The following is a 144,179-nucleotide window of genomic DNA, read 5'->3' on the forward strand; positions in this document are numbered from 1 at the left end:
TTTTTCTAGTGAAGTGTTTCCCAAAAGAACCATTTTTTCTTTTAATCATCTTTTCAAACTGTTTTTAAATACTTTAAATAACCTTGGCCAATGGAAAGGGTTATTCGTGGAACCATCAATGCCTTAAAAAAACAGTACAAACCCCCTTCTATTATCTAATTCAGTCTGGTTAAAATGGAGATAAGTAAAGCCATTCATAGACAAAAAAATTCCTTTCTAAATCCCTTGTTTACCCGTCTAAATCTGGCCTGTGGAGGCACAAATGATGTAAAAGAATGACTGGGCTATTGTTAGGGATTCAATCTGGTTGTATAAAACTAAAATGTAATGGAGCTAAGGAAAAAAAAAGCTTCATTCAGCCCTGAATAAAATCATTTTGTCTTGGATGTGCCACATTTGGTCAAGGGCTTTGGCGCGCTCTTGTCATCCAATATTGTTAGTCTGATTGGCACTGCTTTGTTCAAACTTAGTATATAACGCTGTTTTCTTTTCCTTTCTTGCTCATCTACTGTAGGTTTGAGTGTCAATACTCATTTGGATTAGAAACATTACAAAATTATAAACAGTAGTCATCGTAACCTAATGTTTTAGATTTTATGCTACATTTTCTTTTGACACAAAATGTTAAAAACTGCAAACAGGCTCTTGGTTATTCATGTACCATTTGGCCTTCAATTTGTGGAAGAATTTAAGAATTATTAAAAACAAATAACACTTAGGTGGCAATAATGAATAAACAGCAATGACTGAAGAATAGATCAATAAAGTAGCATATATAAGTAATGATGGAATTAATTTTCAGCTCAGCACGTTGCTATTTTTGTCTGGTCTAATGTAAATACATCAACATCCTCAAACTGTAAAACTGCATAAGATATTAAGAGTCTTTTTTTAATGAATATTTATTTAAAAATATATAGATTTTTTGTTAAATTACTGTGGATATTGTTCATTTAGAAGTCAACGACATGTTCAGCTTAAATGATTATATTATATAAACTTTTTTTAGCCCAAATTTGACAATCAAAAATCTACATATCAAAAAAACATTATCTACTTATCTGAACAAATTGTATTCCACATTTGAAGTTGATTTCTCAAAAATGAGCTTTCAGTAATATTTTGTTTGGCCGCAGTACCAAACATGACTACCGATTGACATTCAGGTTCCTTTGGTGACCATATGAGGGCACCCCTGTGGATGTTTTTAAGAATATGAAACATATTTTTTCATACTTTGACAATATTTAAAAAGTAGACATCAAATTCTAAAGTGGTATGGGCAGTTTGGTAGTATTTGATTTCAATTTAATCTCTAAAAAAGATCTAAATAATTGTTTTACATCTGGATTGCTGTAGCAAAGTAATGCTTTATGACTCCAACGAGTACTCTTGTGGCAAAATAATAAATAACTGTTATCCAGATATGGAAACTAGAAATGTATGTTTTATGTTTAGACTATAATATTATAGTTTAAAAATGTAATGGTAAATGATCCCAGAGGTTAAAGGGTGAGCATAAATTGGATTTAGATCTCTTACCTACATGACAAAAAAAAAAAAAAAAAAAAAAAAACTGGTAACACTTTATTTTGATGGTGCACTTGAGTAGTAGTAGACTGTCTGCTTAATATCTGTTGATGTTGCTCCTTCAACAGACTTTAACTGACTATATTTAACTTACTATATTTAAATTTAATTGACTATAAGAAACTTTGCAAGTACATGTCAACTTACACTAACCCTAACCCCAACCCTAACCCCAACCTAACAGTCTACTTATAATCAAATAAGAATTAGTTGGCATGTATGCAATGTAACGTAAATTCAACAAAAGGACCATCAAAATAAAGTGAACAAAAAATGTGTATTTAGACGATTTAAACCTTTCCTACGATATATAGTTTGCCTGATTAAATTAGGATTAATCAGAATATAGTAAAATAAACTTTCAAGTCCAACTATCAGTACAGTTAAAGTTAGCAAGATTCATGCCATCTAATGAATTTTTCATTTAAAATAATGCAATACGCTTTTTAATTAAATGTATTTATTGTTACATAATAATAATAATAATAATAATAATAACAATAATAATAATAATAATAATAATAATAATAATAATAATAATAATAAACACCAGGGGTCTCATTTATAAATGTGAAGCATGCACAAAACTGAGAAATCTTCCATGCAAAAGTTGTGAATAAACTTGACAGGAGAATGAGTGAGTAAACTCTAAGTAAACACATTTAACTGAAATATTAACTTAATTGAACCACTTTAAATCACCATACAAGTCATAATGATTAATGAAGACAGTGCAAACAAATTTTAAAAAAGAGGAAAAGTCAAGGGATGCGAAAAAATTGAACAACAAAGTTGAAATTTTGTAGGTTGCAATTTTTTTTGCAAATATTTTGCTTGAATTTATTTGTATTATCTTTCAATTTCTAAATATATTTGGTGACTAAAATATTATTTTAATAACTATATCTGTTTAATTAATCTGTTTTGTTTGAATGCATGAAAATACATTGCCTATATTCACTGAGAAATTGATAAAAATATTCATTTTTAAAATGGGATGTACTCAGTTATGCTGAGCACTGTAGTTTAAAAATTCATTCTGGCCTACATTCAGTTAGGAAGGTTTCTATGCAAAGTTTCATAAATTAGACCCCAGATGTTAATTCTAGTACAAATTTGTAAAGCTAAAAAGTATTTTAATAAAAGAATGAAAATGAAAAAAGCTGAAAATTCTTAATATGTTATGCAGCTTCTCAAGAAAATGTATTGTTTTAAGGATGCTTTCATATTATTACTTTTACTTTTAGTGTGGCTGACATTTAAATAATAAAATAGACACGTGAGAAGATGCTAAAACATATCCAACCATGATAAAAGACTGATGTGGACTTTTTGTCAGTTTTCCAAAACTCACTTGTCACTTATAGTGACTGAAATCTTGGCATGGAGCATAAACAAGACGTTGTAGTGCACAGAGAGTCCTGTAGCAGTCTCTGGTGGAACAGCACAACTAGCCATTGGAAAGGACACAAAGCTGGTGATGATAGTCACCACGTGTCTGTCAAGAGAAGTCCAGGAATAAAAAAGAAAAGGAAAGAAAAAAGGGTCTTCTCTTAAGTACAGAATGTCTGTTAATGCAATCGTGCAGCAGTTCTTGCGCATCTCAAACAATGGCACATGCTGTTTGGCAGGAGTCTGACTAGAAAGTCAATAAGACACAGACAAATCCTTGTTTTACGCGGCGATCCTCAGAGTAAGAGTGAGGTAAACCCAGAGATATGTGTGGGTCCAAAGGCCTGCTCTTCATCCTTTGAGCACCGCTAGCACTGATAATTTTTTCCCTTTGATTTAAACATGCATAACCTTTTAATGGTCCTTAGGTTGAGTTTGATGGTCAACAGATCTCTCTCACAGATACACACATACACAAACATGCACATACACACTTACTAGGGAGACCAGACAATCATGATAATAAAACTGGGATATTTAGAAAAAGCACATTTGGGTTTTGCTTCATTTTTAATTTCAAAATGTCTAAAATGACAGAAAATACATTTGGAATATTTTTAAAAGATATTAAAATATATTTTTATTACCCTAAGTCTTAAGTCAGACATCTGAAGTTAACGTTAATCATTTTTTATTTCTCAATGATTTCACGATTGCTTAATTATAAATGCGCATGATGGATAAAGCCAAATAAGAAAAAAGTAAAATAAATAAAATAAAATTTAATTAAATAAAATTTTTGGATCTCTGGCTCAACTTTTAAATCAATACAATATTATAAACACTAGCTTGTATCCTAATATGTGAAATTTTTGTGCTACATTTTTGAAACAAAATGTTAAAATCTGCAAGCAAGCACCATTTTTGCCGTCGCACTGTGGAAGAATTGAAAAATTATAAAAAATAAGGCAATAATAAATAAATATCAATGATTAAAGAATAAAAACAATGAGTTATGCAATAATACGTTTTCATCTCAACATGAGATGACAAATGCTGCCTTGGCAATAATCGAAAAACAATTACTTAAACTAAAACTAGAATAGAAATAAAAATAAAGCAGAAATATAAAAAATAATGACACAATTACCAGAAGCAGATAGCAAAAGAGATAGGAACTTTATATCATTGTTTATGGAAGTGTCATTCCCCTGCATGGGAACTCCGTGTGTCTGGTAGCAGACTATGGGAGTCTGGTGTACTGGTGTACTATTTAGGGAACATGGGTTACGGTTGTAACCAGGACATTTGGTTGAACATTTTTAGGAGAAAATTCAATACATTTTGTCCACTGCATTAAAACAGGATATACCCAAACGTCAAAAACTGTGTATTCTAATATTTTTCCTGTTACAAGCTCTTTTACTAGTTCAGATAAGAAACTGTTAACTTTCTGTTTAATACATGCTAAACTAATAATGCTAACTCATAATGGCTCATTTTTGGAAAAATACAGAAAGCCTGCATTTTGGACAATGGTTGCGGGAATTATCTTATATTTGGCTTTAGAAAAATTTATTTATATAGTCAAGAGAAAACCCGAAAGGTTTTTCAAAATTAGGGATCCCTTTGTAGGTTTCCTGAAGGAAGCTGATACAAATCTTTTCTCTGTATAACTTGTAATACCTGCAATTGATTTACCATTGTTGTTATATGTTGTACCTTTATATTGTATGTGTAAGTACATGCATTTAGTTATATGTTTGTATATTTGTATTATTACTTTTATTTATCTTTTGTATTTTTTCGATTTTTATTGTTTTAGTTTTCATTTATTATCATTATTATTTTGTATGTTTGGTTTTGATTTCTGTTGTACATGTTAAAAGCTACTAAAATCAATAAAGACAGTGTTAAAAAAGCATACACTCTCAGAAATAAAGGTACAAGAGCTGGCACTGGGGTGGTACCTTTTCAAAAGATACACATTTGTACTTAGATGGTACCTTAAAACCTTATATTTGTACCTAAACATTTTAAGAGGTACACTTTTGTACTTTTTTAGTATTAATATGTACCCTTGCTGTATTATTAGGGACCCTTTAGGTACAAATGTGTAACTTTTATAAAGGTACCACCTCAGTGACAGCTTGGGTACATTGTGTAGCAAAAATGAAGTTTAAGTAAACAGTGGACATAATAAAAAAAGTAAAAAAATTAAGAACTCATTCAATAAAATAATATTGGCAACAGGGTGCATAAAACACTATTTTTGTTACAGTCACGCTGCGGGTTTCTAATGTTAGCAAACGCAAAAAAAAAAATCACATTGATGACATTTTTACAGTGGTCAAACTAAAGAGGAAGATAAATTATTCACAAATATGTGGGACATGGCTCATCAAATCAGGGCTATCTGGTCACCCAAACATGCACAAACACACACACACACACTCACATTCAAGACAATGGTGAAATGTTTATCAAACCACCCTGGCATATTGGTAATGCCCATCCATTTCTTTCAGGCAGAAAGTGGCATGGCAGATCCTCCGGGTGGGCTTTTAATAGCACGTGTCCACTGGTAAGAGCAGAACTTATCTTCATGCTCCGGTAGGCTCTATTCCAGACTCCTGTTGCTAAGCGACATGACCTGGAGGATCCAAAAGAGGTGTCGCTGTGCCCCACCGGCCACTGAAATCTTCCAGCCAAATCAGAGCTGATCGGGTCTCGCTAAAGATCAAGCTGTGTGGACGGGAACAACTGTTGACACTGACTGAATATGTCATGACTGAATGCGTGGAGGACAGGAGGGATGGAAAGAGAGACAAGAGGAAAATTGGTTTTGAATGATTTGCCAGGGCTGGGCTGAAACTCAGCGATCTGGGAGACGAGACATGGCTGATCATGCGGCTCAGACTCCTAAAGGCTCTAGATCACTGCAGCTGCTCATGCAAACACAATGCATAGCCCTTTATTACAATATATGACCATGAATGATGGGGATTGAAAGAATAGTTCACCTGAAAATAAAGCACTCAATGTCATGTTAAAAACCCATATGCTGTTTCATTTGGTCGCAGCATTAAATAGAGAACCACTGGAAAACGGATCAATGAGTTATGGATCAATAGAAATTGAGTGAAACCTGGAGAACTGATGTGTGAATCAGATCAAATGGTTCACTGGCAAGAAAAAGAAGTTGAAGAAATTGAAGTTTTCAATCATTCAATCCAGTCAACATGATTACCACTCAATAACAATAGTTATGTTCTCATCCACATTTTGAACCATCGCACACAAATGGAAGATGCGCATCAAGTTTGAAAATTTGCATAAAAAAAATTGCAAAATGTGCAAAAACTTTAATGGAAACACGTTTACTGAAAATATTTTAACATGCGCATCAAAAAAGTCAAGTGATTTGGTTTTAACAGATCATGTGATATGTGCGATGGGACATGATATTTCAGTTTTGAGCTTAAATCTAATTAGCATCTTTGGATGAAAATGTCCATTTCAGTCTGTGTTTCACAAAGCTATTATACGGATTCAAAACAAATGTTGTATACTGTGCTTAATTGACAAATTTTTATTATTCTTTATTGGCATGGTCATTGATCAATCTGAGAAGATTGATCAAAATTTACATTTTATGTTTTATGGTAAACATATAAATTAGAAAGAAAAGACTTCTGAAGTCAAACTTTAGGTTTATCGCATAAAACTGAACTCATTTACCTAAAATCTTCCCCTCAGATGAGACGTTAAAGGTTCAGGACAACCAGGAGTACTTAAAACAGATTTGTGTGTGTTTAGCATCAGTTAAGAAAACATTAGCATCTGTCAGCTTTATTTGTGAAGAAAACTGGATAATTTTGAGCTTTTGTCAGCTAATTTCATCTTCCGGGTTTAAAATATTTTTTTGGGGGGGGGGGGGGGGGGGGGGGGATCAAAATCCGCGATGTAGGTTGAATCTGGAGTGATGATGCTTCGGTTTCTCATTATTATTCATATCGAAGTTTTCTTATCCTATAAGAAGATGCTGCTTCTTAATTATTCATGACCTGCAAAGCTGTGACCCAGTGACTGGGTGAGACCGCGTCTGCACGGCACGGGTTGTATGTGTTTGTTTCCATGATCCACAGGGTTTGTTGAATGTATTCCCCCGTGATTCTGTCAGGGCCGATACAGCAAAGTTGTTGGTTTGCAGAAAGCTTTTTTGTCGGGAGAGCTGTGGAGAATTGGAGAATGGCGGACTTTGTGTTTTATCAGTTGAGTGTGTTACCATTCAGACACATTGCCTATATCCATGCTGCTGTGTTCACCCATGTTTAAAATCTCCAGATTACCGACAGGGCTAATGGTTGGAATTGATAGGGAAAGAGATCTGCAGCCCTGCTATCCACTGTGTCTGCATTCAGACCCGGGGATTGAGGAGCGAAGTCTTCCTCATTTATAATGTTTATATAAACACGATTATCTTTCTGATAATATAACAAATTGTGGTTATGTGTATATGAAATTACAAATAACAAATGTAGCAGGACATTAAATTACTTACAGTTCATGTCTTTGCATTTTAACTTTGTAAACTATAAAATCATGGATCTACTCGCGGTTTGTGTCTCATTTTGTGAGCCAACTGACAGTTGTTCGCTCCCCTCTTTTTCCCCTGCTTTGCCGGCCACGCCCACTCCTCCCTCTGCTCGCAGAGCTCCACGGCCATCACAGAGCATTTCAAGAGTTCCCACATAAATATGCTTAGCATTTATATTAGGTTTGGCATGCTGTCCTGGGACAGAAGCTCAGAGATATTTGAGCCCAAGGCTCCTGCCCAGTCAATAAGCATATAAGGGGAACCGAGATCAGGTAGGTCTCTAGAGCTCCCCCTTAGAAAAGGGTGGAAAAGGAGGAGATGGGGTGGAAGGGGAGATTCCTCCAAAACGCAGATAAAGCAGTAAGGAGAAAACGATTCATTTATTATATGCTTGGATCACTCCGGTTGGATTATTACTGATTACAGAGCAGCCAGTCTTCACTTTTTGAAAAAATTCTAAGGTAGACTTGAACCGAAAGAGGGGGGTTTCATGGCCCTTTAATGAAGAACCACTGGAAATGGATCAATGAATCATGAATCAATAGTCAATCAGTGAGAACCTGAGAAGTGATTTGTGAATCAGAACAAACAAAGAACAGGTTCAAAAGATTATTGATTCATGCATGAATCAGAATGAACAATTTAAGATCACTTATTCAATCAAATTACAGTAGTTTTCCAGTTAACGGCTCTCAAGAGCAGAAGATTATCACTATATAATGATGCCATTTTGAGGGTTTTCCTCACATAAAGCGTACAGCTTCAAATAAAAGTATGAATATACCAAATGGACAAACTGATGCTTCAATAGGTTTGCATATGTAATTAATACCAGCTATAAACATTCATCTTTAATTGTTTGATTCAAGGAAAACAAGAGGGTTTGGAATGACATGACAGTGAGTAAATAATGACAGAACTGTCATCATTCAGGTGAACCATCTTTTTACTGTAGTAAACTATGAGAGCTAAAAGGCATTGTGGGTGAATGAGGAACCCAAGCAGAGAGTGTGAAGAGGTGGGATGCAGGTGTTTGGTTTCTGATCAGATGTTGGTTAAAGTGGTGCAGGTGATCACACGCACAGTCAGCGTCCCCGGAAGGTTGTTGTCCTGCCGACTGCCCTTGTCTTTAAGGTAGACCGTGTGCTGCTCTTGGCGGTCATTTGGGTCACTAAAGAGGGTTACCTGACCCAGGAAGGTGTCAACAATCACATTCTTATTGTAGATCTGAGTGGGTCACGGAGCAGTCGGGAGGGTTAAGTGGGAAATAAGAAAAGAGAAGCAGAAATAATGTGAGAGGAACAGAGCAGCACAGGGAAGGAGATTTGTAGCAGTTGATGAGAGGGACTGAAGGAGGAAGAGATGTAATTACATACTTTCAACTCACCTCGATGTGAATGCCTTCCTTTGGCTTTTTGCGGTAGAATATTCCCTTGATGTCAAAATTAGGGCAGCGCGTGTCTTTGTGCACAGGAGAGCGGACCTTCTCCCCTTCACAAGTGATGATCACATACGGGTCAGAGGCTGAAGAAAACAGACATGTGTCAGCAAAACGCTACATATCACAGGATTCAACTCTTAAAATGTTTTCCTAATAATAACCTTTATAAGAAACAAAACTGTACTACGAGCAGCATTTACTGCAAATTTCAATCTTCTCTAACATTTTACCCAATCTGAAGCCATATATGTCGCCCATATTAAGTCCACCTGAGTTTGCCCATGTGGAGACCAACTAGGGTTGCCCACGTGGGACACAAATGTGTTTGCCAACTCTGAAGCTATATACTGATCACCTACTTGTCACCAGTGGTGTAAAGAGTACTGAAAAATCATACTTAGGTAAAAGTACCATTACTTGCCTAAAAATGTAGTGCAAGTAGAGTAAAAGTACCTGTTGTAAATATTACTCAAATTATGAGTAAAAAGTAGCCCTTTTAAAAGAACTCAAGAGTAGTGAGTATTATGCTGTAAAAAGCTGAGGCATTTACATATAACTTGTGGATGTGTGTAAACGTAACATTCTGTAGTGCATTTAGTTATAGCCTAGCAGGCACACAACGTCATAAGACTTTAATATTAGGTTCGATTTAGGTTTTTGACATCAGGTGACCAAAATTCAATGTCTAGCCAGCGTCTAAGGACAACGTTATTTTGATGTCCAATAATGACGTCAAATTACGTTGATATTTGGTCGATTGTAGGTTGTTAGAAACTAATCAAACCCAATGTCGAACCAATATCTTAAACGAACGTCCTATTAATGTCAGATATTGACATTTATTTGGCAGGTATGGCAACCAAAATCCAACATCTGATAGACGTCATAGTGGTAACGTCCACACAACGTCAAGCTGTAACATCATTAGACATTGATATTTGGTTGATTTTAGGTTGGAAGTTGGACATTGACGTAGGCCTGACATTGTGTTCTAACGCAAACCAATTTTCAGTTCCAAACAAAATGCGACAAAGTGCTTTGCCCATAGGGAGCCCTCCTGGGCCCATCTGGGTTGTCCACATGGGACCCACATGAGTTTGGCAGATCTGAAGCCATATACTGATCACCTACTTGTCACCCACAGGCAACATATGATTGTGTTTACCCATGTTTGCCCATGTTTTTAACTCATGTTAGACCCTTAAGTGTTCCCATATTGAGTGTGTTCCACATGTGGGGCCAACCTAGCACCTATCTGGATTTGCCCACGTGGAGGCCAACGTGAAGGCCATCTGGGGATAGCCACCTGCGGCCCTATATGGTATTGCATTTACCCATGTTTAACCAATGTGGGACCCTTGTGTTTTGCCTATACAGAGTGCTATGTCCATGTGGAGCCCTCCTGGGCACATCTGGGTTGTCCACGTGGGACCCGCATAAGTTTAGCAGCTCTGAACCTTAAGTGTTCCCATATTGATTGTGTTGCCCATGTGGGGCCAACCAGGGGCCCATCTGGATTTGCCCATGTAGGACCCATCTGGGGATAGCCACCTGGGGCCCTATCTGGTATTGTATCTACCAATATTTAACCAATTTTAATAGGTTGTGTGTTGCCCATGTTGAGTGTGTTTTCCACTTGGGGTCCACCTAGGGTCTAATATGGCATTGATTGTGTTTACCCATGTGCTTAACCTATGTATTTAACTCATGTAGGACCCTTGGGTGTTGCCCATATGAAATTTGTTGCCCATGTAGGGCCCACCTAGGGATTTCCAGAGAATTATATAAGCTAGAATAAATATGTATAAAGGAACAGTGAACGTGCAGAGAAAGACCTTTTAGCAAGATGTAGTTAAGTATATTTTCAGGAATTTAGTGTTCTGGGTTCCACCAGTAAGGAACAGTGAATGAGTATGTTCTGGAAATTAATCATTTGTATCTCTATTTGATGGGACCACAAGAACAATACCTAAATCCAACTAGTTATCAGTTAATAACAATTAACAATTAATTGTGTTAAATTAAATCTGTAATAAACTAAAATATTAACATTAGAAAAAAAACAGGAACAAAAAAATCATGTTCAGTTTTCTCTGAACAACAAAACAATCTAAATTTTGATGTCAAAGCAAAAGCTTCTTTCGCTATTCATTACAACATTACAAGCAAACAAGAGACAGTGTTGCAGATTAAGAAACATTCCACAATAAACATGTAAAATGCTCACATTTCTATGAGACAGACACTCACAGCTGCTAAAAGTCATTACCTCGTGTGCAAAAGTCAGAGTGAGTCTTGTGGGAGATCAAGCAGTGCAGCTCTGTGTGCGGTCAAAAGAGATTTCCATATGTAAAAGCTCCAGACAGATTAAGAGTCTGAACTCTGACTCTCTGAATTATTCTTAAAGGAATAAGTCACCCATAAATTATTTACTCTATCCAACTGTGCAAAAAAAATGACATTTTTGGGTGAATTTACCTTATAACGTGACTACAGATTATCCTGTAAAGCACTGGTTAAAGGGAAAATCTATGAGAAAACCTACAAATATACAGTATGAGCTGTAATTGGTAAAACATTGGCTTCAAGGGAATCCAAGTGTTTTCATTCATTTAATATATTCAGATATTTATTTTATGTTATACACACTTATACTGTATGTGGATTAAAGAAGAAAATTAGATGTTTAAAACGTTTTCATACATTAGATTTTGTCCTGTTTTTATTATTTCTTGGGTAAAAAGAATGACTTTCGTACATTTTTGATCATAATTTAAAGAAGACACCAGCTAAAATGTAATTTAGTGTAACAATAGTTCATATACCAAAACGTATTGCCATACATATTTTAAATAAGAATAATTTGATGACATACAGCATGAACAGCCCCGAAAAACAAAGACATTTGTTAACAAACATGTTTTTAATGATTTAAAATACTGCACAGTTAAACTTAATATGGTAATTTATTCTTATATTAAATAAAAGAACAGTCCAGAATTAGTGTTGTTCAATCTTGTAAATTTCATTTGTTAAAGACACAAACATAGCTTGTCTCCTCTTTGACCCACGCTATATACAGTAGAATTCAGAATTATTAGCCCCCCTGTATATTTTCCCCCAATTTCTTTTTAATGGAAAGAAGAGTTTTTCAACACATTTCTAAACATAATAGTTTTAATAACTCATTTCTAATAACTGATTTTATCTTTGCCATGTTGACAGTACATCATATTTTACTAGATATTTTTCAAGATACTGGTATTCAGCTTAAAGTGACATTTAAAGACTTAACTGGGTTAATTAGGGTAACTAGGCAAGTTAAGGTAATTCGGCAACTCATTGTACAAACCTGATTCCAAAAAATTTGGGACACTGTACAAATTGTGAATAAAATCTGAATGCAATGATGTGGAAGTTCCAAATTTCAACAGCTTCTGAACTGAGCGCTGATAACAACTTGGGTTGTCCCTGTCCTCTAAGTGGATGACATAGCTTCCCGGTTTTCCAAAAACAACTTCAAATTTTGATTCGTATGACCACAGAATAGTTTTCCACAGTCCATTTTAAATGAGCCTTGGCCCAGAGAAAACACCTGCGCTTCTGGATCATGTTTAAATATGGCTTATTTTTTTGACCTATAGACTTTTAGCTGGCAACGGTGAATGGCATGGTGGATTGTGTTCACTGACAATGTTTTCTGTAAGTAGACCTGAGCCCATATTGTGATTATCATTATAGTAGCATTCCTGTTTGTGATGCAGTGCCGTCTTAAGGCCCGAAGATCACGGGCATCCAGTATGGTTTTCCGGCATTGACCCTTACGCACAGAGATTGTTCCAGATTCTCTGAATCTTTTGATGATATTATGCACTGTAGATAGCTTCAAACTCTTTGCAATTTTTTGCAGAGAAACTCCTTTCTGATATTGCTTCACTATTTTGTGGTGCAGCATTGAAGAAATTGGTGATCCTTCTCCAGCTGTTCCTGTACAGTGCATGTACATTTGACTTTTCTAGCCTGTTATTGCTACATGTCCCAACTTTTTTGGAATGTGTAGCTGTCTTGAAATCTAAAATGAGCCAACATTTTGATTAAATAAAAATAAAATATAAGTTTATGAGATTTGTAAATTATTGCATTCCTTTTTATTCACAATCTGTACAGTGTCCTAACTTTTTTGGAATTAGGTTTGAATAATGATGGTTTGTACTGTAGACAATTGAAAAAAAAAAAAGCTTAAGGGGGCTAATAATATATGTATATATATATATATATATATATATATATATATATATATATATATATATATATATATATATATATATATATATATATATTAAAAAAAGACTTTCTCCACACTCTCAGAAAAAAAGTTACAAAAAATTGTTCGTTAAGGTACAGTTTTGTACCTTTGTAAATGCTATACCTTATATGATCCCGTTCTGTAATTTTAATGGTACATTTGAAATGAAGGTACACAATTGCTCTCATAAAAAAGGTACATATGTGTTGGACAACTGCTTCTTTAATACAATATCTATGAAAAAAAAAATTACCAGAAAGGCAAAGTGATTTTATGAATAAGTTCCATATTAAAACATGAATCATCATTTAAAAGCATATGTTTAAAGAAACTCATAAACAATAATTATTAAGTTCTATAATACAAAACAACTGATAAAACAAAACTAAAGGTATTGTAAACTAAACATTTAAGACATTTTTAATAAACATTTGGTAAGCATTTTCTGTTAAATACATTTTCATTATTGATATCCGCACCTTTTGGCATTTGCTTTCCACTACGCATGTGAGTTGGCAAAAGTCCTGCATATGCAAATTGTTCATGCAGACATTTAAGTATTGTAAAACTGATCAAACATTGCGCATATCTCATTATAATAGTTTTGCATAATTATATTTCTATTTTAAAATTAAGTCAATTAAATTCACTTTTAAGTGATTACAAAGGTTTTGTGTGAAAATTATGGAAAAATGTTTTATATTGTACATGGAAGAATGTACTGCTGTAACAGTTTTGTGAAAAGTGTTGTGAAATGTTTAGCAAAAAATAGATCTTTCATTTATGTTAAAGTATTTTTTATTCTTTATTGTAAATGGAAAAGGTGCATTTACACAAAAAGAAACTTAACTTAAAAAAAAACTATTTGATGTTTTATATTTACTGAAAATAAATTGACGTATTTTTGATATAGCAAAATGAGGTTAAATAGTTCTTGAAGGAACACATTTGACACTGTCTTGTCACTGTAGTGGTACCTTCATGGATCAGATTCGTAACTTTGATGAAAATACAAGTATTGTATCTGCAGGTTTTAAAACCAAAAGATACATTTTGGTTTCCCATAGTAGAAATCTTAAAGGTACAAACTGCAATGGTACAAATGTGTTTCTTTGTCTTAAGGTACAATTCTGTTCCATGAAAAGGTACTGCCCCAATGACAAGGGTTTGTACCTTCTTTGGTACAACATTGTACCATTTTTTCTGCGTGCAGAGAAAAAATATTAAGGGACATACTATGAAAAATTCCTTGCTCTGAATCAGTTGGAAAATGCTTGAAAAACTTCAAACTTCAACTGTTTATCTACTGTATTAAGGCCCCAGTATACTTCAAACTAAATCTCTTTTCATTCTTTGTTTGAGGGCAAAACATTTTGAAATAGCTGATAGCTCTATACTGTTTACAAACATTCCAAAACAAGAGTTGTAAAATGTCTCCCGCTGCTTGTGTGTTCCCCAAAAACAACAACAGTGACCTGTATTTGTATTTGTATATCAAAAATATTCTCTGCTGGGTTGATTTAAACAGAATTATTGAATACATGTACAATATCTAAGGCAACATTATAACAGTACATTATATGTAACTGTCATGAAATGACCTAAACATTTTAAGTAATCCCTTATTTTACTTTTTCAGCAGAAAAGGAATTTAATGACAAGAACTTTGTAACTAATTTCACCCAACACTGATCACCATTTATGAAACATGCTTAAACACTGTCTCCGGTCTGACCTCCGTGGAATGAGAAACGAATCGGTAAAATAAATACACATTAAAGAAGGTACAGTTTCAGAATAAACCCTCCAATTGCGCAATCACCACAAAACAATGGTAGCTCAAAGGTGTTTTGAACTGCCAAAACAAACTTAATTTTGGCGAGGTAATGTTTGAAATGACAGCATTTCAAGTTCATTTGATGCATATCAGGGCCTTTACTGTTACCAGAAATACTGTTCATACCTCCATTGGCGTCTTGGCCCTGCAGGCCCTCGGCACTTAACACATGCACCTGTGTGACCAGCTGAGGGTATCCACACATCCCAGTCCAGCATGTTTGTGGAGGCTCGTCCAGAGTTAATTCTCTAAGGAAACAAAAGCAGGAATGAGGTCAGCCTTTCGAACGAAGCACCAAGCATGCTTAACATGTGTTTTTATTATTACTTGCAGTCTGAAGGCACATCAGTGAAGACTCTGAGCAGGAACTCTCCTTGCTGACCGGGGTCAAATGTTGTGGGGATGATGACGTAACGGCCCTCCTTTAGCTCTTTCCGGAGAAAGACGCAGCGAGAGTTGATGTAGATGGACCCTGCGACCTTCTGCTGGGCCGAGTGCATTCTGTACTTTCTGTTCAACTCCACCTGGTGGTAGAAAAGAGGCTTGGTCAAAACAGGTCAAAAATATGCTGGCTGATGGGGTACTATATTTCATTTATATCATCGACTGTTTGATTGTTTCTCTCAGAGTTAAATAAATAATTAACTCTTAAGGTTTATTAAGGTAATAATAGGCAATAGTGAATTTTAAATAAGTTAAAATCTAAGAATTCTGACTTTCATCTCAAAATTTTGCTTTTTATCTTGAAATTTAGACTCTTATCCTTATGTTTTGAGTTTATGCCTCATAATGAATAAATAAATAAATAAATAAATATTAATAATTTTATCAATTTTATTAAATAAATAAATAGCTGTCTCACAATTCTGACTTTTATTTTATAATTTACATTTTATATCTCACAATTCTGACTTTTATATAAAAATTCTGAGTTGATGTCTCATAATTGTGACATTTATTTATTAAGTTTGAGCAATGAATAAATAAATAAATACATTTTAATAAATAAATAGCTGCGAGACAGCTATTTATTTATTAAAATGTATTTATTTATTTAACTAATTTTGACTTTTAATTTAGAATTTACATTTTTTATCTCACAATTATGACTTTTATATAAAAATTTTGAGTTTATGTCTTATAATTTTGACTTTTATCTAAAAGTTTGAGCAATAACTGGATAAATAAATATTAATAATACATTTTTTTTATAAATTAATAAATAATAGTTGTGTCTTGCAGTGTGACTTTTATTTTAAAATGTAAAATTTATGTATCAGAATTCTGACTTTTCCCCCACCGAATTGCAAGTTTGTTGGCTTTTTGAAATACTCAGTTTATTCCTCAAAGATTATGACTATTTATCTAAAAATTATAGGCTCTCTCACAATTCTGAATTTATTTCCTGGGTTCTCACAATTTTATTTTCATGCAATTTGGAGTTTAAAAAAAAGTTTAAAAAAAAAAAAAACAAACAAAAAAAAACTAGGCTTTCTCGTAATTTTGAGTTTAATTGTACTGCAATTCTCACTATTTTTACTGAGATTATGAATCTAATTGAATTAATTCTGATTTGTAAGTTGTTTATATTTTGCATTTGTGAGTTACACATTCTAAAAAGTTTTAAATGTAAAATCATAGGTAGATAAATTTTTTTTATTCTATATCAGAAACAATATTTCATACTTACAATTCCACACCATGCTTATTTTAGCATTCAAATGTGAAGCTTTGCAATATGATATTTCCGTGTGCATGTAATTCTGTACCCTATGGATATCAAATCCAATGGCCAGATTCTCTCCTTTGCCCTCTTTTGGAGTAGCTCTGCGCTCCTTCTGCTGCAGGCAGATCAGCACCTCATCTTCCACTTTTCTTACATCAAAAACATACTGTGGACAGAAACACGTGTTAAACTCATTTCAGTGAAGCCCCCCGAGCTTTAAATACCTCCAGGACAGGAACAGCATTTGACAAGGCAGATGTGCACAGAATCACTGACCGACCTGCGGGTTTTGCAGAAATGTGGTTTTGTGGTTAATGCAGCCTCCGGCACGGTTGCGGAGCGGCTCGTCTCGGTGGAGCCACGAGCCCCTCATCACCTCCTCCTCCCAGGTCTTATGGATGCTCAAGTAGGATGTGTTGATCAGTCGACACAGGATCAGGTCCGTGAAGTAGTGACAGAAATCCTCAAAGTTCATCCTGGTGGTGCAGTTCACAGCCAGACATTTGATAAAAGGAGAATTTAGCATTTATTAGATGCAATCTAAAACCTGCATATAGTTCCTTAACATTTTCTAACAAAACCTGATTTTGGAAAGTTTGAAAACAAAGGAACAAAAGGGTAATATACCAAATGGATTTTCTCAAGATACTTTTATTTTATTTGCCAAATGTGAACATTTTCAATACAATTTAAAGAGCCCATATTATGCATTTAAAAAGGTCATTTGGTTTTGGGGGTCTCCAACAACAGGTGATATGCATCCAAGGTCAAAAAACACTTTCATTGTCTTATAATATGCATTTATTTTACCTAATTATTCCAACGACTCCCATTTGACTTGTTCAGCAATTCATTTGTTCCCAACCCCGAAGCTAATCCCAAAGCTAATCTGTGCTGATTGGTCCGATGACCCAGTGTGTTGTGAATGGTCGACTGCGTTTAGCGCGAGATGGAGGGAAACGCATTGATTTTTCAGCATTGTTTTGGACATAATATGTAAATAGCCCTAATACAGATTTAACCTTAGAGATACATTACAAGCACTGATCTATAATGTTTCAAGCCAGGTGGAGCGTTTACAAGTTACAACACACAATTAAATACATATTTGACAAACTATAGAAAACGAGACAATAATTTTAATTGTTTTTTAATTTTCAAAATTAATACGATGTCTTGTATCGACGTGGATCGCTTTCAAGCAAAATATGCGAACAAAGGATGAATCATTCAACTGAATCTAAGTCGACTCAAAAGAATCAACAGTTTTAAACATGGTGCACGATGCACTTTCAGATTTAAACCTCAGCTGGATGTTTCCATTTACTTCCATTTATCGATGGTAATTTAAAAAAACTCATGATTGGGGCTCTTTAAAATTTTATACATATTTACTCTATTAAAATGTTAATTTCTGCATTTGCAGATATAGAATAATTGTCATTACAGGGTGTTTCAAATTAACATTAATGGATTATGCACTAACATTAACAATGATATATTTCTTGACTGACATCTGTCTCGATTAATAAATGCTGTGAAAAAAGGATTATTGTTAGAATATGTGATATTGGTCACAATATGGTTTTATTAGTTAATGTATTTAAGTATGAACAATCCTGTACAGCATTTATTAATCATAGTCCAACATGTACTAATGCATTATTAAAATCAATAGTTGTGCTTGTGAGTGTTGAGGACAGTTACTTTGGAAATGAATGCATTAAAATATTGAGTTACTCTTCTAAAAAGTATCTAGTTGGCGTTACTTACTTTTTATGGTAAATATAATGTACGTTACTTTTGAGCTACTTTTGCGTTACTTTCTCTTACCTGGTTGAGGCTTGATCTCTTTCAGAACTTGAAGTTTTTTTTTCACTCATGTACTTATAATTTTACATTTAAGACTTAATTTAGATTCATAATCTCAGAGAAAAAAGTAAGAATTTCAATATACAAACTCAAAATTACACAATTTTATTTGAAGAATAATTTTCTTTACACTTTAAATTGCATGAAAATAAAATTGTGAGACAACTCAAGAAATATATAGTTTTTTTTTTTTTTTAAATAGAGGAGCTCTGCAATTTACAACACACGGTATAACCTACATATTTATTTACCTTAAAAAAAACACATCGACATCTAATAATGTAGAATAATGTTATCTTCTGAGAATGTCCTGACCCCAGAGCTCTACATGCCGTAAATACAGATTAATGACAGTTTAAAGCAGCACGATTGCAGCTTTGGTGCTTTTTGTCTTATTAGTGAAGTACAAATTTTCAAGTACAATTCCTTTACTTCCATGTGTTCAAAATAATGATATCCCAATTCTAATTCAGCAATTTCCTTTTTAAAAGCTAATTAATTCAACAAAAAAGTAAGTTGTGTAACATTTTTAAAAAAGTAACTCAAATATTATTACTTAATTTTCAGGAAAAAGTAATTACTTACAAAAGTAATATTATTATCTAACTCACGTTACTTGTAATGCGTTACACCCAACACTGGTGCTTGTTAACATTAGTTACAGTAGTTAACATGACCTAAAAATGAACAACTTCATTTCCATTAACTAATGTTAACAAAGATTAATAAATACTGTAATAAATGTATTTTTTTCCAATTGTTTGTTAGTGTTAGTCAATAAATTAAATACATTAACTAACATTAACTAATGGAACTCCATTGTAAAGTGTTGCCAAGACATTTAATAGAGTAAATGAGTTTCACTTATTGTGTCAGTATAATATAATATAATATAATATAATATAATATAATATAATATAATATAATATAATATAATATAATATAATTTAATATAACATAACATAACATAACATAACATAACATAACATAACATAACATAACATAACATAACATAACATAACATAACATAATATAATATAATATAATATAATTATAATATAATATAATATAATATAATATAATATAATATAATATAATATAATATAATATAATATAAAAGACATTGAGACAATGAACTCTAATAACAGTCAATGCTCTAAATTTATTAACATAAAAAATGCAAAAGAATAGGATTTTTACCAGTTAAAGGTAAAAATATGTCATGGTTTCACCCATATGTGTTGCTTTTGCTCTTTTTTTAGCAAGTCACGTTAGATGAAAGCAAAATACTGTTAAACGCATAAAGATGAATGAGGAAACCTCACCAAAACTCTCCATCATCCTGAACAGTGACGCCCAGCTTCTCTCTCTCACTCTTGCTCACTTTCTTCCACTCTTCTGAGCTGCAAAATAAACCAGCGATTACCCAGATATATCAAAACTAAACACATCTATTATAAACACACACGTGTCAGCACTGTACAACACTACATGCTAGCTTTTTTTTTCCAGTACACTGTGAAAGAAACAAAGCACTTCGCCAAGTCTGATTTTTTTAATCAAGCCCTGAATAAATAATTCATCAAGCAGAAATATGAAGAAAGATTGCTTTCACCTCAATAAGACTCTTCCGGCTGGCCAGTAAATAATTCAGAGGCCAATATAACCATGTTGTAGCATTTGAGCAAAAAATGATGGAAAAGATTGTTCATATTTTCCTCTCTCAAATTACAGGACCCCGCTTTAATACGAAGCCGGTGGATATTTAAGGGTAGGTGTCACCAAACATGAGCACAGTTATTTAAATGAAAGGCAGTGGATGTCTAAACACCCTCAGACCTCTCCGTTTCAATCACAGCTTCGGCTTATTTTATTCCAGCCTTGCCTGGCTTGATTTCTCAATTTCACGCCAGCCAGCGATAAGAATAGACACTTTGCTTATGTGTTATTTATACTGAAAGTATCTCAAGAGGAGTGAGAGAAAGGCTTTGCTCTAGTCTCTAAGGAGATACAGTATTAAAATACCCTATTGATGCAAAAAAAGGACAAATCCTTTCTGCTCAGTAGAGAATATATATAAATAAGTGTTGGGAAGCTGTGTCTGATTACAGTGCCATGTCATATACTGTAGCTAGTATATTGACACACTTAGCTTTGGTACTTTTGAGAGAAATTTGGGATCATGTATGCCTTTCAAATAGTTTTTTTTTTTCACACTGCGAGTCCAAATTGATTTGACTTCAGCTCAACCTGTACAATACCACCTTGTTTGTGAAACAAGTCTAAACTTATTTCATCCTCCACAACATTCTCTGATGTGTTTACATTTTATGTTATGTGAGAAAGTGACCAAAATTCACACCATATTCAATCAGGGTATGATTTCAAACCATTTTCAATAAATCATACATATGAATGTAATTTGCACTGTGTTCAATATGGATGACAGTTTATCAAAATGTAAAATACGTTGCCCTAAGTATATTTCGTTGCATGTTTCAAATGACAAATTCACTAGAGGGTGCTGTCTACATTTTTGGGAATCTGAAATATGTTACTTAGTGTACATTTTGTTGTACATTTCAGATACACGTCCTTCTTGCATACCTCCCTTAGAACTGTGGTCTTCAACCACCGGGCCCCGGATCAATTGGTAACAGGCCGCACAAGAAATCATTAATTATTTTCCTTTTATTTACTATCCTAATAAATAAACTCAGAATGATCTTTTATTTTGAAAAGTCTTGTATTTTTGACAAATGACTATGTGCTCTCGGTTACATCTCGGTCACTTGAGCGCCCAAATTTAACCCACAAGCAGCAAAATGAGTATGAAACAGAAGTTTTTGGAAAGTTTCTTTGCTAAGGGGAATAGGCCCATTGAAGGACTGCCAAGGATTGGATCTGCAACCCATTTGTCAACAAATCAGGTGAATCCACCATGGCTGTGCAAGAAGAGATCACAAATGATGACGGCTTTTTAGGGGCCGTTCGCATATTGCTTCTTTTCCAGATTTCGCTCAAGTTCGTTTTTTCCAATGGAGGTGTGTGGCTTGCGCACACAAACTGCGTGAAGAGTTGTAAAGCGTTGACCGATGCGTGGTGGTAAAACGGTTGAGGACCACTGAATTAGAAGGTGGGGTTTGTTGTGCAGATCACCTAGTGAACCAATAAACTGAACTCATCCCTAAATCAAACTAACAGTGTTTTTAAAAGCAAACATAGGAGAAAAGTGTCTGCAACCACATTGTTTTATCTTTATTTTACATAGTTTTTTTTTGTGGACTCTCTATTAGACTTAAACCTGAGCTCTCTGCATCACAACACAACACCATACAAAGTGAGTTACTGAGCAAACAGTTGTCCATATGGTGATAGACAATCGTATTCGATTACAATTCATAGACACTGTTAAGTTCATTCATTCATTTTCTTTTTGGCTTAGTCCCTTTATTAATCTGGGGTCACCACAGCGGAATCAACCGCCAACTTATCCAGCATGTTTTTATGCAGCGGGTGCCCTTCCAGCCACAACCCATCACTAGGAAACACTGTTAAGTTGTTTTATGGTATTTATTTTGTGCTGTGAAAAGAATTTCAGGAAAAAAATCCTTTATTATACCTTCATTCATTTTCCTTCGACTTAGTGCCTTACTTATCAGGAGTCACCACAGAGGAATGAACCACCAACTATTCCGCTACATGTTTTATGCAGTGGATGCCCTTCCATCCGCAGCCCATTACTGGGAAATTCTTTATTATATTATTCATTATTATCATTAGTGTGAAAAGGAACAAAAGTTGTTGGAGTCACGGTACCCCATAGTGTTTCTTTTTACAGAGAAAGTGTAATAAAATGTATTTTGAAGTTTTTGCAGTTTCACAAAATGCAGGCTGAAGAACACATCTACAATGAGCCTTTGTTGTAAAAAGTGCAGACACTGGACAAGGATCATTCCTTATGGAGCATGCTCTAGATCACAGGTCTCAAATCCAGTTCCTGGAGGGCTGCAGCTCTGCACAGTTTAGTTCCAACCCTAATTAAACACACCTGACCAGACTAATTGAGTCCTTCAGTTTTGTTTGAAACCTGCAGGTAAGTGTGTTGAAGCAGGGTTGGAACTAAACTGTGCAGAGCTGCGGCGCTCCAGGAACTGGATTTGATACTTGATCTCTAGATGCTCTCTGACTTCCAGGGTCAGTCTCACCTGTCACTCCAGGGTCCACTCCACTCCTTCTCACCCCAGGGGTTCCTCATGCGGATCATGTGCAGCTTTTCAGACTTAAAATAAGCCAGCAGGCCATGTCCCAGACGAACCTTGCGTACGTCGGTAACTGCGTAGGCATGGCCTTTCACTAATCCACAGTCCAGGCGTGCCTCCATGTCCTCTACTGTCGTTGCCTGCATACCAGAGGTAAAATTTTATTTAGTTTCTAAATACCAAATTTAAAGGGGTCATGAACCTAAAATCCAAAATTTCATCAAGTTTCAGTATTCAAAAGTTTCTTTTTAGGAGCAAAAGAACAGGTTAAGGAATGTTTATTATGTAACACAGCTAAACTCCGCCTCCTCAGAAGGTCATCACTGCCTAATTAGCTCCACCTACTACTTCACACACTATAAATAATGAGAGATAAAGGCAGGTCAGTGTAGATACTATATGATAAAGACGTTCTGAAGATAACTAGATGCAGTGTGTTGCCATGTTGTGGAAAATCACACCATTTCTTCTGATCTCAACACTGGGAAAGAGTGGATGAACCTGTTTATGACGTTCCAAAGGTGCCATTAAAGAACTTGCTGTTTTGTTCACTTCATATTATTGCAAATTGGATTACAAACAATGCACAGTTCGACACTTGTAAATAATAAGTTGCATTATTCGACACTTGTAAATAATAAAAAATATTTCAACCAAAAGATGATGCAGTGCTGACTGTAACAGATCAAATAGTATTGTCATACCACACAAGTCTAAATAACTGTTTATATTACCAGTTCACTATTTGTCTGTTTTTCCAGAAATGTAGTAAGAATCTATATGTTTTTAACTTAAATGACAGTAGCATCTTTCTATGAAGTATGTATTCTGTCCAACATATGCAGATATGCACACTAGTGTGCACACAGAGGTTCCTTCAAAAAAGGCAGTTGATTACCTTTTTAAGGTCTATCCAAAAAAGCATAATCATCTTCATCCCTGATTAGCATGCAAGCACATGCGCTGCCTGTGAATTATCGATTTTAAAAACACGAGCTGTTATTTCATGCTGCAGTGAAGTATGGTGATGTTAATCAGTAGAGGACAAGCCACGCCCATTTATTACACTCCATTGAGCTATGCAAATGAAGATGACATTATGCATAGACGTAACGTAAGCTTGTGACATGCATAATTATGTGGACAAAATATTTTTTTTGGACAATGGAGAAAGAATGAGTTTGGTCGTTTTTTTTGTCATCTATATGGAGCATTATTAAGTCCGTACAAACTGCATGATTTTCTTCTTCTCATTTGAATAAAAGGCCTGAATTTATGGCAAAGCTTGATGGAGCTTGGGTTATGACCCCCAGAAAATCTGTAATAGTCCTGTCTGGTATATCAGATAATGCTGCTCAAATGGATTTATAAATGTTGCTTAACATACTGTAAAATGGAGTTCCTATAGGGAGCTGAAGTATTTAGAGACATTTTGTTTGATATTCTACTAAAACAAAAAAAACGCTCAGCTATAAAGATATTCAGAATGTGTTTTTTTTTCCATGGATGAAAGGTTTCACAGACCATTGATAAGCAAGTCACACACAATCCAAGATTGCTTTGAGTCTGGGAAAGTACACTTTTATGTAAGAAAATAAATGAACGCAGAAAAAAGTGATGGATGGCTGGATTAATGGATGAATGAGTGCCGGAATACAAATCTTGGCAGACGTGAGACACATGGTGATGCATATGTACATAAAATGAACAAAATGGGAATAAAAAAAGAGATAAATGTAAAATAATATACAAAAATCTAAATAAAATAACTAAATCGAACAAATAGTACAATATATATATACACAATAGTGAACACAAATAGTAATTTAAAAATTTAAATGAAGCAGGGAAATATAATAAAATGTCATAAAATGAAAAGTAAAATTACAATAAAATATTAATGCTAAATTAAGCTAAATAAAATACACAACAATTAAATGGAACACAAAAAATAAACAGACTAAATTAAACAATGCAGACCAGGAAACAGGAGAAAACATAAAATTTACGAATGAAAATATATAAAACATAACAAAAAATAAATAAAAAATAAATAAATAAATCGAAATAAAATAAAATACACAACAATTAAATAAAATAAAAAAGAGAGAAAAAAAAAGCAAAAAGTAATAAAATAAAATAAAATAAAATAAAATAAAATAAAATAAAATAAAATAAAATAAAATAAAATAAAATAAAATAAAATAAAATAAAATAAAATATATCTGCAAGCAGCAATTATTGGGGCCAAGCAGCCCAGTGACTACATCATAAACAAGCACGACAACAAGCTACAGAGCAACTGGAAAATTCTGTAACTTTTTGGCAGCATGGTCTGAGCCAAATTTGGTGGAACAATTTAAGGAGAGTTCAAAACAACAGATTTTCAAACTAATTCAAGATGGTGAACACTAAGTCGTGTCAATTAGGCAATAAATTATATCAATGTTCTCTGTTTGATCCAAGAAATCTACAAGACCAGTCTCATGACAACAAAATTAAAAGTAAAATAAAATATTAATGCTGAATTAAGCTAAATAAAATACACAACAATTAAATGTAATGCAAAAAATACATAAACAAAATTTAACAATGCACACAAGGAAACCAGAGGAAACATAATAAAATTGACAAATTTAAATATACAAAACAACATAAAAAAAATCAAAATAAAGTAAAATAAAATACACAAATAAATAGAATAAAAAAAGAGGAAAAAATAAGTAAAAAGTTATCAAATAAAATTAAAATATAAAAATATTACAAATTAAGGAATAAAATAAAACAAAATTGCGCAAACTCTGGAAGTTTTGTTCTATTCTCACCCTGATGGAGCAGCTGATAAGGCCATCACGATTATGAACCTTAAGCACCCTCTCAAAGAGCTGGTTTCTGGCAGTTTCATCCTGAGCGAACTGACCCTCCAGCAGGTCCATCGGTTCAGACACACCACCAGTGAAATCCACCAGAGCATCAGCCGTGTTTCCACCGTCCAGTGCTTCATAACAGCCATACACTCTTGATTGGTACAGAGAAAGACCTCAGCATCACTTTACTTTAAAGTCAGTCTGAGTACAGACCTTTTTGAATTAGCCTGAAGTGTTTACTTGGCATAGGCTTTTTCCACAAGGGCACTCCAGAACTCATTGCTGTCATTGGAATGGCAGTAAACCAGCTGGTTGTCCACCGTGGGCAGACGGTCATCGATCACCACGTCCACCCATTCGCCAAAGCGCCAGAAGCGGAAGTGAAAGATTCCTGCATAAGAGTCAGCCTTCTCCGGGTCCCATTCCTGCTCCTTCCAGTCTGGGATAACCTAGAAAAACACACACAAGTCTTCATTTATATCATGACATGTAGTGTTTATTACATAAGTCTCAAACTCCTGGAGGGTCGCAGCTCTGCACAGTTTTGATCCAATCATAATCAAACACAGCTGATCCAACTAATCAAGGTGTTCAAGACTACTAGAGACTATTAAGCAGGTGTGAGTGAAGCCTGGTTTATACTAGTTCGCTTGAGTGCGTGCGGTAAATGTGACGTCATCGATGTGTTTGTGCGACAGGATTTTGGCTGGCAGAACGCACAATTTTGTTTTTGACACTCGAGCGAACAGTTCGTGCAGTGCCGTGTTTGATTGGAGTTGAATATGAAACACAAACAGAGATTTTGTCTGATTGTACAGACATATTTATGATCCGTCCATGCGTGATCACAGGGATAACCAGATGACCAATAATTCTTGGCTAGAAATTGCAACAACAGTGGAAAAAGAGGAAAGTTTTGGTTAAAAAGTTTGGAAAAACCTGAGGGATAAGTTTGTTAAAGCCAAAAGAGGACAACGCAAAAGTGGACAACCAGGTACATAATTACAGAATATGTTTTTCCACCATTCATAGCTTTTACACTGATGTATATATTATAATTTTTTGAATTTAAAACAATTTAATAGTTACAAAACTATATTGAAAGGACAAATTATTTCTTTGATATCTGAAAAGGAATATTTGAACCTATCGGCTTACAATATATTGATGCTGTTTTTTTGGGCTTTATTGGTGATAATGGTCAGGAATGTTGGACCATTATTCCCTTTTTAGCATAAGAAGAGGACAGAAACTATCCAGACAGTAATGTGTCAATTGTGGTACGGGCTAAATCTAAAAAACATCAGTATTTTTAGTAAGTCTACTTTCTTTAGTTTTTTTTTTCCAATAATAAAAAACATATTTGTGAAGCAACCCATGTTCTGTTGTCATTATTATTTTAATAAACTTTAATAGGTAAAACTGTCCGAGATATGAACAAAAGCAATTGATGCATCAAAGTTTGATTTAAAAAAATCTTGAATGGTTATAAAAATGTTTATAATTATTATAATAAATTATAAAAATAATAAAAATAATTAGTTTAAAAATAATAATAATAATCAATATTATCAGTAATAGTAATGATAGGACGTAGTTCCGGTAACTTTCTACTTCTCTGTTTATCTGTCTGATTTTACAGTGGTTTTTTTGACTGCCCTCCTGTTGTTTTAAAGAATATCACAACGGCAAACACGGCAAGTATAAAAGCCTCGTTTGTTTCATGAGGTGTGCACGCAGTCAGCGAAGGTCCGTTATGCGGCGCCAGGTGAAAGTATAAAACAGGCTTTAGAGGTGGTTGGAGCTAAAATGTGCATAGCTGCGGCCCTCCAGGAATTGAGTTTGAGACCATTGGATTACTAGAAGACCACAAAACCCTTTTAACTATCATTTATGTCTGCAATACTTTTTATTATGTTTTTTTTTATATATCGCCTGATAATAACCATTAAAAGTTGCTAACATTAATTAAATCAGGTAACTCATGACTATATTTCAGATTGGAACTCTCTTTACTTTTTGGAAGCTTTGCATTTTGTGAGATATTTACATTTTTCAATTTTATATATATCAATGCTTTTATATTAATAGTTTATCAGTTTTTTTATGGAGGTTTTCACCTTTATTGATAGGACAGTGGAGATTTACAGACAGGAAAGTATGGGGAGCAGAGATAGGGGAAGGATCGGCAAAGGACCTCGGGCCAGGAAGCGAACTCTGGTTGCCGAAAGCACCTGGGTGCTATTTGTTAATGCACTAACCACTAGGCTATTTCCACCAACAGTTTATTAGTTTTTTTATTGAATTATTATATTTTATTTTATTTTTCTTACATTTTTCTTTTTTTTTTTGCATTACTTTTACATTTTCTATACATTTATTTTTATTTTAGTTTATCATTTTAGTATTTTTACTGCAAAATAGTTTATACCAGGTAGCCTCCAAGACAATCTCCAATGTTTGCTTTAAACATGTTAAAGAGAAAATAAAAACAAAGTCATTATTTACTCACTTTTCACTTATTTGAGTTGAAATTTATTTGAGTTTCTGTCTTCTGTTGAACAAAAAAAGAAGATATTTTGAAGAAAGCTGGTGGCTGGCAACCATTGACTCCCATAGTATTTTTATTTTTTACAATGGAAGTCAATGGGTGCCAGCAAGCAGCATTCTTCAAAATATCTTCAAAATTATACTAACTCATGTATATAACAGGAGGAAAAAAGTCATAAAAACCACATGAGGGAGAGTAATTTAGATTTTTGGGTGAACTCTCCCTTTAATATACCGAATCATTTGCATGACAGTGAGTATGTTTACATGGACACCAATAATCCATTTAAGACATTTTAATACGATTTTAATGAAAATGTTATTATACGATTAAGACAATACTTGGATTAAGAGTCTACCATGTAAACAGTGATTTTTGATTAATTTAATCCAATTAAGGTCATAGTCGGACTAAACAGAAATGGAATTAAGATGTGGAGTATGCGGATTTTAGTCACATTATTCAAGTGTGGTACAGACATGTAAACACCTTAATTAAACTATTACCATTGTGTAGGATTTTCGCTGAATTTTGTGATAGGATAGTCTATACACACACGGCTGTTTGTTACTAGTCTCTGCACAATACCGAATCAGTGAAATGCGTTTTTTTTTTCCATACGGCGTGCAGTATCAAATTCCATTAAAACAACACTCTTCCAGCAGTCCATACTCGCATCCAATATCTCGTTTATCAAGGGGAACATGCATGAAATGTTCCTGAAAGAAAGTGGAAGTGCCAAACAGCAGTTAAAGTTGACAAATTAAAGATGAAACAGCTAAAATTACATGAGGCTCCAGAGGAAATGTGGATAGAGTGGTGACGCAATGACATTAATTGAATTATGTGCTGTAACTAGTAAAACGGGACCATGAAAGAAACATTCAAAAAGTAACTCATGTAAACACCTTAATCATAATATTGTCTTATTAAGGTTAAATATATAATAATATTATAGTCAGACGGACGTTACAGTAGCAAATTCTGCATTATCTTGCATATTGCATAATCATTTGTTTTATGCCCTCAGAAGTTGTGTAAATGTCAAATCCTTCTGATTTTCCCAGCAAACAAATATTCTTCACATACAAATCAGCCAACAGGGGACAACAGGTTTTTGTGAAAGACCCTTTTTTAACCTTGTTTACAAGTTGTTCAATCACTGTTGGTAAAAAGTGATCAATAAACGAAAATTCTCTCACACACCAGCCAAATATGCAGGTATTTTAAGATAGAGAAGCAATGGACCAAAATAAATACACCCCCCCCCCCCCCCCCCCCAAAAAAAAAAGTAAAACATATTTTCAAATCAAAAAAGACTAGTACTTTAAAATAATCAATACCGATCATATTCATGCCATTGTTTATCTGTGTGAACCGAAAGTTGCTGCAGACTTTAATTTAAATTTGATGATGTATTTTCAACAGATACTGAATATTGAATAGGGGCGGGGGTTTATTTTTGCACTTGCAGTAAACAAACAGTTGGATGGTGTGTGTCTGGGTATACACTGTAAAAAAATACCTTAAATATACAGTGAATTACTGGATAATAATTGCATTACTTTCACAGTAAAATACTGTGTGTGAATTCACAACAAAATTACTGTGAGGTAGTTCACAGTAATTTATTGTGATTTTGTTTCTTTAAATTACTGTCAAATTACAGCCATATAGAGTAACTTCACGATAGATAGTAAAGTTCATTACTGTGATTTCACAGAATTATCTTGTAGAAATAACTATATTTTACTGTAAAGCAGGCTTTCCTCGGCTAGTCATTCTGACATTTACTCTGACTTTGAAAACATTTTGGGTGTTTAACAGTGTTTGGTTTTATGAATCAATTACTTTTGTTCCACTTTATTAGGTTTTTGGCTAAGCACAAATTTATGTTCATTAAAAATTATTTCATATTTCCATGATAACCTTATAAAATTAAATAAAGGTGCAGTGCACCCAAAAATGAAAATTTACTATGACATTCATGTCGTTTCAAAACAGGATGATTTTCTTTCAAATTATTTTTGAAGATGTAACCTTATTGTTTTTGGGGCTGCAATAATATTCTGTTATTTCTAAATATCAAACAAAGTGCCTATACTAGCATAAAAGTTCATTTGTATTAATGTCTATGTTGAGGGAAATAAAAGACTTTGAATTCCTATAACTAACATGCAAAAGATGTAGCTCTTTTTACAGTAATTTGCTGTAATAATGCTAATTTGATTAACTTCACAATAGATGAATTACCAACCTACATCACACATGACGTCACACGGGTTCCCGGTTGCAAAAAGAGACCGGTGGCAATAGTAAACATGTCGTGTTGTGCAGTAGGATGCCAAATTCGAAAATAGTCCAAAAATAGAAAACGTAACATTTACCGTACACCATGCTGCTTTTAATGCTAACTGCTGACGACTTTGGCTAAAGGGGAGCTGAATGAAGTGACGACCTAATTAAAAATGCTGGACTCTGCAGTTCTCATTTCATATCAGGTAAGTTCACGCTATGCTGAATCATACACATTACTCATTTTTGATTGCAGCAATGATTTCAGCATAAAGTTAAACACGTTTAATTAAACTGCGGAAACTGAATGCTAAGAATGAAAAGTGAAAGTGTAAGTTATTAATGAAAGTTGGTTTTATATTTAAACATTCATTCAGCGACAACTTGTAACACACTCCCTATATTGTTTACCACGGCACTTTGAATATTCGGTCTGAAATAACCTGCAAGTGTGACTTAAAAACAACATTAACACTGTTTTTTGACTGTGAACAATGTTGTACTTTGATAGTCATTGGCTGCTAATATGATTTCGCTATTTAGAGTTTGCAAATAATACTTTTATGAAAATTATATTAAGGAGTAACTCCGAATGTGCGAATATAAAACCAACTTTTACTCTATGTGTGAGTTCACATACCCTGCCGTAAGTTCAGGTGTAGTTCGCTGTCAGAATGCAGTTTTGCTTGTTGATGATTACCCAGGCCTTGTGAATCCAGTAATCATGGAACATTATTTCTTGCACATGACTACACATCTTGTTAAAACACTTGGAGCTTCTCTGAGATTGTATATTTGCGGCTGAATGCTTGGTCATTTCGTCTTATACAATATCCATTGGGAGAATGCTATCGCAAATGAACCTGTCAGACAAACGGCGCTCACTTTAACGTTAATTGTGCTTATCACTGAGTGATGAGCTGTTATAATACACTGAAAGCATTATGTAAATAACATATATAATTTGTAATCAATATAACTTATTTCTATGACAAAAAACAAACTTTGTACCACATCGTATGTCATTCCCTCACTGTAAATGCTAGCGCTCCCGTTTTTTTTCTGCCATCCCCCTGCGCGCGCATCCTGAATGTTTACAAACATGGTAATTCATCTATAAAACGCTGAATACAACAAATTACTGTGAATTTTTACAGTTAAATCCTGTAAAGTGATACTAATGTAATTTATTTAGAAAACTAACAGTAACATGTTGTGAAAATCTGGTTTTTTTTACAGTGTATTTTTTTTACAGTCAGTTTTATTAGAAAAACAAAAACAATCAACAAAACAAAAACAATCATCAGAAAATAATTGCTTGAAACAAACCTGGCTGGTTAGATTTTCTTCTTTTTCTTGATATAATAATAATAATAATAATAATAATAATAATAATAATAATAATTTAATGAATAAATTTATTCATTTAATAATACTTTAAAATATTTAACTACATTTAATTGACAACAAAGCCACATTTGTAGATGGTGTTGACTACCTTTAAACTTTAATAATTTAATAATTTTATTAAAATATATTTCAGGAAAGTATTCTCACACTGTTAATATCAGCTTAAGATCTGAGGATGAATTCTTTCATAAATCATACATTTTTACACTGTAAGAAAACTCCAGAAATGTTGAGATTGTCTAAATGTAATGGGCAAGTATAGCATTAACTGGAGCTGATAGTAGATACTCAGAAGCTTTGTGTACCTTTTATGTCATCAGGGAAGGACTGCCATTCCAGAGCGAAATCGAATGGTCAGATTTTGATTAAAGATTACCAAACCAAACAGTTTCTTTCAGTGGATTAACTTGCACAGATTAAGTGTTCACTTTAAACCTGACAATACACGCTAGTAAATAAACTGTAAATTTTGATTTCACACTTTAAAAGCATCATTTTCCCAGAACGTTAAAGACCTCTGTGGGTGTAGGACACTCGGGTGATTTTGGAAGCTGTAAATTGCAGAACTACATCTCTTTCATCCAGTGCTGGTCCTCTGGGACACAACAGAGATTAGATTTCAAGTACACCTCTGCGGTGATTGTTCAGAGTAGAGCAGGTCCATTATCTGAGCTCAGGTACATGCTGAGACACTGACTGCAGGTCAGACCCACAATTCAGTTCACCTCTGACCAACTCTATCATCAGCCAAACGTGAAACAAACACACATGTAGCAAAACCCAGAAGTCTCAAATTCCCCCTTGCAGTAGCCAGGAGCAACAAACATCTAAACAAAACCCCCCCGCTGTGAAATAAGTTGCTTTCAGAGCACAAAGGCTCATTGCAGCTGCAGAAAAACCAAGGACGCACAGTTCAGGAAGACACAAGAACAAACAAAAAAGGTGAGTTTAAAAACAACAACAACATGTCTCTGGAGTTGACGTTTAATCCTGATGTCCAGCTGACGGAGATGATGCGTCTGCGCGTTCAGTCTCTCCAACAACGAGGACAGAAACGCCAAGATGGAGAACGTCTCCTTAAGTCCAATGAGCACATCTACAGTCTGGACTTCTCCGAACAGGCCTTGCATTTCACCCGCTGGAACATACGCATTTCCAACCCGGGACGCCTGAACATCATCGCCACCTCCCAGCTCTGGACGCCCGACCTCACGCACCTGATGACCCGGCAGCTCCTGGAACCCACTGGGCTCTTCTGGAGAAGCGCAGACGACGAGACCATTCAGTGCTATGAGGCAGACGCACAGGAATTTGGTGAAAGGATAGCAGAGCTGGCCAAGGTGCGAAAGGTGATGTATTTCCTGTTCGCCTTTGAAGACGGCTTGAGTCCGGAGAGCGTTGAGTGCTCCATTGAATTCCAGACCTCCAAGTGAGAGAAGGGTACAATGGCTTTCTTCTGGTCAGTCTGTTCGAGCTAAATATACAGGTAGTTGGATATTTTAGGAAATTATTGAAAAATTGGTCAAATTATGACCAGGTTGTTTTAATTTGATAAGCTGAATCTGATTTGATTGTTTGTTTCAAATCATAAAACTATAAATATAAAATATCAAGCTAATAATACACAAATGAATTAAAATGGGTTCCTAAAGACCTATGATTTTAGATATAATGAGGTCTTGGGCATTTCTTTAAAATTTGACCAGATTTGTTTATTTGATTTATCAAATTTGGCTGCTTTTGTGAATTTGATGAGACTTTAAGGGAGTTAACATTAACATTATAAATCAAAATAATCAATTGAATTCTGTTTGTAAATACTTATATAAATAGAATTGGTTATGTTAAGATGAGGTCTTGGGCATTTTTTTTGCTTTTTAGCTGCTTTTGTGACTTTGTTGACCTAATCAACCGTAAATGCAACTGATCATTCAAGAATAAGTTAAAATATGTTCCTAAATATGTATCAAATTTATTTTAAGTTAAGTTATGATGGAGTCTTGAGCATTTTCTGCAATTTGACAAACTAAATATATAAGATTTTGTCATATTTAGCTGTTTTATTGACTTTGGCATGATTGTATTCTAATGCAGGTTAACCCACGATATATATATGAATTTATATGGATATATGATTATGATTATGACCAGGTTTTGCACAATTTATGCAGTTTTAACAGCATTATTGATGTGATAATTTGTATTTAGCTCTATAAATCAATATTTCATTGTTATAGACCTATACAATTGGACTTTTATTATTAAGACCATTTTATGCAGTCTGATTGTCCCTGTTTTTGACTGTATAATCTACTATAAATCACACCAACTTCTCAAGACCAAAGTAATTTTCCTAAAGACCATGAACAATATAATCATTTTGATGAGCTATACTTATCTGATTGCTAATGTTAAGTTGTTTTTGTGGCTTTGATGAGACTGTAATGAAGTTAACCTATTATAAATCATACTAATAAAAAAAAAAACATAATTATTTATGAATAAAGTAAAACTTGCACTTTTAATGGTTGCAGTCATTAATCTTTTGAATAATTGATGCAAATATCTGTGCTGGGTTATTAATGCTGTGTCCCTCAGCAGTGGTTCTTTCATTTCTTAGGTGCCCTAATTCCAGTTGTGCATGAATTTCAGAATAGTTTTTAATAATACTCCTATTTACAATTTTGACCTATTTTAAGCGCAATTTTGTGTTTACATATATATATATATATATATATATATATATATATATATATATATATATATATATATATATATATATATTTATTTTTTTTATTTTTTTCTCTCTTCTAAAAGTTACACTTCTAAAATGACAGACTGTGGTAACACTGCTTTTGTTATCATCTTTTTCATTTAAAATAAAGTAAAATATTTAGTAATTTTGTGTTTAAAATTTTGATTAGTTTGTAATATTGTAAATAATTTGTTTTTGTAATATCTGAAATATATCTACAGTATAAAATAAAAAAGAATTGAATTCAAATAATAATAATAATTTAAATAAAAATAATTTAAAGTTAGTGAAAATGGAAGATTTTCCATGGTAATAAGCTCAAATAAATTGACATTTTTAAATATATTAATTATACATTACCTACAGGTTTTATTCCAGATAATGTTTATTTTACATTAATTAACATTTTAATTAAGGGCTTCAGTTTTAGTTTGAATATAATAACCCTGAATGGCAGTCCTGCATGCTTAAATAAGTGAATAATTTAATTAATTAATAAATCCGTTTTGAAAACTTGTTGTTGAGGGTTGCTGATATTAAATTGTAATTTATTTGCATGCTTGTTTTTCTCTTTTTTTTTTTTTTTTTTTTTTTTTATGATTTTAAGTCATCTTTTGGCCTCACAGTTTGCAATGGAAGACCCCTGAGAAGCACTGCTGCCCTTGAGTGTGTATCGGTGCTGAGAGCATGTGACTGGGTGGGATAAAAGGATGCTGCAAAGACACGGGGCATAGATAGTGGTGCACACACACTCATTTATCAATGCCTGACCCTGTCACAAAAACAAATGGCAGGACAGGGAAGGGAAGTCACATGGGAAAGCCCTATAAGTCAAGCCTCTTCATCATGATGTGTGTTTCTAGGGGAGAGTAAACATTTCCCCAGGCAGGGGAAAACACCAACCACCCTGAGGAGCATGCAGGCAACTAAAGCTAAATAACTAAGTAACAGCTCACAAAATGTCAACCATTTAGTCTTTAAAGGGGACATAGTATGCCCATGTTCATAAGATGATTGAATGAATGCATCTCTGATGTCCCCAAAATATATCTGTGAAGTTTCAGCTTTGAATATCATTTATCAATGATTATCATAATTAGCTGATCAAATTTGCCTCTATTCGGGTGTGAAAACAGAAACGGGCGGAGCCTTAGCATGCTATTCTGACAGAAACAACACAACAAATCTCACACAGACAAAATGTAATTCACAGGTCTTGTTTTAGTTTATTTATGCATTAAATTTGAATTATAGGATGTTGATCGCTAATATTGTGCATTTTCTATCACATAAATTATGGTACATCATTTCCGCTACATTCATTCTTCCATGGTGGGGTGCCACACCAAATTCATTCCCACCACCTCTACATTAGAGCTTCACATTCAACACATTCAGTCATTGTTTTTTTTAACAGCGGGTTATAACCGAACCACAACATATTAAAAGGTAAGTGAATTATAACAGCTCAAACTTTTCTGTAATCATAGTAGTGCTGTGTGTTATTTGTTTAACTCTTTAAGGTTACATGCTGACTGACTGACAGGTGCGTGATGCGTGAGAAACATGATGTAGCTTTCAGTTAAGATGAACACAGTTTCCACAATTATACTTCATAGATAAAGGTTCTGCATACTATGGTTCTGCATACGATGACTTTTTGAGGGGGCATACAAGAAGTTTTGTGCACGAATAGAGGAAATTGGCGCAAGAATAAAGATTTGCATGCTAGTATTACATGAATGCGATCTCGACTTTTAATACTGTGCTCATGACATTTGTCACTGAAATAACGCCATAGGTAGTTGGTGGATCTGTGTAAAAGGCCTGCCGCCACAGCTGGAAAAAATCCTAGAGGAAACACTGATGGTGCGTTCTGTTATTTTCTATATAAAACATTATTTTAAATTAAACAAAAATTATATTATATTATATTAGACAACAACTTTCGAGGTGAACCTCAAGGTGTTTTTCATAGTCCAAAAATACAGCCACAAATTATACATAACAAGGAATGCATTTATAAATGAATTTAAAATTTTAATTAATAAAAATTGGCATATATATATATATATATATGGCATATATATATATATATATATACAGTTGAAGTCAGAATTGTTAACCCCCCTGAATTATTAGCCCCCCTGTTTATTTTTTTCCCCAATTTCTGTTTAACGGAGAGATTTTTTTCAACAAATTTCTAAACATAATAGTTTTAATAACTCATCTCTAATAACTGATTTATTTTATCTTTGCCATGATGACAGTTAATAACATTTTACTAGATATTTTTCAAGACACTTCTATACAGCTTAAAGTGACATTTAAAGGCTTAACTAGGTTAATTAGGTTAACTAGGCAGGATAGGGTAATTAGGCAAGTTACTGTATAACGTTGGTTTGTTCTGTAGACTAAGACTTTATGCTGAAGAAAAAAATATTAAAATATAAGTCACATCTGGTTATTCAATTTAATAAATATTATTAATGTTATTTAAAAGATGTTACTGCTATTTTTTTTACTGTTACTGTACCTTGCTTTTTGAAGATGAAAGAGTATCTATAATTTTGGGTGCTTTCCTGATTTTGTGAATAAATCACTCCTGAGTATTTCCTCATTTGCGTCTGCACTTACACACTAAAAATCAATGGACATGAAGATGGACTGCAATTTAAACACCGTTTAGTTGGTCAGCTTTGACTCAATAAATCCCTAGCTTTTCCCCCACATACTGCAGCATTCATTTTCTTCCTGCACAGAAAAATCTGTGAACATGCAAGAAATACACAAGTTTCCAAACATCCACCAACTTACTTTCTGCCAGAGTGACTCTCGGGAGGCCAGACTAGAGCAGGCCGCCACAAACCAACAGTTTCCCAGCTGCCCTTGGTGCAAGTCATGGGCACTGATCCCGTCCACAAACAAGTGAGGATCGTCACACAGCTCCTGATTGGAGAAACACACCAAAACAGAGAGAGAAATGAGAGAGGAAAAAGTGTGAACAGCAAACATACACCTGGGATTAACAAAAAAAAAGAATAAAAGAAAAACACCATGTGCAAAAACATAGTAAACTCTCCAAAAAATAAGCAGATATTACTTTATTTTGATTTATAAAAGTTGCAGAAAAAATACAAGAAGTACTTGGGAAAGTGTTTGGAGACAGAAACAGGACACAGGTTCTTTCCATATTTACAAATTCCGAGTATGGGTCACCGCACTTGTAACGACTTTCACTTTCACTTTCGTTCATTAAAACCCCCTGTATACTGCATTGTAACAAAAAAAATTGATTCACAAAACTTAAATCATTGTATTGTTGCTTCAGAATAAGTGGTCTTCTGGATTATCACATGATTTTATAGTAAATATTCTAGCATACAGGACAAATGATATCAATGGTCTTATTCAGAACGATTTACTGTAGTATATAATTTTTGGTTTTGTTTCTGTGACCCCCCTGCACCCCAAAACATAATAACCACGCAATCTTTTTTTAATGCAAACATAAACATCCATCTTTATTGCATTTAATTTTACTGCAGTTTGTGTTGAATAAAACAAATCACATCATAGCCAATGGTACTTTATAAGTAGAAGTATTAAGCTCAAATGTCAAAGAATATCCTAAGCAACATCCCAAGAGCTCCAAAATCACCTCAGACCCCAGAGGGTTAATAGTTATGCATCTGGATGAAGCAGTGCAGCGACTATAAATCAAAGACTCTCCTTTGCTCTGACAGCATCCAGCACACCTTTTTCACTGACCTCTCCACCACCACTGGGACATTCGACCCAAAAACAACAGAGAGCGACAGACGAGAGAGATTCTGAGTGACCTAAAAGTAGAGGTCTGGTCTCTTTAAACAGCTGACACACACCGGGCACAGTGACAGCGGCTGAGGGAATGAAGCCACTCTTAGGCTGAAGCTCATTTTTTAACGATCTCTCAGAGTCACCGCCATAAATGAGCCCTGAAAACAGACTAAACGCATTAATAAGCACCTAACAAACCTGTAACGCCTTGTAAAAGCTTAGGGGGATTGTTCTGACGACAACCTGTGGTGCAAACTGCTTCAAGAACCCTATTGTGAAAACAAAATGCCAAAATATGGGTGAAAAATGTATATAAAAATACTAAATGACAATTTTACCTTGATTTTACATTGCTTTTATCTCTTTTGTCTTCACTGGACTTGAACCCGAGCGTTCTGAATGTACAACACTGTATAAAGTGAGCTACTGAGCAAACTGGCCATGTCAGAAAAGTTGTCCATTTGGAGATAGACAGGTAAGGCAAATATATTCTATTACAAATCATAGACATTAAGTTGTTTTGTTGGATTTATTTGGTGTTGTGCAATGAACTGCATGAAAATAATCTTTTAATCATTGTTAATATGTCCCTGTAAAAAACATAAGGGTAAAACAAAAAATTGTTGGCGTCACACTGCATTAAAGCGTTCATTTTTATCTAGAAACTGCAGTCAAATGTATGTTTAAGTACGAATTTGTGGTTTTACAAAAATGTAGGCTAAAGAACATATTTCCAATGAGGCTGTGTTGCTGTAGTGAAGCAAGAAAACCCTTCAGCAACATGGCGTTCCTTCCCTGCATTCATCACACAGTCAACCAGCAATTTTCATTCAGGACAATGACAATGAAAACAATGAATTAATGAAACTGCCAGAGCAGAGTCATTATCTAAAGCTTATTGAATAATACAAGTCAAATAATAATTATAAAACTTGCTGATGGATGTTTTTGATGTTTCAGAGTTCGTTTGTAATGCCTGATTCAGAGAGTAAATGTGCAATCACATTAGTGACTTTTTGGTGAAATTTTGCTGGCAAAGTAGGTTCATTGTCCACAGTCAATAGTGTAGTGATGCATAAAGGACCACTTACTGAGAGGTCACTTCCAAACCAGTGTTTGAATGTTAATAGCTCATCGTGAATCTGGTGTGGAATCTGTTTGCGTAAATGTTTTGTGTTCAGTGTCTCTCAAAAAACAAAAGCTTAGATTACAATTGTATATATGTGAATTCATCTTTTTGATAATCATTTAAAAGAAGCCATTCAAAAATAATGTGCTCCAGATACACCATTTTTAATTAGCTAAAAATAACAGGTTAATAGTATTTAATTGTGCATACTGTAAGTTGAAGACAAGATATAATTTTTTGTGTTTAAAAGTCATCCAATAAACATCCAAACATAGATATTTTGGATAAAACATGGCTAAATTATGCTGTCAGTGAAAATCTAGTAGATAATATTAATTAGAGGTGTGAACCTATACTGGTCTCATGGTTCGGTTCGGTTACGATGATCATGCCATCGATTTGGTTCAATTCGATATTTCGGTGCATCACGGTGCATTGATGATACTTTCCATACACAGTGTTGTATTTTAGGGAGTGGCTATAACAAGCTGTCTGTATAAACACACACAGTACCAAACTGTCTTTCATTCACACACATACACAAACATAGACCGCACCAAACCAACACACACGCACGCACGCACACACACACACGCACTCAAACACACTCACACGCCACGTGCGCTTGCTTGCTTGATCGCTCGGGAGCGATATTGTGAGACTGCCCACTCCTGTTAAAATAACACCAAAGTTACCGACCGCTGCCGCGCGTTATTCTGCAATTTATTCCCGCGCCGCATGAAATCTGGTCGGGTCCCGCGACATTGCACAGGTACAACCATGGGAATGCATACAGCCGAGAGGAAAAGAGAGGGGAGGAAGAGTCACGCCAGCAGCCAAGAGGAAAAGTCAGGCCAGCGGGTGAAATGGGCCATTCCCTCAATCGCAGAGAAATAGGGGCTTGTGCTGTAAGTGTCAGTGAAAGACTTTCCAGAAAACACACACACAGTGAAATTTTTAAGTACTTGGCGCCTGTAGTGTTGTAAATACCCGGGCTTGCCTCCCTCGCGACAGAGCGCATATGAGATAAATGACGTCACCGGTTATGATTATTACTGAACCAATACCGAATTGTCCGCATCTGCATCGCGGTGCACCAAAGAAACAATTAATTTTGACACCCCTAATATTAATAGTTCCTCTAACCATAGTATAGACTAGTCATTAAATAGACAGTAATGAATGACTACATATGTGAAGTCTGTCTAATCAGTCTATAACCAGTCTATTTTTGGACTATTGTTAGATTGTTAGCCATGACTGTTAACCATTGTTAGAATTTACGATATAATACATCTTAAAGAAATGTACGTTTTTATTTTGATGGTTTAATGATTTTTTGTTATTGTTGTGGTTTTGTCATTAATTGGCAGCACACATTTTATTTTGTTTTTCATCACCTCTCTGTAAAGTGAAGTGACGCTGACAACAGGGTGTGCGGATCCAAACGCAGGGTTAATTAGCAGGATGGCCCGGCAAGCAACAGTCAGCACAGGAGCAAACAGATGTATACGGGCAATCCAGAGTCGTGGTCAATAAACAGGCAGATGGTCAAAAGGCAGGCAGCATACAAGAAAAAACAACAAAACAAAGCAAGCTTCAAACACAGAAGGCAAGGAAACGCGTCGTAATGTTCACAAGCAGTATAACAAGACTCTGCAATGAGAGTCTCAAAGTGAGCCGTATATGTGTGGTGTAATCAGTCCATGAGCAGCATCAGCTGTGTGAGTCTAATCAATGGAAATTTGGAGCAGGTGTGTGTGTTGCATGACTGGATTTATAGTCCTTAAAGTGATCTGCATGTTTACCAGCGATCTGCACAGGCTGGTTCACTGGTGATCGTGACACTCTGATCAAATAAAAAAAAAAGGTGCATCAACACACCAAGGGTGATGACTATAATAATAACGATAAAACACTGACAGCCAATCAAAATCCATTTCACTTTAAAGAGCTTGAGCATTTGAAGCAGTGGAAAAAAATAGTGTGCTTATAATAAACAGAACATTATTGTGTCATGATAAATCCAATTATTCATTCATTCATTTTCTTTTCGGCTTAGTCCCTTTATTAATCAGGGGTTGCCACAGTGGAATGAACCACCAACTTATCCAGCATATGTTTTTACACAGCGGATGCCCTTCCAGCTGCAACCCATTTGTCACGATACTTAGACAGAGAGGATCCAAAAGCAAGTATTTAATGAACAAAAAGGAAGAAGGTATCAAAGGATACCACTGGATGTTCTGGTGACAAGAATGTACAAAACAAAAGAGAGCCACAGGTCACCACGAAGACATTAACGGACAGCGAGGGAATCTGGGGAACAACAGAAAGGAACAAGGACTGATAACTAGCAGTAACCACAGGCTGAAATATATAGTCAGCAAACAAGGATCAGCTGGAGGATGATTAAGTCAGCTGATGAGTCAGCTAATAGAAAGCCCGCCGTCCACACAAAAGATAAACAAATCACACACCCTCGCACACGACAACACACAAAGCATGACACATAACATACAGAAAGAACACACAAACCCATCAACCGTGACACCATTACTGGAAATAAATAAAATTATCACTCTATTAATGATAATTGGATTTATCACAACATAGTAACCCATCTTGCTCAATTAACTCTTAAAGTTTTAAGAAGAAACATCAAGAACTTTCAAATAAGGATTTAGAAATGTAGAACAGAATAACAATATAGACCAAGAATTTACACTTTAACCCAGACTCAACTGCTATTCTAAGTTTCACTCATCACCAATTCCTACATCATTAAAAAGTGTTATGTATTTTTTTGGAGTACACTAGTGTTATCTCACACTAAAGGTATCAAATGAGTCAGGATCCTCTGAAAAACCACACAAGCATAACACCCCCGCTGGGTCGGCTGGTCTCAGGAGGTATAAAATACATGTTCTCATTGTCCAAGTTTACTCACTCACAACACTCATTTGTCTTTCACACTGTGCTAGCAGAAATCATTTCCACAGCTCAGCAGGCGAGACTCACCCCTCTACATGCTACACATCCAGCAACATCTCATTCTTTTAGTGTCGGGCCTCTCAAACCCCCTCAACAACTCACGCAAACCTCTAGAGATGAAATATTTCATCATGCCTCTATGGTGTGTGAGAACCACGTGCAATGATGTCAAATTTATAAGGTGAAACGCATACACACAGCACAGCTCTATTCCAGAGGCAAGAAACCCGGACAGCAACACCCAAACTCTGCTTTTGTTTGCGGTCTGCATATAAAGCCTGATACAATCATAGTGCATTACTGATTTTCCATCAGACCCTTTGATATTACCACTCTGTCATTCATAACAGAATGTTATGCGGTCAAAATTTGACTCATACAGACAGGAATACGGATTGAGTTTGGTGGCTGAAGGCGCTGTTGTCCATCTAAGAGCAATGCCTAGTCATTTTGGGCTTCACTGATCTGATTAAATATCAATCCACCGTGAACTGATTCATTGCTCTCTTCTCATTTCTGACAGTTCTTTGGGATTCTGATATTTGATCAACAAGTGAGCGGCAATGAATCTAGCAAATCTATTTCAAATCTTCAAAAAGCACTCTGGCATCAGATTAATCGATGATGCTTTAGTCTAACTGATGTCATATTTGTGTGTGATTGAGTGGAAATAAAAAACATACAAAGAAAGAAACTGATAAACTTGAAGCATGTGTGATGAGTGCAAAGGAATTACACAGCTTTAAACCAGGTTAGATGCATTACTTAAAGGTGTCCTATAATGAAAATCTGGGTATACCAAGGCATAGTAAAATAATAAAAGATTAGTATATATACTGTGAGCCTCAGACACCAGTTTCCTTGTTTTCATGTAAATTCCACAAGTGTAAGATTACACATTTATTCATCTCCACTCTGAAGAGGCATAAGATATGTTTAGTTACATCTTTTCTTAATTTATCGTGTTTATTGTGAAATTTGATGCACATGTTTCAACAAACACACGTAGACTGTTGAATCATGTCAAATCACTCTCCTCAAATGTCAAATGTTTATGAAAGGTTGATATTAAATCCTGGCTTGATATTAATCACTCTCTTTTGTCAAGTTTAATTATAATTTAGTCTTTACCCACAACAGATCTGGTGAGCAAAATAGGTTGACGTTACTCTAATTGGGTTTATATTTGTCCGTGTTTAGCATACTTCATGCTGTGAGTGTGTCTGTAAGAGCGCAGACATGGGAAAAGTAATTTCCAAGGGAGACAGAGATGATTTGCGCAACGCATCTGAAGATGTTATCATTCGTTATCATTTGTTTGTGGGCATCCAGGAGTCTTTATGAATTTTTGGAAGACTCCTGAAACTTCCGGGAGACTTGGGATGTCTGAAAGCGGTACGTCAGAGTGGAGCTCATTAACATTCATGACACGATCCAAATATGGTCAATTATGGACATTCTGATTCTATGGGTAATAAATAAACTTATAAAATCATTTCTAGATATTTTTTTGAATTTACTGAAGGCATAAACATACTATGTGGATATCAGAGAACAATTTAACTTATTAAACCAATGCAGTATATGGCACCTTTAAAGGGGACCTATTATACCTCTTTTACAAGATGTAAAATAAGTCTCTGATGTCCTTAAAGTCTGTTGGTGAAATTTCAACTCAAAATAACCCACAAATAATGTTTACTAACTCTTCGAAAGGCCCCTTTTAGGCTTTGATCCTAATGTGCCATTTTGGTGACTGTTGCTTTAAATTCAAATGATACTGTGCTCCCAGCCCACTTTTCAAAAAGGGCGGGGCTACAAACGCCTGTGTCAGCATACTGGCAGATTCAAAAACAAGACTGACATCCTATGCTAACGAGGGAGAGATTGTAACTAATGGAAAGGACTTTCCCACCTGATGACATGTACAAAGAGAGAATGTCAAGCAAAATGTTTCTGCAGACTGTAGTCTTTTATCAAGTAATTCATAGTTTTATCATAATTCATATTTTTTGCATAATAGGCCCCCTTTAAATATGTATTTTAAAAGGTGTCAAATTATGGTTGTAGAGCAACTTCCTGCAAATTAATATAGTAGTGCAACAAGACAATCATCAAATATGCAACTAAACTTCAAGTATGAATTAAAAGTGTCCTTGATGAGTTTGAAGTCAAGTTAAAAAAAAAACAACAACAACCAGAAAGAGCAAGTGCAAGCTATATTTTTATAGCTATAGGAAATTTATAGATTGTAATCAAAGCCATAAACTTATAGAAAACAATTCCACATTTTAACGACCTCACAATGCACTTCTTGTCCGCTGTTCAGCTCTCTTCCAATGCCTAATTAATTATTAAGTAGAAAAAATGAAAACACTCATAAAACAAAATGTGAATACTGTATATAGACTTCTTGCATTGGCATTAACTCTATAGCGTATTAGCATGCTGCTAAGATTATGGCATCATAGGCTAAATGAAGAGCATAAAATAAATAAAAGGCACAAACAAACTGGTAAAAGTTTAATTAGACTGGTAAATCTTTTTTTTGTTGATTAATTTTTGTCAGTATGGAGTAATTTAAAATAATATACAGCTATAATATACAGCTGAAGTCAGAATTATTAGCCCCCCTTTGATTATTATTATGTTTTTTAATTTCCCAAATGATGTTTAACAGAGCAAGGAAATTTTTACAGCATGTCTGATAATATTTTTTCTTCTAGAAAAAGTCTTATTTGTTTTATTTCGGCAAGAATAAAAGCAGTTTTTAATTAAAAAAAAAAACATTTTAAGGTCAGTATTATTATACCCTTTAAGCTATATTTTTTCCGATAGTCTACAAAACAAACCATCGTTATACAATAACTTGCCTAATTACCCTAACCCGCTTAGTTAGCCTAATTAACATAGTTAGGCCTTTAAATGTCTCTTTAAGCTGTATAGAAGTGTCTTGAAAAATATCTGGTCAAATATTGTTTACTGTCATCATGGCAAAGATAAAATAAATCAGTTATTAGAAATGAGTTATTAAAACTATTATGTTTAGAAATATGTTCAAAAAACCTTGTTTCCGTTAAACAGAAACTGGGGAAAAAATAAACGAGGAGGATATAAATCAGGCGGGCTAATAATTCTTCAACTGTATGTGTATTTTTTATCTTTTCAATAAATTCTGGTTATATAGTTTTAAAGGATTAGTCCTAGTACCTTGAGATCTTCCATCATCTTTAGAACCCAAATTGCACTCTAAGAGATCTCTCATCCTCCATTGAATACCATGTGAATTCAGTTGTTCAACTGTAATTTACAATGCATTTAATATTTGTGTTGCATTGCTGACTCTAACAGCAATATGTTATTGCTCTTAGTGATTTGCTCTTATTCCTCTGACAAGGAAGAGAAACACTGGCAGCCAAAGTTGTCTTTACAGTTTTTCGGTGTGCAAAAGTGTTCTTGGAGCTTCGTAAGATTACAGTTTACAGAAAAAATTATATGAAATATACTGACAGTGTTTTTGGTTCCTTTTGTGGACTGTGAATGTCTCACGATCCTTACTGTCTATGGAGGAGGAGAGATCTCTCAGATTTAATCAAAAATATCTTAATTTGTGTTCTGAAGATGAGTAAAGGTTTCAGAGGTTTTATAACAGAATTTGCTTTATGAATTAATCCTTTAAGGGCTAAAATATTAGCACTGATAGCATTAAGTAAAATGAAAATAAGCTAAACAGATTAAAAAAAAAATCTTTATAAGGTGTCGCAGTGGAATGATCTGCCGACTACTACACACAATCATTTTTCCATTGGGTACAATAAAACTTAAATGTTATTTGAGTAAAATATTGTTACATTTGTTTTGTTTTACAGTCATTACATTAATTATTATCATTCATAAATAATGCAATTGTAAATAACACAAATAAAAATAACTCTAGCAGACTACATTATGAAACTTCACATTTAACCTCCCTGCTGGAGAGAAACCATTCTAAAGCATCCTGTGCTGGTTTGCCTGGTCAGATTTTTGGGGCTTTTTGATAGCTTAAAATGTTTCCCACACAGGCAGCTCACTGCAGGTTTCCTCCAGTCAGGCCAAACTAATGGGCTTGTCTTTCCACAAAGGAAGTAATAACACTATTTGTCTTCAGCATGCAATACATCAACTATTATTTGACAAGCATTTAGTCTCTTGAGCTTTTTAAGCGATTACCTTCACAGCTCAAAAGCCTGAAAATGGACATAATATCTTAACACCCTTCACAAGTCTATTGTCTCCCCTGTTCATTATGAGGAACAAAGAAAACAGAGACAAAGAAAAAGAAAAGATATTGTTTGTGAGCGAACGCTCTCTTCAGAAACGAGTTTTCAGCGCTGTGTCTGTGGGTTGGTCACTATTATGGAGTATTTTGTGTATGTGTGTGTGTTAAGAGGATACGGACTGATTAGAGCACAAGGTCAGTGGAGTTACAGCTCAGCACTCCTGCCACCTCTGTGAACACACACACTTTTTAATCACAGCCTAAAATGGCATCCAAGGGGCAACCCTCTCCTGGGGCTAAGAGCTTGTGTGTCTGTGTGTATGTGTGTGTGTGTGTGTGTGTGTGTGTGTGTGTGTGTGTGTGCGTGTGTGTGTGTGTGTGTGTGTGTGTGTGTGTGTGTGTGCTTCTTTCATATTATCTCATGTATTGAGAGTTATGCGTCATGCTGAGTCTGTCTTGGCAAGCTTTGACAGATAAGACCAATCATAAAATCACTGAGCAAAATTCAGACACCAGTGAGCTCATGGTTTGAATAAATGACCATCAGTCAGCACGTTTACATGCACTCCAATATGCTGATAACTCGGGATCAGCCTGACTGATATGCAAATCAATTTTACAAGACTTAATAAATCAGTTATAATGATGTCAAAATGTAATAATTTCATAAAACCCTGTCTTTCTTCTGTTTGGAGATCAGCGTTGACAAGAAGTGGCAGAACGGGGTGGCAGAGAAGGAAGAAAGAGGGATTGAAGGATGGTAAGCGACCCAAGGACCCAAAATGAAAAATGAAGCAGCTATACAGTGAACTGCATTAAAGCCCCTAATGGCGTTCATTTAGTCAATGTGATTTGTTGCAATGCCTTCCTTCATGTCAAACAAGGATAGGATTTCATTTGTACAGTTCAGGGACAACAAACAAAACGTCAGCATGTGTAACTATTAGGCTCCCTAATGATGGAGAGTGGTTTCAAGTCAACTCGAAATCAGAATTGGCTCAAATGTCTCAAATATGATTATCAATGCACGTTAATCCAAAGTAAAATGATGTTTTTGGTATTTCATCAGAATGCAAGAACAGTGTTTATGAGATATATATTATACACTCTCAGAAATAAAGGTGTGCAAGCTGTCACTGGGGTGGTACCTTTTTAAAAGGTACACGTTTGTACTTAAAGGGTCCATATTGGTACCTCAAAAGTACATTTTAGTACATTTAAAAATTTTAAAAGCAACACTTCTGTCCTTTTTAGGTCCTAATATGTACCCTTGAGGTATCAATTTGGACCTTTAAGGTACAAATTTGACCCTTTTGAAAAGGTACCACCTCACAGCTCGCGTACCGTTATTTCTGAGTGTATGTAGCCATATTGTATTTATAAGGCATAAACAAGCACAGTTTTGGATAATAATGTTTAACCTATTCAGGGGCAATCATGAAATTTGTGCATGCAGAGTACACTGTCAGAAAATAGGACAATATTGTACCAAAGAACGCACAAACCTTTGTCATTAGGGCAGTACCTTTTCATGGGACAAAATTGTACTTTAAGACAAAGAAACAAATTTGTACCATTACAGTTTGTACCTTTAAGGACAACCAAAATGTACCTTTGGTTTTAAAACCTGCAGATACAATATTGTACCTTCATCAAAGGACACTTTGTACCTTTTACAGTGACAGGACACTTTGTATCTTAAAAGTGTCAAATGTTCGTTTATCCAAAATTCGTCAATTTATTTTCAGTAAATATAAAACATCAAATAGATTTTTAAACAATGTGTTTTTTAAGTTTAAGTTTCTTTTTGTGTAAATGCACCTTTTCCATTTACAATAAAGAATAAAAAATGCTTTAACATAAATCAAAAGATCTATTTTTGCTAAACATTTGACAACATGAAAAATGTGACAGAAATACATTCTACCATGTACAACACAAAAAAGGTGCTGATATCAATAATGAAAATGTATTTATCAGAAAATGCTTACCAAATGTTTATTAAAAATGCCTTAAATATTTAGTATACATTAGCTATAGTTTTGTTTAACCAGTTGTTTTGTTTTATAGAACTTAATAATTAATGTTTATGAGTTTCTTTAAACATATGCACTCAAAAAATTATTTTTTTTGCTCGTTCAAACTACTTATTTAAAATGAGCAGAAACAACACAATTCTTGAGATTTAATTGGGAGAACTTAAATTTTTATGTTCAATCCACATTAATTTGTTAAAAGTGTTAAGTTAATCGATTTGTGTTGGCACAACAGTGTGCTTTTAAATGATGATTCGTGTTTTAATATGGTAATTATTGATAAAATCACTTTGCCTTTCCAGTAATATTTATTTTTATCGATATTGTAATAAATAAGGGGTTGTCCAACACTTATGTACCTTTTTTATGAGAACAATTGTCTACCTTCATTTCAATTGTACCATAATAGGTACAGAACAATATCATAAGAAGTCTTTTCTGTAATTCTGGGTTGGAGTCTGTCTCTGATTATTTTTTTGAACATATTCTGATAATTTTTTGACTCTAATTGACATTCATAGAGATAGATCTGATAATTTTACAATAGATATTGATAATAGCACAATTCCTTCCTCTGTTCATGTCAAGAGCTTGGGTGTCACCTTGGATAGCTCTCATTTGAAAGCCATATTAATAATAATACGAGTACTGCATACTTCAACCTACGTAATACTGCTCGTCACCGCTTTTCTCTCACAACCAATAACACAGCAATTCTCATCCATGCATAAGTTACTTCACGTCTTGATTACTGTAATGCACTTCTCACTGGGCTTCCTTCTAAGCTTCTCAATAAACTCCAACTGGTTCAGAGCCATGCAGCTCGTGTCATTTCTAGGACTCCATCTCACGAGCATGTCACATCATGCCTTTGTCAGCTTCACTGGCTTCCAGTAAAGTATCGTATTGACTTTAAAACATTACTTCTCACCTTCACTTCACAACCTTGCTCCTCAATAGCTCACTGAACTTCTCCATGTTTACACCCCTTCTCGCACTCTTAGATGAGCCAACTCTTTGTCCCTGGTGCCACCTCGCACTCGATTAAGTACAATGGGAGACAGATCTTTTAACTCTATGGCTCCTCAGCTATGGAACTCGCTTCCTCTGGACCTAAGGAGCAGTGATAGTCTTCACACTTTTAAATCTCGTCTTAAAAACCATCTTTTTAAGCAGGCTTTAGTATGACTATCCTTTACCATGCTATTTTATTCTTCCATGTGTTTGTACTTCAGCTCCTCTCATGTATTTTGTCAGACATTATTTAATTTTTTATTGTTTTATTAATTTGTTTTGGTATATCTGTTGATGCTTGCTGTTAGAAGACCCTGGGTGTCTAGAAAGGCACAGTTAATAAATAAAACAAATTATTATTATTAATATTATTATCTGGCCACTTCTCATGGTAGAGTGAAAATGTACACACAACAGCAAAAGCGAGAGCATGTGTTTTACTCAGGATAAAGAAGTCACTGCAGTGCTCCACAGGACTTGATGAAAAATGGCTTTTCTTTAGGAATCTACAATTTTTGGGTTGTAAATCATAGAGGATTTAACCCTTTTATGCATATGTTTTAAATTCTTCATCTGACAACCCTCCGGAGAATACTAGTGACACACATCAGCCCCATCCACTGCATTGGAGAGGCTAGCAGCTTGATTTACAACATCAACTTCTCCCTTAATGCATGCATGTAAGTTCCAGTTGAACTACAGGAGGTAATTTGACAGGAGAAGAATAAAGTAAATGTTTTAGTTACCTGTTAAACAGTGTGTATATGTTGTGAATAACACACATTTGATTCAGATAATGTGTAAAAAGATTATCATTGCCATCTTCATAGATATCAACTTGTATTTTACAAACTACAGATGATTTGTTTTGCTGGTAAACATATGTATTCAAATGTCTGCAACCTATCTGATAAGATTTGATATTTGACAAGCAATGCACTCGGAAGCAGTTTGGAAAGCAGATCTGAATTTAGCAGCTTATAACACACTCAAAAAAAAAGATTCTGCTGCTTGATCAAACTACTTATCTAAAATGAGCTGTTTGAGATAGAATTTTTGAGATTTTTTGAGGACAACTTAATTGTTTTATGTTACTTAATTGATTTGTGTTAAGACAACATGAATGAATTGTGTGGAACTGTATTTTTTTACAGTGCAGAATGATTGCCACTGCCTGAGTACATGTCAAAGTGTTAAGATTACAAATTTTCTCCCGTTTTATTTACAGCATTATCAAAAGATAGAGTCGAGTGGTAAGTGAAAGTTTCGCTGCACTTGCATGATGTATCAAAAAGCTGAATCTTTCACTTTTAAGTATTAAAAAAATATATTTTGAATATTGTTTGCAGAAACAATAGATGAAGAACTCCTCTATAGGTATCTAAAGAGCTCCTATTATGGGTTTTTGAAAATGACCTTATATGCAGTCTGTAAAACAGCTCTAAGTGAAGTGAAATATCCAGCTAAGGCTTAAATCTGAAAGTGTACTGTGTTTAAAACTATTGATTCATCTATTAAAGAGTCGACTCATAGTGATTCAAATAAATCTCTGCTGTAACCGGTCTTTAGCCATGTTGGCGTGACGTCGATATGGAACTCAGTTGTTGTTCACGCAGACCAAAAATTTACCCCCCCCCCCCCCCCAAAAAAAAAAAAAAAAAACTGTAGAAAGAAAAAGAGGAACACAAACACTAGCAGATCCCAGTTGAACCATGTTGCGAATACGCTGTGCTCGGAAGTTTGAGGGAAAGTTAGTGTTATTTTCCCTACCCAAAGATGAGGCTCTGAAGAGTCAGTGGTTGAAGTTTATTTTTGCACTAATTCCTCAGCATTATAGCCCCAGCCTTGTGCTGTGTTCCTGTCATTATTCTCCCTCCATTTCACAAGTGTAAGTAAGTGTGATTAAAATGGTTCCCTCTTTGTTTTCTCTAGCTTGCAAATTATGTATTAAATTGTGTTTTGTTACTTGTAACTGCTTGTACTGTATCTGGTTAACTCTTTAACTACATTGCGTCTAATGCCACATTGAAAACGCAACACGTGCTGTTTACAGATTTAAACGCGTTTGTAAGCTCACAATCCACTGCCGTTTGTGGTTGCTATGACCATCATCAGCTGTTCCTACACACGTGTGGTGGTCAAGTTTCAAAATAGTTCAGCCTTTGCCGCTGTGTGGAATATTACTGAATGTGTGTGATGGTTAAGAATAGAGCAATATGCTAGTGTTAAACTGCATTGCTTTAACGCACTCCTGCATTGGGCTCACACATACACTCTGCACTCTGACTACTTGTTGATAAGCCGTGCTGGGCATTTCTCTCTGTCTCACACTGAACACAGTCGCCCAATCACAATCAGTGCACATTAGCATCGTGTTAAGGAGAGGTTTGGGAACAAATGAATCGCTGAACTAATCATATGGGAGTCATTGGGATAATTTGGTAAAAATAAATGCTTATTATAAGAAAATGAAAGTGTTTTTTGACCTTGCATGCATATCAGACTGTTGTTGGAGACCCCCAAAACCAAAATATGACCCTTTTTTAATCCATCAATAGGACTCAACTAAAAAATCATATGCATAAATATTGTTATTCAGCCTTTTTTCTTCATCAGAACAACACAATGAATGCGTTATCAGTAGTGTCTGCACTTGATCCCACATTCTCTGCTGTGACCATATAAAAGGTGGAGATGTCAACTTTGGAATGTTAAACTGCGGTACAGACAGAACCAATCATATTGTCTGCCTCAATTATAACCTGGATTAATGGTGACAGGAGCTGCTGTGGGTGCAGTTCAGACACCCCACACTGGAGCACAGCACTGGTGTGTTTGTGTGTGAATGAGATCCTGGGTCGGGCTTCGTTCCAGGAGCGAGAGAAAGGCATAATTGACTTGGACAGGCTTGACACTTAGTATGGCCCTGAGCGAGACAAGCACAAGGGGGAAAGTAGTCTATCACATGCCTTCAATCCATGCGATTCAAAATGCTACAGTTTTTAGAGGCTGCATTGTATCATTAAGTCAGAAGAGAGTTATGATGCCAAAGAAAACCTTAATAATGTCTTCTGATAGCTGTTTTCTATCAGCAAATGAGATTTAACAGATAGGCTATACTATATATGTGTTCTTGTGAACCAACATTGAAAATACATGGTAGAAAATAACCCTGGTTAAGTCAAAAACAAAATAAAAACTGTAATTTAATGTACGTGTCCATTAGTGATGGATAATAGACCTCCACCTCTTCTAAAGGACAAATGACTCAGGCTGACCTTTACTTCTGCCTTGGCTTGACTAACATTGAGTTTTGATTGTACTGATGATGAATTACCAACCACATGTTATTGATTAACATATATATTCAGTAATAGCTAGCAAGCAGAATCCCAGATTTAGCACATGTGCGACCAGTGCTTAATTTTGCCAGCATCTCAGCAGGCCATTCACATGATAAATAAAGCATAACAAGATAAATGTAATGTTGACTTGAGAAAGCTTAGCCAGCAAGTTTGAATTAGTTTTAAAAAGTCTGGAAAAGTTTGAAGCAGATGTTTAACCCTTGGGCACTGTTCAAATTTTCTACCCTTTTTATTATGTTTGGGATGAAAACTGCTGTAAAAATGCATCAGATAAATGTTTTTTTTTCACATTCATTTAGCAGAAATTTGTTAATCAACCTCAGTCCTGATCAAAACTACTAAATGTTTTTAAAAATGACAGGGTTTTAACTCTTTAATTGTCTAATTCATAAATTATGTCATAGATTTTTGTAAAAAAAAAAAAACACACACATAAAATGACGTATTTTCAATATAAAAATTAATTGTGGACTGTTTTTTTTTTTTTACCTTTTATCACAGTCTTAGACATGTGAACGATTAGTAACAACATTGGCGCATTGTTTGATTTGATGCATTGTTAGATTTTAATTTTTTTCTCCCTAATTTATTGTTGGTGGCTGTTTTTGCCCCATTGACTTCCATTACAACCACATTTGATGGTGCATAAATACACAGTCTTGGTTTTTATTTACTTCATGTAGAACTGAGAGGTAAGATGCATATTTAGATTTTCTCAGACACATCAAGGTAAGTGCACAAAAACCACTCTCACACATGCACAGAAACACACACACACTTTAATTTGCTGTTATACTCCATATAAAGTCCAGAAAGTAAGCTTTTTTTTGCACAAGCCTATCTGAAGGGTTATGGTGCAACTGATGATCAACAGTAAAATTTACAAATTTTACCTCTTCCCAAAAGGGAAAACCACAAACAATCAAAACTGCATGATTATATGGTGTCATAGTTTTGTAATCAAATAATGTGGTTAAAATGGAAGTAAAAGGAGCAAAAACAACCACCAACAGTAAATTAGGTAAATCACATTTCCAAGACTTTGATAAAAGGTAAAAAAATCCAGTCTACAGTTACTTTTTATATTAAAAATACGTCATTTTGTTGTGTGATTTTCACCAAATCAGTGACATCAGTTATGAATTTTGCAATGAAAGAGTTGCAATGAAATCCTATAATTTTCTAAGCAATTTTGTAGTTTTGATCAGGACTGAGGTTGATTAACAGATTTATGCAAAAAAAAAAAAAAATATATATATATATATATATATATATATATATATTAGCTACTGGGAAACACTCATACACTCTCACACTTGCACACACACACTCAAACACTAAGACTAATTTAGTTCATCCAATTCACTTATATCGCATGTTTTAGGACTGTGGGGGAAACCTAAGCACCCATGAAATCCATGCAAAAACAAGGAGAACAAAGACAAACTCCTCCTGGCCCAGCCTAACGTGCTGATCACTGAGCCACCATGCCATTCAACTGAATGTGTTCATTCTTTTTAAAAAGATTAAGAAACCAAAATCAACATCTTTCCAACTAGGAGTCTATTTAAGATTTTAGATGTAAGAACTCTATTTAAGATCCTCTTGGGAACAAAGGAATCATAAATGAAAAATCGTGAAATTGTATCAGGATTTCTAAACACTGACCTCAGGTCTTTTCCAGTGGACACGGCCGATCCGATTCCCCAGGTAGAAGAGCGAATCATCCACAGCGGGGAACAGCGGGTCCTCAAACAATGCTCCACTCTGTAGACACTGCCTCTTGAGGGTGGAGTAATGCTGCCCCTCAAAGGCCTTCACAGAGGAGAACATCTTTCAGCCTGCAGAGGGAGAGAGAGAGCGAGAGAGGGAGAGAGAGAGAGAGAGAGAGAGAGAGAGAGAGAGAGAGAGAGAGAAAATGTAAGTCAGATGTAGTGATGCTCAGGTGAAGATCGTCACCTTCTTCTACTGGGACATCTGTGTGTGTGTGTTTGTGTTTGTGTGCGTGTGTGTGTGTGTGTGTGTGTGTCTGTGTGTCTGTGTGTCTGTTTGTTTTCTGTATGGTGCATATTCCTTACAGCAATGGTACTAAAGAGACTGAAGTCATTTCTGTCCGGGTGGCTTTAGACAGTTTGAGTGAGTATATGAGAGCATAGATTGTATATAGTTGGATTTGTCTGACAGGTTTGCAGCATCAAATATTTTGTCTGAAGCACTTGGAATGAGGTTCCTTCAACTATATACTATTCTAAAATGTATCCTTCTTCAATGTCATTGCCTAGCTCAGATACATTTGTTTATTTATTCTGTTGTCTTGTTCTGTAATTTTAAAGATTTTTTTTAATTGTGTCTAAAGAGAAAACACATGCTGTAAATATGTGCTCATACAATTCTTTACAAATCTGTCAAAATAAAAGACAAAAGGGAGCAATGTATACAAATAAAATGTCTTATTATTATCAAAAAGAGAGAGAAAGAGCTACAGCAGTTTCTCAGGTTTCAAACAAACACCTGTGCACACATTTAAGTTTTCTTTTTAGAACTTTGTACAAAATATTTGAATGCCTTTTGAGAAATGTCAAAACAATTTTGCTGTAGGGAGAAGAGAATAAAACGGCAGTAAAACCGATATTAAAGATGCATCCAACTGATCAAAAGTAACAACATTAAAATATCAAAATGAATTGTTCCATTCTACTACCAATCCTGAAAATAAACTGTTTTATTTGTTTTATGACTGTTGTTTTATTTATTAATTGTAATCATTTTAAAGCTATAAGATTTTACTGATCCAAAACTTCTTAATGGTTTCTGAAATCCAGCTTTTCCGTTAGGAATAAATAAATCTAATATAAAACTATAAATACTTATGTCTATATGTTAATATATATGTTTATCGAAAAGCTGGATATTATTTTTGGATATTTTAGCTGGTTAATATTTTTCTTCTGGCTAGAATAAAAGCTGTTTTTAATTTTTTTAAAACCATTTTAAGATCAAACTTTTTAGCCCCTTTAAGTTATATTTTTTCCATAGTCTACAGAACAAACCATCGTTATACAATAACTTGCCTAATTACCCTAACCTGCCTAGTTAACCTTAATTAACCTAGTTAAGCCTTTAAATGTCACTTTAAGCTGTATAAAAGTGTCTTGAGAAAAATATCTAGTAAAATATTATTTACTGTCATCATGGCAAAGATAAAATAAATCAGTTATTAAAAATGAGTTAATAAAACTATAATGATTAGAAATGTGTTTAAAAAAATCTTCTGTCTTTTAAACAGAAATTGGGGGGAAAAAATAAACAGAGGAGCTAATAATTCAGAAGGGCTAATAATTCTGACTTCAACTGTATATAGTTACATTTTACAGTGTTAACAACTAAAAACAATGTTTACAATTTTAAAATGTATTTAAAAACATTAAATGTTTTGATAATATTTTATAATATGACTATTTTTCCAGTTTTCTGATCAAATTATTGCAGGCTGAGCACAAGAGACTTTTAGAAAAATTTAGTAAAAAAACTTTACCAATCCCAAGCTTTTAGATAAAAATATATACCCTAAATGTCAAATAAACTCTTATAAACTGCCCAATCTGGCCCAAACTAAGCTATGTAGTGGACCAAACAAAGTCACAAATGTGTACACCTGGCCAGAACCAATGAAAAAGAAAGAATCTTAAAATGCAATTAGACTTGGCACACAAAACAAATAGAATCCCAATGAAAGCACTTTATTTGATAGGCTGTAAGTAACTCATCCCTCTAGTCTGGCTAATCTGCAGGACACATTTACTCTGCTGGCAGGACAAGATGAAGTGGAGTAGCAGGAACTGTACCTGCATGCACAACAACCATGTCACTGTGACTCCATGCTGCTCTTACACTCAGCTTTCAATCCAGCCCGAACTGGAACATATCATTACAGCGCTGTATTCATCTCAGAAAGAGACAATGTGAAACCAATGTCTGCTGGGATGAGCGTGTCAAATTGACTGGGGAATACCATTTTTTTTTTTTGATTGAATGGATCTATAAGAGCTATCCAAGAGAGTGAAAGTAGTTCAGATCAGCAAAACCTGAGAACATCGTATTCAGAGACGCCACTGAATCTGCGACTAATACAGCTAAAACAGATCAGGTTTGAGTAGTAAATTAGTCATATCTGTCACATCTTAAAACATTGACAGTTTTTGGGAACATAGTAGCAGGTTTTAGTAAGTCAAACATGGTCATTAGTTCATTAATCAATAAAACAACTTGAACCAGAAAGCAGACATCTAATAGACACCCAAACATAAACGCCTTGATAAATAAAGGCTAAATTTGGGCTGTCAGTAAAAATGTAATAGATATCTAATAATAATAGTCCAAAAGTAGACATTTTTTTGGACTAATGTAGGATGTCTAGACATACAGTGCACTCACAGCCCAAATTCAGCCTTTTATTTTTAGCGAAGACTATACTTGGATGTCTATTAGACATCGGCAGTTTTTGGGAACATGGCAGCTGGTTTTAGCCAGTCTAAAGCCCTGGTCAGATCACACAATTTTTGTTGTTGGTTACAAAAGTCACTGTGTCAGATAATGCAATTTTGTCTTGATAAAATCTTGACTTGCCGTGGGTAACAAATGTGCCAGACTACACGTTCCTTTACCATCTGTCATTTTGTGACATTCACGGTGAACATCATTTCGCAAAGCAGTTATAAGTGTTGCTATAACAATATTCCTTATCTCATTAATTTCAATATTTTTTTCAATCTTATGTCAATCGCAATAAACACTCATGCTTGCTAATAACGAGGCTACATTATTTAAGGGCGTTCGTTATGACATTGATAGGATCAAACTATATTTCCTTTTTTAATATTAAGCTACCTTTTAAATCTAAATGTATTTTTTCCAGCCATGGGTTTCTTATTAAACACTCCCTCGCCTAAACTTGCCACGAGTGAGACAGAGAAAGTCACATCACCACCAAGGAAAAATTAGATGCTCAAGACAAAATAATGACATAATAAAAAATTAGCAAATATACGACAGAGGTTTGTGATACAACAATTACAGTGAAGCATTCATTCACCCGCAGAGTTAAGTAGTGGACGGGCGCAAACAAATATAATTCATTTATTTTTCTTGCAAAAAAATCTTTTTTAAATGAATTTCGTTAGGTATAATTAGTATGTTAATTTCAGTGTACTTTTGTTGATCAGTTATCTAGATAACCAAGAATAACGAATAACATCTGAGGTGAAGAGCGGTGAACCAGTCCTCTAAATGCTTCAGCACCAAAGCAAAAACTGGTTTGTTAAATAAAGTAAAATCTACCCTAAATAAAATTAAAGTGAAATATTCAGTTTCAGATAAACTTATGTTAAACTGTTTTCATTGTTAATGAAAAAAACATCCATTGTGCTGGTCATTTTCAATTTAATTAGTTTAATCAAGTAATTTGAATCAGCAAGATCAGCAAGGATTTTACAATGTATTCGCAGCCCTGAACTTGTTTCCAGATTACCTCGGAAAAATGAACTCGGTCAGAAGGCTGAGACAACTCAGAAACTCTTTGTGAGAATGGAAATGTCTGCATATTTGTGCCAGAAAAATTGCTTAAGACACTTTAATATTTTAGAGAAAGTAGTTAAAGTTTGCATCACCAAACATCTAATAATGTTGAGATGCTTCAGTCCAAAGCTTGGTAAAATATGGACAAACCCAAGAGTTGAGTTTCCATATTTTACCCAATTTAAGTTGAGACAGCATTTAAAAGTACATTTTATAAAGTGTAGCTGGTTTTTAGCCCCTAAAACAGCTTGAACCAACTGGAACTTGACCTTTTTTTGAATGAATGAGCCTATAAGATCTATTCAATAGTTTGAAAGTAACTGAAATGAGCAAAACTTGAGAACATCTTATCCAAATCTACAAAAAAGGATCACTCTGTCCGTTTCCCTGCACATTTCCATGGTCTTGTCTGAAATGCATGGCCAGTCTGTCAATCACAGCTCTCTCAGAGGCCAGTTTTGCGGAGCCGCCGTGAATTATTCATCTCCACTTGCAGACCTTCAGGAAGATTAATTATGTCTTCAGCTTTCTGTCCATTCTCTGCACGCTAATGACAGAAAACGCCAGCTTATGTCATTCTACAGCCACATTTCCATGGCTCTGCAGGGGAAACATAAAGACTGGAGACTTCGGATAATAACAGCTCCATTATATGGTCACGCAATATCAGGTCAGCAAATGTGGGATGAAGCTTCTCGATGATCTCATTATTAGGCAATGATAACAACAACATCATATTTGCATGTTGAAGGTACAACAAAATGGTTTTCAACTGAATGTTCATGTGATGCATTTGGGGCATCATGTTAGTTATCACAAAACTAAAACTTTTTTAATAAAATAAAAGTGGAAATAAAATGATTATTAGATGATAAATGAAAAAAATATAAATATTGCAGGGAAAAAACTTAATATAACTTCTATGCTCCAAAACTTTTGAAAGCTTCATCTACATTGTGTTTTTAAAAAATCAAAAACTACCTCTTCTCTCTGGCCTATTGATATAAATTATTTTTACATTTTTTAGGACTCATTGATTAAACAGATCTTTTAAAATTAATTTTTAGTTAAAAATGTTATTGTAGCATATATTGTCCTGTCTTTCTAACTGTTTATTGTTACTGCCATGTTTGTGAAGCACTTTGGTCAACATTCATGTTGTTATATAAATAAAGTTGACCTTGACCTTATAAAATGTAAACAAAAGTTAGAAATGGTGCCTTGGTTTACCTAAAATAATAAATAAAAGAAATATTAGAAGAAAAACAAATAAATATGATTAATATTAATAAATATTGTTAAACTAAAATACATATATTCATGAATATTTATTCAAACTTAAAATAAAGTTAGAAATAATGCCATGGCAAATAACTGAAATAAAATATAATCATTCAGTTTAAACCTTAGCGGCACGGTGGCACAGTGGGTAGCACTGTGGCCTCACAGCAAGAAGGTCGCTGGTTCGAGCCTCTGCTGGGTCAGTTGGCATTTCTGTGTGCAGTTTGTATGTTCTCCCCGTGTTTGTGTGGGTTTCCTCTGGGTGCTCCGGTTTCCCCCACAAGTCCAAAGATGTGCACTATAGGTGAATTGGGTAACGTGCTCTATAAGTGAGTTGCAGCTGGAAGGGCATCGGCTGCGTAAAACGTATGCTGGATAAGTTGGCGATTCATTCCACTGTGGTGACCCCTGATTAATAACAGGACTAGCGTGCCTAGTTAACCTAATTAACCTAGTTAAGCCTTTAAATATCACTTTAAGCTGTATAGAATTGTCTTGAAAAAAATCTAGTAAAATATAATTTACTGTCATCATGGCAAAGATAAAATAAATCAGGTATGAGATGTGTTAAGAAATGTGTTTAAAAAATCTGATCTGTGTTAAACAGAAATTGGGGGAAAAAATAAACAGGGGCTAATAATTCAGGGGACTAATAATTCTGACTTCAACTGTATATGGAAACAAGTTCCATTCACTTCAGCTCCCCCCCCCCCCCCCCCCCCCCTAAAAAACAAACAGGAACTGAAAATAAATGTTAGTGACATTCAACATTGAGCCACTACTCAACTAAGGAATACTGAATCCATAACGTTCCTTTAAAAAGCATTAAATAATGTCACTTTTGAACACATGACTTTGCACTGGAAACTCTGTGTCTGTACAGTACACTTGACTGGAGCACCTGGGGAAATAGAAAGAGATAGATAGTGCAGTTGGACAGCCAGCACAGCAGATGGTACCTGGCCTTATCTCATCACTGAGACCACCAAACCAAAAAATAATTAAAATAAATAAAAAACACCCTCTCCTCTAAAACCTCATCACAAGAAGCAGGTAATGTAAGAAATGCTGAGGAATTTAAGATAGCAAACACTAGAATTGAACAAGGATATCTCATGCAACGGTGCAATGTTTACGATCAGTTCAATTCCAGAATGAATGTTTTATGATAATTAACTCCTTCCATGATGTTCATTTTTTTCTTACTTCAGTTGAAAATGAACTGAGGATTTTGTGGAAAACATGCAGGATTTTTCTCATTAAAGTGGACTTTTATTGTGCTCAGTGGTTGGAAACTGCAGTTTCAATGCAACTAGAGCTCTAAAAAATTCCAGATAAAGAATAAACAAATAAAAATGTTCTTTAAAAACGGAAATAAATATTTTTATACAACATTTCTGTCTGGTTCTCGAATCTGATTGGCTGATAGTCATGCGATATTCTGCCAGTAACAGCACTCGTATCGTCTCTTCACCCTTCACCCTTGTGTATTACTCCACCCACATACAGCAACAAGCGGAGGACACTCTACAGTTTGAATAATATTCCTGTTGTTGGGCAACATAATGTACTTTGGATGATTTTTTTCGTCAAAATGTAGTGGTTTAGATTGCAACTATGCAGTTTATTTATAAGGATAGTGCCTATTTTAGAATATTAATCATTTCTGAGAGACGTTAGCCTGTCATACTGAGCAAAGACGGTTGACATTGTCCATCCACAAGATGGCGACAGAGACTGCATAATAAGCCCTTAGAGGAGGAAAAATACATTCTAATTACAGCTGATCAAATCATTATTAAACAGGTATGTGATATTCTATGTCGATCTCTCTCTTTTGTATGTTGTAACGCTGTATTTATACCATATAATTGTGGTATATCGAGTGTGAGATGGCACTCGCATATCAGGAATGAGTGTTGTGTTGGCAGAAAGAAAGAAGAAATGCGCGCATGCATTTGGAGTATGGAGATATCTCTGTAGACTGAAGGCATTTCATGCCATTCAGACTTATAATCCTAAAACACAGCAAAAATCTCCTGTTTTGTCATCACTTTAGACATTACGCTAGAGAATCATTCAAACACTAGCGTGACGTTGGTGAATTAGTAACGGCTTCTGCTGTTCTGACGTCAGCTGCAGATGTGAATGAATGGGGGAAGAAAGTAGTTCCTAACACAAAAGGGTTTTAAGACTCTCCGTGTGATTTCTTTTTTATATACATGATTATGCTGTTGAACTGTTAGATAAGTGCAATATTACACAAGTAGCAGTGCGATGTGGTTGTATATCGTCACTTTATACAGCCATATTGCACTGCTACTCGTATGATATAGCTCATATATACTTAAAAGGGATAGTTCACCCAAAAAATTAATTCTGCCATTATTTACTCACCCTCAACTAGTTCAAAACCTATTTGAGTTTCATTCTTCTGTTGAACACAAAAGAAGATATTTTGAAGAATGCTGGTTGCTTTTTTCTATTACTACTGAAGTATATGAAGCATTCTTCAAAATATCTTTATTTGTGTTCAACAGAAGAAAGAAACTCAAAAGGTTTAAAACCACACGAGTGATAATTAATGATATTTTTCATTTTTGGGTGAACTATCCCTTCAACCACAAAAGCTCCACTGACTGGCAATAGCTCTTGGATGCAAGCATTTGTGGTTAAAAGGTATATAATTAAAAAAAGAATGTGTTTTTAAGAAAATGACAGAATGTTTAACTATATGGTAAGATCTTTATTCCTCAAATGGGATTTTACAGTAGGCTACTGTGTATATAATATAATGATTTTGTGTAGTCCTATAATGTGCACATCATGACCACATTGCTCTATGTACAGTACAACACTTTTGAAGCTGCATTAAAATTGCAGTTTAGATGATCAATCCACTGAGCACTATATGGGTCCACTATATGAAGAAAACCCTACATGTTTAACTCAAAAACCTCATTTCTAATCTTATTTCTTATTTCTGATCAAAATATTTTATTTTATTCCTGAAAGTGAACTAACCCTTTTAAACCAAACCCAAATGACTGACACATAATGTGCTAGTTGACAGACAAACACAGGCCTTTTGACTCTCTCTCACACCCCATTTATGCAGCACAAGCTCATAAAAGTTTACAAGCGGGGTAGTGGAATGAAGAGGTTTATGGTCTCGGCCCGATTAAGCATTGCCCTTAATGTGAAAAAAATCTAGTGAGATCTAGAAAATTTAGTATCTGAAGAAAATGCGCGGTATAGGAAACCCTATAGGGCAGCAATAGCTACAGAAATTGTCCTGTGGTTGTAGTAGGAGATGGAGAAAAATCGTGAGGCTGCACTGGAGAGCTGGCAGAGAAACAGTGCACCAGAGAGCTTGATGAAACCCTCCCCTCCCCTTGCCGATAATCACCATTTCAGGGTATCCCAGCTGCGTCACTGCAGCCTCCTCATGAATACATGTAGTATATGGTCTCAACAACCATACTGTACACACACAATCACCCAAACACTCCACGACCAGAAAAGAACACTCAGATAGCATGCAGAATCCAGTCACTGCTGTATAAATATGCTAAATTAATTCAAAATGTACTGCAGTCAGAGTTGGATGGGTAACTTCTCAAAAGAAATCCTGCAAATTTTATGACCAATGTTTTTATTAGTAACTTCATATTTTTATATAGAATGGTTTAAGAAATATCTTCACTTCTGAACATCATTATTAATTTAGTGCAACACAAAAATAATGTCACTTTTCTGAAATAAATGTACAAAAACCTTTATAAATAAACTATATCAATTCTTTATAGTGCTTACTGTATGTTTTGATAACAATTAATGATTAATTTGTTCATTAAGCACATTAAACAAGTATAAACAAATAATAGCTGGTGTTTTTTACTTCATGTAGTTTGTTGAGCCCTCTTAGGTTACAAAACAGCCACTACGTCCACAAATTAGAGAATAATTAGAAATGCTTTTGAGCTAGTTTGACTTGTAAACTAGCGATGTAAAAACCCTGCTTTTAAGTACAATTAAAGATGGTGTTTGACATCTATAAAATTGTAACGTGTTTCTAACTAGTCTAAGATGATAATCTTTAGCTGGTAAATAAACCTGGACAGCTATCGCTTCTAGTCGATCATCTCATTTATAGTGGTCAGTGAGGTCAGCTATAGAACAGATGTAAGTAATAAACTAGTCAAATAGTTTTACCCTATTAGAAGGTAGCAGTTTGAGTACATAGTGGCTGTTTTGTACACACACACACACACACACACACACACACACACACACAAAACGATTTTTGCTACTTGTTCAAATTACTTATTTAAATGAGCTGAATCAACACAATTCTTGAGTTTTTTGGGGGAAAACTTAATTGTTTTATGTTCAAGCCATTAAAATTTGTAAAAACAATTAAGTTAACTTAATTGATTTATAAGCTGGCGGTTCATTCCGCTGTGGCGACCCCAGATTAATAAAGGGACTAAGCCGAAAAGAAATTGAATGAATGAATAATTGATTTATGTTGGGACAACATGAATGAATTGTGTGAAACCCAGCATTTTTTATAGTATAAGATTGCAAATAGCTCATCAATAATAAAAAAAAAACACATCAGCTACCAATTTATCATACTTGTTTAATGTGGTCAATCTGTTTTTCTATTCTTTATTTATGTTAAATAAAGTGGCTGGTCAGTATATCCAATATCCAAAACTGACTAACTAATGACAGTCAGGCAGGCAAGAATATCTAATAAACTTGTTAGAGCACTAAATTAGTTTACTAATGTTTTGGTTTCTAGACATTCTAAGATGATCATTCGTTGCTAAACCAATATACTACCTGGTTAACCTAATCAAAATGCTTTTTGAACATGTCAACCTGACAACTAGCTAATTACCATATTAGACCCAAAATAATTAAATTATTTGGAACTAGCCACAATGTAAAGTCAAGTTTACTAGCCCTGCTGGAAATTCGTAACATAGTAGCTGCTTTCTAGCAGGTCTATAGTGGTTACAAGATGGTAAACCACCACAAACAATCCTTCTAGGTATTGGCCATACTAATTTAAGGCAGTCATGTTAGAAGAACATGCTAGCAGGTCAACCACCTGAAAAGCTAATGGTCACAGCTACCAGTTGGGCTTCATAATGTGTAATAGCAATGTATTTTTTGTGATGTATTATAAATCTCCTTTAAACATCACAAATTGATCAGGAAATCGAACATGCTTCCCTAAAGACTAGTTTAGTCAAATAGATATAGCTAATTCGTTAAAAATACTTTAAAAATGTAATGTGGAAATGCTTGATCGGATTAGCTCGACAATACTAAATAAAATCCCTGACAGCACTACAGCAGAAGGCTTTCCCATCCATCCACCCAGAAAACATGCTATCAGATCATTCTGTTGTATTAACAGTTTAGGCATAAAGCCTCCCGTTAACGACCGCTGGACTGCCCACTCCTGTCAAACCGGCGGTCAAACTTATCTCAATAAGAAACGCGAGGCGTGGGCACAACTAATTACCGACTGAAAGTGATTTCCTTCCCTATCCAAGAACAACTGGGCTCTACTTTACCCCAACGCGCCGGGGAGATGCGGTAGGCTTCCAGTTCCCGTGCACACACATGACAAATTATGCCCGCAATCAGCGCGAATCTTCATCAAATACGAGCGTGATGTTATTATTTTCTCGCCTTAGCACGCGTCCCGTCAGGTGGCAAGATTTACCTCTCGCGCTCCATACGATCAGCATAAATCAGCGCGCTCGTCTCGTTTGCGCGGATAATTACAGGCTTGCATTTAAAAAAAACGTGTCAAATTCGACCTGATGCCACACATCGCCAGTATAACAGACCAGCACGGCCTCGTTGCCTGTGAAATAATCCAATACCTGAGCACAACTCCAGTCCCACGGTGGCGTCTCTCTACCTCTCTCTCTCCCTCTCTCTCTCTCTCCGGTCCTCCCGGGATCCAGCGACGTTCTTGCGGTCCCGTGCAACTGAGGCTCCTCTCCGGGCTCCGGATCACTCGCACGCGTGTCTGGGAGGGGCCTACGAGCGGAGGGGGGACTCCTAGTCTGAGCATGTGCAGCGGGGTAGACACCAATGTATGTCCAGCACACACACACACTGTGATTGCAATAACAAATGCACGATGCATTATGTCATTTTTCTTGGTCAGAAATATAGTGCCATTATCCAGGAGCATCGTGGTGCAACTCAATGTAATGCTATGAGAAGGCAGGCGTCAGCACCATGGACAGCGGCTGTGTACATTTCTAACTTGCCACTAGGGAGACAAACAGGGACACACTAAGCAGAGACTGTGAGCTGATGGGCAAAACTACTGAGGAGGAAAAAATGCCTCAGGCCTGCGCTTTTCTGCAATAACATACAATGCTGTGAATGGGGAGGATGATTTGATTAATAGCAAGAAAATTGGCCTTGATTTCAGCTTTTCCTAAGGCAATGAACGGAGGGTTTCTGCAGGTTTATGAAGGGGAATTTAAGGCTTTTTAAAGATTTTTAATAATACGACCTTGTAAAGAAGATGTAATGAATCATAATGTAATGAATCATCATTGCGTCTAAATACGCAAACAATAAGTGTATCAGCACTTCAAAGTATAAATAGAAACTGAAAATATTAGAATAATTTAGGCAATGATCTCAACTAATGTTTAATTATTGCTTATATCTTAAGCTTAAAGATGCAGTGTGTAAGTTTGAGACCCAGTGGTTGAACTAGAAATTGCCTTCCTGGACCAAAATAAAGGCAAGTGCAGGTTGCCAGATTGAGGACCAACAGGAGCAGGTCTGATGATCAAGGCTAAAGGCTGATTTAAATCGTGTTCTATATAAAAGCAAAGACACGCGATAGAAGAAATATTTTCCATTTTAAAAGTTTTTCTAACCTACACCTCGAATTTATAAATAAGAAATGGCTTCTCTTTCTTGCAGCTGAACAACAGTGCTTTATTCAGTGTTAAATGCTAATAATGTTAGTTTGAGTGCCCCTTTACATGACATTTATTGCTAAACTACTGAAAGCAGCAGGCGATAGTTCACCTCAGATCTTGAAAATAAAATAAACCGTTTGAAATTGAACTTTATAACTAAACATAGGAGTGATTCAGCATGTACATTTAATAATGTTGAATAGATTATATTAGATTATAATATTAAATAGATTATAAACCTTACCATTTAGTGAGTGAGTGCATATTGTGTGCTTCTGAATGGCTGTATTTAATTTTCTGTCTTGTTTCGTCTGGTGCAAACAGCCAAATTTCTTATGACTGCAACTCTTGTCACTTAGCGTGTTGTTAGGACAGGGTGTTACAATATAACCTGCTACCTAATGTTTTTGCTCGTAATATTTATATTATTTGCTAATTAATATCCTCATGTGGAACTCTGAATCTGCATCTCATTTCGGAGTCTCATTACTGTCCACCAAAGGTCGCACTTCGGTCACGGGTGCATGCTTTGAGAGCCTTTCTGACTGAATGAATAAAATAGGCAACCTGGAGTGTTTAAATATAATTGGCTAAACTAGCATTGGGCGAGTTAAAACAACCAAAACAAAGACAGCCTTTCTGGCATGTTACGCACATTTTCAAAGCAGAATAACAGCATTGTTTTTCAGATAAACAAGTATTTTCACTTGGCATGTTTCTTAAATATCTGTAAACATATTATGGTATTTTTATGCTTTAGAAGAGTTGAAAACTTACAGACAGCACCATTAAGGCCCACTTTTAGCTTAGCTCCTACTCTTAACTCTTTTAGCTCCTACTTTAGCTCACAAACACTTCATTATTGAATGTTTACTGTACTTTTACTTTTTGATCAAACTGTGAAAAAGTTTTATTTTTCCTAATTTCTTTTCAAAATTAAAATAAAATTGAATTGTCCTACCATTCACATATACTTAATTCTTTTAAGAATCAGATGGTCTAATTATATTATTTTCATCAGAAAACAATTCTTTCGAATTTGCATACATTATATAAAGAAAACTACCTTGAACTATCTTTATTCACAGCTATGGGGGGAAAAAGATATGATTTGAATTTTCTGTTTGTGGATTTATCATTTACAGTTATGTTATTCAGTAAATCAGTTTTTTTATTCTGTAAAATAATGACTTTCTACAAAACAAATATGCCATTAAGGGCTTCTCCTTTTGTTTTGCATTAAATAAAAAAGGTGACAGGTTTCTGACATACTTATATTCATTTTTAGACAGCACAATACCAATGTTTTTACTTCAGAAGAGGTAAGAAATTTAGATTTTATGGAATAACTCTGATTTTGTAATCATAAGTTATTTTGACCAACTGCCAATTTTGTGAAAAAAAAACACTCTTGCTCTAAAATTAAAAATAACAATTAGAAATTTGGATTAAATGTTATCAGACATTTCTAGAAAAATAGTACATTTATACTCAAACTGAGAATGTTCAAGTCTCTTATTTTTTTCCTCCATATACAGTATATGCATATTTGAATGCACCATTTACCACCTTGACATCATGAATTTAAAACTTCCTGCTCTCATTTAACACATTTTTAAGCCTTTTAAATAGTTTACGACTTTTTTAAAAACTGCAGAAACCCTGCAACATGTTGTTTGACTCTGGATGTTTAGATCTAAGATAGCTGTAAGCTCAAAATGAACACAGCTTGATGGCTTTTTTAGGACATAAAGTAACATTTCCACCTAGTGAGTTGGCGTGGAAAGGTCATAAAACATAATTAAAAGATGCATTTAAGCTGCTGACATGCATATAAATTAGCCACACAGAATCCTGCCCACTTTCACTCCTCTATTTCTACCAAAGTTCGTTTTTATTTATCTCATAGATTTGTAAGGCAGGGATTTGTCGGTGATTTCTCAGCGTGATGTGTGTTGAGATAAATCTAGTCTGCCACCCAGCAGGCCAGGCTGGTGCAGTGAGCTGATGTCAGATATGGACTCCTCCAAAGGAGAGCTAGTGTCTAAAAAATGTCCCAGATTGCACTGGGAGAGGTCGGCTACGCCATGTAGAGAAATGTGTTAATGTCTATCTCGTCCCGTTTGATGTACTTGTGTTCTATCAGCCACTCGATCTGCTCCTTGATCATCTTTTTTTGGGGCAAAAACATGTTCTTTAGGATCTCCACCAGCTCTGTCTGAAGCTGCGCATTGCTGATCCTCTTCCTCATCTTCATGATCTGAATGATAGCTTCCTGTACAGAGTAAAGACGAGAGTACAGAGTAAATATGCAAGTCTTTACAAAAATAACATATTCATAAAGAAATGTTCTGGCTGAGTTCTCCAGATGGTAAAGGAAAAAGCAGCCAACGAGTGACTAGAAAACATGTCAACTCCTTCAAAAATGTTTGAAAGCATCCCAAGATCACAGAATCATTATTTATGTGTCATCTTATATTTATGTTTGAGTTTATTCCCAGTATATAGGTTCAAATAGAGTTCAATCATTTCAATACCTGTGTGCGTAATATCCTAAGTTGAACTATGCCTTCGTTTTCTTCTTCCCGCATTCTCTCTGTGGTGAGTTGTAATCGACCAATCAAATTGATCTTCCCTCTTTTTTGGACTTTGGAGTTTTTTCTGTGCAGAAAGAACATTTCACTCAACTGAAATACGTTGGAGTGTACTATAATAAAATAGTATGGTAGATGTGCTGTATGTACAATACTGTTTAAAGGTTTGTGGTCATCAAATCTTTTTTATGGATAATTTTATTTAATTATTTTTCAACAAGGTTTCATTAAGTTGATCAAAAGTTATGCTTTTCATTATGTTTCAAATAAATGTGATTCTTTTCATCAAAGAATCCTGAATCATACTGAAGCCAAAGGTTCAAACTGTTAATAAAATGAAATGAACGTACATACCGAACTAATACACTTTATGCATATTATTCAATGGACAGTTCACCCAAAAATGAAAACTTTCTCTTCCTCACATGGCTCTAAACCTGTATCAGTTCATTTTTTTCTTTTTCCAAGAAACACAAAAGCGCATATTTAAAAAAATGTTTGATAGTAGTAGCCACTGACTTCCTGTAACATAGAAGTTATAGAACAATTGAGTTTAGGGTCCAAAAGTCAGGCTGGCAATGGTCAAACAGGAACAAACAGTAACATGTGGGTAATCCAAAAGCGTAGTCAGCAAAGCAGGCGAATGGACGGTACAGGCTGTAAAACAACATAAATCAATGAACAAAGCAGAGATCAACAACCACGGAAGGACAAGGCAGGGAAACTGCTTAGAAATGTTACAGGTGAACAAGACTCTGCACGGTGTGTATGAATGTGAGGTGTATTTATCGTCCTGGTAATCAGTCTATGATGAGCTTCCAGCTGTGTGTGAGTGAGAACTGGAACTGGTGTGTGTGTGTGAGGTGCATGATGGGATTTGTAGTTCTCCAGCGATCTGCGACTGCAAGATCGCTGCTGATTGTGACACATCCATATTGGGTAAACAAAAAACTACAGAAGTCAATGGCTACTACTGGTATTGATTTCTTTTTCTAAATATCTTCTTTTATGTACATCAGAAAAACTTGAAACTTTTTTTTTTTTTTGTGAAAAGTGGACTATCAGTAAATGATAACAGAATTAAAATTTTGGAGTGAACTGTAACTTTAATTAATTTTAGTGATGCATACATTTTGCACAAATTTTGGTAAATATTGTTAACTGATAACTCTTAATATTTGGAAGCCGATAAATACTGATACGACTGATATGACCTGATTCCAAAAATAATAGGCAAGCAAATACAGTGGACAACTGAATTCATTTTAAAAACCTAGCTGCAAGACAACCTATATATCTAGATATTTCTTTTTGCCAAGGTACAAAACTCCCACACTGCCAACATATTGTTTAACTTTAAGTATTAACTATTCTAAAGTGTTTATCTTTATATGGAATGCAAAAATCTAAACCCTCATTGCAAGCTGCATTTATATGTAGTATATCAAAAGCCGGAAATAATCCATAATTTAACAGCTTTAATAAATCAACCTAATTTTCCTTCCGGGCATTTAATGATTACACAGCATTTTTTTCAAACAAATGTCGATATGGCCGCCAATAAATTGTTCATCCCTCATTAACATGCATAGTATCAAAATATTATTTCAAAATTTTCATCATTCATGATCAAATGTACCCAGTGATGAGTGTGCTTACATTAAAGAAAACTCTTGATTGATGTAAAATACAGTGCCTTCAGCAAAATCCTTAGGAGAGCCCACTACAGGTTCATAGGACAGCACCTGACGCTTTAGTTTGGGGAAAGCTACAAGAGACTACACATGTAAAAACAACAACAACAGCAAAAACAACAAAGGGGTCAGGTAGTTACCAAAAGTCAGTATCATATCAGATATATTCATTTTATATCATATATTCATTTTAAGTTATGAGAAGAGCATGCTCTTCTTATAGCTGTACAAAATACAAATTGTTGAAAAAAAACTAAATAAAGATTCCGTTACCCAAAGTGTCCGGCGTAGCTCAGCGTCTGGAAGTTCTGTTGCTAGTTTCAGATTCTCAAAGCTGATCCTTTCTCTTGGCCTTTGGTTCCAGGCAAACAGCACCGCTAACTGGAACGTTGTGACTTCTAAATCATACTGGCCAACTTCATTCTTAAACGTGATCTATGGATAGAGGAGATGAGACCAGACTTGACCTGTTTCCTTGACACGACAGACCTTCTGAAATGTCAAAGCCGAGACGTAATCTCCAAATCCGGTGTTGCAAGAAACCTGACATTTCAAAGACTAAGACCGTGAGTCCAGCAAAGCATTTTTTTCCTTTTTAAACCCAGCATATTTTTACCGTTTTTTTCAATGAGAGTGTTGTGTATTTAAAAAAACTGTAGCTGTGTGGCAAGGAGGTGAATGACAACATTACAACATTCATTTTCATGTCACAGGATTAAAACATGCTAGCAATGTACAACGACTGTGAAGTACACTGTAAAACCGTAATGACAAAAAGTCAAGACAACAAATATTTTTACAGTATGTTGCTTTAACTTATTTTAATAAGGTAATCAGGTTAATCAACTACATGCCATATCCATATCAACCTGCAGCCCAGGACCAGTTACTCACTAAAGCTAAGCTGGGCTGAGCCTGGTCAGTACCTGGATGGGAGACCACATGGGAAAACTAAGTTGCTTTAGAAGTGAGGTTAGTGAGGCCAGCAGGGGCCGCTCATCCTGTGATCTGTGTCAGTCCTAATGCCCCAGTATAGTGAAGCGGACACTATACTGTTAGTGAGCGCCATTTTTTGGATGAGGCTTTAAGCCGAGGTCCTGACTCTCTGTGGTCACTAAAAATCCCACAGCACTTCTTGTAAAGAGTAGGGGTGTAAGCCCAGTGTCCTGGCCAAATTCACTGCATAGGCCATTACCGATCATGGCCTCCCAATAATCCCCATTCACAGAATTAACTGTATCACTGTCTCTCCACTCCACCAATAACTGGTGTATGGCGAGCGTACTGGCGCCGTTGTCCTGTGGCCTTCATCCAAGTGGATGCTGCACACTGGTGGTGGCGTGGAGAGACCCCCCCCCCCCCCCCCCCCCCCCATTGATTGTGAAGTGCTTTGGGTGTATGGCCATAAATGATTTAAATGCACACTACATTACATTTTTTAGGTTTAACTTAATACTTAAACTTAAACTTAATGTTTTTAGTCAGGTTGATTGATGTAGGGTGAGATGTCTAAAAAAGTTAATTTTATTCAACAACAAAAAAAATGAATAAAAAAAAATAAGAAAAAAAAGCAAGAATTTATTTAAAGCGTACTGTATTAAACCAAAATAACAAATTTCAACTTGGAAAGGATGGCAGCACGAGTCAATTTGTTACAAAGGGATGAATCTATTAGGAAATTCTGTTGCTTTTAGATATCTTGGTTTCATCCTATGCCAATAAAGATCATTATAAAATGCAATTATTGCATGTATGCAGTTCAAGTAGTATTTAACTGATCTAAATATCCATTTAGATTGCATTTCTAACCATAACATTTTGATGGCTCTACATGGTTTATTTCCAAAGATAATATGACCACTGAACATGTGTACTGAAACTATATGGAATTGAACAATATAGGGGCCTAAAATGTGCATATAAAAAAGAAAATCTGGTTAACAACCAAAATTTTAAAAAGGCATTAAGATATCTCAATATTTTATGAGTTACAGAAATCCAAACTGTGAAAATAAGAACTAAATAGAAAAATGCTTTAAAAATAAACGCTTTAAAACATTGACATCTTTCTTAAATCATATTTATCACCATGTGGCATGGTTCCAACTTGTAGATGAAAATTGTTATTTTGACAAAGTAGTTGATTAAATCTGCATTTTCGGCATTTATTAGTTTGGCATTCACCATTATTTAGGCTCATTTTTCTACAGAAAAAAAAACATTAAAAATCCTAAACTTGATGAGGATTGGGGAAGCTTCTGAAATGTGTCTGACATTCCCACAGAATGACCCAGCAGCACAGTTCAGAGACAGCTTCAAATTCCAGGCTTTTTAATGGTGACAGTACAAAGCGGACCAACAGCAAATCAGTCTCACGGGAAGAGGCTTGCCTTGTGTTTTTCGCATTTTCACAGGAAATAGAGCATATCGTTATACAAAGGTCTGAAGCTGCCACTTACAATGCCATTGGACATCAGATGGTGCCAGTGTAATTTTCTGCCACTGTGATTTTTCTTGTAAAACTCCTCCACCTCAGGAATGAGATCTTCTAGTTCGGTGGGCAGCGACACAAACACTTTCTCTGAACTTCGAGACCACGCTCCTGCATTCAAGATCTTTATATTGACCGAGTCAGCTGTAGCATCAACACATAAATGGGTAGTTGATAAACAGGAAGTAAAACATCATTTGTAAAACATCACTTTTAAAGAAAAAATAGATATATTTGTGTAGTTTAAAATCTGATGTTTGAGAAAATATGCGGGGTCCCTAACTTTACCATTTCTTTCATTATTATTTATATTATGTTACTGTTATTATATTATTAATACAATATTTTTAATATTATGTTTGTTTGTTTTTTCATGTTTACTGAACTAAACCCAAAAAACGTCCTATGGTGTGACATAGCAAAAATTAAAAACAACTCTTAATATTATACAAATAGAGTGATTTATCTTAATTGTTGGACACTTATCTTTATATAATGCTATTTATTTATATTAAAATATGATTTTTACTGACTTGTCAGACATGGACATTTTCAATAAACAGAAGTGTCACACCAAATGACAACAAAACTATAGAAAATTATAGAGTAGTTTCAAAGAAGTTAAGTATGAGAAAATTCTGATACAAAAACATTACAGGTTTAAGTCATGGGGTTTACAGGGTGCTTCAGTCACATGATCTCGAATGGGGTCCTTTAATTAATAAAACTTTCTGTGGAATTGAGTGATTTAAAATGCACAAATACAGTAGAGTAAAACATGGTTTTCAGTGACAAAATGTTTTAAGTTCCTATGTTTTCAGAAAAAGGTGGATGAAAAATAGCAACTTGTAAAATTAGGCCTGAGGTATTTGTTAATGGTTTTAGATTTTTTTTTAATTTGTAAGACTTGTCATTTACTGAAGTATGCTCAAGAACTCAACTCACACCATAGGTCAGTTTTGAGGTTTGGCTCTAAAAATGTATTAACACAGCAATTTTTAAAACAAGTAGTTTTGTCAAAAGTATAGAGTTCAGTATCAATTTTAAAAACGCCCATTTCCCGCCAACATTTAAGTGCTGTTGAGCACGTTCTTAAAGAAATGAAAAATATAAGAAAAAAAAAGAAAAAAAAAAAGAAACATAAGTGTAGATGCCATTCAAATCATAATGTATTTCGGGAACACTTTCCAAGAGACATTATAATTTGAACAGCATCTATGCTTATGTCAGGGGCTGATCACACCGTACGCGCTATTCCGTTCTAAAAATGCGAGGTGCACCACACTGCCTTTTTTGTTGACATGAAAAAACAAAACACGGTGCTCTTTTTAGGCAATGTTGCTGTTGACATTGGTATAATTTTAATATTTAATAATATTGTAAAATTCAAGATTTGTGAGTCATACGGCTGTGGATAACTCAAAACAGCAACCACTAGTCTCTCATCCATCTTTAAAAGTCTCCGTAGTTGTCTTGACAACAAAAACACTGCAGTCACCTTAATGGAAACCCTGCCTCTGCTTTTATTTGACTGGGGAATGAAATAGACGTGCTTTTTCTGCTCAGAGTTGAGTTTTTTTCAACAGCAAGTGCAGCAGGCAGTTAAAACGTGAGGCACGCAGTCATGCATAACCAGTGTGTAAAACACTCACGGATGTTCGTAAAGTTCGGTGAAATCGACTCCTTAGTCTGTTTTCTTTTCTCATCCCGAGGTCTCCATAATCCTGGACCAGGCTGTATCCTGAACAGATGCTGTGGTGGTCATGGAGGAATGAAGAGCATGAGACTGATTACTGAAAGACCCCAGTAACAGACAAGTCTCTGCATTGATCCCTCGGGCCAGCCTGAACACCCGCTAGTGACCTACGTACACCTGCAGCTTCTCCACGATGGATGTCCAGCATTCTCCAGCCACCAGCAACTAGACTGCTGCTCTGCACAAGAATCTTAGGTCGTGCCCAACAGAGCCTGATTTCTCTCAAGGTTTTTTCCTTTTCTTTCATTGATTGGTGAAGTTGTTCCTTGCTACCGTCACCACTGGCTTGCTTGGTTTGGAACTTATGGAGCTGCCCATCGATGAATTTGCTCTTCAGTGTTTGGACTTTCAGCAGTGAAAATTAAACAACACTGAACTGAGCTAAACTGAACTTCAACTTTGAAAAAGATCAGTCGATCCATCAGTGTATATGTATTAGCACTTGGTGAACAGGAGTGAAGAATGATGAACCTTCAAGGCCAATCGCAGTCATTTCAGTTAACCACAATGGCCAAAGAGCTGTGTTTAAGAACATGCTCAACAGTGCTCAAATATTTGCAAATGTGGGCGTTTTTAAAATGCCAGTACCGATTGGAACCAAACTCGATACTTTTGACAACTCTACTAACAAGAGGTCCATGTAAGACAAAGAAATGTTTAATAACTTATTTGAATTTTAAATGATGATAATACTAATAATTTTCATTTTTGTCATGTGTGAGAGTGGAAATGCAACGTCAACAACCCAAATATCAGTGAATCCAAACATACAACAAAACAACTCTAAAGCTTCCCAGGACTGGCATATCTTACCTGGTAATGCAAGTTTGTTGTGTTTGTGCATTTCTTTGAAGGATTGATTTAAGTCTTCTGATACTTTGATGTCCTGGAACATTCTGGCCAGTTTGTTCACGTAATCTGCGGGCATACCAACCTCCTGAACACACACAAAAGATAATTAAAGAGGTTCTGGAAAAGCTTTTCATCCATCATCATTTCGCGTCTCTTACCCTGAGCCACTCCACCATGTTCTCTTCGATCTCACTGTCTGCAGAAATGTCAAGAATGAGCCTGCGGGTCAAGTGCGCTTTGTGGTACCTCATGAAAACATCTTTGTTCTGAACATATTTTAGAACCAACAGCTGAAAAAAAGTGATTGAAACATTGCGACTGATTTTACAATTAGAAGCATAAGTCGGGAGCAATAATACAGCTACTGAAATGAAACTATTAGTTGGTTCCTCCACCCACCCACTCACCACTTCCTTCAGCTTGGCCTCTATTTCCTCTGAGGTGAGTTTTTTGCTCAGTGGTGTCTTTCGAAGCAGCATATCACAGTAGTTGGCAAGCAGCTCTGGGCATTTAGACTCTGGTTGTGTTTTCAGACCCACACTGCAAATATAAACCAAATCCACAGTAAACATATTATCAAAAAAGATCAATTAGTATAGGTTACACTTTACAAACAGACTGCACTAGTTAATATGTTTTCTAACATGAACTAAGGATGAGCAATACATATACAGCAGCAATGTTGAATTCTACACTTACTAATGCATTATTAAAATCCAAAGTTGTGTTTTTTACCATTAGATAATGCACCGTGATTAACAAGAACTAACAACGAACAACTGTATTATTAATTAATGTTTATTAATGTTAACAAAGGTGAATAAACACTGTAATAAATGTACTGTTCAATAATTGTTAAAGGTATTAACAGTAACTAATGGAACCATATTGTAAAGTCTTACCCATATATTTTATGTATTATTGATGGTAACGATTAATCAGAGGTCAGTAAATGGTGTATTGAAGTTTTTTTACTGTAAAAAAATGTAGAAGTGGACTTCAATAATCATGACTATTTTGGTTAATATTGTTATAACAATTATTCCAAAATATTAGGACATATGACCAAAACAAGGGCTGCTCAGTTATGGGAAAAATCATAATCATGTCTATTTTGGTTAATATTGTAATCACAATTATTTAAAATATATTATGAGAAGGCCATACAGTGTGTATGGTGGCTGAGAGAGCCTAACACGCTGCAATTTAAGAAAGCACATGGAATTACAAAAAACACCAGCAAATTAAAAAACAATTTCATCAATTTGACAGTACCATGCTGCAAATTCTCACAACACAAACAACTGAAGAAACGCGCAGCAAATTGGTCACAACACAAACAACTGAAGAAACGCGCAGCAAATTAGTCACAACACAAACAACTGAAGAAACGCGCAGCAAATTAGTCACAACACAAACAACTGAAGAAACGCGCAGCAAATTGGTCACAACACAAACAACTGAGACATGGATGTATTATTATGCCGGGACTGTTGCTCAGGGAAGTGATTGGTGGTCTTTGGAAGGCGAGTTGTTTTTCATTTATTTTATTATCCTAATCACACGACATAATAACACATCCATATCACAGCAGGGTCAGTCATGGGTCCCTTTGAAACATTTCCGTTGTGTTACATGGATATTTGCAAGTGTTGTGACCAATTTGCAGTGCGTTTCTTCAGTTGTTTGTGTTGTGACCAATTCGCAGCGCGTTACTTCAGTTGTTAGTGTTGTGAGAATTTGCAACACATGTGCTGTAAAACTGATAAAGATCGTTTCTTTATTTGCTGGTGTTTTTTGTAATTGCATGTGCTTTCTTAAATTAATCTCTCTTGGCCACCATACATATGACCAAAACAGATGTGATTTCAATGAATAATTAAACAGATAGAAAAATAGTTAAAAAAAAAAAAATATATATATATATATATATATATATATATATATATATATATATATATATATATATATATATATATATATATATATATATATATATATATATATATATATATATAAATACCACAGACGAATGAGTAACTAAAACAGAGTAAAAAAACAAACTAACAAACAAGTATAATGTCCATAAAAATCCAACAGAATAAAATTATACAAATGAAACAAACTGTGCTTTAAGCATAGGCGTCACTGTAAAAATTTGATTTGTTTCTTATTAAACCCACAAAAATCCATCCTTCAATCAAGAGCAGTGAGTGACTTGTCTTTTGTTGTTTGATTAATAATAAGCACAGTCTGTGACAGGAATATTTGCCACTGTCACTTTAAGAGGCACATGTTCAAAAATAATCTCACACATGCATTATTCATTCATTTTCCTTTGGATTAGCTCCTTATTTATCAGGGGTCGCCACAGTGGAATAAACCGCCAACTATTCCGGCATATGTTTTACACAGCAGATGCTCTTCCAGCCTCAACCCAGTACTGGGAAACATCCATACACTCACATTCACACACACACACTCTTATACAACGATCAATTTAGTTTAACCAGTTCACCTACAGCGCATGTCTTTGGACTTTGGGGGAAACCGAAGCACCCAGAGCTAACCCACACGAACACGGGGAGAACATGCAAACTCCACATAGAAATGCCGGCTGGCCCAGCCGGGACTCAAACCAGGGACCTTCTTGCTGTGAGTAAGTGCTAACCACTAAGCCACCGTGTCACCCCCACATGCATTGTCATTTCAAATATTTATGTTCATTTATTTCTTTTTTTAGATGATTAAACACTAAGTAGCACACTTAACAGTCTGCAAAAGCCAAGTTACATTATTTTATCGATTTCCATGTGAAATTGGGCTTCACAGAGGAACAAATTTGGAATGAATGTGGACTGTTGGAAAGAAAGTGAGATATGGCACAAACAGCGTCACGGTGGCACAGTAAGTAGCACAGTCGCCTCACAGCAAGAAGGTCGCTGGTTCGAGCCTTGGCTGGGTCAGTGTGCAGTTTGCATGTTCTCCCCGCGTTCGCGTGGGTTTCCCCCACAAGTCCAAAGACGTGCTATAGGTGAATTGGGAAAGCTAATTTGACCATAGTGTATGTGTGTTTCCCAGTGATGGATTGCAGCTGGAAGGGTATCCGCTGCGTAAAACATCCTGGATAAGTTGGTGGTTCATTCCGCTGTGGCAGCCACAGATTAATAAAAGTACTAAGCCGAGGAGAAAATGAATGATTGATATGGCACAAAAAAAGAATTTCTCAATTATTGTATTTTCATAATTGTTGAAGAAATTTAATTAGAAATTGAATTTTGTTTAATTACACAGCCCTAATGCACATAGCAGCTTTTCATCAACACATTGATGTGACTTTATTAATAAAATGATTTAGAAGATCTAGAAGAAAAGTGACATGAAATTTCTTAATCGCAAAATAGTAACAATAGTACTGTTCTTGAAGCAGTTCAATTAGCAGAGACACTGCTGCTGAATACTTTTAAGTGATGCACAGGTAATTTACAATAAATAATCTCTCATTCTGGAATTAAACTCATTTGTCATGTCTTTGAAGTAGACACATCTTGCAGGATTAAAACTAATAGTTCAATAATTATAATTCATTACAATGATGATGGATTATGGGAATATGTGTAAAATGACATTCCAACATGTGCATGAATATGTGAAGATGTCTTACCCTTTCTGTTTTAGCGGAAGCTCTAGTTTAAATATTGTGGCATCATTCACAACTGCTTTGTAAGCCTGTGTAAATACGCATGTGAAGTAATAAAACAAGAATGAAAATCAAAAACAAAATTTTCACTTTTAAACATAAGAAAAAAATGACATTCTGTAGGAAAACATTGAGACCACTGGGAAATTCTCAGTTATTGGATGTATTCATATGGGGTTGAGTAAAATGTAATAGTGGGTTAAGAAGTTAAAATGTAAAATGTTTTATTCAAAAATTTCTGATAACGGACTGCCCGGTGGCGCAGTGGGTAGCACGTTCGCCTCACAGCAAGAAGGTCGCTGGTTGTGCTCAGTTGGCATTTCTGTGTGGAGTTTGCATGTTCTCCCCGTGTTCGCATGGGTTTCCTCCGGGTGCTCCGGTTTTCCCCACAAGCCCAAAGACATGCGGTACAGGTGAATTGGGTAAGCTAAATTGTCCGTAGTGTATGTGTGTGAATGAGTGTGTATGGATGTTTCCTAGTTATGGGTTGCAGCTGGAAGGGCATCCCCTGAGTAAAACATATGCTGGATAAGTTGGCGGTTCATTCCACTGTGGCGACCCCTGATTAATACAGGGACTAAGCCGAAAAGAAAATGAATGAATGAATGAATGACATTTTTGAATAAAACATTTTACATTTATTACAGATTTCAAGTAAAAACAGTGTTATTTAGCTTTATTTTTCTTTCTTTCTTTTTTTTTCGGAATGTTGATTTAAATCTTGGTTTTTGTTTATTTTAGCAGCTGTCATTTTGGAAAACAAAACAAAAGTTATACTTTACTCAAACACACACAATATCTTGAAATAGTAAATACAGTAACTGAGAATTTCCAAGTTGTCCCGTAATTGTTTCCACAGATAATAAAATGATCTGATATTTAACTTTATATAAATATACAGTAAATGTTTGGATTTATGAAAAATCTTCTTGAGACTTACTTTATCCCTGGCTGTTAGGAAACGTGGGTCATCTTGAAATGCTTCCTTGACTAATTTACTAAAGCGGTTAAATAATGTTAGGAGCTGCTCTACATATTTTTCAGAGTCCTGAAAAATAAAAACACAAGTTGCATTCAAATTATCATCTAAATACCATCAAGGAATAATAAAAATGAATAAGTTTCTAGATAATTCAAGGACTTCTCTACTGACAACTGTACAGTTCAGTACCAGCGATGCGTCTGCCAGGTAAAGAAAAGCAGCTACTCACTGTGGTAATGGTCTCAGCTGAGGCCACCATATCAGCCAGTCCTGCACTCATGATATGATCCTCCAGGTTCTTCAGCATTGGCTCAATCCCACTGGGCACTTTGTCCATCAGTGAAAACATAAGGTGCAACTCTACAAAAACACAACAATAGCAGAACAAACACACTTTAATAACATAAAAAATAGCGAAACTGTGAACATGTATAAGGAGCTCTAGTGCCAAATTAGTGTTAAGTAATGATATAGTTCAAATAAAAATTTATATTTACTTTAGTTTATTTTTGATACTGAACACAAAAGAAGATACAGTATTGTTCAAAATAATAGCAGTACAATGTGACTAACCAGAATGGGTCTTGTTTGTTTTCTGAGAATCTACTGCACCTACTGGTAACTTGCTTGCCATGTATCAATAAAAAATATATAAAAACCTGGATTATTCTGGTCAGTCACGTTGTACTGCTATTATTTTGAACAATTCTGTATGTTGAAGAAGGTTGGTAACCAAAAAATTGCTGGTCCCCTATGAAAGAAAATGACATGAACCTCAATTGAGACCAAAAACTTTAGTTTCAAACATTTTTCATAATATCTTCTTTTGTGTTCATCAGATAGGCAGAACTTGAGGTGAGTAAATTTTCATTTTGGGGCATACTACCACTTTGAACCCCTGTGAAATCATAATTAAGTTTTTTAGATGTTAGTATCAGTAAGTTGTCAGTATGTCTTAAGGATATCTATAAGCTAGCATGCTGCAAAACAGTGACAAAATTCGCATTTCGAAGATCTAAACATCTAAAGCTTGCGGTTTGTCACTTTCACCAAAATGAATCAATGTTTTCAATTTTTTTTTTTGACATCTCATACTTAATTTTCTTATCAAATGTACCAATCAAATGCTGTCTAGCATCTGACATGTCCCACCCCTTCAAGACGCTTGATCTCAACCATTCTAACCGGCAGAGCTGTGATAAAAACAAAACATAATTGGCTGTTTTTGAAAAGGCAGCAGCTACTCTATGTGCTTCCCTTTGTTTCGAATGCTTTATAGCAGGGGTCACCTATTTCGTTCCTGGAGGTCCGGTGCCCTGCAGGGTTTAGCTCCAACTTGCCTCAACACACCTGCCTGGGTGTTTTAAGTATACCTAGTAAGACCTTGATTAGCTTCAGGTGTGTTTGATTAGGGTTGGAGCTAAAATCTGCAGGACACCGGCCCTCTAGGAACAAGTTTTGTGATCCCTGCTTTATAGTATCTGACATGTCCCGCCTTCTACACGACGCTTGATTTCAACCACTCTAACTGGCAGATTTGTGATTAAAAAACAGTCAATAACTTTTTGTTTTTAAGGGGATGAGCTATTCTGTGTCCTGCCATTTGTTAAATTTAAAATTACATCACACATCAAACAAAAACAAACATTTCAAAGCACTTCACGAGACCTTTAAGTATTATTGATGAAAATTCTATTTAAATATTTCCCATGCAGGCATACTAAAGCATGGGATTTCCTTCCCCTTCCATACAACAGTTGCATGCTGTTGTGTTTGTTTACAGTTGGTGGACTTGATGTTTGGCACACAAACACACAGATGGTGGGATGGGGAGGTGCTGGCAAGATAGAGATAGGAACTGTGTCCCGTTGCCAACCTGAACTTGCTGAGCCTTTGGTGCCAGAGCTCCTGCCGTACTCACTCTCTGTCTCATTCCGCTTGATCATTCCTGGACATTCGGCTAGGATTGTCTCTTTGAACGATGTCACCAGCGCATTCACACAACACTCCATTAGCTGAATAAATGCAAAAGGCACAAACTGAGCACCCAGCGTTAGTATGCGATTAAGACTAATGCACACAACAGGCTGAGCTGTATTTAATAATGAGGGACCACAAGGCCTTGCTGGGAGTATTTTTGGAGAGATGAACACTCACTGCCTGGACGGAGTTACATTCACGTCTGGTTTCCAGATATCGCAGCGCACGCTTCTCCTCTTCTATTAATTTGCCATCTGCCTGTCAATCAAAAGCTGGGATAAACAACTCAAAACTCAAATATTGTGACAAATAAGTATGACATTTCAGAAATGTGCTGGGATTTACTATCACACAAAAAATGTGTTAAACTAACTGTTGTTGAAACTATACAGGAAATTCTGACTTCAGTACAACACCTTGAAAAATGCTGATGTTGTATATCATTTTTGATACCACTGGGAAAAACTGCTATAACATTAAGAAAATAAATCTTGAGATGTAACAAAATTTGGTCAACATTTTATATTATGACAAGTAATTTATTAACTTCAACTCACTATTAAGATTACTCAGATCAAATTGCCCCAAAGGGGATTCATTCATTCATTCATTCATTCATTCATTCATTCATTCATTCATTCATTCATTCATTCATTCATTTTCCTTTGGCTCTTCAGGTCGCCACAGCGGAATGAACTGCCAACTTATCCAGCATATGTTTTACACAGAGGATGCCCTTCCAGCTGCAACCAAGTACTGGGAAACACCCAAACACTCTCACATGCACACACATACACTATGGTCAATTCAGTTTATTCAATTCACCTATACTGCATGTCTTTGTGAGGGAAACCGGAGCACCCAGAGGAAACCCACACAACCACGAAGAGAACATGCAAATTCCATACAGAAATGCCCAAAGACCAAGCCTCGGCTGGTTCAGTTGGCATTTCTGTGTGGAGTTTGCATGTTCTCTCCATGTTGGTGTGGGTTTCCTCCGGGTGCTCCGGTTTCCCTCACAAGTCCAAAGACATGTGATATAGGTGAATTGGGTAAGCTAAATCGTCTGTAGTGTATGTGTGGGAATGAGAGTGTATAGGTGTTTCCCAGTGATGGGTTGCAGCTGGAAGGGTATAAGCTGCATAAAAAAATATGCTGGATAAGCTGGCGGATTATTACACTGTGGCGACCCTTAATTAATGAAGGGACTAAGCCGAAAAGAAAATGAATTAATTAATTATATTAATAGTTCGTACACTGACCTTTCTGTACATTAACACAAAACTTGGAAAGTATACAATTTAAAGATAGAATTAAATTAATTCCAATGTAAAAAATAAATAAACGCACAAATATTAATATTTCCTAATAATTAAATAAATGATTGTAATGTACAATAGCAAAAGTAGTGTCCATGCACTAATTCTTCCAATTAATTTTCCTTAAATTTGTTTAGATGAAACTGTAGGATTTATTCTGGAGGAAACTGCAGCTTTTCATTTACACATGTAATTAAATTCTATTAATTCTATTAAAGTATGTATAAATTATTAACTTGAAGTTACCTGCTACAAATGGGCAGTAATACATTAACTCTGAATAAAAATCATCTGAGATGCTAAAAACACATAATGAGCTGCTTAAGTTTAACAAAAACACATTAGAACTTTTTTACTCTTTAAAACCCAATGCAACTCTCAGGTTGACCTTTAGAACAAACTTGCTGAGAGTAGTGTCAGGATTACAATTTAGTCAAAGAAATTGTTCAAAAAAATTATAGAGTGAACAAAAAAAAATGATAGAAAAAGATTAAATGCAGAGTTTGAAAACACACTCACATATTTCATATAGTTCTGAACACCGTTCTGCTGCAGATATGAAGGTGCTTGTGTCTTGTAGAAGCGCCCTGTTGAATCTAGATATGACTTCTCAAAATTCTCTCTATAGATTTGCAACTTGTCATCGGTGTTGGAGCACAAATTCACTGTAAGAGAGCAAAAAGATGAGAGTGTCTATCAGGAGAGCTCCATCTGGACAGAACCCGAGTGCTTTGGTATTACGGTAGCTTTACCATATGACTCCCGCACGCCGATCACAAGCTGAGAGTCAAAGGCTTCTCCTAATCTCTCAGCATGGACCAGTTTCATGGCACTATCCTGAAGTCGGCTCTTTATATTACAAAATATTGACTCATTCCATGTGTCTAGCATAAGCTTAAAACAAAGGAAACAATTGATTAGAAAATATTTCATGTTGTGCATCTGTTGTTACAGTAATAAAGTATATAGTTCAAATACAGAGAGTGTTCCACCTTTCTAACAATACTGTCTTCAACGTTGGACTTCTTATTGCTCCCCTGGTTGCCCAGCAGGGTGATCTCCAACTTGGAGAAGGGCTTCGGAAGAATATCACACTGTGTGAAGAACTTCCTCCACTCCACAATGTAGGCTTTAAGCAAAGCTGTGTCATCCTGATGACTGAGTACTCGCTGACCAAAATAAAGAGCAAGAATAAGCTCAACATTCATTAAAACATACTGTATGGAAGCTTTGGGATTACAAAAATATAGGCTCGTTCACACCAATAAAAATGCATACAATGCTAAAAATGCAGCTATTTAGACATTAAAGAAATTGTTCTTACAACAATTATAGGGATAAAAACACAGAGGAATATTTTTCCATCTAATGAATGACAAATACTTTAACAGCCAATAAGAGTTAGCACTTAATATAAACAATGTCATCACTCAATTATGTGGACGATAATATTGTTACAGTTCTTGACGTGGACAGGTCTTAAGGACTCACTCAAGTGATCTGGTGAAAGTGTTTTCATATTGCAATCTATATAGCTGAAAAACAAAGTATTGCAGTCTTTCTGTTTAGAGCTGCACAATATTAGAAAGAAAATTTGTCAATGAGATATTGTGTTTTTTTTATAAATATATATACACAGTTAAAGTCTGAATTATTAGCCTACCCTTGAATTTTTTTATATATATATTTCCCAAATGATGTTTAACAGAGCAAGAAAATTTTCACAGTATGTCTGATAATATTTTTTTCTTCTGGAAAAAGTCTTATTTGTTTTATTTCGGCTAGAGTAAAAGCAGTTTTAATATTTTTTAAAAAGCATTTTAAGGTCAAAATTATTATCCCCTTTAAGTTATTTTATCTTTCGATAGTCTACAGAACAAACTTTCATTATACAATAACTTGCCTAATGACCCTAACCTGCCTAGTTAACCTAATTAACCTAGTTCAGCCTTTAAATGTCACTTTTAGCTGTATAGAAGTGTCTTGAAAAATATCTAGAAAAATATTTTTTACTGTCATCATGGCAAAGATAAAAGAAATCAGTTATTTAAAATTAGGTATTAAAACTATTATGCTTAGGAAATGTGTTGAAAAAATATTCGCTCCGTTAAACAGAAATTGGAGAAAAAAATAAACAGGGGGGATAATAATTCTGACTTCAACTGTGTATGTACAATATATATATATATATATATATATATATATATATATATATATATATATATATATATATATATATATATATATATATATATATATAAAAACTTATATATATATAAAAATATATCTAAAAAAAATATATATATATAAAATATATATTAAAAATATATATATAATATATATATATATATATATATATATATATATATATATATATATATATATATATATATATATATACACACACACATATACATATATATATATATATATATATATATATATATATATATATATATATATATATATATATATATATATATATAATTTTTTTCTTCTTCACGAAATGCAAACAGTTTCACCACATGACTTGATTTAGCAACTTATTACATAAAGCTATAAATCATGAGCAGAATAAATGTAACCCAATTATTATGTGTGCAGAATTGCTAAATAGTACATACTGCTTGTGCTTGCTTGATAAAATCTAAAATGTCTTCTTTCAGTGCCTGGTGAATTTTTGCTGGACCTTTATCATCCCATAAACACACAGCATGAACGTCTCTGCAAGTCAAACACATATTCATGAGAAAATATGAGATCTTACAGTACATTTTAAACAATCTAAACTAATAGTTTGTATATATTCACTGACTTCTTGTAGACAACTTACGAAAATAAATCAAACCACTGCTGCTTAGTAACTGACTCCTGACGGAGTAACTTCAAAACAATGGGCCGCATCAAATCCCATTTGTCTTCAAACTGCAGGGAGCCTTTATTCTGAGAAAAGACCAGAAAAAATTAACACTTCTTTAATAATGTGACTGACACCTTTGAAACATTTAACTGCATTTAGTTTATGGAAAGCATTCAAGCAAATAAAATGAATAATAGAAAGTAGTGTGAATGTATAGTACATCATTTTAGAATAGTTATAAATCCATATAGGCTATCTAATTCATAGATTATTTAAAAACCATGGGCACCAGATGAACTTGACAGTTATTGTATGGCAGACTGAATTAAATAATCAATTTCTAATGTCCAGTTTTAATTATAGGAAAATAAAATATCTATTGACATTTTACATTGCAGTCTCGGTATAGCAGTGAGATTTTTTAGTTGTGCAGGAAGGAGAAACATCTTAGAAAAGAGGACTGAATTCATCAACATTGAAATAGCAAAAAACATCAGCTACAGACAACATCCCGTGTCAAAGAAACGCGTCACGTTTAGCGATTTAATTGCAAGCGGAAAGTGACTCGGTCGTCAGATCACTGTCATAACATTACGGGAGAGTCAAACGATGCAAAACATTATCACTCTGAAGGACCTCCTACCTTCAATAAATTAGACGTCGCCATGTTTCTTCAACTTAGTCCTCGTGCAGTCTCGCGATGTTTGAGGAGGTGCGGTTGCTAGGGAGCATTGTGACCACGACAGACTGCATCAGCAGCACTGACTTTGATGCTTATTCATGTACATTTATATAAATATTAGTTTATATATGCATTCACATGGCTATTGCCCATTGATGTACAACTAATTTGCACATATTTAAATGTATTATAATACAGTATAGGATGAAACAATTGCTAAATAAATGTTGGGTAAATATATGAAAGTTAATTGTTAAATAAAACTTAAAATCTAGACTCCTCAGGTCTAATATGCATTAAAAGGATGATGATGATGATAATAATACAACAACAAAAACAACAACAATAATAATAATAATAATAATAATGATAAATTATATATACTATAATTTATATATATATTAAACTATATATACTTATTTATTTAAACTAGAGATTTTCATAAAAATCTAGCAAAAAGGCTGCAATCATCTATCTACACTCTCGAGGAAAAGGGTACATGGTGGTACAAATAATGTACCTTAAGCATAGTTCCTTTAACATTGTAAAAGCTGTACCTTATTTGGTACAGAAAATACCTCTTATGATACTTTTCTGTACTTTTTATGGTACATTTGAAATGAAGGTACACAATTGTTCTCATAAAAAGTTACATAAGTGTTGGAAAACTTCTGTATTACAATATCTATGAAAATAAATATTACTGGAAAGACAAAAAAAAAATCATTATTTAAAAGCATATGTTTAAAGAAACTCAAGTTCTATAAAACAAAACAACTGGTAAACCAAAACTAAAGGTATTGAAAACTAAACATTTAAGGCATTTTTAATAAACATTTGGTAAGCATTTTCTGATAAATACATTTTCATTATTGATATCTACACCTTTTGGTGTTTTCTTTCCACTACGCACATGAGTGGCAAAAGTCCTGCATATGCAAAGTGTTCATGCAGACATTTTAGTATTGTAAAACTGATCAAACATCACGCATATCTTGTTACAATACTTTTACATAATTATATTTCTAATTTAAAATGAAGTCAATTAAGTTCACTTTGTTAACTTTTGTAAGTGATTACAAAGGTATTGTGTGAAAATTACCTTTTTTAGGTATTGCAGGTAAAAAAGTGTATTATTTTGTACATGGAAGAGTGTACTGCTGTAACATTTTTGTATAAATTGTTTGTGTGGTGTTTAGCAAAAAATATATCTTTACATTTATGTTAAAGTATTTTTTTATTGTAAATGGAAAAGGTGCATTTACACAATAAGAAACTAAAAAAAAAAACACATTGTTTAAAAATCAAGACTATTTGATGTTTTATATTTACTTAAAATAAATTGATGCATTTTGAATAGCAAAATGCCTTTAAATAGTTCTTGAAGGAACACATTTTACACTGTTGAGGTACAAAGTGTCTTGTCACTGTGGTGGTATTTGATGAAGGTACAATATTGAATCTGCAGGTTTTAAAAACCAAAGGTACATTTTGGTTTCCCATAGTAGAAATCATGTCCTTAAAGGTACAAACTGCAATGGTACAAATGTGTTTCTTTGTCTTAAGGTACAATTCTGTTCCATGAAAAGGTACTGCCCCAGTGACATGGGCTTTTTTCTTTTTTGGTACAACATTGTACCATTTTTTTTCTGAGAGTGTATACTACACACACAAAAAGTTAGTAGATTATGAGATGCTTATGTATAAAAAAACACAGCAATTCACTTTTTTCTGAAACACAAAGTGCAACTGAAATACCCAAATAATTACTACAGAAAATTAGCCTTCAACAGTTTCAAGTTTTCTAAATCAACATGTTTAAATAAATTTTTTTCTGACAATATTAATATCACTCACATTTTGTCTAGTTTAGACAGGACAGCAAAATACATTAAACATTTCATACAAACGAAGGCTATTTTTTCAATGTAGGATGGCAATTTTTTTATCATAATTTTATAATGCCATTGTAATAAACTTTTGATAAAGACAATCACTTTTAAGCATTGTCACAAGAATAAATTGTCCTTCTTGAGGGTTTAGTTTTCACCAGTTATATTAAGGAATAACCTTCTTTTAAACACAAACCTGTGATAATCTGGAACCAGCAGGCCTGTTGAAGGACACTTTCTCAAAACAATCTCAAGTCAAACAGCTGCACTGCATTTTTCTAGATAAACATATTTTGTTTTTACAGGGGGAGCACTTCTATCCAAAAATATTATCCTCTCTGTAACACTAACAAGTGCTTATCCAGGAACATAGTTCTCCTTGGTGTCAGGTTCACCACAGTATCTGTAAAGTTCCACAATTTACTGTACAGAAGGGTTGCCAAGTCCGTGGTTTTCCAGTGGAATTAGGCTGCTTTACTTGCCATGGGTTGTTTTTTCCGCAGGTTAAAAGTTTGCCAAAGTGCATTTTGCCATAGTGCACTTATATTATATGGTTGTGATGAAATAGATTACTCGAATAATGTCTATTGCACCAACGATAAAATGTGTGCTTAGTGTGCCATATGACTAATGCAGACGTTTGTGAGTCACAGGGGGCACTAGATAATAACAAATAAATAATAAATGCTAAAGTATATGTAATCTGCAGTATATAAAGTTATAAAGTTTACGTTTTAGTGTAAATATATTTCTTGAATGTTTATTTTAGATTCTCAATATATTTCAATAAAATGTATATCACAAATTAGAGTTGACTTCTGTTGCTTGAAGTTCTTCTGCATTTGAGTATGACATATTTTGAGTTTTAATATTATCGGGATACTTTTTAATTGCCTGGTTTTATTGCGAAAATGATGACTCATCTCGCAATCACAATTCTCATCATTATTTATCCTCATCATCATCAGTTGAATGTTGCAGTTTTAATATATATGCGGCCGAAAATAAATGTCTGATAGATTTAGGAAGTTTTCTGAAGTAGTACTAGGTCAGAACAGGTCTCTCCGACATTGGTCAGAATTTAATAAAGAGAAAGAGAGAAGTGGAAGGATATTGGCTGTTTGGAACAATGGGCGGGGCTTTGAGTTGACTGAGCGCATTTATGATTCCTCTCTTTCAGGGAAGGATGCAGTGCTTGGATTTAACCGGAAAACACACGAATCACGGATATGTCGGATCGAGTACATTCAGGTATTTAATAGACCCTCGGTTTTATTATTTCGCTTGTAAACACGTGACGTTGTGCTTTTAGCCTAGCCACCAGGCTAACCCGTAAGAAGGTAAGGAGATTTGATATGTAAGCTTTTGAAAAGCAAAATGTTTAATTGTGTTTTTAATGACGAGTTAATCGGTCTTTAATTTCTTTGATTAGGAGGTCATTTAATCGTTTGGTTCGTTTAACTGTTGGTGTGTCTGACAGGCGCCACGTGCTCGAGGAGATTCGTCTTAAACCACCACATCACTGCTCTCATGTTCCGCATTCGCAGTAGAAACACTGTAAACTACATTATCTTGCAGAGCTTTTTCCTTCAAAAGTGAAGCTTTTGTTTGTCGCCAGAAAGTCGAGTTGGCTTATGCTGACATTAGTTTTTATTTAAAATGAATGAAATTAATAGTCAATTTCAATGGAATTGCTAACTTGCACTGTACTTTTTGTTTTGTTTAATTGTTTGTATTTTGTGTAAAGGCTTGTTCTGATCACATTTAGGCTTTCTTTATAGAGTATTAGCCATGTTTATTGAAAAATTCAGTCAAAAAAATTTCAAGCATTAAAAAATGCAGTTTGTCATATTAAATCTTTATAATTTTATGTTTAGACATTAAAGTAAACTATTTGCTTGCATTCAATATGTGTATAAATAATTAAATAATTTAAAATATGAAGTAATTTGGATGCTTTACTCAAAATGTATTTTCTATTTATTTTATATTTTGACCTTTAAATATAATTTAACACAGAATCTTATAAAAGAAGCCCCCTGAAGTCAACATTTTTGGGCATACATTCCTAAAGAGATTAAGTTTTTTTTTTCCTTTCAGTAATCACTTGACCTTACCCAACATCAAAGCCTGTGATATTAACTTAAATGTTACTTTTTTTTTTTTTTTTTCTCTCTCTCTTCTTCTCTTCACTTTCTCAGGGGTCTATGTGTAAAGTATGGATTGTGAAGCAGGAGAATCTTCCCCTGAGAACAGAAACTTGGATACTCTCAGCCGCTGGGGGAGATTTCTTTGTGGTCCACGTAATCTTGCACTCAAAGATGTGTTTACATGGTATGATGTAAAATCTTTCTTTGGATGCGTAGTCTAATGTTGTTTTTAAGTTTGCTAGTATTTTTGGAGTAACTTTGGAATTTTAACAGGCAGCTCTTCAAAACTATTGCAATGGGTCAAGCCCTGTCCATGCTGATATGTGGGACAGCAGTTACATGTCAGTATCTGGCAAGGGATGTAGAAACGCCAATGCTGCAAAGCTTTCTTAATTATTCTCTGCTGCTGCTCACCTATACTTCCATGTTAGCCCTAAGAAGAGGTATGTTTCAGCATGCTCACTACTTGTATTAGATATTAGACAAGTGAAGAATATAATTTACAGTACCAGGCGTATCATTTTTCTGGTATCAAATCAAACTTAAATACAAAGATTTATTTTTATTCTCCTCAAAATGTAGAATTTAATGACTGAATATGTTTTTATTAATTTTCATAAATCATGTTTTTGTACATTAACTCTTAAATAAACAATAAGAAATATTCAAGAAAATTAATAAAAACTGAGTTTTCTGTTAATGAACTCTTCATTGATTAATCATAAAAGCCATACTGTGGCGTTTTCTTAAAGTATTGCCTGAAACTGAAAGATGTAATGCATTAAATTAATCCAGTTTTATTCGTTCTATTTTAGGGGAAAATAATATTGTTCAAATTCTAAAAACAAAGTGGTGGAAGTATTTTCTGATGGCTCTTACCGATGTAGAAGCCAATTACACTGTTGTGAAGGCATACCAGTTCACTACCCTTACCAGTATACAGGTAAGAACGCTTTCTTCTCAGAGCGTACTCACACTAGCTACAGTTGACTTCAACCATGCCGAAGCGTGACTGTCCCCTCTCCCTGCGGGCCTGCACTCGTACTGCATCTTTACCTTCTGAACCTGAGCACACTTGCGTCATCAATGAAGCGACTGTTCAGTTTACCAGGAAGAGAAGCGCTCTCACTCAGCACAGTTGAGATTGCTTTAGTTCGATCGTTTTGTTTTATTTTTAGTCCTTTGAGATGCAGGGACACACAGTGAAATATTTTGCTGAACAGATCAAGCACTTTTGAGGCTCATAAATGTTCATAAAGTCCTTTTGTTGCATGCATTGGTGGTTTGCTGAAGGTGGAGCTGACGTGCAGCGAGGGGTTTGCGTCTTTAATAAATTATGACAGTTCGCGTTTATTGAAAAGACAGTCCTTTAAAGTGACGTTGCGTCTTCAGTTTCAAGTTCAGGCGCGATTTGCACTCACACTACTACCGTACAGCATGAAAAACCCAACCCAACCACGCTCTGGCTGTGTCAGACTTCAAAGGTGAGTCCTTCGAAGTCCACACAGGCCGAACTAGCGTTTTGAAATGAGACGATCTAGCCTACAGAAGATGGATCTCATCATCACCTTAGCAAACATAACAGCTGCTGTTAATAAGCGGTAATACAATTTGTAAGGACTTTTTTCAAAGTGATTTTAAAACTTATTTTAAGCATTTTCCTGTTTCATGACCAATTTACTAAACCTGTTAGTGACCTCTTGATGTATGTAGTAAAAGTAAACTTAATTAAATAATAAGCAAAACTAATGTATCCAATAGGCGGTTCATTCCGGTGTGGCAACCCCAGATTAATAAAGGCACTAAGCCGAAAAAGAAAATGAATGAACATATCTGCTAATATAGTGCAAATATTTTGCTGCTTTTTACTTCAGTTCGTTGTTGAACTGTATGTAATAATTTACTTAGTATCTTTCACAACTTGTTTTCATGACAGATTTATATGCAGACATTTAAGCCAGGAATAATTTAATTAAGATTAAGTAAAATAAAACTATGCACTTAAATAGTTCAAATATTAAGAGAAATGCTGTTGTCCAAAGTTATTTTCTCTAGTAAGCCAACAAGCTCTAAACACTGAACAACTGTTCTGAAGTAAATGCTATGTGACATTGTTTTTACTAGCTCTTTTACTGATGTCTTTTCATGGATGAAATGCTACTTGAGCAATCATGAGGCGTGAGATGTTTATTTTGTGCTATAACTGAAAGTAAAGAGTTGTTCACTAGCGCTGTTGAGCTGATAATCAGTGACCGCTGATTTCACGCCACATTGAAGTGTTGAAACTTAATTAAATGTACTAATAGACAGAACTTTGTAAAGGTAAAATAAAGCTTCTTGTGATTTATTAAAAATATGTTGTATTTCTTTCACTTAAAGTGTGTGCTGTTTACTATTGAGAATATTGAGGTTTTTAATAAAATATATCGCAAGTAAGACAAAAAAACCCCCACAAACACAATTAACGTTTCCTCCCCTCCCCCCAAAAAAGCCCTAATTTGCACCAAGTCTTCATATTACTGTAGCTTTTCTGTATCTAATAAACTAACTGTTATGTATTGTAGCTGCTGGACTGCTTTGTGATCCCGGTTCTGATGGTGCTGTCATGGATCTTCTTAAAGACTCGCTACAGGCCATGGCATTTTGTCGCCGTGGCTGTGTGTTTGTTTGGTGTCGGAGCGATGGTCGGAGCAGATCTGCTTGCTGGGAGAGACCAAGGATCAAGTAAGTATGCTTTTAGTATTTTAAGTAGTCCTTATCATATTCCTTTTTATTCCTGTTATAAAAGATATCAAACGAGTGACTAAAGATTGTATCATGGACCGTAGAAATCGGTCTTGCACAAAAATGGAAGTGTGTGTGTGTGTGTGTGTGTGTGTGTGTGTGTGTGTGTGTGTGTGTGTGTGTGTGTGTGTGTGTGTGTGTGTGTGTGTGACTATGACTGCAGGTAGTCATGTGTTGTTGGGTGATGGACTCGTGCTGGTCAGTGCTGCTCTGTATGCAGTGTCTAATGTCTGTCAGGAATACACTGTGAAAAACCTGAGCAGGGTGGAGTACATAGGCATGATGGGGCTCTTTGGCACTCTCATCAGCGGGGTGCAAATGTAAGTTTTGTGTACACCACTTCATATTCTATTTGTTAAGCGTCTTTCAATTGAAATGCTCATACTTCATCCAGACACACAGCCTTGCTTTTGTAAAAGTGTGCTGTATGTACATACTGTAACTGTCAGTAAGATTTTTTTTTCTCACTATGGATGCAACCACACTTTAGTTAAAAATTCATTATTGTGAAATCAAAATAGGTCACCTACATGGGATTGCATAGATCTGTATCATGTTTTGCTTTTCTACCTTCAGTGCTGAACGTAAACTGTTACATAACTAGTTATTTCAATAACTACTTCATTCCAATAAGGTTTCTTTACTTTTAACTAACTAATGTCCATGAAGAGTAATATTTTATGCATTTGAGATGTGAAATGTGGGAATGATTGCCAAAAAGTTTGCAGTTCAGTTATGCATCATAGTGTATTCGGATAGGTTTGTTTTTAATGTAAAAAAATGAAATATAAAAATAGTCACATTGCACTTATTTCCCCATAGACTTCATACGCACGTGAATGCGTCAGACTGGAAACGCAAGCTCATGCAACAAGTTTTACAGTCCGCTAATTTGGAAACTTCAAGCTTTGTGAACTGACCTGCGAAATCGCATCACTTGACTGTGTGAGACATATCGAAGATCAAAACATGACCTCTCTGGACAGAAATTTAAAACATGGACCAATAGCCCGCCTTTTTAAAATGTTTAATAATCTTATTTAATTCAGCCCCTTTTCACAGCACCATACTACAGAATTCCGCAAGCTCAAACTATAGCGTGACCGCAGCTTTAGGCAAATGCAGATATACGTAGCAAGTTTTCATAATCCATGTTAAATGAAAAGTCAGATTTGCCATTACAGGATTAAATGACATTTTAAAATGGTAACCTGCTATTTTAAATAATAATGTTTCACTACATTACTGTTGTCACTGAAATTTAACGCGCACACACACACACATACATGTATATAAGTTTTGAGTGTTTGAAGGAAATTGTCTGGTGCATATAAAGGGGAAAGAGTGGAGGTGGTTTTGTCAAGCACACATTAAGAATTGCACAATGTTACGATATTCCCAGTTCATTTTTGGGTATAATATCTGGAACTATCCTATTGTATTTTAAAGGGCTCTACTTGAATTTAAAGCTATACCTGCCATCAGCTGGGACTGGCAAAATTGTGAGTAACTAGTAATATTTTTAAATTCAAGATTAGACCCCTTTAAATCTTTAGAACTGCCTTAATTCAAAAAACATTTTCTGTTCTCCTTTACATTAGAAGGGTAAATACCTGTATTTTTATTCTGTAGGCCTGCTCTTTTTTGCATATACTCTGTGTATGTACGGGCTGTACAGTTTCATGCCTGTTGTGGTGAAGATGACTAGCGCCACAGCTGTAAACCTCTCTCTGCTGACCGCAGACCTCTTCAGCCTTTTCTGTGGCATCTTCCTCTTTCACTACAAGGTGAGCAGAAAAATAACATTTTCAGAAAATCAATAAAAATAGAAAAAACAAAGAAGATCACAAAATGTGATGCTATTGCTATATGATAATGGCCAGAGGTGAATTCTTTATTTCTGATTATAAATCTTTTGATAATGTTTAATTGATTTTTAGTTCTTGCCAAGTTTTTAAAGCACTTTCTTTTTTCTTTAAAGTTTACAGGCCTGTACATCGTGTCTCTTGTGGTGATCATGGTTGGTTTTGTCATGTTCAACATTGTACCGACCTTCACAGCAGATCAGTCGGATGTCAATAATGATGTGGTGTATCAGCTTGCTTCATCTGCAAATGACCAACAAGATGGAGACATCGTTGAAAATTGTTTATCAAAGGAAGGACAAGAGAATCTGGATAGGACATGGTCTTCTCACAAAGCACCCTGCAATGGAATTTGTTCACAGACATGAAGCTCTACAATGTAGAGTACATTTTACAGATTTTCCTGTAAAGGTTGTACAGGGTTTGCCAAATGAACTATTTTATGTGTTATTCATGGATTTTAAATCCACTTCCGTGTGCCTTCAGTCTATCAAACTGCATATCAATGTTAGATAAATCTGCTGAGATTTAAATTTCGCCTGATACATTTAAAAAAGCAAATATTTTGCAGATAAATAATGCAGTGTAATGACCTGTACAGTACCACCTTCAACCACTCGAGGTGCTAACATTTCAGTTTCATTTGAAATGCTCATAGATGCATACAGTATGACGATGCGAGAGCTTTATGATTTTTTTTTTTTTTCTTATAAACATTCTACTACGGGTGTGTGTATTAAGTTACTAAAGTGAAAGATTATAACACTCCAGGTGAAAAATACCTGTAGCGGAAATGATGAATGGTTCATATTAAACTTGTTACATTTATTATTAAACAGAATGGTTTTACATAAATATGTATGATTTGTTTAATGTATATTTAAAAGTGGTTTACTCTTGAGCATTAAAGTTGCTCCAAATTTAGATCGTCACATGTTATATAGTTAAGATATTATTTACAGAAAACTGCCGAAAATGCCAAAGCTACCTATATATAAACGTAATAAAAATATTTAGTTTGATTCTATTTTTATGATTCCAGAAGTTTCAATAAAAACATGTTGCAGATAAATGTTTTTAATGTTGTTATTATTAACAAATAGATATATATTTAAAAAATATATATACTCAAATTGGTAGCATTAACACTGAATAAAGCACATAATTTGTACCTGAGCTGATCATCGTCTTACTATTATGTGGAGGGTGTTGTTTTGCTGCAATGACGGGAAAAGAGAAACGGTTTCTAAAATAGAAATTTCACAGGACAAAAACTTCTTTAAACATGAAACAGATATCTTTATCTTCCTTTTATGGCATCTAGTTAGGACACAGTTTAAGTGTAATGTTTTTATTTAGAATAAGAAATTATATTTATGTATGAAACATTAGAAACAAGAAATTTCACAGGACAAAACTTCTTTAAACATGAAACAGATATCTTTATCTTCCTTTTATGGCATCTAGTTAAGACACAGTTTAAGTGTAATGTTTTTATTTAGAATAAGAAATTATATTTATGTATGAAACATTAGAAACAATAATATAAACAATTAAATATTTTTCCCCCCACCAAATTAGTTTGAACACTACAAACCTGGGGAAAACAACTAAATTGGCTCAAGATGCAAATCCATGTGAGGAAGAAGATAACAAAAAATATCAATTACTAATAATAAAAGGCAGAACTATTGTCTTTGCAGGACACTGAAATGAATTAACTATAGCATTTGTTAAATTGTTTAGCTAACATGAACCATCAATAAACAATTGTATTTTTATAAACTAGCATGAACAAATGTAAATAAAAGTATAACATATTTGAGTCATTTATTAACCTAAATATGAGTAATCACCGTTGGAGGTTTAATAAGGTACCCGAGTAAGTTTCCTAAACATTGGCTCTACAAGAGTAAGATAATTTTACTATTACATTTCAAAAGCGGAAAAAACAATATTTAGTATTGATAAAAGTGTATCTACAATTTTGTTCTTAATGTAGTACAGCTAGTACCTCAGTGACAGAGGTCTGCTAGGGTCTTTCCGCCGCCGTGCGGCAGTCAGAGCAGCGCTGCATTGCGATGCTGAGAAGCGCCCGCCCTCCCTCATTCACATGCTCATCATGGAGGAATAACAGGTACCTGCCGTACAGAGAGAGGAGGACAGGCATATTCTCATTCCCAGCGACATCTTGAAACGTATGTTACTGTCATTCATTTTTCTTTTAACAGATACTCTGATGTATTAATACCAGATACGCCTTTTCCACACGGCCATGTGTGGTGTAGAATACAGAAGAGGTCAGAATAACCCTTACCGTTAACGTTACTGAAAAATGAAATAGTACCGACGGTAAATATGTCCGCTTGATGTAATTATATAAGCTGTGATATTTGACTGTATTGTAAATAGTTCATATGTCGTGAAATAATCTATAAGATATCAAATATTTGGAAGTGATATGTCGCCTTTATGTTGGTTGTAGAGCAGTTGCCCACGGCAACGTCTTTAATCCGCCTAACGCCACTGACGACCTCGAGACATCCTGGCTATTTGTATCCACGACTGCTGAATGCAGCAATATTACGATTAAATAAGATACATTGGGGTTTTGTTTTCAATTGTGTTTGTGCAGGTGGTCAGATCACCCTCGAATGTGAGTTACTGTTGTAGTAAAGCAGACAATCGCGATGAAGCATTTTCTGAGGTGAGTGCTTACGACTTAATTGTGACAAATCGCTTATTACTTAGAAGATGAAATGTCATTGCTTCATTTCCCTTCACTTTCATTTCTAAAAGCACATTAAACTTATGTAGAGTATCAATTCACTTTGCATGTTTTGTTGTATGGCCCAATTATGTCACTGGTGTGCAAACAAAAAGAGAAACGATAGATTTATTCGTCTTAATCATGTTTTTAAAATAAATGAATTCAATAGATGCTAATTGTTACCTAAAAGCAATGAATAGTTTTACTTAACAAGTTAACAGAAATAATACAATTAAATTTTATTGCGTGCATCATTGCCCCTGGACCAATTTTGTCATTGGAAGATAAAAAAAGGAGCTTTTAGGCATCTAAATAGTGCTTGTGTAGGCCTAATATATGTATCTACAGGCAATACACTTTCTGTGCATATAAAGCACATTTAATTTGAGTTCTCATTTTTAAACTCATATATTGTTTATAAAGTATAAGATAATCAGACATAAATATTATGTAACATACTTTATTGCTTATTTATTTCAAAGATTTTTTTAACTCTCTACCACACTTAATTTGGCAACCTGACAGATCATTATGGCAAATGAATTAAACTTGTCAGTGCTACATAAAAGCTGGAGAGATTACACTGAAACTCCACCAGTCTGTGGCCTTTTAATCTATTAACATTCATTATCAGCAATATCTCTTAAAATGTAAATAACTACATTTTAATTAACATCCCCTTGGTGGACAAGCTGTACTGTGGCTTTCAGTTTTAAGTACTTTCTTATCAGCAATTGCTCTTAATTATATTGTTTATAATATATGATGAACAAAATATATGAAACACAAAAGCAAGTAGTAATGTTTACTCTTAGTGTGCCAGTTTAGTTTTATATATCACCCAGTGCAATATCACAACTGTCTGTTATTGAAGTGCTGGAAATGAAACTGCCTTCGAGACACGTCACTTCAGTTCAACAACCTTGACAGAAAATAACACCTTTTTTACAAAACGCAGGTCGGATCACAAATTCATTGCATGCCGATGGAGAGGAGAGTCTATCCTGTGAGCAGTAACTCTCAACAAAATCAGCAGGCGGACTCCAACAGGTTTATTTATTGTAGTGAAATAGACCCTAAATAAAATGAGTATATACAGTAATATGGGTGGGTTGATTGATCCATGTATTGATTGATTTTTTTTGACATTATTCAATTATAATTGATTGACTGATTAATTGATGAATTAATTAATTCATTAAAATTACACAAAGAGTTTATATTGCATGCATTATTGCCTGTGGCTTAATTATGTCACTGAAAGTTAGAATCAAAGGATCAAAACAATGTAACACCATTGTTTTAACAACACGTGACGTGACAAGAATCCAACGACAAGCAATTTGGCGGTCTGCACCATATGTGGCGTGACATGACAGAAACATTTAAATACCAGCCACTGCACTCCCAATTAAATGGTAAAGGCTTTTAATATAATCAATACATAATAAACCTCTTTAACATTATTAATAGGCTACTGATGTCACAGTTCTGGCTTTCATTTTCAAACTAGGTATACTATCTGCTCCTGCTTTCAGTAGTATGGCAAAAATGTCACATAAAATGATATCTAATCTCAAATTGGTTGCATTAACACTGAATAAAGCACATAATTTGTACCTGAGCTGATCATCGTCTTACTATTATATGAAGGGTGTTGTTCTGCTGCAATGCCGGGAAAAGAGAAACGGTTTTTAAAATAGAAATTTCACAGGACAAAAACGTCTTTAAACATGAAAAAGATACCTTTATCTTCCTTTTATGGCATCTAGCCACAAACAAAAAACAACTTTTTAGGAATCACAAGGCAGCCTTAAAATACTTGAATACTTGATTATAAATGAATGTACTCATCCATGTGTTGACTGAAAAACAGATGCACACAGTAAACAGACATGAAGACATACTTGCTAAACTAGAAACCTGAGTAAAGAACAGTAGGTTTACATTTATCTTTCACTTTCATCACTCACATCATTGCAGAACTGTGACCCATTTCATCATCATGGCCCACTTATCTTTCTCTCAAAACACATGCTTTTTACAACGGGGATCAGACCCAGCTTTTGTAGACACCAGACCATTATAAGAGAAAAAATAAATAAAGTGCATTTCTCTTTGAACAGCTCGAGTAGCACTCATGAGAAACACATGATCTCATGGTGCTCAGATATAATGTCCAAAATGAGAATGCTTTATTCTGGGACAGAATACACAGGTGTATTAGGCCTATCAGTATTGTTTTATTCAGTGCTATTTCTCTGGATCTTCTAGGGTACTGACCCAGTTCCTGGTGTTCCTGTACTGTAAGTGTTTGTGGCGGGGCCTAAAGTTTGTCATCCGGAAGGTGACGGGACGATGTGAGCTTCAACGAATCTGTTACAATAACAAACCTGGCGCTCGAAGGACACTCAAGATTGGTAAATAGTATCAGTAAACATGGTGACACTATATTTGTATTTGCCATCCTATATTATGTAAGGACAATTTTGATATTCTTAATATTTTTTTTATTTCACAGAAACCTCACTCCGATGCTCTAAACATGAGGTGAGTCATGAGATTGTTTTATTCCCAATGCATCTAATTTAGTAACATATAATTATATAAATTATATATATTTTGAAAATTAATTTAATTTAAACGTTAAAGAAGTTTTGTAATGTACTTTTGTCATTTTATCATATATATATTTTTTTTAATTTCTGTATTCCATTGTCTTTTTAATATTTTTTTTTGTGTAATTTTTTTAAATCAAATTTTTATTTAATCTGTATTCTATTAATAAAGATCTTTAATATTTTTAGTTCTAGAAGTGTTTACATGACACCTATTTGAGCTAAAACAGAAAACCTTTTTGGATTTCGACTTTGCAGTTTGTTCACACATTAGCAGTGTTTTAGTGGCTAAAAAACTTCTAAAAATGGCTTTCAAAACACAAGTTTGTGAAAATGCAGTTTTTTAAAAACAGGCCATTATGTGTATATGTTCATTAGATGCTCAGTCTGTAGTAGCTTTTCATAATACCTCAATTCTGGTCCTCAATCCTGGTTCTCAACCTCAATTCTGGTCCTCGACCTCAATCCTAGTCCTCAGTCCTGGTCCTAGGCATTGTTCCCTAGTCTCTTCTCCTATATTGCCATCTACCTGAGCAGAGAAACTATTATTTCATATCAGAACTTTTATTCAAGGATTTACACAATTGCACTACTTGCAGCTTCTTACTAGAGAAGCGTGAGGTGTGAAAAAATATACCTCTGAAAATAAATACAATAAAATGAACGTCACACATTAAAATGCCATTTGAATGAAACATGCACCCTTCACTCTGAAGTCATGGCGGAATATCCTGTAGAGTTCACTTTGAAGGGCACTTGTTGTTGAATTAGGATTGAGAAATGCTGATCTAGGGCAACACGGTGCCAAAGTGGGTAGCATGGGTAGCATGCCTCACAGCAAGAAAGGTGGCTGGTTTGAGCCCCGGCTTGGTCAGTGGTCATTTCTGTGTGGAGTTTGCATGTTCTCCCTGTGTTCGCGTGGGTTTCCTCTGGGTGCTCCGGTTTTCCCCACAGCCTAAAGACATGTGGTATAGGGTGAATTGAATAAGCTAAATTGGCCGTAGTGTATGTGTGTGAATGCAAAAGTGTATGGGTGTTTCCCAGTGTTGGGTTGCCGCTGGAAGGGCTTCTGCTGCGTAAAACATGCTGGATAAGCTGGCGGTTCGTTCCGCTGTGGCGGTTCCTGATTAATAAAAGGGACTAAGCTGAAAAGAAAATGAATGAATGAATGAAATGCTGGTCTATAAGCATGCCCGAGAACTTGACAACCAGATTGGCTCAGATTCGTGTGAATAGGGATTGTTCGACACTGTTTTCTTTTGTCTTCTATGCAAAGCTTTTCAAAAAACCCAATAACATTTTTGAATGTTAGCTTTTAAATAAATGAATAATCCAGTCCTCCCAAGATTTTGTGAGTCCAATCATGGAATTTTGAAATGAATGAATTATGGAATCAAAAAAAAGAACAATTTTATAAGATTTATGTGTATTTTCAGAGCAAAACACAGGAGTTTATAACAAATCATGCCATGTGTTTTAAGAAAATTTTTTAGAAAATTCACTATTTTAGGCTACAAAACATAAATAATAAATCCCTGCAAAATCCTGGAGAGACTGAATAACTTCTCTCTCAATTACCTCCATAGCTCTTGCAGTCGGCCATCAGCGTTCATCCAGATTCTGTGGAAAAGTCTATCGATGACATTATGGCTCTGAAAAAGATCAACCCAGACACCAACCCACAGTAAGACCCCATCATTTGATGATACAGTATAATCATCCACAGATAACCCTTTTACATTTCGGTGTTCACTGTGTTTCCTGTCTTCTTCTAGGCTTGGCATCTCTCTCCAGGCTTGCCTTCTTCAGATTGTTGGTTACCGAAACCTAGTAGTGGAGGTGGAGAAGCTGCGTAGAGAGCCGTATGACTGTGAAAACCCAGCCCACGAGGAGATGCTCATGAAGGTATCATTTCTGAGAAGTAGGATGTAGACATTTATAACACGGCTGAAATGTAGGCCATAACAGAACTGATCTGAAATAAGTAATAGTCTTCAGTGATGCCTTTCTAAAATGTCTTTCTACTCACCAGCTGTGGAAGGAACTCCGTCCCGATTCTCCTCTCTCTGGACGCATCTCAAAGCAGTGGTGTGAGATTGGTTTTCAAGGAAACGACCCTAAGACTGATTTTAGGGGCATGGGTCTCCTGGGCCTACACAACCTGCTGTGAGTGATAGATTCTGCTGAAGGGAAATCAGGGCAAAAACAGTCGATCTCTGTAGTCGTTTAAACATAAATACTTCAGAGAAATGTAGTTGTAATAGTGTTGTATTCATGTACAGTATTAAGAACATGATATACATAAACATTGAACTAATTAGAACAAAATCAGCATTCAGGTAAACTTAATGCTACAAAATTTACTGAACTTGTTTCACGTTGATGAAATTTCATACCTAATTATCTATTATTGACTGTTTACTTTGTAGCTTTGACACAATTTGCATTTTAAGTTTTTTAATTATTATTAACTTGATAACAATTTAGTATTTAAATGAACATTAAATACTCAATGGATAAAAGAGTTCTTAATTACACTGTATTATCAAATAGTACTATATTCTAATGTTGTTGCTTATGATAACAAAACAACACCATACATAAAAAAAATCATTAAATACACAACAAACATGTTTAAAATTATTTTAAACAAGTTTTTACTTAGCGACAGATTTAGATGTTTTTTCATGCTGCTAACAATGGTCTTATAAGATTAAAATACTAAAAATTAATTTTGTAAAATATGTTTTTGAATAACATTAAATTCATTTTTATTAGCTAAAGATTTTCATGTTAGCATGTTGCTAAGCTAAGAAACCAATACTTTAAAAAGCATTACATTTTTAATTTTCCTTTGGCTTAGTACCTTATTTATCAGGAGTTGCCACAGCAGAATGAACCCCCAACTATTCCACAACCCAGTACAGAGAAACACATTTACATACGCTATGGCCAATTTTGTTTACCCAATTCACCTATAGCGCATGTCTTTGGACTATGGGGGAAACCAGAGCACCTGGTGGAAACCCACGCACACACGGAGAAAACATGCAAGAAATCCACACATAAATGCCAGCTGGTCCAGCCAGGACTCGAACCAGCGACCTTCTTGCTGTGAGGCAACAGTGCTAACCACTGCACCACCGTGCCACCCACACTTAACATACGTGATGTAAAATACATTTTTATTTACACAGAACCTGTTTATATTAGTTAGCAAAAGGTTTTTATGTTAACATGCTGCTAACTAACAAACCAATATTCTAAAAAACATTAAATACTTAAATCTGTGTGATATCAAAAAGAACAATGTTAACCCTGCTGAAAAATCCAGCTTAAACCAGCCTAGGCTGGTTGGCTGGTTTTAGCTGGTTGACAAGCCTGGTTTTAGAGGGGTTTTGGCCATTTCCAGGCTGGTTTCCGGCCATTTCCAGCCTGGTCTTAGCTTGTCAGGCTGGAAAATGACCAGCTAAATCCAGCTAAAACCAGCTTGACCAGTCTGGTTTAAGCTGGACATAGCTAGTTTTGGCTGGGCTTTGTCTAGGCTGGTCAAGCTGGTTTTAGTTGGTCATTTTCCAGCCTGACCAGCTAAGACCAGGCTGGAAATGGCTGGAAACCAGCCTGAAAATGGCCAAAACCCCTCTAAAACCAGGCTGGTCGACCAGCTAAAACAAGCCAACCAGCCTAGGCTGGTTTAAGCTGTTTTTTTCAGTAGGGATTTTTTTCTAGTGCACATAATGATTAATCAACAATGAAGTTAAGTAACCATTAGTCTACCAACAAGTCTATGATGTGCAAAAGGAAAGCCTGCCCCCCACTCGATATATCATTTCAGTTGTAAGTACATCAACATACTGAAATAAAAGTCTCAGCAATCTCTAGTTCATGCAGACTTTAACATACTTGAGGTGAAGTATATTTTACTCACAGTTAGCTTGCATGTTGCTAAGCTAACAAACCAATACTTTAAAAAGCATTAAACATTTAACACACATGATGCAAAATACATTTTTAATTACACCGAACTTGTTTATATTAGTTAGCAAAAGGTTTTCATGTTAGCATGTTGCTAACTAACAAACCAAAGTTCTAAAAAAATTAAATACTTAAAGTCTGTCTGATATCAAAATCAACAATGTTAATTTTTTCTAGCGCACATGAACAATTAATCAACAATGAAGTTAAATAGCCATTAGTTTGCTACAAGTGTATGGTATGCGCAAAAGGAAAGCCTGCCCCGTAATCGATGCCCATTTCAGTTATAAGTACATCAACACACTGAAATAAAAGTCTCAGCAACCTCTGATTCGTGCAGACTTTAACATACTTGAGGTGAAATATATTTTAGTCACAGTTAGCTTGTTGTTAATAGTTAGCATATGATCTTCCTCTTAGCATGTTGCTAAGCTAACAAACAATATTAATTGAATTACACTTGAAGTAGTTTTAACAATTAGCAATAAATGTTGACATCACCATGCTTTATCTGTTGTTTTTTTTCAGGTATTTTGCAGAGCATGACAAAGCCACTGCTCTCCAAGTCCTTCATGACTCCTTGCAGCCCAAACACAGGTCAGACTCATTTACAGTACATTGTTTTATACCCCGAAAAAGCACTCTAAATATAACTAATGCACTTTAAGATGCCATTAAGCTTTGAATGCATGAGCAGTAAAGGAATCTTGTCATTGAAGCTTTTTATCAGTGTATTATTTTATGCTGTGTGTGCACACCATGGATATTTTAACAAATGATTTTTTTCATGCCATATAATATCACACCTTCAGCATGCTTTCTCACCATAAAGCACATCACGCACCCACACATTCCTTTTTTTCTGTTCCTGCTTCTGCTTTATTCCCATCATCACTGTCATACACAGGGACGTTTCCAAAGAAGAAGCCAGGTACTCCATTTTTTTCTCTCCCAGTAAGAAACTCATTTGATCATTTTGCCTCAGTCTAATGGCTCTATTTTGTTGTTGTTTTTTAAATATCCAACCTCACCTCACTCTAAACACAAGGCATTATGCTCCATTGTAACGTTGGTTAGTAGCTGCGAATGCTTTCTCTTTCTTTCCAGTGTGTAATTGTGGTCGTTTATTCAGTAGTTGGCTGCATTATATTCACTGTTTAAGATCAGGATTAAGTGGACACGTGATAACATTTTGGCTTTTTTTGCACAGCAAAATGAGCAAAGCTGAATGGGAAAAGAAGAAATTCGACAAAGCGATTGGGTGAGTTCAACAAATTGCATCTATTATGCATACTCACATTGAGGTCCTGTTTACACCTGCTATTAAAGTGCTATTAAGTTTCACCCAAAAAAGAAAATTCTGTCATCATTTACTCTCCCATTCACTTGTTTCAATACTGTTAGAGTTTCTTTCTTCTGCTGAACACAAAAGACGATATTTTGAAGAATTTTGAAAACCAGAAACCATTGACATTCATAGTAATATTTTTTGTGTCATGGATCTGAATGGCTGCTAGTTTCCAACCTAGTTTCCAAAATATCTTCTTCTGTGTTTAATAGAAAAAAGAAACTTAGTTGGTTTTGGAAGGTTTGGATCCACTTGATTGCAAGTAAACAGTTTTTAGTAATACATTTATAGATGAACTATCCATTTAAGACATGTTTTTCTCAATTACTACTGGACAATGCTAAACACAGGGGTAAATTGCATATCTTTTTTTAATCCATACCAAACAAACCAAGAGAATCAATATACTAGTGTGAGCACCCCTCAAATGACCTTAGCAAATTCATAGCAATACCTTAAAGTCTGTGTGAAATCAAAGTATACAATGTTTCTTTTGCTAGCGCACATTGTTATTCTTTAGCTGAACAGTTAATCTGCAAATTAATCCACTAACATTTTTTTTTGTTTGGTAATCTTCAATCAAAGTGTGCACATTTTTCTGTTTTTGGAGTGTCGGTCCTTCTCTGTGGACATCAGTTTGCTATGAGGGAATGTTGTGCAAAAAGAAGGAGCAACAAACAAAACAAAGACGTAACATAGTACTCTGTAAAACCCAACAGTCAACTTTATCAAACGAAATGAGTGTAGTTAACTCAAAATTTACTGAAAGTTAATACTACTCATTTGAAAAGAGTTTTGAACTCTTGAAGTGTTGAAGGTAATGAGATAATTAAATACCTGATTACTTCAACTTAAATGGAGTAAGTTCACAGTACTCATATAGATTAGTCTTTTAAACTCAAATGGTTTGTAGCAATCAGTTTCCTCAAATGGTTTGAGTTGCCTTAACTCAATAGGTTTTATAGTACTCAGCTGGTTTGAGATCTTTTCATTTATTGGGTTTTACTGTGCTCAAATTGCTTCGTTTACTCAAATGGATAAAGTTCACAGTACTCATTAGGATTAGTTTTTGAACTTAAATGGTTAGTTTCAACTGGTTTCCTCAAATGGTTTGAGCTACCTTAACCTGGGTTTTACAATGTATATATATTCCAAAATGGAGACCAGTTCTTAAAGTCAGCATAAAATGGAAGATAAGATTGTTCTTTTTTCCTCTTATGACTTACATCTATTTGAAACAGAAACTGAACTGGTTGATTTGTTGGGGGGTCCATTTTTTTGGTAGTAGTTTGGTAATACATGCTTTAGTGAATCAAATTTATGAATGTATTAAAATTACATCTCATTTAGTAATAAAATGTATACGTTTTCAGTGGTTTGAGGAATATTTAGTAACTATTTTAGATGTTACTGTAGGTAAATCTATACAAATTATGTGTTTTTTTAGGCTACATGCAGATATAAATGCCTATTTCACCAGAAACGTGTTTTGTAAATACTTAAGATGTCTATTGGTGCTCTAGAACTGCCAATTTCTGACTGTTGAATGATATTGATATTGATAACTGTTATGGAGGGGGTCAAATGTATATTTATATTATACATTTTTAATTATTAATATTTAACTTAGATCAGAGAAAGCTATTTCTTACTATTAAAGAGCTGATCCCCCCTTTACATCTTGTTTTGATGTCCTTCAGGGGAGATCAAGCAATAATTAGGTGCAAATTACTATATACATATAGAGTACATTTTTTTCTTTAAACGTGAATGTTTATGCAGTGTGTGCAGTATTTATCACTCACTGTTTTGTGTAAGGATTTGAATCAGGCTCTTCTTCTTGTCATGAGCTTTCAGAATGCATTAGCTCTGATGTGTAGCATGAAGCCTGTTAAATCACTGCACGCACACACACACACACACTTAGACAAACACTGGCTGAGTCTTAGTATTTTATAATATTTATTTACACTAAACAAGTGTTTCTTTTGTGATGTGTTTTGTGCTGACCCTCATCTATTGTGGTGCAGATACTCTTTTGCTATAGTTGGCATAAACATCACAGATCTGGCCTATTCCCTGCTGGTGAGCGGAGCTCTGAAGACTCATCTGTATAATGTGGCACCAGAGATGCCAAGTCTAGTGCACTTCCAACAGACCTTCTGTGAGTACTAATTATAATGTCGACATTGTACTAATTGTGAGAAAACCTTTGTTCAAAAATTTATGAAGAAACAAAACTAAACAAAAATACACAATTACATAATTAACTGTTAATGGAAAAATTATATGTAGGGATTAAAACTTAAAAATGTCCCCACTTGCCAATTGCTGGTGACCTTTGAAAATTTAAAAAGTTTACAGCCATTAAAAATTGATGTTATGTGCAATATTAGTTTAATGTAATTTAATAAACATAGAAATTAATTTCTATTAATATTTTTTATTAATATTTGTAAAAAAATGTAATTGTGGTTTAGATTTAAATTATATTTATATTTACTTCTATTTATTTTTTTAAATAGCAATAATAGTAATATAAAATATTTTGTCAGCATTAGATATATAAATGTATATATTATGTTAATAATATACACTCATCGGCCACATTATTAGGTACACCTTACTAGTACCGGGCAGAACCCCCTTTTGCTTTAGAACTGCCTTAATCCTTCATGGCATAGATTCAGCAAGGTACTGGAAATATTCCTCAGAGATTTTGGTCCATATTGACATGACAGCATCATGCAGTTGCTGCAGATTTGTCGGCTGCACATCCATGTTGTGAATCTCCAGTTCCACCACATCCCAAAGGTGCTCTATTAGATTGAGTTCTGGTGACTGTGGAGGCTATTTGAGTACAGTGAACTCATTGTCATGTTCAAGAAACAAGTCTGAGATGATTCGTGCTTTATGACATGGTGCATTATACTGCTGGAAGTAGCCATCAGAAGATGGGTACACTGTGGTCATAAAGGGATATACATGGTCTGCAACGGCTGTGGCGTTGTGATGATGCTCAGTTGGTACTAATGGGCCCAAAGTGTGCCAAGAAAATATCCCCCACACCATTACACCACCACCACCAGCCTGAATTGTTGATCCAAGGCAGGATGGATCCATGCTTTCATGTTGTTGACGCCAAATTCTGACCCTACCATCCGAATGTCGCAGCAGAAATTGAGACTCATCAGACTAGGCAACGTTTTTCCAATCTTCTATTGTCCAATTTTGGTGAGCCTGTGTGAATTGTAGCCCCAGTTTCCTGTTCTTAGCTGAACCATTCTGGCCATTCACCTGTGACCTCTGGCATCAATAAGGCATTTGCGCCCACAGAACTGCTGCTCACAGGATATATTCTCTTTTTCAGGCCATTCTCTGTAAACCCTAGAGATGGTTGTGCGTGAAAATCCCAGTATATCAGCAGTTTCTGAAATACTCTGACCAGCCCATCTGGCACCAACAACCATGCCACGTTCAAAGTCATTAAAATCACCTTTCTCCCCCATTCTGATGCTCGGTTTGAACTGCAGCAGATTGTTTTGACCATGTCTACATGCCTAAATGCATTGAGTTGCTGCTATGTGATTGGCTCATTAGAAATTTTCATCAATGAGCAGTTGGCCATGTGGACATGTGTTTTTAGTATTTATATAGTATATTTATTATTTGTTATGAATTTTTTTTTTAGAAATAATAATTATAAATAGCAAATTATCTGTCTGTCTGACTATCTATCTATCTATCTATCTATCTATCTATCTATCTATCTATCTATCTATCTATCTATCTATCTATCTATCTATCTATCGTATCAGGTTATCTGATGCAGGAGTTCCACAGGTTTTGGATGGAGGAAGACCCATGTGACATCATGGAGTTCAACCGCGTGCGCACCAAGTTCTACAAGCGCGTCCTAAAGCAGCTGAAGAACCCTGACATGGCACTGTGCCCTCATTTCACTGCCTCTGACCTTCACCTGGTCAACCTGTAGCTTCTCATTCATCCATCCGTAAAAAACCTCATGTCTCATCCACCACACATCCTCACTCCAGCGTCTCCTGAAGATCACCAGCACTGATGCTCGAGACCATGTTGATTGTACGTGCGCATGGCAACAGTGCACCATCTTTCACAGCGATTGTGATATTTACAGCTACAGTACGCTGAAGTGCATACATAGCATCTGAATGTGGACCCGAGGGCTCCCTATCCACCAGTAGGTAGAGCTATCGGTACGCATTGGGCTTCAGGCACAGAGAGTTTGTACCGCACTGATACCAGGCACACCTAGAAACAGGTGGCCCGTCTTTGTATACAGTATCATGTACTTTCAGAGCTGTTATATGAAGGATAATCTTTAGTCCTTGTGAATCTGTTAAAGGAATATTCAAGATTCAGTCAAAGTTAAAGGGATAGTTCACCCAACCTTTAGGAGTTTCTTTATTCACGACACAAAAAAAGATATTTTGAAGAAGGCTGAAAAACTCTAACCAATAGCTATGTTTCAATCCAACAATTTGTATGCATGGAAATGCCAAGATGTGCATACATTTTGAAAATGTATGCGTGTAATAGGAATAATTGGATAAACGTTTTATGCATTGTTGCAATAAATACATTGGATTATGTTGTACATAAATAACAATAGAACACATTTAATTAATAAATAAGAACATGCACATCAATGTGATTATGAAATAGGTGTGTTTGGACACATTAATGGACAAACCAGTGGACTGATCACATTGCACAACATCTGAAATGTTGTTTTGACCATTCTAAAAATCCCTCAGCCAAAGTCCATCATCAAAGTCACCTCCAGAACTAAGATGGGTCATGAACTACCATCGTTCATTAGGTTGTGTTTAGTCTTGATCTTCTGAGGCGTAAGTTATTTATTACATAAGAAAAAAGGCTCACAAAATTCTCCTAACGCAGCAAATTCCATTTTTCTTTTTTAATTTGGCGCCAGTTTATCAGGAAGTGACTTTCATTCTCTTTGACTCGTTGAATCGAAACGGTGCTTTATTCATAAATGTTTTATGTGATATTCCAGTTTTGCGCATAAGTTTAAGTTGCATCTTTAGATGGAAACAGCTATTGACATCCAGAGTAGGAAAAACAATAGAAGTCAATGGTTACAGGTTTTCAGCTTTCTTCAAAATACCTTCTTTTGTGTTCAATAGAGTAAAGGGTGAGTAAACTGAATGTTCAGTTTTTGGTGAACTGTCTCTTAAAAAAAACTATATAATAACTTCACAGCCTGCTTTACTCATATTTACCAAGGGTGCCAATATTAGTGGAGGGCGCAATAGACATACTATTATGGTATACACATAAATGGGAGAAACTATTGCGCAACATGGCACAATATGCCCTGCCTTCTAAATAGAAGAGCCGATCACCAGTTGGTGAAGTGATTGTGTCACTTCTGCTGCCAATGGGAGCTTTGGCTCAAAGAAATCTGAGATTTGCGTTTAGGGTTATACATGCACACTGGCTAGACCAAGTTGGTCCAAGTCATTGAAGCATAACAAACAATTATAAGGTAGTTTGTGCCAGATTTTATAGCTGATTTTGTAAGATCAGACATTTAATTGTAATTTTTTCAAGTAGTTTCTGGGATTTCACTAGTCCTCTTATTGTAATAGGGGGCTTGGGCTTGTATGACTGTAATCAAGTGCATTAGTATCATACTTTTTCAGCTTCTATGCTTTTGGAGGTATTTTTCCTGTTCGTTCGTTTTTGCCCATATGGATTTTAAAAATAATTTTTTAGAATGTTAAAACCAGCCAGCTACAAGGAGAATCATTACAGACGTTTTTGGAAGCCTGAGAGAAAATGACTAAAGTAAGACTTTAATATTATTGCGAAGGACACAATCAAATGATCAACAGATAAATAAAACTATTGATTTAAAGTTGTTGGTTGTATCTATAGAAGCAATGTATTTTGCAATATACAAATATTATGGGGACAGACTAACTTATGGGCTGTATAGAAAGAGCAGAGCTAAAGTCTAAAATATATATCTATTTTTTTTTGACGCACCTCAGATTTTGAAATTGAAAACTTTTATTCACTTCAATTTTTTGATTGGTCGAATTTTCAATTGCATTATGGGTAATGTAGTTTTGTTCCCTGTGATTGTCTGAATTGATTTAAAATAATATGAATGTGTTCAAAAAAGTTATTGAGAAAACGAATGAGTTTTACTTCCTAAACCCAACCCGCTGCATTCTACAATTGACAGATGCTGTCAATGGTGTCTAATTTGCATTGAACCTGGAATAATCCTTTGAACAGAAATGATTTCCGCTTGCTGTATTTACATTTCATTCACCATTCTCATCACCCTCAGTCCCATTCAGTCAATTACTACTACGTGTTGCCAAGAAGCAGAGCTTAAAATCAAATATTCACTTGCCAAATACGGTAGGATAATGTGTGTTTTGTGAATGTTCTCATGCAGAGCACATGATTGTTTTACAAATGTAATAGTGTTGATGTAAAATATGTGGAATGTTCTTTTTTTCTTCTTCAGTTCTTGCACCAAAGCAATAAGCGACGTTTAGAACATTAAGTAGAACAGTTTCTTCTGCACAAGTGGTGCCTCTTTTGTGTTAATTAAACAGTAATTATCAGAATTAATGTAGAAATCTAAGGTTGAGCCTTCGGTGTGAGTATTTCAGGCTTTCTTTGGTCTCTTCTGCATTTCTTTCACACTTACACTCGTCACTATCGCATGTTGCTCTTTTATTTCTTTCTGTTTGACCATGAACCTTTTAAATCGATGGAAGGTCACAGGGTTTGCATGATAATTTAGTTTTTTTCGCTTGCAAAAATTGTGTTATAAGAATGTGACTTAATTCTAATGTTGCTAATCTGTGCAGTGAATGTCTACACTACTGGCGGTGTTCAGCAGCTTCTTCGAAATAGTTTTTGGTTGAACTGTGTTTCCATATGATTTTTAAAATGTGTGACTTGTCGTTTATTTTCCCTTGCAGCATTTTTACTGAAGCACTTGCTGTACATAAAGCCTTAGACGTGGAATACATGCAAACATTATTAAAGCTTATCATTATGCATGGTTGAATGGTTATGTGTGTGTTTTATTTATAAACAACTTTGCTTTAAAACTACATGGTGCTTTTGAATGATTAGGGAATCATTGATTCGAGTTGTTGTTTTTACATTGAAGATCATAATAAAAGGCAGCATGAGATTTTAAATTATGCAGACTATGAAGTTAAAAGTAAAATCTAATTGGTGTTATCTGAAAACTTAAACAGATTTTTAAACTACTGGTTAATCAGGCTTCACAATAATAATAATATTAATAATAATAATAATAATAATAATAAATGATTAACTTTAAATTTATTTGTCTTCAGTATCTTGCTTTTCGTTCTACTAGAAAGAGTAATAAATCATGTTATTTTTACCTAAATGTTGTGATTATTGGCAACAACTAAAAATGAAATAAAGCTGAATTAATACAATATTCATTTTAAGATGGAAAAATAACAATGAAATTAAACAAAAAATGTTACCCTGGCAATTAATTGAAATAAGTTTACAACCACAATCGCACAAAAAATAAATAAAATAAAATAAAAGGAAATCATGTGTAATGGAGGACAAATGCACAGAAAACCTTAGTACAAACATGACAAAAGCAAATGATAATGTTATAAAACAGCAGAGAGTTGTATGAAAGCAATTGATGAATGTCCAAAAGCATTTGCAATTTGTTGGAGGGAATGAGAAACTGCTACTGTGATGTGCACAAATGACTAACTGTTTTGAGAAATGCATTAACTGTTGTGCAAATGTAAATAATGTTGAGAAATGCACCAAAGCCACTGAGAAAAACTGTAAATCTAAAGTCAAATAAAGCTAAAAATATGACAGCAAATAAATATAATTATTATGAATTAAATAATATTACAAATATTTTCTGTGTTTTTCTGCAAATAATAAATTAATTAAACATGCATTAATAATGTAATCAAACTATATTAAATAAGGAAAACCTTAAACTTCAAAATCTAAAATCAAACAAAATGTCACTTTGGCATCTAACTGAAATACCTATAAGTGTAAATTTTCTCAATTTAAACGGAAAGCGTATATAAACAAATAAATAAGTGACAAAAGCACATATCACAAGTGTTAAAAATGTCACCTAAAATAAGTGACTTAAAATAAATAAATAAATAAAATTACATGAAAAACTTGACAAAATATTGGCGAACATAACTGAAATACATGTTTAAGACTAAAGTTACTAAAAACAATTATATCTAAATATCTGAATGAAACAAATATATGGCAAATATATAACAATATATAACTATGCATTTTAAAAATGCATAGTAACAATATACATTTTTATTTTAATTCATTTTACTTTTAAAATTGAGTAATAATAAGTCTGCCCGCTCTATCAAATGGTTGCCCATGTTTTTACTGTCTTAAATAATGTTTTAAATAATGGTTTACACTACACACAGCATTGCTTGTTTACGAAAAAATCAACAAACATAATCCTGTTGCACTACAACACTTGATTTTAGTTTTATTGAAAAAAACAACAACAAGAAAACATGTTAAATGCGAATCAGAAATATTTTAGTGTACTTTAGTGATTTAGATTGATATTTTTTAATAAATTAGTCTTACACTTAATATTTTCAGATTTTTCATAGTATATGTATAATTTTCGGTAAAATCGACATATCAATAGACATTGAGGTTGATATTATAGAAATTATGGGATGTGTTGAAAAAATGAATTGAGTCTGTTAACTAGCGACATTAGGAGTTAAAAAATCTTGGCGGGGTAGTTAAAGGGATATAAAAACTAATATTAAAAAATGCTACTGCTACTTACCTGATAATAACACATTAACAATACTAAATACTGGTACAAATCCGAAGTCTGGTTATTCTGATTTTAATCGCAAGGGGGCAATAACGCTCAAGCTACCGCAAGCACATTTCCTGTACCGCCAGCCAGGACTCTTCATCCTCTGCAGCGTTTATGCTAAACTGTTACATCTTGCAGAAAACAGCCAAGGTTGAGACTCTCGGCTATGCATGAAACAGCATGAATGATGTTGTTTCAAACGGGGAAATCTAAATAATATCTTCCCTTCCTAATGTGTAACATTAATTATTCAAAAGAAATCCACACAAAACTAAACCACCATTTATAAAAGATGTCAGTTACACTGCTAGAAACGTCTTAGCTTTGGGCTCACCTGCTAGTCTTAGCTCATAGCTTAGGTTTTTACTGAGGCGGTTTTGAGAATGCTGTGAAAAGTCAGTTTCTTTTTTCTTTTTTGTATAATAAAATATCGCATACAGGCGACAGTAATCAGACAAATAAGCACTTCCCAGTGTCAAAACATTCCCAACATCATAATAACACGTCAAAACTGCAAATAGATTTTGTGTTAATAGACTACCTTGATGTCAAAACAACATCAAATTGACATCTAACAGTGGCATCAAAAACATGTCAGAAATCAATTACAGGACTGTCCTCTATTCAATTTTTGACGTGTCTTTTTTACGTCATTGTTAGATGTCAATTTGATGTTTTGATATCAAGGTAGTTCACATGCATTGCTGGGATACAAAATCCAGTGTAAATTGTAATTAAGGTTTAAATGAATAAACTTTTCAAAAAGTGTACCTTTTCGCAGTCATTTGCCTCATTTTCTTTTATATTATGAGGTTCAAATACTGCATTTTAGTGAGATTTTAAGCACTACATTTAGCTTATCAGATGGTTATCATTACTACACTTTTTGATGCATAAATATTTCCTACATTTTAGTCAAAGTGCTTACCATACTATTTTATGTTTACAAAAATTGTGTTATTTACAAATGTGCAATACATTATTACAGTTTTATAAATAATGAAATGCGATTACAATTTTAAATTAAAATCTTTGAACTAAGAAATATGAAAATGCTAATTTATCATCATTGATCATTTAAAAAAACTATTTGGAATCTGTTAAAACTGTAGCCTATAGGCAATTAACAAACTAGCCAGCTCATTTCCTCAGTCAGAATTTGTCAATTTTAATAATAATTAATAAATAAATTTTTAGCTCTATAACCTCAGCAGGGTACTTGAGGGTTCATGGTAGTATGCTCAACCAGTCCATGTGTGTTTTGTGGGCTTGGAGAAGGCATTCGACTGTGTCTCTCGTGGCATTCTGTGGAAGGTTCTCTGGGAGTATGGGGTCAGAGGCGGCCTGTTAAGGGCTGTCTCTTCCCTTTATGAACAGAGTAGGAGTTTGGTTCGCATTGCCGGCAATAAGTCAGACTTGTTTCTAGTGCATGTTGGACTTGGGCAGGGCTGCCCTTTGTCACCAATTCTGTTCATAATTTTTATAGACAGAATTTTAAAGTGCAGCCTTGGGCTGGAGGGGGACCGGTTCGCTGACCACAGGATTTCATCACTGTTATTTGCAGACAATGTTGTTCTGTTGGCTTCATCGAACATGGACCTTCAGCATGCACCGGGGCAATTTGTTGCCGAGTGTGACGCGGCTGGGAATGCTTCACTGGAAAAAGGTAGTTTGCCATCTCCAGGTTGGAGGAAAGTCTTTACCCCAGGTGGAGGAGTTCAAGTCCCTTGGTGGGGAACAATGGAATGTGAGATTGACAGGCGGATAGGTGCAGCGGCAGTAGTATTGCGGTCGATGTATCAGTGTGTTGTGGTAAAGAAGAAGCTGAGCTGAAAGGCAAAGCTTTCGATTTACTGGTCAGTCTACGTTCCTACTCTCACCTATGGTCATGACCAAAGGGACAAGATCTCGGACACAAGCGGGCGAAATGAGATTCTTTCGCAGGGTGGCAGGGATCACCCTTATAGATGGTAAGGAGCTCTGTCACACGGGGGAACTCGGAGTAGAGCCGCTGCTCCTCCACATCGAAGGAAGTCAGCTGAGGTGGCTGGGGTATCTGTTTCAGATGCCTCCTAGACACCTATCTAGGAAGGTGTTCCAAGCATGTCCCACTGGGAGGAGGCCTCGGGGAAGGCCCAGGACTGTCTCTCGGCTGGCCGGGGAACACCTCAGGATACCCCAAGAGGAGCTGGAGGAAGTGTCTGGGGAGAGGGAAATCTGGGGTTCTCTCCTAAGACTGCTGCCCCCACGACCCGGCCCCAGAAAAGCAGATGAAAATGAATGAATGAATGTAATAAATCTGTCTTATAGCCTTCTTTTGTCGGTTATTTTCACAATTTATGATGGCATACTGTCATAAATGGGACAAATGAGCTCATATAGGGGCCAAATTCTGGACTTTGTCAGTAGGGGGTGGGTCTTTCGAACCACCTGAACCCCCCCCCTGGCTATGGGCCTGACTTTGATGGGCATCAATGTGTGGATGTCAAATGGACGTCAAGGTTTTGACATCAAATTAACTTGCATTTTTGACCAGTTTTTTGACATCATGCTACATGCCAATTTGATGTTGTTTGAAAAGTGGGTAAAAATACATATCTTTTGGATATTTTCTTTACAATAGACTGAAAAAAAAAACAAGGAGGCCCACAATCTCAAAAGTGACTGGTGCCTGAAACAACAGTGTTTTAACCTGCAGTGTCTTGCCTTAAGATGTTTCTCAGTTGAACACATACATTTTCATGCAGTCTTGAGTGATTACGCAAATTATGAAAGCCAAAGTGCTTTTCTCTGTGCATTCTGTGCCTGTGTGATGACAAAAGGTGTTGAGTGTTCTCCTAAACACAGGTTATGGACCAGACAGGACTATTATCTGCCCACTCATAACCGTCAAGGCCTAATGCGACATGACAGCCAATCTGACATCAGACACACTCTGTCACATGCAAGTTCCTGTTTTCTCAACACGTGGCTCATTTCGGAGCGGCCAGTGACAGCGTTTAGCATAATGTCCAAACATTTCATGACAGGGATGTCGAGAGGCATTAAGAGGCCTTTAAGCATGATAACAAATAATAAGAGCTCAAAGCGAGACGGGAAATGTCAGCAACCAGCACATAATTCCAAAATACACCAATCAATTGTTAGATTTGATTCTGTATTAAAGGATCGCAGGGTCTCTTTTAAAATGGCTTCACTTTAGAAGCATATGTTTTTTTAGCTGGGCTTTTCAATTGGGTCCAGAATGACGTATTAATGAGATTCTAATAGTGTAGCAAAAGACAACGTTTGTATAATGTTTTGCATCACATATTTTTTTATTTCATGCACTTGGAATGGCTTTACAATTAAATGAACTGTATACTATATTCTAAAGTAGTATGCATTTGACAAACTAGAAAGAAATCTCAAAACCCCTGTATTTTAAATCCTACCATGAAAAATCTCCTATGTATTAAGTTATACAACTTATCATTATTGATTAAAATGACCTACACTCCAAGAATTCTGTTTGCTGTTTGTTCAAATTACTTGTCTAAAATGATCTGACACAATTCTTGAGTGTTTTTTGAGAGATGTAATAGTTTTATGTTCAATTCACTGAAATTTGTAAAAACTAATAACCCAACTTAATTCCTTCATGTAGTTCAACACAAGTCAATTGTGTGGAACCCAACATTTTTACAATGTATTTAAATAATATATAACAAAAATATTTCCATCCTGTCACAATTTACTTACAGTCTTTTGGGGTTAAATATTGGGAGGAAAGTGTACACTGTGATTAGGAAGCGAAACTAGTCCAGTGTAATAATGATTTGAGGAAAAAATATACTCTGAACCTCATGTGGACTCGCACAAACTGAAAATGTCAAGAAGTGTTAGGCTGTGCCCGGTCTCGTCTACAACTCTACTGTGGGTTGCATATTTTTAAATAGTACATTAGGATGTAAGTTGGCAGTACAGATCCATCCATTTCCAAATGTAGCTTATATTGTATACTATGTTTGGTCAAGTAGGCCTACCTTAAAATATGTGTTGTCAAATGAACTAATTTTATTCAATTCCTAATCACACCCTGGAATCAATTTTCTAATATATACATATACATATATACATATATACATATATATATATATATATATATATATATATATATATATATATATATATATATATATATATATACATATATATATATACATATATATATATACATACATATATATATATATACATACATATATATATATACATACATATATATATATATATACATACATATATATATATATATATACATACATATATATATATATATATATACATACATATATATATATATATATATATATATATATATATATATATATATATATATATATATATATGTATATGTATATATATATATATATATATATATATATATATATATATATATATATATATATATATATATGTATATATATATATATATATATATATATATATATATATATATATATATATATATATATATATATATGTATATATATATATATATATATGTATATATATATATATATATATATATATATATATATATATATATATATATATATATATATATTAGAATATTGATTCCAGGCTTGATTCACCAGCCACTTTATTTGGTACACCTTACTAGTACCTGGTAGGACCCCCTTTTGCCTTCAGAACTGCCTTAATCTGCCTTAATAGATTCAGCAAGGTACTGGAAATATTCCTCAGTGATTTTGGTCCATATTGGCATGATAGCATCATGCACTTGTTACAGATTTGTCGGCTGCACATCCATGATGCAAATCTCCCATTTCACCACATCCTATTGGTGCTCTATTGGTGACTGTGGAGGCCATTTGATGACAGTGAACTCATTGTCACGTTCAAGAAAGCAGTATGAGATGATTCGTGTTTTATGACATGGTGCATTATCCTGCTGGAGGTAGACATCAGAAGATGGGTACATTGTGGTCATAAAGGGATGGACATGGTCAGCAACAATACTCAGGTAGTCTGTGGCGTTGACACAATGCTCAATTGGTACTAATGGGCCCAAAGTGTGCCAAGAAAATACCACCAACACCATTGCACCACCACCAACCTGAACCATGTTGTTGATGCCAAATTCTGACCCTACCATCCGAATGTTGCAGCAGAAATCAAGACTCATCAGACCAGGCAACGTTTTTCCAATGTGTGTGATCTGCTGCTGTAGCCCATACGCCTCAAGGTTGTACGTGTTGTGCTTTCAGAGATGCTCTTCTGCATACCTCGGTTGTAACAAGTGGTTATTTGAGTTGCCTTTCTATCAGCTTGAACCAGTCTGGCCATTCTCCTCTGACATCAACAAGCCACTTGCACCCACAGAACTGACACTCACTGAATATTTTCTCTTTTTCGGACCATTCTCTGTAAATCCTAGAGATGGTTGTGCGTGAAAATACTGGTAGATCAGCAGTTTCTGAAATACCCAGACCAGTCTGGCACCACAACCATGACACATTCAAAGTCACTTAAATCACCTTTCTCCCCCATTCTGATGTTGGTTCGAACTGCAGCAGATTGTCTTGACCATGTCAACATGAATAAACGCATTGAGTTGCTGCCATGTGATTGGCTGATTAGAAATTTGCATCAACGAGCAGTTGGACTGGTGTACCTAATAAAGTGGCCAGTGAGTGTATACAGCATAGGCTCTTATTAACTACAGTGAACTGATAGACTGTAATAAATATTGTAGGCAACAATTTAGATTTTACTAACTGTGGTGTATTGTACTAATATACCTATGGTGGAAATTTTGTTTATTTATCCTAGCTTGGTAGCCAATTATCAAAGCAACGAATTACCACAACAGATTATTACATTAGTATGCTCCAAAAACACTAAAGAAGGCCTACTTTAGTATTTTTTACAAAGGGAAATTAAATGTTAACGCGTTTAAGCTGGTAGCAAATGCACATTTCTATTATTTACCTCATATAGTGACGGACGTGCGCACAAACTGGTTTAAGTTTTAGCACAGCACCTGATAAAAGAAAGAAGGTTCTGATTCCCGCGCGATCCACATTTAGGTAAGATTCCTCTCAGCTTTTCATCCTGTGTGACCTTGAGGCTTTAATAATCATAGTTTTTTGCATGTTAACATTCCGTGCACCAGCTGAAATCGTTAGCTGAATTTGTCCTATACTTCAAATTATAGATTAGCCGTGTCACGATACTGAAGCCAAAACATAAAGATAATAAACTGGCATGAAATGTGAGCTCAACACTCTGTGCTCGCCAGATAACACATAAACTGATGAGTATCGTAAAAAGGTGCACATTTTGAGCTGGTCTTGGATGACTTAGCTTCTCCTCAAGGTCATTAGCGTGACTGTTTTCTAACATATGTACCAACATCTGTTATAGGAGGGCATTTAGGTTTACCGTGCCAACTGCTGTTTTTCTGCAATATTTATTCATATTCCCATCATGCACTGCTTTGCCCCTGTCCAAGGATTCTCGCAAGGAAAGAAAATCTGACTATTTACCGTAGTGCTTTGTGGTCTTTTTTATGTGACCCCCTACGGCATGGTCATTTTTACCATCTGCTCTGCTCTTCAAGCTTGATCTCCTTGCACTTGCAGAGTTGAATATAAAATAATTATGATTAATTAAAGCAGTGATATTTTCTGAATAATATTTGTAAGTAATAAATAAATTCTGTCCCTCCTGTAAAGCACAACCCCATTTTAATAAACGATTTCTGCATGGATATCAATACAGGCATGTAGGCTGCCTATAATGTCTCTCAATACTCTCAAAGGAACGATTACTGTCATTAAATATTTAAGTCTAAAAATAAGTAGTTTTCTCCCTGTCAAATTGCATCTGTTTCACTGTCTCTATCTGGATCAAACTCAAACTCTCTTGAGCTTTGCTTGAGTGATATGCTACATCACGGCTACATTATAGGATACATCAAAATTCACAGCATTTACTACTCATAGGCCATCCCTCTTATTAGGGCAAATATTAACCAATGACATTGCAGCAACTCCAATTATTTAATCATGTAGAGCATACCTGCCAACACTCCCGTTTTTCTAGAGAGTTTCCCATATTCCAGACCCATCTCCTGCCACTCTCCTGTTTTGTTATTTCTCCCGGAAAACTCCCATAACCCCTGGGTCGAAAGCCCGACGCCTGAAACCCGCTCCATAGTACAGTTACTAACACCACAGTACAGTAACTAACCTGGGTCTTAACAACAGTGTTATTTATACACCTCACTCCCGAACACCCCACCCTCGGTCTCCCGGATTTTCAGAGTCAAATGTTGGCAGGTATGATATAGAGAAGTGCTGCATCCAAAACTATACCTATAACCTCATTCACTATTCCACAGGTGTCAAATCCAGTTCCTGGAGGGCCGCTGTTCTGCATAGTTTAGTTCCAGCCTGTTTCAACAAACTTTCCTGTTGGTTTCAAATAAGTTTGAAGGGCTCAATTAGGCGGATTTTACAGAGCAGATCTTGATGGTCAATTCCGATTTTGTGACTGTTTCCGATTTTTTTGCTGACCTGCTTACATCATCTTTTAAAAATTACTCGTATCTGATTGTCTGCATTTACACAGCACATGGCAAAGGCGCAATGACAAGAAGAAAAGAGCTTTTAATCTAGACTTTAAAAAAAAACCATTAGGCATCTTAATGTAACGTCCATAGCGTGATATATGCACGTGACGTATGCCACAGTTTTATATTAGTTTATATTGGTTACGTGGCGGATGTTATGCTCTCTCTCTCTATCTCTCTCTCATTAACATGCTTAAATACTTGTGCTACATGACAATATAAAAGCTTTTTAGTCCTCGTGTATGAGATTTAGGGTTTGGGACTGTTTGAAGTGATTTAGGGTTTGGGAAATCTGTTCTGAGATGAAAGCGTCAGACTTGACGCCATTTTCTATAGTTTTTAATGATGCATGACTTGCATTGACAGTTGAAAATCCGATCTATCTGCTTACACTGCAGACACCAGGGCACAGATCTAATACAAATCGGATACATTTCCACATATGAACAAGGTCTGAATCTGATTTGAGTAAATCGGAATCCATGTGATTTTTTCTTGCTTACAAGCACATGGGTCATATCCGATTTGTGCCTCATGAGAGAAAATTTTTTGAATTGAGTCACTTGAACCATGTAGTGTAAAGGCAGCTTTAGTTGGATCAGATGTGTTTTATTAGGGTAAAAGCTAAACTGTGTAGAGCTGTGGACCTCCAGGAACTGGATTTGACACATTAGTACACTAGTCCACTTAAAGTGTGAATGAGTGAATTCGAGCACAAAGTTCACCAGAACGGATGTGTAGTGAGTTGTTTACTATTAATGAAATAAAGCATTTGGATTTCTGTCTCGAATACAAATGTTAATTTAACAATTAAATGGTAATATATTTAGACATTTACACTGATAGGATGCTACTGTGGACGTCCTATTGTGGTTGGACATGTAAATAGCAAGCGTGCAAACTCTTATAGCGCATTATGGGTATTTTTATTTTCTAGCAGTTGACTACTATCGTTTCAGACACCACACCATCAAATAGTGCACTATTTAAAGGTATAAGGAGCAATTTTGGATACAGCCAGAGTGTAGATGATCTACTAAAGTTCAAACCAAGCATCAGAATGGGAAAGTGATATAAATGTGATTTAGAACGTGGCATGATTGTTGGCATTTTAGAAATGGCTAATCTGCTGAGATTTTCATGCTCAACCTAGGTTATTACAAGAAAGTTTCGAAAAGGCAGCAGAAGAGGAAGAGCACGTCAGTTACACTACTGTTAGATACTGTACTAGCTGTTTCCCTCCACCTACTTTTATGCGCATTTTGGATATGCGAATAAAAAAACAGTTGATGGAAATGTCAAGATGCGCATAAGTTTTGAAAAAAAAACGTAAACGCATAACTAAGTAGGATAAACATTTTATTCACTAAGAAAAGATGCGCATATACTATGATGGAAACACCTTTACCGAACAAATTCCAGAATGTGCATTAAAAAAAGTCATGTGATTTTGTTATAAGAGATCATGTGATGATAAAAATTTGTGTGAATGGACAAACCAGCAGGGTGAGCACACTGTAAAACACCGGAAATGTTGTTTTGGTCATTCTAAAATGCTGTAACCATTTCAGTATTACTGATTTTCAGTACACTCAAAAAATTTACTTATTGGATGATCTCAATTTAATTGAGGGAAGGATTTCCATCCAATAAATTTGTTTAGCTGCAAAAAAAAAAAAAAAAAAAAACAATTTACAAAATTAAATGCAATTGAGTTGGTCCATCATGATTTTATCAAATAAAAGTTGAAATACATTTGTATTTTTATTTAACTTAAACTCAACGGTCTGATGATAGCTCAAAGTCTGATGAAAACTCGAAATCTGTTAATTTGGTTTGAAGTCATTCTTAATTAAAGAGCCCATATTATGGGTTTTTGAAAATGCCCTTCCATGTAGTGTGTAACACAGCTCTAAGTGAAGTGAAATATCCAGCAAAGGCTTAAATCTGTAAGTGTACAGTGTTTAAAACTATTGATTCATCTATAAAAGAGTCGACTCATAGTGCTTCAAACGAGTCGTCTTGATAACGAGTCATTAGGTGTTTCGCGATGACGCAGCCACGAAACACAAGCCTCGCCAGTAGTTACGCGCGCAAACCAGGGAGATTTGAAACCTGCGGCCCCGCCCACTAACACAGAAAAAACACTAGACACACACACAGACGCCGCCGCTCGAATGAAGTCACGCTGTGCTCAGATGGATAATATTGACAGTCTCTACCCAAAGATGAGTTTTTAACCTGGTACAGTACACGCGGTTACTCTTTATATTCTCTTATCACATGTAAGCCACGTTAAAAACGCGACGCGTGCCGCTTTGTTTACGGATTTAACGTTAAAGGCTTTTGTGAGCTCGCGTTCCACTGCCGTTTGTCGTTGCTATGGCGATCGATCGTAAGCTTGGAGACAGGAGACTCGTGTCACTTTCCCTAGTTCTTCTGAGGAGCGTTGTGTGTGTGTGTGTGTGTGTGAGAGAGAGAGAGAGAGACTCGCGTCGCTTTCCCTAGTTCTTCTGAGGAGCGTTGTGTGTGTGTGTGTGAGAGAGAGAGACTCGCGTCGCTTTCCCTAGTTTTTCTGAGGAGCGTTGTGTGTGTGTGTGTGTGTGTGTGTGTGAGAGAGAGAGAGAGAGAGAGAGAGAGAGAGAGAGAGAGAGAGAGAGAGAGACTCGCGTCGCTTTCCCTAGTTCTTCTGAGGAGCGTTGTGTGTGTGTGTGTGAGAGAGAGAGAGAGAGGGAGAGGGAGAGAGAGAGACTCGCGTCGCTTTCCCTAGTTCTTCTGAGGAGCGTTGTGTGTGTGTGTGAGAGAGAGAGGGAGAGGGAGAGAGAGAGACTCGCGTCGATCTCCCCAGTTCTTCTGAGGAGGGTTGTGTGTGTGTGTGTGAAAAAAGCCTTACACTATGAAGCGCGTGTGCACTGTGACTACTTTTATATAGTTGATTACCAGCTGGGCATTTCACTCTGTCTAGTGCTGAAGCCTGTCACTGTCGACCAATCGCAGCAGGCTGTCATCGGTCCAATCAGCGCAGATTAGCTTCGCGCTGAGGAGGGGGTTGGGAACAAATGAATCGCTGAACGATTCATATGGGAGTCGTTGGGATAATTAGGTAAAAATAAATGCAGATTATAAGACAATCAAAGTGTTTTATGACCTTGCATGCATATTAGACTGTTGTTGGAGACCCTTACAACCTAAATATGACCCTATTTCATGTATAATATGGGCTCTTTAACTAAAAGAGCCATTTTAAGCATATTTCATGAGTTACATATACAGTTGATTGAGACTGATCTCAGAACTCATTTTAGAACAGTTATTGCTCACTGAGCAAAGCAACAAACTGCCGACTCAAAACATGAATGCTTCTACAAGGTGGTAATCTCAAAACTCAGAGCATTAAATGAAACTCTTCTAAATCTTCAAACTAAAGTGAAAATTAAACTCTAACAATTCTTTCTATTAACTTTAAACACCTAAGTTTACTTTTATTATTAACTTTTATTACCCTCTCTTAATTCAATCCCAAGCAAAGCATGCTGGGAACTACAAATCCCCTAACCAGGTAGTTGGACCAACACTATTCCTTCATGTTGTCCCAACACAACACTCTTAAGTTAACTTAATGGTTTACAAACTTAGGTGGACTTAACATAAAACAATTAAATTGCCCAAAGAAATGACAAGAATTGTGTTGTTTCAGCATTATTTAAATAAGTAGTTTGAACAAGCAGCATTAATCATTTTTTGAGTGTACTGCACACTTTTGGCCCCTTAGTATCAATTTAAAAATAATTAAATGCCACAGCCTACCTGAATAGGGACCACATCCATCGACCCATCATAAGGATAGCTGCATGCTACAAAGCTCAAATAATCTTAAACTGGTTTCTTGAACATGACAATGAGTTCGCTGTACTCAAATATCCTCCATAATCGAGCAGCTTTGTAATGTGCAGAAATGGGAGATTCATGTGCAGCTGAAAAATCTGAAGAAACTAGATGATGCTATGGACCAAAATCTCAGAGGAATCTTTCCAGCATCTTGTTGAATCTATTTGATGAAGAAATAGAACAGTTCTTAAGGCAATAGTGGTCCGATGCAGTAATAGGGTTGGTCAATATACTGTAGTGGCATTTGTGACAACTGCATGGTATGCTGTCTAGTACCTACCTCTGAATTTTATCTCTATGTTAAGTATAAAATAGTCTATACTGTATATAGTATACAGTATGTTCATATGGTCTAAGAATGTAAATGGAGCTTGGTTCCACTCACTGTTATAACGGTTTCAGCAAATACTTTCCAGACAATCTAGCTGAGCAAACGATTTAGTCAGGTCTGTAAAACAAGGTGGAACCTGAAAAAGAAGGTGGAACAGTGGATGGTAACAAAATTGTTAGTGATCAGCATTGCTCAAAATGTCAACTTTTGAAATCCACGAGGAAATAATGTTTGAAACGACACAATGATGATCAAATCTTGACTGAATATTTGGTCAGATCATGTGCTGGAACTTGTCAAACATGATCTTGTGGACTCAAGTCATTTCTTAAGTCATTTTCATTCTGATTCTGGGAGTTAGCACCCAAATAAAGACACTGAAGGGCAATTTCATGTCCATTAATGTTTTACTAAAAAATGATCAAAATAAATATGTACAATTTTAACATATTAACCTAGTAAGGACACCACGTTCATCACAGCATTAGAGACCATGGGGGCAAAAAACCTAAGCCACTGTCCAAACACACCGATCTTCAATATGCATCAGGATCATAGTGTGTGTGTTTCTGAGACATAATGAGAATAGACGGCAGAGAGGAAAGAGAGGGAAAAATACAATGAAAGACAAACATATCGTGTGCTTGAGTCATTTATCGAGACGAGGGGTCGTCAGAACAAGAGGGACCATAAATTGCACTTTCAGTTAAAATGCAAGTTGAACAGAAGTAGGCAGAGAAAGATTGATTCGTTTTTCATTACCGATGTCCTGAAGCCTTGAAACTGTCCACATCCTGTTTTAACGTCCAGATGTCCGTTGCTACAGTTTCTGGAGAACATGCTGAAGGCCTGAATGAGGTTACACAGTGTTTTTTTTTTGTTCATAAAAAAAGGCCAAAGCTGAACTCTGACAATGGCTCTCACGATACAAACAGTGTCTTCAGAGGTCAGTGTTCTATTCTATTTCTATACAAGTTTGCGCAATTGAGTTCGATTAGTTTCTCGTCCAGTTGAGTTTCTTTATATCATTCATAAAGACGTCTGCTCTAAAATGAATGGACAAACATTTAAATATTTTTCAATCTTTTTTTTTTCCTCCAGTAATCACATGAATCAAAAATAAAATATACTTCTGTGGAAAAAATAAAACAGTCTAAAGGGTACCATGGTCTACGACTGCACAGTGATTATGCAGGGCATGGCTTGGGAAAGAGCAGCGGCTGAGATGCACTGAGAGTGTGTGCCACATTCCCGAGAAACATGGGCGCATAGGTCACTGGCACTGATAACATGCCCATGTTATTAAATCCATAGAAGTTCATGTACATCTACATATATCAAATCTTTTTTTTAAATCACTTTCTAATCATTATTGCGATGAATCCGTTGTCTAAAGATGGTTTAAAAAGTGAATTACACTTTGTCAACTACAGAATCGGCTATTTACAAATTCATTAAAAAGCAAGCGAGTTGTACAGTCTTCTATTTACAAACAAAGTAAATAATTCATTTTAGGTATGATTTTATAGAATATATATTTATATATATATATATATATGAACTCTTCTTCACAGTTTATTTAATAAGTATTCATTAATACTATACTCGTGTCAATAATACCCTCTCGGGCAAACAAATGCCCGTTTTACATTTATGCTAAGATGTGGAGTTGTGGCGTTTCGGTTTGACGAGGGTTATGGCAGAGTGTTAGAACAAGCAGATCTTTTTTTCTGCCCAAGATTAAACAAGATTCAGTTGAATTTGCTGTTTCATGGCACCCGCTTCACCCTCAAAGGCAGCACAAGTTCTTTGAATGTACATGATGGAATCAGAAGTCAGTGCGATAACCATATCGTCCTTACAGTGTAATATCTTGCAGTGGCTCCCTGAAGTGTGAAGCCACCAGGGATCTTGGTTCCTTTCGAAATCTACCTTGTCAGCACAATTGCTCAGCTTGGTGGCGTCATTGCTGTAGGGTCGGTGTTCTGATGTCTGTTTTGCGGTCTTCTGGAGTTTAAGGCACTTTAATGTTTTTGGTTTTCACGGCAAGTCAGATGACACCAGAGCCAGTCCGGAGCTCTGCCGCAGCGAGGGGCCGGAATGAACAGCCTTTGGGCAATCAGGAGTCAGGACGCGTCCGTTCTCACCTACGCTCCCCGTAATGGACAGGCGCGCCTTGTTCCGCATGGCTTCGGTGAAGGTGAGCTACGTCCAGAGAAAAAACAGAAGTGGGGACAAGGAGAACACAAGTCAGAGGTGCGTACGCAAAAAGCCAGAGTATTATTATTAGAATGAGTGCACATTATCAGCAAGCACATACAAAACACCAGATTATGACACAGTTCAGCAATGAAGCGTCTTGAATGCATCTGGTTTAGTCCTTTGGAGCCAAAAATGAATTTGAATTTACAACTTGGAGGTTTTAAAGACTATGCCTAGGGATTATGTTCAGTTTTGATTAACTATTCTTTACTCGAGAGAGGTTAACGCAACGGTGAGTGAATATATACGTGCAATCCAGATACCTCGGGTTTCGGCATGCACAAATATGCAAATGCATAGCGAAGAAGCATCTGGCACACTCCTTTGGAGCCAAAAATTACTTGAAACAACTAGGGGGGTATCAAAGGATAAAAAATTGTGCAGTTTATATACCTTGGTCTTCATTATTAGCAAATATGCAAATTCACAACAATGAATCATCTTGGATGCACCTGGCAAAGCTAGTTGAAATAAACAACAAAGTTTTTTTTCAAGACTACACCTATGGTCTTAAACTTTGCTTACCTATCCTTCTTTACCCTGCAAGAGAGGTTACTGCTCTGGTGTTTAAATATGCAATTCAGGTACTTCAATCTTTAGCATGCACAAATATACAAATATATTGCGAATATAGCATCACGAATGTATCTGCCATATTATTTGGAGGCAGAAATTGACAACTGGTGGGGGCATTTAAAGACTATGCTTAGGAACAAAGGATTGTCTTAAGATTTCCTTAACTATACTTGTTGACTCATTAGGAGAGATTCCACATTTCTGAGTGATTACAAACATGTGTAGTCCAAGAACCTTAACCTCTCAATTCATCTAGCATAGTCCTCCGGAGCCCAAAATTACTGGAAGGTTTTCAATACAATGGTTAGGATCAAAGGATCGTCTTAAGCTTTAACCACTCTTGTGTACTTAAAAACATTTTTTGGAGTAGAGATTACAAACACGCAGTTGAGATTTCTCAAACTTTAGCATGTGCCAATATGTGAATGCATAATGATGTAACATCTTGAATGCATCTAGCACAGTCCTTGTTGTCCTTTGACAACTGGGTGGGATTCAAGGCTATGCCTAGGATCAAATAAGTTTTAGTTTAGCTAAACTGTTCTTGCTGACTTGTCAAAAGAGTTTACTGCATACACACTAGGTACCTCGGTCTCAATGCACCTGGCATAATCCTCTGGAGCCGACAAATATTTACTCCATATATAATGAATGATAAATTCTTCGCTTAACCATTCTTACTGACTCAAAAGAGGTTACCACACTGGGGAGTGATTTCAAGTGTGCAGTTTGGGTATCTCAGTTTTCTGCATGCATAAACATCCGAATTCAAAGTGATGAAGCATCTCGAATGCATCTGGCAGAGTCATTGAGAGCCAAAGATGATTTAAAATCAACAACCAAAGGTTTTTCAAGCCTGTGCCATAGATCAAAGGACTGTCTTAAGCTTAACTGTTTTTCTTCACTTGGTAAGAGAGGCTATCGCACTGGTGTGTGATTACAAATGTGTGCAGTCCAGGTACCTCAGTCTTCAGCATGCGCAACAATGTGAATGCACGTCTCTGATTCAGAATACACGTGGTGGAGACAGAACAAGGACATCACAAACACAAGAAGCTTTACCACGGGCTCACACACGGCAAGCTACGGCAGCGAAAACAGAGGAGCTCCACTTACGACTGCCGGCCACCTACGTACATCTGACCTCCTACATCTCTACTCCTTCTGTGGCGTAGACGTTGTAACCCTCTCTATATGTGGCTAAACTCTGAGTGCTGTGGGTGGGACTGGGCCCTGGTGAGGGATGGGGGCTGGGGAGGGGGACGGGACTGGGGAGAGGAGAGGAAGAGGGGCGACGTTCAGACTGTTCCACCTTCATTCTCTTGGCCTCGTTTCGGGACTTGTAGCAGAACTCGATAAGGGCCACCAGCATGGCCAGGCCCAGGCCCCCGACCAGAATGTAGAAGACCCCAGCCACATTACTGAGGCTGAGGGCCTGTGAGCTCTTGTCCTGGATGTGAGAGGAAGGAAAGAAACAGGAAGACAGGAAGTTAACGAGGCGGGAGCGGTGCACACTTACATATACACACATACACACTTCCACTCATTGACTAGTCTATTTATCTACTCGCTACCAAACACATTCACTCACATAAGCAGTTTACAGATGAATCAATTCATATCCTCCAATCAACCTCCTAAACTGAAAAGCTGATGTTTTTGTGGCGACTTTGACAGACAGGCATCAGTGCTTTGACAGGGTTCTAATTAGTATGTAATTACAGGAAATGTATTAATTTTCTTTTGGCTGTGCTCACAAATGGATCACTAGCTTCATGTGCAAGTTCTCCGATTTAAATTCTTGCTGTGTTTTAGCTTATCGCCATGTGTGGTGCGTTTCTGGCTCCACAAAATTGCTTGGCTTGTCATGCAAAAAGACATCAATGGCACGCTCGGCTAAATAAACTTGGGATACCTTCAAAAGCCCAGTCACTTCCATTCCTCTCAGGTACTAGAGTAGGTATGTTATTAAAAACAGAGATCTCTAGTGTGGAGAAGCAGGGCATGCTGGAACTATCTTGCTTGGTGCACGTCTGAAATCTTCCTACAGATAAGCATGCGCTAGATACTGGTGACTCTCTGCCTCACTGAGCATTAGACAACAGTGATGGTCCCAGACTTATGGAGACTGACCTTACTTCCCGAGTCCTTGGGTCCACACTCGCCCTTATCGTACCACCATTTGTTTTTCAGCTTGTCTAAGATGCCTGATTCACTCAGTTTCAAAACGGCAAGGTTTACGGGGGTTCTTCAACCGCGCAGAGAAATGTAACACAAATAACATAAATAACATCATAGGACATGTTATTTTATGTTATTCACTGATAACAGCTGACAGAGCAGTTGCACTGGCAAAGTGACCGAGCCAAGGATCCCGTTGTAGTACATGTCTCTGTGCTCCATTTAGGGGCCTGGCACTGGAGCCACAGACATATGAACGGGACCTTGTTCCATCGCTTTAGGTAACGGGCGCATACTGCCACGGCCTGTTTCTGTACCAACGCTGGAGGCAATTACTGTTAAACCACAATTATTGACATATATACCGCAGGCACCAAACTTTCTGTGTTCCTCTAAACTGTTATGAATTTCACTTATGACTTTGAATAATTTCTTTAATACATAATAATGATGCGACACTGCAGCATCTCTGCATGCCGGTTCAAAATGCACCTCAGAAGGAGAAAATCATATACTAGAGTTAAAGAGATGCCACTACTTTAAAAGAGGAAAAGTTCCTTGATGAATGACAGAAGATCAGGGAAGGAATCTCTGCCTGGTATCCAGGGCGAATACTTGTGCTCTGACAGTAATTGCGATCCTCTTTCTCTTCAGGCTAAATAGGGTCAGAATGAAGGTCAGGTATGTGATTGCGCCCCGGCAGATGCTCCCGTTACAGAGGAAACTGTTTACCCGCGTTGGTTGACATAGTGGCTAACCTTCTCACCACCTCCTCCGCTGCCACACTCTCCTTTGTCGTACCACCACTTGTTTTTCAATTTGTCCAACAGGCCTTGTTCATTCAGTTTTAAAACTGCCAGGTTAACTGCACTTCTTGAAACGATAAAACATAGTTTGTCAGTAGCAGCAGTTTGTCATAGTTGAGCAGAATCCAATCAGGTTAAATCAAGAAAGAAAGGGGTGGAAAGCTCTATAGATTAGTCACCCGTTCCCACCCAACTTCCCCTTAGAAAACACGAAAACACCAAACCACGGAGGACAAACCTCTCTTTTCCCGTTTTCATGTTAATTCACACCAGCCTTATTTGTCTACCCGTACTGCACACCTCCAGATGAGGGAATGGAGAAATCAATATCTGCTCTCCGCTTTTAAACCCCCCTCCCCAACCCTATTAGCTAGCCTTATTTGCCATCTTCATTCGTCCGCTTTACTATGTGCTCAATATTGCTGTGAGATGTGCAGAGGGACCTCATGATATTGAATGCCTGTTACTTTACCTATATGCTGTTTACAGACAGTTTAAATGAGCACTGTGGGTTTAAGCCTCTGAAAGTGCTGAATGAGTTTGATCTTGTTCCCCAAAGCCTTGTATTCCCACCTATGGTTTTAGTCATGCGAGAGCTGGAAAAACAATTATGCTCCTAAACACCATCTTTCCTTGCTGTTCTCTGGATAGTAACAGTTCCGAGGGTAATGGTCTGCTAATATAAGTATATGATGTCACACACAGTGGGGTTCAAAAAGTAAAAGACCACATGAAAAATACTGGTATTAAGCATTTTCTAATCAAGCGCTTTTCACTACAAATTATAATATTCTGTTATGTGGATAATTATATATCCCAGAACTTTATTATTTGCAGTGAATTTTTTTTTTTGACATGATTTGAAAATATTACAAAGAACATGGTCCAAATAGGTGGACCAATTTTTATTACTCAATATTAAATAATATAATCATGATTAAATAATCATATTATTAATTATGATAATTATATTATTAATTTATAACATAATATATATTAATATAATATACATTACATAATATATTAATTTAATATATAATTATAATTATTACTCATATTAAATAAGTGAAGAATAATATAATCGATTTTATTTAATATCAATCAATATTACTTAATTGATTAAATATTTAACAAATAAATATTTTTAAATGTTTAAAATAAGATATTTTTTATTTTTCATCTAAAAATAAATCCTAGAAATTTCAGGTTCATTTATTACCAAATAAACAGAATGTGTACTTCAAAGTCAAATTTAAATGAACACTTAACTGTTTATAAATATTGATACTGTTGCTTTAAACATGAATGGAAATAAATAGAAAGAGAAAAAGAAATATCAAATACTAAAATGAAATATTTACAAAATTTTAGGGATGTCCAGATCCGATCACATGATCACAATCGGGCCCAATCACGCTGATTCAGACTCGATCAGAATTGGACAGTACCTCTCATTAAGGACTCGAATATATATGTATATATATCTATACATGTTCTCATTATTTTTTTTACAGATTTATAGTTATGCGTTGGCACAGAGCTAGACCTCTTTCTTGACTTCACACAAACAGCAACACCTGCGGCATGACATTACTTTGTTGTAGAGACGCTATTGGTTAACCGCGGGTATGTCTGTGGTTTGGAGCTATTATAAAGTTGATGATGACAACATAGCCGAAGCAAACTGAGATACGTAAACTTGGGATTGCCTGCTGGGTACTTTAAATTGAGGTGCTATTTGTTTTTTTATTTGATTTTATTTATATATTTACTGTTGCACTAAACTCCAAAAGTCAAGAATTTATATTATTTACAGTATTACTTGTTTATGTTTAAGCTACCTCACAAAAGTGCTCTGGTTGTTAACAGAGTTGTTGAATAAGTTGAATAAAATAAAAAATAAGGTGAATTAAATAAAAAATAAGGAACATCCTGGATCTGTTTCTTTGCTCTTCTTTATTCTTTTTTTATGTATTATAGAAGTATCGGATTGGTTTTCGGTATCGCTAGATACTCAAAATCAAATGACCTGGATTCGGACACAAGGGCAAAAAAATCTGATCAAGACATCCCTACTAAATTTATATCTTAGAGGTCCCATGAAATTAAACGTTTTTTAGGTGTTAATATCAGCATTATTATTATTTAGGATATCTCCGCATAAGCTAGTGTGCCCCAAAACAGTGACAAAATTCACATTTAGAGGATATAAAACTGGTATAAACATGTAAAGCTTGTAGTTCCTCACCTCCACCCAAATGAATCAACGGTTTTATTCACGTTAACTCACACTACAGTTTGTCATCACATCATAACCAATCAAATGCTCTCTATCGTCTGACATGCCCTGCCCCCTTCAACATGCTTCTCATTTGCTTTTCATTTGATTCACTTGAGCTCAACCATTCACTGGCAGAGCGGTGACAAAACAAAACACTACTGGCTGTTTTTTTTAAAAAGGGGAGGAGCTACACTATGTCCCACCCTTTCTTCATGTTTCCGTTGAGATTACGCCAAACATCAAATAAAAATGCGTATTTCAAAACAGTCCACAGGATCTTTAAAGTAATCTTTTGTATATTTTAAAACAAATACATTTTAAATTCTAATTAATAGCATTTAAATAATAATAATAGTAAAAATAATAATAATAATAAAAACAAGCAAACAAAAATAAACATGAATTTTTTATGTGGCCATAGACCTTTGGACTCCACTGCATAACTTTAATCTCGCTATGTAATAATTCAGTTAAGTTAAGGGTCAAAGCATAGACGATGGGAATGATTCAAGAGAGGTTTATCCTGAATGCAGTTTATCCTGAATGCAACACTGATAAACACACAGCCCACAGGAACAAAGAACAGGACAGGGAAAGAATGTAGTGAGACACGTCTGAGCTGAGGAGGGGAAGAGAAAGAAGAGCATTAAATGCACTGTGTGCTGTGGATGTGAAGCCCAGTGAATGTCCTGCACCGGTCTGACATCACAACACCAGGAGAAAAAACGCTAATCCAGTGGATGCTCAGGAGAAGAGCCACACAGACCACAATAACTCCATTACAAAACAGCTGATCCTGGAGCTACTGACATCTGTAATAGACTCCTCTCTGAGGCAAGATCTTTCAACTTTTATTCATTCACAGGATATGACTTCTCAATATTAACCTTCCATATTTTACAAGTTGAAATGCTAAATTAATCTTAATTCGTAAATTAAGATTTCTACTAGTACAATGGCAGTTTTTGATATCAGGAATTGCATTTCCACAAGTAAAAATGTAAATTCTTGAAATAAATAATGACATACTCTCAGGTGTTAGCAAGAATTGTATTTACTAGTTAAATGTTAACATTCAAATTCAATTCATGATAACGTGGTATTAAAATAAGTTTTTTATGGTAGCAGGTAGTCTATGTTTGATACTGACAAATACAAAATTTTTCAAGAATTCAGTTGTCACTATAATGTTAATTCTTGATATAAGAAATTTGATTGCTACAAGTAACAATGGCAATTTTCTGACATCAGGGGTAACACTTCTTGAAGGGGTGTTCATAAGAATGCTATGACATGACATATCATAAATATATGAATGAGATGTTATGTTATTTACATGTTTAAGTGTTATTTGCTCAATTGTGTCCGTTCAAATGCAAAGGTGACATTGTTTGAGATGTCTTTGTTATGACAACTTGACATAACCAAACACATCATAACCTGTCTTTGTCATGACAACTTGTCATTATCAAGAAAACAAAACCTGTCATAAATCTGTCATGAACATGATTGTCACGAGACCATTATAATCATGAATTTTATAACAGCATCCTTAATATTTTAACTTTACCTCAACTAAATGGGGGCACATTGAAATTGTCGAATTAATTAACCAATTGAAATAAGTGATCAGAAAAATATTAATGACACAATTACAATGGCCTCAATGCAATCATGTTCATGACAGATTTATGACAAGTTATGTTGTCTTGGTAATGTCAAGTTTTCATAAAGACAGAGACGATTGTATTGTATTTTTTGTCAAGATGTCATAAAGAAAACCCAAACAATGTTATCTTTGCATTTAAAATGACAAAACTGAGTGGAATACACTTAGTAACAGTTGTCATATGCATGCATAAAATCTCATAACATGTCTTATAAACACCTCGTTCCCAAATGCGAACTGCCATTGTTACTGGTAGAAATTGCTCATATCAAGAATCACCTCTGAAACTAGTGAAAATTTAAGTGCTGACATTGAGAATTGATACCCTGCAAATAAAGAAAAGTCAAAACAGCTTGCCATCCCTTTCAGCTTTTCTTTTACATAATGCATCAGTTATTACTCATTATTATCACAATTACCATCCCAGTCTCATGTGGGGAAAAATACTTTGCTAGCGTCAGACCAGGCAGAATATTCAGAGCTTGTCCCTTCAAGTTCATTATTAAACAATCCAAACAGAACATCTTTTTCCAAACAAATTCAGTGGCATCATCATGCATGCATCAGATCAGATATTACCTGCTTTAGGCTAAAAAGAGAAGAAAATAAAAGAAAATATAGCACGACGTATAACACAGTGCACACAAAAGCAAATAAATAAGAAGAAAAGAATAGAAATAGGCACGCCAGGGAAGGTGGAATACCATAACAACACGTGGCATATTGTTATACTACTCCACCCACCTTAACTGTGAGCCCTTTGGCGTCGCCACCCCGTAGCCTTTGGAGTCCAGGTTTCCTCCGACTTTCATGGTGTCGCAGGGTTTACGCTGCTCCGTGTATTCGTTCATGGTGGACTCCAGGAGGAAGGCGTATTTCCCTTTGGATTTTCTGACCCGTGCGACTCCCTCTGCTGTGGTTTTGGTGAACACTGTGGGCTCTGCCGACTTCATGTAGCTCCACATCTTCTCATATACGGCGATCTTCGACCTCTGAAAGGTGGGGTAAAGGTGTACAGTGCCAGTGAAGCGAGCAGAGGGCACAATTGTTAGTGCTTGAATTGCAGATCAGAGGTAATCTGCCTTGTGGGAACTTAGATAATTAATATTTAGCAATTAATTATTATGTAAATTAAGGTATGCACTATTTTTGGAATGTTTGGGGTCAGTGGGATTGTTTTAATGCATTTATTCAGCAATCACACAATAAACTAATTAAAAGTGACATTTGTAATGTTACAAAATGTTCCTGTTTAATAATTTTTTCTCTATATTAAACTTTAAATTGATCAAGAAACCAAACAAATAGGTTAACCCTTTCTACATTGATAAGAATTATTCATGATCAGTGTTGGGGAAAGTTCTGTTTAAAGTAGTGCATTACAATATTGAGTTACTCCCCCCAAAAAGTAACTAATTGCATTACGTAGTTACTTTTTATGGAAAGTAATGTGTTATATTACTTTTGAGTTACTTTTGCATTACTTTTCCTTACCTGGCTGAGGTTTGATCTCTTTCAGAACTTGCAGGTGTTTTTTCACCCTTTTTATTGAGAAGCTCTGCATTTAACAACCACCTATAGAACATACACCTTCATTTTCCTTTAAAAAAATGTAGGGAAAATTTTATTTTGAGAACGTTCTGAGCCCAGAGCTCAAAATGCTGTATATACATATTAATGACAGCATGTAATTTGTTGGTCCCACTTTATATTAAGTGGCTTTAACTAATATGCACTTACACAGGAATTAATAATTCGTTACAATGTACTTATCGTGTAAATACATGTATTTACTGTGTACTTATGCTTGATTAAATGCCTGTATTTAATTACATCTGTAACTAACTTCTGTAATTACATTTGTAAATACACTGTTGACCATCCCTTACACCTCAACTCACCCTTAAACCTACCCACACCACCAAACATGTCCATAACCCCCACCCCAACCCAAGCACCACACGTGTTCTCAAATACATTATGAACACAGTAAGTACATTGTATGTATTTTTTGATGCGAGTACAAAGTAGTTAAGGACACTTAATATAAAGTGGGACCAATTTGTTTGCTACGTTTGAATGTTGTTATTACTTAAGTGAATTCATTGTCCTAAGGACTGAATAAAACCTAAGAGTACTAACATGAAATAATTTAAACTGATTTTAAACCTTTAAAATGTTTAATAACAAAATGAACAGTAAGATGATAAAAACATCCCCAAATCAAAATAAATCTTGAAGTTTTATACAGTGAATAAAATTGCTTCAAGTGGCTTCAAGTGTAAACCGGTTCCTAAAAGAGAAAAAAATCTTACTATAATCACAAAACGTAGTCGCTTTTACAGTAACATCAGACAGTGGCTGCATCTCCTCAACAATAAAAGCAATAACCTTTTTTTTTAGTTTAGTCAAATAATTATTTCACCTGGAGAACGTGAAATGATGTCAATCATAGGTGGGGTGTGGGTGTGCGCATCCAGTTTTACTTTTTTTTTCTGTCGTGTTTCTTGCAGTTGTCAAGAGTTTTACTTTCACATAATCTACATTTAACAACAATCCACTTCTTTTCTTCGATGAGTTCAAAATAACAAGAATCCATTGCAAAAATGTAAGTCTCCGGCCTGGCGTTGTTTCTGTTTCTGACTGCCTGTAGTGATGATGGGCGATTCACGAATGAATTATTTGTTTTAACCGTATCTTCTAAGTCAGGGGTGTCAAACTCAGTTCCTGGAGAGCTGCAGCCCTGTACGGTTTAGTGCCAACCCTGCTCCAACACACTTACCTGTAGGTTTCAAACGAGCCTGAAGGACTTAATTAATTTGATCAGGTGTGCTTAATTAGGGTTGGAACTGATCTGTGCAGAGCTGCGGCCCTCCTGAAACTGAGTTTGACACCAGTGTTCTAAGTGAACCCGTTGAACCAGTTCATTAAATTGAACGGAGTTGTCATGAAATGGTTTGCGTCTTCAGTAAGTACTAACACACTGGATACTCACTCTGATTCGAAAATTACCATAGATATATACACTAGATATCGCATACGGACCCTGAGCGTGCATCAATAGTGCTGCCACATTGGTACAGAGCTCCCAGGAATAATATCATTCAACCGCACTAGTCAAGATTAAAGCCAATGTGAAGATGCTGGACTTTAGTGCTCTGTACAGGTGTTGTAACAAGCAAACAAAGAAAACAAAGCACAAAGGCAGAACATTTCATAAGCAAGATTTAATTTTTTACGTTTTTGTATGATATGAACTTTTGTGCTAATATATTGATGATAATACAGTTACGAACTGCATTGTCCATAAGGCAAAGTAGCACCAACTCGCACTAAATACTAGACTTATGCTAGTTTTGTTGATTAAAATCAGCAAACAATGCAAATGAAACATGACAACAAGATGCTGCGGTGCCAGTAACTTGTATTATTGTCGGCTAAGTTAACGAATCGTGAAAACAAGAGGGGGGGGGGTGTTTCAGGACGCGGATTAGAGCAAATTTAACAGGCAGGGAGGATAATACATTTCCCTGCACACAAACACACGCTCTTTGTCAGCAATGCCCTTGCGGTCACTGATCATCGATGTAGAAAAGTAATGTACAATTATAATATTTGTAATTTAAAAAAAATACTTGCATACTGACCATCGGGAACACTTCCAATCATAGATACATGTATATATGTGTATATATCTCTGGCTCCAGATGGCCAGTCCTCCACTACACCTTGGTCCCACATTCATTTCAAAGGAGCGCTACCCTGTACTAAAATGGCGGCCCTATTGACGCATTCCTTCCAATAGACAACAATAGCGCAGGTGACATCTAATGTCAATATCTATGGAAATAAACCCATATCAGTTAGCAGATTCAGTTATTAGAACAGTACACTGACTCATCTGCTCTGAAAAAAGAAGAGTCGACTGTTCCCTTGCAGCATGCTCTCTTATTAAGTGTGTGATTCAACCTAAGCTGACATTTTTATTCCGCAGTATATTTTGTAAAAGCCAATAAAGCAAGGTAAAAAGTTACCAGCGTTACATTTTTTAAAAAGTAACTTAAATGATATTACTTATTTTTAAAAGTGATGTGTTATATTACACGTTACTTTGGAAAATAATATTATTATGTAACGCGCGTTACTTATAACGCGTTACCCCAACACCGTTCATGATAATAATAATTGATAATCATCATGTGATACTTAAAGAGAGAGTTCACCCATGAAATTATGTCATCATTTGATCAACTTTCACTTGCATAAAACCTATTTGAGTTCTTTCTTCTGTTGAACACACACACACACACACACACACACACACACACACACACACACACACGCACACACACACACACACACACACGCACAGACACACTTTTTGAAAAATGCTACTTGCCAGTGTTTTGACATTTTATCCTACCCATCAGATTATACTACCAACACTGTATCTGAATGGTTCTGAGTTTGGGGTTAGGGATTAGATTGGTTAGGGTCATATTACAGCTTCACATCACACTACTCCACATTAAAATTTACACTGGTAGCAAAATCTGATGGGTGGCATATTGCATTATCAAAATGTGCTTCTTACTTTTTAAATGTGAGGTAGGACAATCTGACAAAGTATGACATATCGACAAAACAACAGCACCCATTGACTTTCCATAGTAAGTGTGTTTTTCCTGCTATGGAGGTCAATGGGTGCCAGCCAGCAGCATTCTTCAAAATACCTTCTTTTGTGTTCAACAGAAGAAAGAACATGGTTTAAAACTACATGAAGGAGGGTAAAAGATGAGGTAATTTAAAATTTTGGGTGAATCATTGTTTTTCCACCAAATATTGATTTCTTACCTCTTCTGAAGTTAAAACATTTGTACTGTGTTCTCTAAAATAAACATAAACACATCTGAAGATATTTTTAATGCAAAAATGACAACATTTTTAGCATAAGACTTGCAGTAATGCTTTGCTCAAACACATAACTATAATTTGTTGATGCCAGAGACATTCTCTTGTTTTTTTTTCTTTTCTTTTTTTATAGAAAATGTATTTCTATTTCTTTGCTTTTCTTTTTATTTCAATTAACATACTTTATTTTAAGATGCTATCAATTTTTTGGGTGGGTAGGGGTGGATCAGTTAATGATTCAAAGCTGTATAAGGACTAATACATAATAATGTATTACATTACAGATTGTCAAATGTAGGCTACGACAGTACTTGAACACAAAAGCGAACTTACAGTAAATGCTAATGAAATATTGCTATGCATAATTTGTCAGCTTTGTAATCATATGACATCCTTATTTATGTAGCTTTTAATTGTATAACATGTATTGTGGTGGTCTTAGTAACTACAACCTCAAGAAGATGGCCAACCTCTGGTCTGCCTAATAATGAAAGCTAAAATTTCCTAAATTAGCCTATTAGTCATTGAATTTTCACTGATATTTTTTTTCTCCTAATGTAGCACTTGAAGTCTTCTCATTTTGAAGTGATTCCCTCTCGCCCCCTTAACAAAACACCAGCAGCCATGCCATTTGTCCACTCACCCTGAAGAACTCCTTGGTGGAGCCTGAGTCAAGAGTGCCGTACGCGATGTCTGTCTGCTTGGCCAGATCCTCTGCGCTCTCGATGGGCGACACCATCCTCTCCACAGTCAGGAAAGCTGCCAGGTTTGCAGTGTAGGAGGAGATGATGATGAGGGTGAAGAACCACCACACTCCACCCACGATACGGCCAGATAGAGACCTGCAGAGCCGAGAGGAAAATGACCGTGCAGGAGGGTTTGAAGAAGTGGAGAATGACAGAGCAATGAACGTGAGAGGATATCGTTGAGGGAAGGAAGAAGAAGGGTAAAGGGAATTGAGGAGAGTTGGAGGAAAAAGGACAGAAATGTTTTGTTAGAAAACATTATTAAGAACACGAAAATTTAAATAA

General features: G+C 35.3%; 6 protein-coding genes across 9 annotated transcripts in view; 3 read left to right on the top strand and 3 right to left on the bottom strand.

The window, feature by feature from the left end:
- Positions 1-8,568: 8,568 nt before the first annotated feature.
- On the bottom strand, positions 8,569-55,355 carry capn5b (calpain 5b). The gene is made up of 12 exons (XM_056446632.1): positions 55,191-55,355; positions 37,722-37,853; positions 26,134-26,342; positions 25,852-26,044; positions 22,973-23,166; positions 20,090-20,167; positions 17,173-17,368; positions 16,936-17,058; positions 15,494-15,690; positions 15,293-15,414; positions 8,970-9,106; positions 8,569-8,809 (listed from the first exon to the last, which is right to left on the bottom strand). Exons 1-12 carry the CDS (start codon positions 55,353-55,355, stop codon positions 8,627-8,629), a joined length of 1,929 nt encoding a protein of 642 aa, XP_056302607.1. The 3' UTR covers positions 8,569-8,626.
- On the top strand, positions 33,115-33,582 carry ompb (olfactory marker protein b). The gene has a single exon (XM_056446633.1). It carries the CDS (start codon positions 33,115-33,117, stop codon positions 33,580-33,582), a length of 468 nt encoding a protein of 155 aa, XP_056302608.1.
- Positions 55,356-69,217: 13,862 nt separating the features above from the next.
- On the bottom strand, positions 69,218-88,254 carry cul5b (cullin 5b). Its single transcript, XM_056446274.1, has 19 exons — positions 88,226-88,254; positions 87,556-87,665; positions 87,347-87,446; positions 85,715-85,891; positions 85,475-85,616; positions 85,242-85,387; positions 83,581-83,661; positions 83,300-83,438; positions 81,653-81,783; positions 81,382-81,489; positions 80,406-80,470; positions 77,149-77,281; positions 76,900-77,031; positions 76,703-76,826; positions 74,102-74,277; positions 71,916-72,077; positions 71,608-71,726; positions 69,892-70,015; positions 69,218-69,629 (listed from the first exon to the last, which is right to left on the bottom strand). The coding sequence occupies exons 1-19, from the start codon at positions 88,247-88,249 to the stop codon at positions 69,435-69,437; spliced, it is 2,388 nt and encodes a 795-aa protein (XP_056302249.1). The 5' UTR covers positions 88,250-88,254; the 3' UTR covers positions 69,218-69,434.
- Positions 88,255-91,300: 3,046 nt separating this feature from the next.
- On the top strand, positions 91,301-97,809 carry slc35f2 (solute carrier family 35 member F2). Of its 2 annotated transcripts, XM_056447193.1 has the most exons (9): positions 91,301-91,407; positions 92,358-92,490; positions 92,580-92,749; positions 93,122-93,249; positions 94,871-95,030; positions 95,254-95,410; positions 96,540-96,592; positions 96,723-96,877; positions 97,072-97,809. In XM_056447193.1, exons 2-9 carry the CDS (start codon positions 92,375-92,377, stop codon positions 97,321-97,323), a joined length of 1,191 nt encoding a protein of 396 aa, XP_056303168.1. In that variant the 5' UTR covers positions 91,301-91,407; positions 92,358-92,374; the 3' UTR covers positions 97,324-97,809. The 2 variants fall into 2 exon arrangements, with proteins under 2 accessions (XP_056303168.1, XP_056303169.1); XM_056447194.1 differs by lacking the exon at positions 91,301-91,407 and having other exon boundaries at positions 92,410-92,490; positions 92,584-92,749.
- Positions 97,810-99,030: 1,221 nt separating this feature from the next.
- elmod1 (ELMO/CED-12 domain containing 1) lies at positions 99,031-114,761 on the top strand. The gene is made up of 11 exons (XM_056446869.1): positions 99,031-99,153; positions 99,591-99,662; positions 102,000-102,145; positions 102,247-102,275; positions 103,930-104,027; positions 104,119-104,248; positions 104,376-104,509; positions 106,847-106,915; positions 107,529-107,579; positions 109,697-109,830; positions 111,485-114,761. The coding sequence occupies exons 2-11, from the start codon at positions 99,646-99,648 to the stop codon at positions 111,658-111,660; spliced, it is 984 nt and encodes a 327-aa protein (XP_056302844.1). The 5' UTR covers positions 99,031-99,153; positions 99,591-99,645; the 3' UTR covers positions 111,661-114,761.
- A 14,101-nt stretch (positions 114,762-128,862) lies between these two features.
- The window catches only part of gria4b (glutamate receptor, ionotropic, AMPA 4b), a 160,634-nt gene continuing 145,317 nt past the window's right edge, over positions 128,863-144,179 (bottom strand). The window contains exons 12-16 of one of the 3 annotated variants that reach the window (XM_056445797.1): positions 143,792-143,990; positions 138,982-139,229; positions 133,434-133,548; positions 132,613-132,750; positions 128,863-130,667 (exon numbers count right to left, since the gene is read on the bottom strand). In XM_056445797.1, the coding sequence (XP_056301772.1) occupies positions 130,503-130,667; positions 132,613-132,750; positions 133,434-133,548; positions 138,982-139,229; positions 143,792-143,990 (865 nt within the window). In that variant the 3' untranslated portion in view covers positions 128,863-130,502. Of the gene's footprint in view, positions 130,668-132,416; positions 132,751-133,433; positions 133,549-134,239; positions 134,355-138,981; positions 139,230-143,791; positions 143,991-144,179 lie in introns of all 3 variants that reach the window. The other 2 variants (XM_056445796.1, XM_056445798.1) reach the window with 2 other exon arrangements.

The sequence above is a fragment of the Danio aesculapii genome, chromosome 21 (genome assembly GCF_903798145.1).
Source record: "Danio aesculapii chromosome 21, fDanAes4.1, whole genome shotgun sequence".
In the NCBI taxonomy this organism is placed as follows: Eukaryota; Metazoa; Chordata; class Actinopteri; order Cypriniformes; family Danionidae; genus Danio; species Danio aesculapii.

Excerpts from the sequence above, each read along its gene's own strand:
- ompb (XM_056446633.1), top strand. The coding sequence starts at position 33,115 with ATGTCTCTGGAGTTGACGTTTAATCCTGATGTCCAGCTGACGGAGATG.
- capn5b (XM_056446632.1), bottom strand. The coding sequence starts at position 55,355 with ATGTTCTCCTCTGTGAAGGCCTTTGAGGGGCAGCATTACTCCACCCTC. Across the intron at positions 26,343-37,721 it reads GAGAGTCACTCTGGCAGAAA|GTTATCCCAGACTGGAAGGA; the intron begins GTAAGTTGGTGG and ends GTGTTTTTCTAG. Across the intron at positions 15,415-15,493 it reads GATGTGCCTTCAGACTGCAA|AGAATTAACTCTGGACGAGC; the intron begins GTAATAATAAAA and ends TTGTTTCCTTAG.
- cul5b (XM_056446274.1), bottom strand. The coding sequence starts at position 88,249 with ATGGCGACGTCTAATTTATTGAAG. Across the intron at positions 74,278-76,702 it reads CAACAAACTTGCATTACCAG|CTGACTCGGTCAATATAAAG; the intron begins GTAAGATATGCC and ends TTGATGCTACAG. Across the intron at positions 71,727-71,915 it reads AGCTACGCCGGACACTTTGG|TCTCTTGTAGCTTTCCCCAA; the intron begins GTAACGGAATCT and ends TTACATGTGTAG.
- slc35f2 (XM_056447193.1), top strand. The coding sequence starts at position 92,375 with ATGGATTGTGAAGCAGGAGAATCTTCCCCTGAGAACAGAAACTTGGAT. Across the intron at positions 95,031-95,253 it reads TGGGAGAGACCAAGGATCAA|GTAGTCATGTGTTGTTGGGT; the intron begins GTAAGTATGCTT and ends CTATGACTGCAG. Across the intron at positions 96,593-96,722 it reads CAGCTGGGACTGGCAAAATT|GCCTGCTCTTTTTTGCATAT; the intron begins GTGAGTAACTAG and ends TTTATTCTGTAG.
- elmod1 (XM_056446869.1), top strand. Across the intron at positions 102,276-103,929 it reads TCCGATGCTCTAAACATGAG|CTCTTGCAGTCGGCCATCAG; the intron begins GTGAGTCATGAG and ends TTACCTCCATAG. Across the intron at positions 104,028-104,118 it reads AACCCAGACACCAACCCACA|GCTTGGCATCTCTCTCCAGG; the intron begins GTAAGACCCCAT and ends GTCTTCTTCTAG.